At 43.3% G+C, this 110,529-nt stretch overlaps 1 protein-coding gene across 3 annotated transcripts; it reads left to right on the top strand.

The window, feature by feature from the left end:
* Positions 1 to 25,025: 25,025 nt before the first annotated feature.
* Positions 25,026 to 96,329, top strand: asb7 (ankyrin repeat and SOCS box containing 7). Of its 3 annotated transcripts, XM_048563082.1 has the most exons (6): positions 25,026 to 25,148; positions 66,473 to 66,613; positions 70,078 to 70,348; positions 87,282 to 87,887; positions 92,150 to 92,320; positions 93,765 to 96,329. In XM_048563082.1, the coding sequence occupies exons 3-5, from the start codon at positions 70,138 to 70,140 to the stop codon at positions 92,287 to 92,289; spliced, it is 957 nt and encodes a 318-aa protein (XP_048419039.1). In that variant the 5' UTR covers positions 25,026 to 25,148; positions 66,473 to 66,613; positions 70,078 to 70,137; the 3' UTR covers positions 92,290 to 92,320; positions 93,765 to 96,329. The 3 variants fall into 3 exon arrangements, with proteins under 3 accessions (XP_048419039.1, XP_048419036.1, XP_048419038.1); XM_048563079.2 differs by having other exon boundaries at positions 92,150 to 96,329; XM_048563081.2 differs by lacking the exon at positions 25,026 to 25,148 and adding an exon at positions 25,163 to 25,300 and having other exon boundaries at positions 92,150 to 96,329.
* Positions 96,330 to 110,529: the final 14,200 nt, after the last annotated feature.

The raw sequence follows: 110,529 nt of genomic DNA, 5'->3' as shown, positions 1-110,529 counted from the left end.
GATCATGGGCAAGTGCAAGATCTCACACTTACCTGGATTAAACTCCACCTGCCATTTCTCCACCCATATCTACAACTGGTCTATGTCCCACTGTATTCTTTGACAACCTTCTACACTATCCACAATTCCACTAATCTGTGTCATCTGCAAACTCACTAACACACCCATCTACATTTTCACCTAAATCATATATGACAAACAGCAGAGGTTTCAGTATGGTTCCCTGCGGAACAGCAGTAGTTATGGATGTCATGAAAACACCCTTCCACCACTACCCTCTGCCTTCTACAGGCAAGCCAAATCTGAATCCAAGTGGCCAAATCACCATGGATTCCATGCAACTTAATCTTGTGGATGAGCCTACCGTGAAAGACCTTGTCAAAAGCCTGAACAAAAGGCATGTAGACAACATTCATTGCTCTACCCTCATCGATCACCTCCTCAAAAAATCTCAAGTTAGTAAGAAATGACCTGCTCCGCACAAAGCCATGTTGACTGACACTAATTGGGCTATGCTTTTCCAAATACGTGTAAAGCTTATTCCTAAGAATTTTCTGCAGTAGCCTCACACCCACTGATGTGAGACTTGCCAGTCTATAGTTTCCTGATTATCCCAATTTCCCCTCTTGAACAGTTCCTAGACCTTCCTGAAAATCTTCCGGGTATTTAATTAGGACTTTACTCCAGCACCATTTTCTAATTGAAAAGTGTGGAGCCAATCTAGGTACGAGGTGTCAGGAGAGCAGCTCCACATCATTTCTCTGCTGCCACCTTTCTTTTAAGAAACCCAGTGTTATTCGCTATCCAGCAAAAGTGAATGAGCAGGCTTAAGCACTAGCTGAGGTGCATCACCCAATGCACATTAAAATCCAAAGTTCTTTAAAGGGATGCAAGAGTCGGAACACTTAGTTTTTGTGAATGGCTCCAGGATAATCAGTAGTAACAACATCCAATTAATACAGCGTAATTATCAAATTACAGCAAATGCCGAAAGAAATTCACAATTTGGTGTTGAATGAGCTGAACTAGCAACCATGCTGGAACCTCAGAGTAATGCATAGAAGATCCTTATGAAATGAAAATTATCCAGTTTGCAGAAATAAGTCAAAAACAGCATACTTCGCTGGGGCCAGATGATGTCAGAACTTTTTTTATATAAAGACAAAGTTAAAAAAGAGGGTTTTTATTTCCAAAAAATATCCAATGCCATGAGCCTCTTCATGGAACCCCTACAGTGTGGAAGCAGGCCATTCAGTCTATCAAGTCCACACCACTACTCCAAAGAGCATTCCACCCAGACCCACTATTCTAAGCTGTCCCTGTAACCCTGAATTTCCCACAGCTAATCCATCTCGCCTGCACATCCCTGGACTCTACTGGCCAAGCTAAATTGCCCATCGACCATACCTGCACATTTTTAGACTGTGAGAGGAAACAAGAGCACCCAGAAGAAACCCACACAGACACAGGGAGAACGAGCAAACTCCATTCAGACAGTTGCCTGAGGGTGGAATTGAACCTGACTCATTAGCACTGTAGCAGTGCTAACCACTGAGACACTGTGCCTCTTGTAGCACCCACCAAATTAAATGCAGGGTTTGCGGGACTGAATTAATTCTGAAAGAAAAATACATACCTTGATACCCAGCTATTAATTGTTGCATCTTTTCAAGTTGAGTGACATGATCCTGTGGGCAGATAAATTAATAGCTCATAACCAGAAAGTAAATAATTGCAACACTCAGTGTTATTGACATTGCTCACACATTTAGAAGTCTAAAAGGTTCAATCCTCAGTTTAAGGCTCAGCTAACTGAGCAGGTTGGAAACATCCCAAGAAGAGTTATCATTTTACAATTAATAGATTGGTAAATTGAGTGAACTAGCTCAGTTCTTGGAATTCACTCTAGGCCTCATTACATTGTAGGGTAAATGCAAGTGCAACTCATTCCTGCCATCTAATTTGCATTACCTTAAAGAGGCTTCATCACCTTTTGTGCTCCTAAGACACTGCTCGGCCTGCTGTGTTCATCCAGCTCCACTTTGTTATCTCGAATTCTCCAACATCTGTAGTTCCCTTTATCTTTGATAAATACCATTGTGTGCCACAAAGCAGCAAGTATTTTGTTAAGGAGCATCATTAGAAAGACTATTTTTAATTATCAGCAGTTCAGAAACCAACTTAAGTATAAATAACTGTCCAGATAGAATGTCTAAATCCTAGCAGACTCAATGTATGCATTGGCCCTGCTACCTCAAGAGCTGAATGAACAGCCAAGGAAGTCTTTAAGTGATGAGCACCCACTACAAATATCACAGGGTTCTACGTTCAAATCTCACTCCAGCATCATATTAATGTAGCTCTGCACCTTGTTTTCCTTCGTTGGATTTTTACATTTTTGGTTAGTGGGCAGTGTTTATTGCTTACAGTTTGTAAATTTGTGATTGGATTTTAAACAAAAAATTTAAATATCCCACTCCAGCACAAAAACCAAGGCTTACATTCAAAGTGCAGCACTTCCTCAGTACAGCAGTGGCAGAAATGCCACCTTCCAAAGCAGCTGTCAAAGTTAGGCCCCCATCTGCCTGCTCCAGTGGATAGAAAGGATCCCAATTTGAACTAATTAAATAATTAAGTAGGCAAGAATGTTAGCCCTGGTGCCCTGCACAATACTAATCCTTCAAACAACATCACAGAAAAGCTGGTCTTACCAGGGGGATGGGCAATAAGTGGTCAACCCAGCAACACCCATGTCATTAATGACTACAGGGAGAAAAAACCTTGTTTGTCATCTCAGAGAGTGTCCTGAGTGCAAAATAACCTGTCGCATTTCCTGCATTACATTAATTACACTTCAAAAAGTATTTCAACAGCTTCAGAGTTTTTAAAAAGTGCTGCTCACAGTCGTAAGCCTATGTAAATTTGAGTCTTAGTTTATGAAAATTAGTAAAGACTTTCGCAGTTTTTTTTCCCTGCATAAAAACTTACCTCGTGCAGCAGGCCTTCTTGTGTATGGAGAGAACGCGGATATATCCCATTCGGGCATTGGCTACATGTGCAGTGTCTCCCACCCATCCTCCTCCTCTAACCAAAAAAAAAGACTGTGTGGAGGGTCGGTAAGGCAAGGTTTTTTTTTAAATTCTTCTGGAAATCTAGAGTAGAGGGAATGGAATGTAGGGCAGTTGCATGCTCCTCTTGCAGGATGTGAGAGGTAAAGGTCACTGCTGGTGTCCCTCTGACTTCACCTGTGAGAAGTGCACCCAACTCCAGTTCCTCAAGAACCGCATTAAGAAACTGGAGCTGGAGCTGGATGAACTCCGGATCACTCGGGAGTGATAGGGAGGTGGTCACACCCAAGGTACAGGAAAAAGGTAGCTGGGTGACTCTCAGGAAGGGGAAAAGGGAATAGGCAGGCAGTGCAGAGATCCCCGGTAGCCATTCCCTTCAATAATAAGTATGTCATTTTGGACACTGTTGCGGTGGGGTGGGGGAACCCACAGCGAAGGCCATAGCGGACAGGTCTCTGGCACTGAGGCTGGCCCTGTGGCACAGAAGGAAATGGGGAAGAATAGGAGTGCAATTGTAGTGGGGGATTCAATAGTAAGAGGCGTAGACAGGTAGTTAAGTGGAGGTGAATGAGATGAACGGATGGTACGTTCACTCCCGGGTGCCAGGGTCCGTGATGTCTCAGATCATGTCTTCAAGATCCTTAAGGGGGACGGTGCGCAACCAGCAGTCATGGTACACATTCGTACCAATGACCTGGGTAGAAAAGGGACTGAGAATGTGAAAAACGAAGGCAGAGAGTTAGGTTGGATGCTGAAGGTCAGGACAAACAGGGTCGTTATCTCTGGATTACTATCAGTGCCACGTGAATAACAAAGTAAGAAATAGGGAGAGAGTGCAGCTAAGCATGTGGCTACAGGGCTGGTGTAGGAGGGAGGGCTTCCATTATGTGGATAATTGGAGCACATTCCGGGAAAGATGGAACCTGTACAGTAAGGACGCGTTGCACCTGAACCAGAAGGGCACAAATATCCTGGGAGGGAGGTTTGCTCGAGTTATACGGGATGGCTTAAACTAGATTGGCAGGGGGTGGGGAACTGGATTTGTAATTCATAGAACATAGAACAATACAGCGCAGAACAGGCCCTTCGGCCCTTGATGTTGCGCCGACCTGTGAACTAATCTAAGCCCATCCCCCTACACGATCCCATCGTCATCCATACGTTTATCCAAGGACTGTTTAAATGCTTCTAATGTGGCTGAGTTAACTACATTGGCAGGCAGGGCGTTCCATGCCCTTACCACACTCTCTGTGTAAAGAACCTGCCTCTGACATTTGTCTTAAATCTATCACCCCTCAATTTGCAGCTATGCCTCCTCGTACAAGCCGACGTCATCATCCTAGGAAAAAGACTCTCACTGTCCACCCTATCTAATCCTCTGATCATCTTGTATGTCTCTATTAAATCCCCTCTTAGCCTTCTTCTGTGCTGTAATGTTCTATGTTCTCTCTGATGAGAACAGACCCAGGTCCCTCAGCCTTTCTTCATAAGACCTTCACTCCAGACTAGGCAACATCCTGGTAAATCTCCTCTGCACCCTTTCCAGTGTTTCCACATCCTTCCTGTAATGGGGTGACCAGAACTGCATGCAATGTTCCAGGTGAGGCCGCACTAGCATTTTGTACAGTTGCAGCATGACATCACGGTTCAGGAACTTAATCCCTCTACCAATAAAACCTAACACACTATATGCCTTCTTAACAGCACTATCAATCTGAGTGGCAACTTTCAGGGATCTATGTACATGGACACCAAGATCCCTCTGCACATCCACACTATGAAGAATCTTTCCTTTGACCCAGTATTCTGCCTTCCTATTATTCTTCCCAAAGAGAATCACCTCACATTTATCTGCATTGAACTCCATTTGCCACCTTTCAGCCCAATTCTGCAGTTTATCCAAGTCTCCCTGCAACATTCTTCCACACTGTCCACCACTCCACCGACTTTAGTGTCATCTGCAAACTTACTAACCCATCCACCTATGCCTGTGTCCAAGTCATCTATAAAAATGACAAACAGCAGTGGTCCCAAAACAGATCCTTGTGGCACATCACTAGTAACCGGACTCCAGGCTGAATATTTTCCATCAACCACCACTCATTGCCTACTTACAGAAAGCCAGTTTCTAATCCAAACTGCTAAATCTCCCTCAATCCCATGCCTCTGCATTTTCTCCAATAGCCTACCATGTGGAACATTATCAAAGGCTTTACTGAAGTCCATGTACACCATGCCAACTGCCCTTCCCTCATCCACATGCTTGGTCACCACCTCAAAAAAACTCAATGAGGTTTGTGAGACTCAACCTGCCCTTGTTGAATCCATGTTGACTATCTCCAATCAAATTGTTGCGTGCTAGATGATTATAAATCCTATCTCTTATAATCCTTTCCAAAACTTTTCCTACAACAGACGTAAGGCTCACTGGTCTATAATTACCTGGGTCATCTCTACTGCCCTTCTTGAACTAGGGCACAACATTTGCAATCCTCCAGTCCTCTGGTACTAAACCTGTAGACAATGAGACCTCAAAGATCAAGGCCAAAGGCTCCTCCATCTCCTCCCTCACTTCACAGAGAATCCTTGGGAAAATCCCATCTGGTCCATGGGGTTTATCTACATTCACACCTTCTAGAATTGATAACACCTCCTCCTTAATAATCTCCTCCTTAATAACCTCAAGTCTAATAGCCCATATCTCAGTCTTCTCCTCTACAATATTTTCCTTTTCCTGAGTGAAAACAGATGAGAAATATTCATTCAGCACCTCTCCGATCTCCACAGGGTCCATACACAACTTCCCACTTTGACTGGCCCTATTCTTAACCTAGTCATCCTTTTATTCCTCACATACCTATAGAAAACCTTAGGATTCTCCTTTATTCTACCTGCTAATGATTGCTCATATCCCCTCCTTGTTCTTCTTAACTGTCTCTTTAAATCCTTCCTAGCTAATCTGTAACTCTCCATCGCCTCATGTGAACCATCTCATCTCAACGTCACACAAGCCTGCCTCTTCCGCTTAACAAGAGATACAATTTCTTGAGTAAACCACGGTTCCCTTACCTTATCACCTCCTCCCTGCCTAACAGGGACATACCTATCAAGGACACACAATATCTGTTCCTTAAACCAGCTCCACATTTCGATTGTCCCCATCCCCTGCATTTTGCTACCCCATCCTATGCCTCCTAAGTCTTGCCTAATCGCATTATAATTGCCCTTCCCCCATCTATAACTCTTGCCCTGTGGCATATTCCTATCCCTTTCCATGGCTAAACTAAACGTTAGTGAATTATGGTCACTCTCTCCAAAGTGCTCACCCACCACTAAATCAAACACCTGGCCTGGTTCATTCCCAGGTACCAGGTCCAGTGTGGCCTCCTCTCTTGTCGGCACTTCGACATACTGTGTCAGGAAACCCTCCTGCACAAACTGGACAAAAAGTGATCCATTCGACGTACTAGAACATAGAACATTACAGCACAGTACAGGCCCTTCGGCCCTCAATGTTGTGCCGACCTGTCATACCGATCCGAAGCCCATCTAACCTACACTATTCCATGTACGTCCATATGCTTATCCAAAAGTTACTTACTAGAGTTATAGCATTTCCAGTCAATGTTGGGGAAGTTGAAGTCCACCCTAATGATCACCCTGTTCTTTTCACTTCTGCCCAGAATCGTTTTGCCAATCCTCTCCTCCACATCCCTGGAACTTTGCGGAGGCCTATTTTAAAAAAAACTCCCAGCAATGTGACCTCTCCTCTCCTGTTTCTGACCTCAGCCCATACCACCTTAGTAGACGGGTCCTTGTCAAAAGTTCTTTCAGCCATCGTTATACTGCCCTTGACTAACAAAGTCGCACCTCCCCCTCTTTTACCACCTTCCCTAATCTTTAGAAAGATCTAAACCCTGAAACCTGCAATATCCATTCCTGATCTTGCTCTATCCGTGTATTCGAAATGGCCACAACATCGAAGTCCCAGGTACCTATCCATGGTGCAAGCTCACCTACCTTATTCCAGATACTCCTGGCGTTGAAGTAGACACACCTCAAACCAGTGTGCCATCTGCCAACACACTCCTGTGACAGTGGAATCCTGTCCATGTCCTCCTTACTCCCATCCTCCTGTGAACTGGAACTACACCACAGGTTCCCATCACCCTGCTGAGCTCATTTAAATCCACCCAAATAGCACTAGCAAGTTTCCCACCCAGGCTATTAGTACCCCTCTGGTTCAAGTGAAGACTGTCCCGTTTGTAGAGGTCCCATCTTCCCCAGAATAAGCCCCAATTTTCCATATACATGAAACCCTCCCTCCTGCACTGTCCCTGCAGCCACATGTTGAGCTGATATCTCTTCCTGTTCTTTGCCTCACTATCACGTGGCACAGGTAACAAACCAGAGATACCAACTCTGTTTGTTCTAGCTCTCAGCTTCCACCCTAGCACCCTGAAATCCTGCCTTACATCCCTATCCCTCTTTCTACCTAAGTCGTTGGTACCTATGTGGATAATGATGTATTCAGAGGATGATGTATTCAATCTTCCATCAGACACAACGCAGAGTGAGGTTGTTAATAAAGAAATGCAGTCGAACGAGCGTAATTGTGGACACCGAGATGGTTTGAGGTGTGGATACTTACTTCAATGCTAGAAGTATTGGAAATAAGGCAAATGAGCTTAGAGCATAGGTCAGGAACTACGATATTGTGGCCATTACAGAAACTTTGGTAACTCAGGGACAGGAATGGTTGTTGTAAGTTCCAGGCTTTAGGTGCTTTCAAAGAAATAGAGAGGGTGGAAAAAGAGGCAGGGGAGTGGCATTGTTAGTCAGGGCTAGTATAGCAGCTACTGGAAGGCAGTTCGAGAATGATCTGTCTACAGAGTCGGTTTGGGTTGAGGTCAGGAACAAGAAAGGAGCAGTCACTTTGTTGGGTTTTTTTTTTCACAGACCCCCTAATAGTTGCAGAGAGGAGGAGTGGATTGGGAGGCAGATACCAGAAAGGTGCAGAAGTCACAGGGTTGGAGTCATGGGTGACTTCAATCTTCCAAATGTTGACTGGAAACTTTTTCGTTGTAATAGTTTAGATGGAGAGGATTTTTGTCTAATGCAGTTGGGAAGGATTCCTGACAGTGTGTAGATCGACCAACACAAGGAGAGGCCACTTTGGATTTGGTGCTTGGCAATGAACCCGGCCAGGTGTTAGACCTGTAGGCAGGAGAACATTTTGGCAGTAGTGATCATAGCTCTGTTACTTTTACAATAGTCATGGAAAACGATAGGTACATACAGCAGGGTAAGGTTTATAATTGGGGGAAGGGTAATTATGATTCTATGAGGCAAGAACTGGGTAACATAAAATGGGAACAGAGACTGTCGGGGAAGAGCACTATGTGGAGATTGTTTGTTTAAGGAACGCATTTGCGTGTGCTCAATATGTTTGTCCATAGCAGGCAGGGAAGATGTGGCTGAGTGAGGCAGCCTTGGTTCTCAAAAGAGGTCGAGCGACTGGTTAAGAGGAAAAAGGACACTTATATAATGTTCAGGAAATAAGGAACGGAAAAGGCTGTACAGGGATGCAAGTTATCCGGGAAGGAGCTGAAGAAAGGCCCGAGGAGAGTTATATGGGGGCATGAGAAAACCTTGGCAGATAGGATCATAAAAAACTCCAAGGCTTTTTACACGTGCATGAGGAATAAGAGAATGACCAGAGAAAGGGTAGGGGTGGTCAAGGATTGTAAAGGGAATTTGTGCACAGAGCCTAAAGAGATAGGAGAGGTCCTTAATGAATACTTTTCTTCAGTATTCACAACTGAGAGGGACCTAGTTGTAGAGGAGGACAGTGTAAAACAGGTTGGTAGGTTAGAGGAGGTCAATGTTATTAAGGAAGATGTGCTTGGTATTTTGAGGAACTTGAGGATGGATAAGTTTGTCGGGCCTGATGGGATTTATTCAAGAATTCTATGGGAAGTAAGGGAAGAGATCGCAGAACCTTTGGTGATGATCTTTTTGTTTTCACTGTCCATGGATATAGTGCAGGAAGATTGGAGAGAGGCAAACGTTATTCCCTTGTTCAAAAAAGGGAATGAGGATAACGCTGGAAATTACAGGCCAGTTAGTCTTATCAGTGGTGGGCAAATTACTGGAAAGGGCTCTGAGAGATCGGATTTATCTGGTCACTTGGAAAGGCACAGTTTGATTCGTGATAGTCATCATGGATTTATGAGGGGTAGATCATGCCTCACAAACCTTATTGAATTCTCTGAAGAGGTGACTGTACACGTGGATGAAGGTAGAGCAGTGGATGTGGTATACATGGATTTAAGTAAGGCATTTGATAAGGCTCCCCATGGTAGGCTCACGCAAAAGATGAGGAGGCATGGCATGGGGGAAATGTAGCAAATTGAATTCAGAATTGGCTGACCCTTAGAAGATAAAGGGTGGTAGTGGACAGAAAATATTCAACATGGTGCTCAGTTACAAGTGCTGTACCACAAGGATCTGTTCTGGGTCCTCTTCTATTTGTGATTTTTGTAAATGATTTGAATGAAGGAGTGGAAGGGTTGATTAGTAAGTTCGCGGACGATAAGAAGGTGGGTCGAGTTGCGGACAATGCGGAGCGCTGTTCTCGGTTATGAAGGGACATTGATAGGATGCAGAGCTGGGCTGAGAAGTGACAGATGGTGTGGAATGCACTGCCGGAGAGGGTCGTGGAGTTGGCCTCATTAGGGGCATTTAAGCAACTATTAGATAAGCATATGGATGATAGTATAAGGGGTGGAGGGTGAATAGACTTTAGGATTAGGGTAAAAGTTCGTCACAACATCGTGGGCCGAAGGTCCTGTACTGTGCTGTACTGTTCTATGTTCTATGTACTTATTTGAAATTGTAGTCATTGCGCCAAACAAAGCTGATGTCTCAGGAAATTCAGCAAGCTTTCCTTTCTATATAGAGCAAAACATATCATTGCAGAGCATTTTTAAAAAAAAGTCATTCCGCTCGTTGCCCAACATGGACCATTGCCATTGCAACCAAAAACCAGCTAATCAATTCACAGAACCAAAAGGAGGAACTAAATTACCTGGTCTGTATTGGAAGACTTCCAGGTGAGGACTGGACCCAGAGATAGAAGACCTTAGGTGAATCTTTCTCAACTAACTTCATCCAATCAAGCTTCTGCCCACGCCTTGTACTACAATCATTGGTAACAGAACCAGCTGCTTCTTGTAAGAGACCAGAACCAAAGTTGTACCCTTAGGGGTAAAGGCTCCCTGGTATCAGTTTTCAGTCTAGCCAAGATCTTGTGCGAACTGAAGGGTTTTGGGGTCCAGAGTGAATTTTGTTAAAGACTAGTTCTGCGATTACTGAAATGGCCGTGCCAGTATCAACTTCCATTAGAACCGGGTGACAATTTAACTTGACATTGATTTTGCTTGGTTCTGATTTGGATGTTGCGAAGCAATTTGACTCTTTCAAACCAGATGTAGGTGGATTTTGCAAGGTATGCATTCTCCTGGATACTGGCCTGAGTTCTCTTACTCAATTTAGGTCTCATCGGATTCTTTTTGCTGTCTTGAATCCGCATATGAGATGTTATTTTATGCTCCTTCGCTCCTCATGCAGAGGTATGTGAACACTGTCTCAACTTCCTGCCCGAATAGGATTGTGTGTGAAACATCTGTAGGGGTGTGAAACATTTGTAAAAACAAATAACATTTAAGCTCTGTAATCTTTATGGCTCTACTCACACTGCTGCCTACCCCTGTTTCTGTTAAAATGACCAGGTCAGTGACCTTTGCTCAAGCCAGGCAGTTGTCACCAGTTGAAATCACATCCTGTCGTTATCATACACTTTGTGACGATCAAAGCTGTATCCTGTTCTCAGATATAGTACTTGTTTTACGTATTTGGCAATTCCAAGGGTATAAAAGTGGGGACTGTCCCCTGTTTGGAGAAAAATCGCTCACGATACTCAGCACTCTGTGCTGGGTTGCGTACAGCTATCCTCCGCAGCTTGTACTTAATAATAAAGGATTGCGTTTTTCTAACCAGGTCAGTGTCTTGCTCTTGCGTCAAGTCCATGAGGGTCTCTGAAAAACTAACCTAACACATACCGGCAACAATTACAATGGCTTGCTGGACCAGATCCTGAAGAAAATTTTAACCGTTTGGCCAAGGCTTGGCTTTGTTTTGGGGTTTTGCAGAGGGCTGACCTAGAGTCCCTGTTCAGGACATGTTCTGAGTGAAGCTATGCAACTGCCTTCATTCATATAGTGTTCCTCTAGCTGAGCTAGACTACTGAAGGTTTGCAATTCAATTGGAATGCCGTGCAACTTATGCTTCATTTGCTACATTTTCCAATGATAAAGCCAGTTGTAGTGCCCGTTTGAAGTCCAGTTGGGCTCCAGCTAGTAGGCACTTTTGTATGGTTACATTAATTCTACATAGCAAACAGGCTGCTGGCATCTCATTAAGGGTTAAAACAAAAGTTACATGCCTCTGCCAGTCACGTTTAACCTAGTCAAAAATCCTAGCATAGATTCTCCTGGTTTTCAAATTGCCAAATAAAAAAAAGCCTCTCAGCATGAGAGAAGGCTTGGGGTCATAACATTCCTTAACTAAATCCGTCAACTCTTTAAAGGTTTTATTGTCTGGTGCCTCAGGGAAAGTTAGGCTCCTAATCAGCTATGGGTCCACAAGCTATTGGGAGAATCATTTGTTGCTTTTCATCTGCCCCAACTTCATTATCCCACACACCAGGCCCAGTCTTCAGTGTCAGGATAAAATGGGTCAAGCTTCCTAATGCTTACCCAACTCAAAGACAACTGTTGTGAGCGAATTTCCTCAGGAGCGTACTTTGCTCTCGTCACCCCTGAAATTACTGCCGTCTGCGAAGTTTCCTGTCACCGAGCCAGCTGAGTGTCAGAATGTTTTCTGTGACGGCCAGGGCTCCCTGATTGGGATGTTGATCTGGCCCAATCAGGGAACTCATATCCTATGAGGTTTAATTGGCTGACCTCGTCACAATTAGCACAGCTGGTTTTCATGATGGACTGGGCTGCATTTACACTTGGAGGTTGGAGACAATATACAAATAGTATAAATTGTAAATGTGATTACAGACTTATGCGAACATAACTTATTTTATATGCACTCTTAGAAACTCATGCACCAGGTCATTGTCTACACCTTCTCTGAAGCATTTCAGCCAATGAGTCTTTATTCAATACATCCAAAACTAAAGTCTTCTACGAGCCAGCTCCCCTAGCAAAACATTTCTTTCCATCAATTAAGAATGGTGTCAGGATGCTGGAAAATATCAACCAAGTTCTGGACATTGCAAGTCAAATCTCGATGAAAGCAAACACAATGTACAAAATTCATTGTCGTCTCAAATTTGCCAGCTCAATCTTCGATGGTTGAGGAAAAGAATTTAATAAATAAGGATATGTTAGGGTAGGTCAAAACTCTGGAATGCAGATCTTGTTCCACGTAGGAACTCATGATCATTCTCTAATCCCATTAACCACACAGTGTTGTTGACCACAGCAGCTCATGCATTGCAGCTTGACCAGCAGTTCCTTTTACTGTGACACATCAAAGAGGTTAAGAGCTTTGTGGATAGTTTGTTTAAAGATGCAGTCACTTTGTATCTTATAGGTACACAGGAAGAAGGAAATGAGGTGAAATAACAGGGAGACAAGAAGAAAGAGGCATATAATTCAGGAATCCTGTGAAGGCATCTCAGTCACTGAACAGTCACCAAACATTTTGAATAGTGTTCAGATAAAATCTCTACAGTGTAGAAGCAGGCAAATCAGCCCAGCAAGTCCACACCAACCCTCCAAACAGCATTCCACCCAGACTCACCCCTTATCATATCCCTGAAACCCTGCATTCCCCATGCTACTTTACCTAACTTCCACATGCCTGGACACTACGGGCAATTTAGCATTTTCAATTTACCTGACCTGCACATCTTTTGACTGTGGGAGGAAATCAAAGCACCCAGAGGAAACCCACACAGACACATGGAAAATGTGCCAACTCCACACAGTTGCCCGAGGGTGAAATTGAACCTGGGCTCCTGGTCACCATGCTACCCTGTTGTGATGTGGGTGTAGGTCCAAGCATCATTGCAGGCAATGGAAGTTGGATTCAACAGGGATGTCAAGTGGTACTCTTTCAGAAATAACCTCCTCACAGACACTCTGTTTAAATTCAACTCAGCACCTGATCTCTTTAATTCTTGGTCCAAACACGGATAAAAGAGCTGAATTCCAGAAAGTGGACTGCACTTGGCATCAGGGCTGCATTTGACTGTGTGGCATTAAGGAAACCTACTAAAAACTGGAGTCAATGGGAATCAAGGTGAAAATTGTCCATTGATGAGAGTCATACTTACACAAAAGGAAGATGGTTGTGGTCAATCATTGCAGCTCCAGAACATCAAGAGTTCCTCAGGGCTCTGACAAATCCCTCCATCATAAGGTCAAAAGAAGGAATATTCATTGATGGTTACATAATAGTCATATAGCAGAACATCTGCTCATTGAGTCTGTGTCAACCTATCTACACTAATTTCTCAGTCCAGCATTTGGCCCATAGCCCTCCATGAACAATATGTCAAATGTTTATTCACATACTTTTTAGAATTTGTGAGATTTCCAGCCTTTACTACCCTCCCAAGAAGTGCATTTCAGATTCAAACTACCTTGTGGATGAAAATAATTTTCCTCAAGTCCCCACTGAACCTTCTGCCCTCCACCTTAAAATGACACTACCTCATTATTGACCCTTCAACTACAGCTTCTTCCTTCCATCCTGCCCATGCCCCCATAATTGTATACATCTCAGTCAGGCCCCCTCACCCTTCTTTGCTCTAAAGAAAGTTCATCTAGCCTCACTTCATAGCTAATATGCACCCTTGCCATTCTCAGTTGTGTTCAATGCGAAGGAGTCCTCAGCTGAAAGAGGATGGTACACAATAATCAGCAGCAGTTTCCTTGCCCATGTTTAACCTGAAGCCATGAGACTTCAGTGTTGAGGACTCCCAGGACAATCCCATCCTGACTATATACCACTGTGCCACCACTACTGCTGTCCATACTCCTGGTGGGACAGGACATATCCAGGGATGGTAATGGTGATATCTGGGATGTTGTCTTTCAGGTAGGATTTCATGAGTATGACTACGTCAGGCTTTTGCTTGACTAGTCTGTGAACATGCTGTCTCTATTTTGGCATTACCCCCCAAATGTTAGTGAGGGAGACTTTACAGGGTTAACAGGGCTACTTCTGTCCTTGTCGTTTTTCGTTCCTAGGTTGATGCCATGTGGTCTGTCCAGGCTCATGTCTTTCTTGAAACTTTCTAGCAATTGATCCTATTGAATGGCAATTTCAGAGGGCAGTTGAAAGTCAACCATATTGCTGTGGGTCTGGAGTCACCCATCAGCCAGGCCTGGTGAGGATGGCAGATTTCCTTCCCTGAAGGACATTAATGAACTAGTTGGGTTTTTCTGACAATCGATAATGGTTTTATGGTCATCAGTAGATTCTTAATTCCAGATATTTTTTGTTAAATTCAAATTCAACCATCTGGCATGGCGGGATTCGAACCCAGGTCCCCAGAAATTAGCAGAGTTTCTGAATTAATTGTCAAGAAATAATACTACTGGACATCACGTCCCCCTCAATTCCATATTTTCATGAATTCCATGTTTCAGTGCATGCCCTCAACTCATCTATCTGAACTATAATGCTCATTACATTGAAGTAGAAGCCATCCAGCCTCATAATGAAACTCAACATGGCTAAACTCTTTCTTCGGTCTTGGTTCCTTTGCTATATATGTTGTTCCCTGTTCCTATCATACTGATGCTATGTGTTCCCTTCCCCCAACCCCCACCCAAGCTAATTTAAACTCCTCCAAACACCACTAGCAAACCAATATACAAGCATGTTGGTCCCACTCTGTTTCAGGTGTAGACCATTGCCAAAAATAGTTCTAGTGATCCAAAAATCTAAAACCCTCCTTTCAACACCAACTCTTGAGCCAAATATTTATCTGTCCAATGTTCAGCACCATTTGTGACTCCTCAGATAATGATGTAGCCCATGTCCATATGCAGCAAAACCTGGACAAAATTCAGGCTTGGGTTGATACATGGCAAGCACTACTCAAACCACACATGCCAGGTAACCTACCACTGATATTTAATGGCATTACCATCCCTATATCCTCCACCATCAACATCCTGGGGGTTATCATTGACTAGAAACTGAACTAAATCAGCCAAAACTACTTCGGCTACAAACAGGGCAGACATTACAAAGATACTGCAGTGAGCAACACTCTCATGTTTCTTCAATGCTTTTCACTAGCTATACAGCACAATCAGGAGTATGATGGAATACTCTCAACTTCTTTGGGCAAGTGCAGTTTCAACGACACTCGAAGCTCATTCAGGATAAAGTGACCCATTTGATTGCTATGCTAACCATCACCTTCAATATTGGTTCATTCACCATTGATTCACAGTTGCCAGCAGTATGAGTCATTTACAAGATGCACCGTGGCAATTCACACAGGTTCTTTCAACAGGACCTTTCAGACTTGTGATGGCCTGTTAGTATTATCACTGGCCTATCAATCCAGAGACCCAGATGATGTTCTGAGACCAGACTTTAAATCCTGCTATGGTAGATGGCAGAATTTGAATTCAATAAAATTCTGGAACAGCATGGTGTCTCCGCACTGCTGACCACTGCCTTGCAGCACCAGGGACCTGGGTTCAATTCCTCAAGTGACTGTTTGTGTGGAGTTTGCACATTATCCCTATGTCTGCATGGGTTTCCTCTAGTTGTTCTGGTTTTCTCCCACAGTACAAAGATGTGCAGGTTAGGTGGACTGGCCATGCAAAATTGTCCAGGGATGTGCAAGCTAGTTGAATTAGCCTTGGGAAATGCAGATATGGGTCAGGTGGTGCTGGAGAATCCAAGATAACAAGGTGTGGAGCTGTATGAACAACTGATTTTTCTGACGAAGCGTCTAGGCCCGAAACGTCAGCTTTCCTGCTGCTAAGGTGCTGCTTAGCCTGCTGTGTTCATCCAGCTCCACACCTTGTTATCTATGGATCAGGTGGGATGCTTTTCAGAGAGTTGGTGTGGACTCGATGAACTGAGTGGCCTATTTCCACACTATAAGGATTCTAAGATGATTCTATGTCACATGGTACTGAGATATAGTGAAAAGTGTGTTTTGCATGCTGTACAGACAAATAATACTGTACATAAGTACATTATAGTAATAGAACAGAATGCAGAATATAGTGTTACAGATACGGAGAACGTGCAAAGAAAAATCAACTTTAAAATATGACAGGTCCATTCAAAAGTCTGATAAGAGGGAAGAAGCTTCTCTTCAATCTATTGGCACGTGTTTTCAAACTCTTATACCTTTTTTTATATTTGTGTCTGCCTGATGGAAAAGGCTGGAAGAGCGTAAAATTGTGGTGGGAGGGGTCTTTGATTATGTTGATTGCTTTTCTGAAGCAGTGGGAAGTATTGATAGAGTCAGTGGATGGAAGGCTAGTTTGCATGATGGACTGGGCTGCATTCACAACTACCTGTTATTTCTTGCAGTCTTGGGCACGGCAGATGTCACACCAACCTATGTTGCATCTAGATGGGATGCTTTCTTCGGTGCATCTACAAAAATTGGCAACAGTCATTGTGAACATGCCAAATTTCTTTAGTCTTCTGAGGAAGTACAGACTGACAGCAGTCTATATACCACACCATATCAATGTGAAAATTCCCTAGATGGGATTTACACCGCCACAAACACTTTAGAGATAAAATTCCCCAAGGCCCTCTTCATTGTGGCCAGCGACTTCAACCAAACCAACCTCAAGCAAGTGATGCCAAAATACCACCACCATATCTCCTGCCCCACCAGAGGACCGAACATTCTGGACCATTGCTACACAACCATCAAAGACACCAATCGCTCAATATCCTGGCCACACATTGGAAAATCCAACCACAGCACTGCGTTCCTTGTCCCAGCTTACAAGCAGAAGCTGAAATGGGAGAATCCTTCATGAAACTAAGTACCGTGCTGGTCCAAGGCAATGGAAACCAATCGCCAGGACAGTTTGGACTCGGTGGACTGATTCATAGATTTATATTCATAGATTCCCTACAGCGTGGAAACAGGCCATGTGGCCCATCAAGTCCACACCGCCCTCCAAAGAGCATCCCACCCAGACCTGTTTCCCTATCCCTGTATTTCCCATATCTAACCGACCTAACCTAAACACCTTTGGGCACTATGGGTAAAATAGCATAGCCAATCCACCTACCTCGCAACCTGTGGACTGTGGGAGGATACCGGAGGAAACCCATGCAGACACTGGGAAGAATGTGCCAACTCCACACAGACAGTCACCCAAGGCTGGAATTGAACCCAGGTCCCTGGCGCTGTGAGGTAGCAATGCTATTCACTAAGCCACCGTGCCAACTGGACTGCGTTCAAGTGTTCAGCGGAAAACCTAGACAAGTATGCCACTACCATCACGGACTTCAATAGCAAATGCCTGGAGGACTATGTACCAAAGAAGTCAATCCCAGTGTTCCCCAACAGTAAACCTTGGATGAGCCAGGAAATGTGCTTACTGAAGACCAGACATGCAGTGATCAAGTCAGGTGATCTGACCAATACAGAAATCCAGATACGACCTCCTCAAAGCCATCAGGGGAAGCCAAGAAGCAATACTGGACAAAGTAGAGGCCCAGGCCTACCAAACAGATTCCCACTGTCTATGGCGAGATGAAACAGCGTAAGATAGCGGACAATGACATGTTCAATGCTTTCACTGCTTGGTTTGAGCAGAATCCCACCAGTGTGGCAACGCCTGCCCGACACCCCCAGACACACCCTCTGTCACCGTTTCAGAAGTCAGATCTGTCTTCCTGGGAGTCAACCCAAGGAAAGCGACAAGCCTGGATGGTGTCCCTAGCTGAGCACTCAGACCAACTGGTGGAGGTATTCACCAACACCTTCAACCTCTCCTTCCTGCAAGCCAAAGTCCCCATCTGCTTCAAGAAGACTACCATCGTCCCCTAACCAAGAAAACATATCCAGTGTACCTTCATGACTACTGCCCAATAGTTCTTACGTCAATAATCACAAAGTGCTTCCAGAGGCTGGTCATGGTCCACATCAACTCCATTCTTGATAACCTTCAGTTTGCTTACTGACATAACAAATCCAGAGAGGATGCAATATCCGTCGCCCTGCACTCATTCCTGAGACATCCAGACGACGAACTCACTTATGTCACACTCCTGCTTGTTGACTACAGCTCCGCCTGTAAAACCATTATCGCCTCCACTGATCTCAAAACTGCATGACCTTGGTGTCAGCTGCACCCTCTGCAATTGAATCGTCAGCTTTGTGACCCTTGGGTCGCAGTGAGGATAGGTAACTGCGCCTTGTCCACAATAGCATTCAACATTGGAACCCCCCCAAGGATGCATCCTCAGCGCCCTACTGTACTACCCATACACCTATTACTGCATTGCCAAATTCTGAACGAACGCCATGTACAAGGTCACTGATAATACCACCATAGTAGGAAGGATATCTAAGAACGAGTCAAAGGACATAAAGGAGATAGAGGGCTTGGTGACATGGTGCAATGAAACAATTTGTTTCTCAACGTCAGCAAAACTAAAGGACTATTCATCCACTTCAGAAGGAAAGGGAACATGCCCCCTCTACATCAAAAGAACTGAGGTTGAAAGGGTGGAGAGCATCAAGTTCCTCGACAATAATCAATGACCTGTCCTGGACTTCCCACATAAATGTGCCAGTCAAGAAGGCATAACAACACCTCTTCTTCCTCAGGCAGCTCAGGGAATGTGGCATGTCCATAAGGTCCCTCACCAACTTCTACAGCTGCACCATTGAAAGCATATTGTCCGGGTGCATAAAAGCCTGGCATGGCAACTGCTCTACCCAGGACTATAAGAAACTACAGACGGTGGTGTGCAAAGCCCAGATCATCACGGAAGCCAATCTTCCATCATGGATAACAAAGTGTGGGGCTGGACGAACACAGCAGGCCAAGCAGCATCTTAGGAGCACAAAAGCTGACGTTTCGGGCTGAGACCATTCATCAGAAAAGGCCCGAAACATCAGCTTTTGTGCTCCTAAGATGCTGCTTGGCCTGCTGTCTTCGTCCAGCCCCACACTTTGTTATCTTGGATTCTCCAGCATTTGCCGTTCCCATTATCTCTCTTTCATCATGGACTCTGTTTCCACGGCATACTGCCATGGCAAGGTGAGCAACTTCATCAAAGACCCATCGCACCTTGATAATAATCTCCTACAACCTCTTCCATCAGACAGAAGATACAGAGGTCTGAAAACGTGCATGAGCAGGTTCAGGAACTGCTTCTTTCCAGCCGTTTATCAGGCTGTTGAATGGATTGTAACCTCAAATAATGTAGCCTGCAATACAACCGATATGCCTCCAAGTCTTTTTGTTCTGTACATTCTTTGCTTGCTGTGATCTGCCTGAGCCGCTCAAAGTTTTTCACTGTATTTCAGTACACGTGACAATAAAATCAATCAGCCAATTGATTTGGTGTGCTTTCTTGACCACACCCTCAACATTGATGGACCAGGACAGATGGTTGGTGATATTTACTCCTAGGAACTTGAAGCTCTCAACCATCTCTACCTCAGCACCGATGATACAGTCCTCTACTCCGCTTCCTGAAATTGCTAACCAGCTTTGCTGACATTGAGGGAGAGATTGTTGTCTTTACATCCATGCCACTGAGTTCTCCATCTCTTTCTTGTACTCAGTCTCATCATTGTTTAAGATCCGACCTGCTAATGGTGTCAATAGCAAACTTGTAAATGGAGGTGCAGCAGAATTTTGTGACACAATTGTATAAGGAAGATAGTAGGGGGTTGAGTATGCAGCTTTGCAGGGCATTGGTGTTGACGATTATCGTGGAAGAGGTGTTGTTGCCTATCCTTACTGATTGCGGTCTGTGGGTCAGGAAATCAAAGATTCATTTGCAGAGTGGGGAGCCAAGTCCAAAGAAGTTGGGACAGATGACATAATTTCACTGACGTTCTGATCAAACACGTTGAGCTCTTCAAGCAGGGATGTATAGTTGCCAGCCATTCTACTCGACTTTGCTTTGTTGCCCCTTTATTCAATTAGCCTTGCCAAAATCAATGTGTGGTTCGTCTGGTATTGTCTTTTGACATCCCTGATAGCTTTGCAAAGGTCATAAGTAGATTTCCTGTGTAGTTCAGGGCCATCTGACACGAATGCCTCAGACCTGAACTTCAGTAGGGAGTGGATTTCCATGATTTCCAGTTGAGGGACATGCAGATTAGCTTCTTTGGCATGAAGTCCTCTCCAAATTTGCTGATGAAATCTGTGACGGTAATGGCATACTCATGTTTGCTTCAATATGGTCCAGTCCACCAATTCCAAGCAGCCATGAAGGAACTCATCCATTACCTCAGACTAGCACTGTACGACTTTCTGTACCAGGTCTTCTTTGGAGTTTATAATCTTTTGGATTATTCCCAGTATCATGCTTAAGTTAGGATAGAAATAGGTGGATAGAGCAGTTGGATGAACATTTTGAAGAGATGGTGTTGGAGGGAGGATTTTAGACACCTGGAGAATTTGGATCGCTTCTAGGGGAGAAGGAACCTGTGCAAGCAAGACAGGTTGTATCTAAACAGAGCTGGGACCTGTGTCCTCTGATGAAGGGTCTAGGCCCGAAACGTCAGCTTTTGTGCTCCTGAGATGCTGCTTGGCCTGCTGTGTTCGTCCAGCCTCACATTTTATTATCTTGGAATCTCCAGCATCTGCAGTTCCCATTATCTCTGGGACCTGTGTTCTTGAAGGTTGATTTGCCATGATACTAAGAAGAATTTAATGTGTATGTACATTTCCTTTAAGAATTCACCTTAAGGTTTCCATGTGGTCTGCACTGACAATGTTGCGATCAATTGATATGAAAGGAGAAGGTAAACAAAGAGATAATGGACAGCAGGCCAGACAAAAGAAAAGCTGAATCAGACATAATGAGAGCTAAGTGTGGAAATAAAAAGTTGTTTGCATTCTGTACATACAGAAATCAGCAGCTTTGCTGCAATGTCTATTTTATAATTTTTAATTTGTTTCACTGTTTTAAATAAACCAACCCAAGGAGTTAATCAATCACTGGATTTATTGATTATTCGGCAATTATCTGTAATATGACATACGAAACAGTGATGAAAACATCATGCAGATGAGGCTATTGGTGTTTGAATGGTCAACAAACAAGTTAATCAAGAGGCGAAACACATGGTCAACAGTATTAAATCATGCTAAACTGCATGAGTTAACCCTCCTCTCGTTTTGAAGATTGTTAATTGAAAGCATAGGTTTCTAATAAGCAGACAGATTCCGATTGAGAAGCCAGTTTAATTCACTTGAAAAAGGCAAATGAACATTGCAGTGCTTGCAATGAATCCAGCACAAAGTCAAAGGTAGGTTGTCCAAAAAAAAATCTCGTTTAAAAAAAGTCAAAGGTAGGATGTCCAGAAAAAAATCTCGTTTAAATTGAGAAACAACACATATTCTAACAGAATTTAAATGTTTAAACAGCGTTTACAGTTATGATGTCTAGAATAGATTTGCATGTGTCAGATGCAGAAGAATAAGTCTTTAAGATTTGCTTAATTGAAGGTATACAAGGACTTAACATAGAATTAACAGATCCCTATAAAAGTTATAGACTACATAAGACTAATTTAGAATTCAATTAAAATATCTGTATTGCCTGGGGAGGTAAGGTAGTGGTAAATGTTTAAGTGGTTACAGCGAAAGAGGGGGTGACAGAGAGAGATAAAAACACAAAAGGGATTAAGTAAACAAGGAGATAATCAATAGCAGGCCAAACCAGGAGAAAAAAAAGCTAACTAAGAGACAACAAGTCCTAAGACTGAAAATGGTTTAGGAGGGCTGAATACAATCCACATAATAATGGGTCTAGGAATACGTGTGAATGGGTGACAATGCTAAAAAGAACTCCTGTTACATCAGGATTAGTGAGAAGTGGATAAAGTACATGGAAGGGGACAGAATCAGGTTATAAAGTTATTGAACTCAACGTTGAGTCATAGAGGCTACAAGGTCCCCAAGTGGATAATGAGATGTTGTCCTGTGAGCTTGCGCTGATGCCTGATGGAACACCACAACAGGTCTGTGCCAGTAATGTTGATCAGGGGGCAGGGTGGTGCATTGAAGTGGCAGGCAACTGGGGCCATTTGGCAGACAGAACATAGGTACAAAGTGGTTACCCTGTCTACATTTTGTCTCCCCAATGGTGGAGGAGACCATGTTGTGGTCTAATTGTAAATTCTTAGCTATGAACAGAAAAATGAAAATTCAAAAGCAAAAGGCTCAACAATGAACTCAGCAGCCACCGAAATTTGAGAGTACAGGTAGTTCTGCTATAATGCTTGTTTTGTAAACGTAAAGTGGCTGTAACATGATTGTTGAATAGTGGAGATAACAAGGTGTAGAGCTGGATGAACACAGCAGGCCAAGCAGCATCAGAGGAGTAGGAAGGCTGACGTTTCGGGCCTAGACCCTTCTTCAAAAAGGTCAAGGCCCGAAACGTCAGCCTTCCTGCTCCTCTGAAGCTGCTTGACCTGCTGTGTTCATCCAGCTCTACACCTTGTTATGTCAGATTCTCCAGCATCTGCAGTTCCTACTATCTCTGAATAGTGGATGCTGTTTGGATAATGCAAGCTTTCTGTTGTACAGGTACAGTGATTTCCCTGTAATGCAATTTTTTACAGTGTGAGGTAGCGCAAGAACACATCGAATTATAGGAGAACTACCTGTACCAACCCTGAAATGCGGAACTGGTCTTTGGATAAGCTCTGGTTTTAGGATGTGTGTTCTGAAGAAGGGTCACTGGACCTGAAATATTAACTCTGATTTCTCTCCACCGATGCCGTCAGACCTGCTGAGTTTTTCCAGCAATTTGTTGTTTTTCAGATTTCCAGCATAGTTCGTTCAATTTTTTTCTCGGATACCTCTGTTCAGCTAATAATTATTTGAAGAGCTGAAGGATGAAGGGAGGAACCTAGAAAATGTTGCAAGGAAAAAAAATCAAAGCTTAGTAACAACAGCTACAGAAACATGGGCCTGAATTCAAAGCAATGCTGTAGATGATGAGAGGCCTGCAAAAACCTATGGGGGTGAATGTCACAAACAAGGAATTGTAATTAACTCATGAAACAATCCTTCAGGAAATAAATATCAGAAATGAGGCTCCTGTGAAAGAACTCAAAAAAATGCAAACAACTATTAAAACAGCAAACAAAAGATATTCAGGTTTCAAATGAAAACAAAAAGGGGAAAAAAAAACAAATTACAGATGACATGAAGATTGGTGAAGATTGTATCAGAGATAATGGGAACTGCAGATGATGGAGAATTCGAGATAACAAAGTATGGAGCTGGATGAACACAACAGGCCAAGCAGCATCTCTGATGAAGGGTCTAGGCCCGAAACATCAGCATTTGTGCTCTTAAGATGCTGCTTGGCCTGCTGTGTTCATCCAGCTCCACACTTTGTTATCTATGAAGATTGGTGGTGTTGTTGATACTGAGCAAGATGCTCTTAAACTACAACCTGATAATGGTCAGCTAGTAAATTGGGTAGAGCAATAGCAGATGGAATTTAATCCCAATAAGTGCAAGGTAATGCAGTTGGGAGGTCTACTGGGGAAGGGTGTACATAATGAATGGAAGGTCTCTAGGGAGTACTGTTGAAAAAAGGGACCTTGGTGTACCTCATAAATCTCTTTGGGTGTCAGCACAAGAAAGTGTATGGCATACTTGCCTTATTAGGTGGGGCATAACATATTGGAACAGAAAGTCGTGTTATTTTATGTAGCATTAGTCTGGACACAAATGGAATACGGTGAGCCGTTCTGGTCACCACACTGTTGGAAAGACATCATTGCATTGAACAGGATGCAGAGGAGATTCACCAGCATGCTGCTTGAGATGGAAAGTCTCCAATATAAGAGACAGAATAGGTTTGAATTCCCTCGAGCAGAGGAGGCTGAAGGGCATCTGATTAAGGTATACAAAATTGAGGTATAGACGCAGGAGATAGTGAGAATCTCTGACCCATGGCAGGCATGTCACCTAGCAGAGGACATACGTTTAAAGTGAGGAGCAAGCGATTAAGAGGAGATCTGAGAGAATTTTTTTCAGTCACAGGGTGATAATGATATGAAACGTGCTGCCTGAGAGGCTGGTGGAGGTAGATACCTTCGCAACATTTAAGTATCTCGATCAGTACTTCAAATGCCAGGGCATAGTAGGCTACGAACCAAGTGCAGGTAAACTGGATCAATGTTGTTTGCTGTTTGTTGGTCAGCATAAATATCATGGGCGTGAAGAGCCATTATCAATGTGTGAGAAAGAGATACTGAAGGCTCAGGATGAAAATACGATCAATGCCATCCATCGACAAAGAGCTTTTCAATCACTTACTTCCACTAGTCAAGCCACAACACGCAGCTTCTAGGCCTTTCTTCCCAGCACTTCAAATTCAACAAGATTTTTCTCGAACATTCCAAACTCCATGTCGCTCGCCAGCGGCCTTTTGCTGAGACTTCGAAATTGTCAAAAGGCGCGGAATTTTGGCTGCCGAAAACTGCGCAAACGTCCCTGCTGCGGGGAGCTGTTGGGCACTGCGCATACGTCTCCAGCGTGGGGGTTGTGCGTGTGCAGGATTCTGCGCATGCGTCTCTGGCACCGTGCTCAACCAGGAACAGAGCGTGCGTCCCTGTTGCGGGGACGCTGCCGGGCACTGCGCATGCGTCCTGTGGTCGTGGCGCTGCCCGGCTCTCTCGGCCTGAGATGGCTCCGCAGCAACAAGTTCCCCAGGAAATTGCGTACGGCTCGCACCTGGCAGCTGGGGCCTGCTCAGCCCCCACTCGCACACTTGCAGCAGGTAGGACGCCTTGGGCAGGAGGAACACGCGGCCCCGCGGAGAGACGGTTGCTTGGCTGGCATGGTGCGCGGTTAGTCCGGGTCCAACCTGAGCAGGATGTACTGACCGAGCACTGAGGGGGAGAAGGGAGGCCGAGGGACAGCCGCAGGAATGTAAGTGTGTACTGGCCGGGGCTCTTGGGGGGGTGAAGACCGGGCAGCTCTCAAAGCATCCCTAACACCTGGGGCGCGCCTCCCGGGCTCCCCTAAAACCCGACCGCCTACTAAGGCGGGTGACAACTCCAAACACTGTACCCAGTCTCCAAGTAGCCCTTCACCCATCCCTGTTCGCTCCCCTTGTGTATCCCTCTTTTCCTCTTACTTTGTATCTCGCTTTCCTTCCTTCTAGAAGACAATTGATACATTACCACACAAAGGGGTGTTGGAAAATAACTGCACATTGATAAGGCTATAATGTTGGCAAGCTAGCAGGAATACATTCAGCATAAACGGGTCTTTTTCAGGTTGGTAGGCTGTAATGAGTGGTGTGCCACAGGGATCAATGCTGGGACCCTAACTTTACAATTTAGGTAAATGATTTGGCTGATAGTGTGGAAGCTATTACTACCAACTTTGCTGATGACTCCAAGATAGGTTGAAAAGTAAATTGTGAAGTGGACCTACCAAGGTGATGAAAGGATGGTGATAGGTTCAGTAATTGGGCAAAGATCTGTTAAATAGAATTTAGTGTGAGAAACTGTTTTGGCAGGAATAAAAATGAAGCATAGTTTGTAAGTGGTGAGAGCATGCAGAGGGATCTGGGTGTTCTGGTTCATAAATCTGAAAAGGCTATATCTGGGTATAGTAAGTACTTTGGAATGCTAAATAGTGCATGATATCATTTATTGCAGGGGATATTGAACAAAAAAGTTGATAGGCTTCAGTTACACAGGGCAAGAGTGTGGCCACGTCTGGTGAACTGCTACAGTACAGAGGTTGGATTTTGGATTAAGGTTGGATATAAAAGCATCAGAAGCAGTTCAGAAGACGTAGAACCATATGATCATATAGATATGAGCAGAAGGGGGCCATTTGATCCGTCTTGGCCATAATGACCCGGATGTCCTTTCTAATTCCGACTACCTTGCTTGATTTGATTCACCGGGTTGACATCTGTGTCTCACTCTCTTACTGACAGGAACCATTTCAGAAATTATGTAATCGGTTTGTAATGGTATTCAAATTCTGAGTGTGATCAATATATACTTTATAGTAATTTTCTGACAAGGAATCGAGGGCTACGGGGGAGTGTAGGGAAGTGGAGTTGAAATGCCAGTCAGCCATGATTTAAATGGCGGAGTGGACTTGGTGGGCTGAATGGCCTTACTTCCACTCCTATGTCTTATGGTCTTAAAACACCTGGAATGAATGCAGAAGGTGCTGAAGAAGCTTAACAGATCTGGCAGCATGTGTGCAAAGAAAGCAAAATTAATGTTTACAGATGCTGCCAGACCTGCTGAATTTCTTTGCAATTTCTGATTTTGTTTCCAATCTCCAGCATCTGCAGTTCTTTGTTTTATAATAGCTGGAATGGATGGTTTGTCCAGGGAAGGAAGGCTATACAAGCTATGCTTGAGTCTGTTAAATTTAAAAGAGCGAAAAGTGACATGATTGAAACCTGAATCATGGGTTTTGACAGGCTAAATGTGAAATGAATATTTCAGCTTGGGAAAAACTAGGTGTCACTGTTTGAACATAATAAAGAAGAAACAGTTTATTTTCACTGAGGATCATGAGTATTCGGAACATTTTTTCTGAAAAGGTACTGGAAGCAGAGTTTGAAAATCTTAAGGTCAGGGTAATTGGTAGGCAAGGGGCTGAAAAATTATTGAGAGTTAGGTGGAGATGTGAATTTGAGATGACAGTGAGATCGGCACATTAAATAACAGTCAGGCACGAGGAGCTGAATGGGCCTATGCTGTTCATTTTTAATGTTCCACATTTCTTTTCATCCACCTGCCCTGCTGTTCCTTGTCTCCCCCACCACTCCCCCACTCCCCCACTCCCCCACTCCCCCACTCCCCCACTCCCCCACTCCCCCACTCCCCCACTCCCCCACTCCCCCACTCCCCCACTCCCCCACTCCCCCACTCATTCTTTCTTTCCCTCCCACCTCTTCTTTCCCTCCCACCTCTTCTTTCCCTCCCACCTCTTCTTTCCCTCCCACCTCTTCTTTCCCTCCCACCTCTTCTTTCCCTCCCACCTCTTCTTTCCCTCCCACCTCTTCTTTCCCTCCCACCTCTTCTTTCCCTCCCACCTCTTCTTTCCCTCCCACCTCTTCTTTCCCTCCCACCTCTTCTTTCCCTCCCACCTCTTCTTTCCCTCCCACCTCTTCTTTCCCTCCCACCTCTTCTTTCCCTCCCACCTCTTCTTTCCCTCCCACCTCTTCTTTCCCTCCCACCTCTTCTTTCCCTCCCACCTCTTCTTTCCCTCCCACCTCTTCTTTCCCTCCCACCTCTTCTTTCCCTCCCACCTCTTCTTTCCCTCCCACCTCTTCTTTCCCTCCCACCTCTTCTTTCCCTCCCACCTCTTCTTTCCCTCCCACCTCTTCTTTCCCTCCCACCTCTTCTTTCCCTCCCACCTCTTCTTTCCCTCCCACCTCTTCTTTCCCTCCCACCTCTTCTTTCCCTCCCACCTCTTCTTTCCCTCCCACCTCTTCTTTCCCTCCCACCTCTTCTTTCCCTCCCACCTCTTCTTTCCCTCCCACCTCTTCTTTCCCTCCCACCTCTTCTTTCCCTCCCACCTCTTCTTTCCCTCCCACCTCTTCTTTCCCTCCCACCTCTTCTTTCCCTCCCACCTCTTCTTTCCCTCCCACCTCTTCTTTCCCTCCCACCTCTTCTTTCCCTCCCACCTCTTCTTTCCCTCCCACCTCTTCTTTCCCTCCCACCTCTTCTTTCCCTCCCACCTCTTCTTTCCCTCCCACCTCTTCTTTCCCTCCCACCTCTTCTTTCCCTCCCACCTCTTCTTTCCCTCCCACCTCTTCTTTCCCTCCCACCTCTTCTTTCCCTCCCACCTCTTCTTTCCCTCCCACCTCTTCTTTCCCTCCCACCTCTTCTTTCCCTCCCACCTCTTCTTTCCCTCCCACCTCTTCTTTCCCTCCCACCTCTTCTTTCCCTCCCACCTCTTCTTTCCCTCCCACCTCTTCTTTCCCTCCCACCTCTTCTTTCCCTCCCACCTCTTCTTTCCCTCCCACCTCTTCTTTCCCTCCCACCTCTTCTTTCCCTCCCACCTCTTCTTTCCCTCCCACCTCTTCTTTCCCTCCCACCTCTTCTTTCCCTCCCACCTCTTCTTTCCCTCCCACCTCTTCTTTCCCTCCCACCTCTTCTTTCCCTCCCACCTCTTCTTTCCCTCCCACCTCTTCTTTCCCTCCCACCTCTTCTTTCCCTCCCACCTCTTCTTTCCCTCCCACCTCTTCTTTCCCTCCCACCTCTTCTTTCCCTCCCACCTCTTCTTTCCCTCCCACCTCTTCTTTCCCTCCCACCTCTTCTTTCCCTCCCACCTCTTCTTTCCCTCCCACCTCTTCTTTCCCTCCCACCTCTTCTTTCCCTCCCACCTCTTCTTTCCCTCCCACCTCTTCTTTCCCTCCCACCTCTTCTTTCCCTCCCACCTCTTCTTTCCCTCCCACCTCTTCTTTCCCTCCCACCTCTTCTTTCCCTCCCACCTCTTCTTTCCCTCCCACCTCTTCTTTCCCTCCCACCTCTTCTTTCCCTCCCACCTCTTCTTTCCCTCCCACCTCTTCTTTCCCTCCCACCTCTTCTTTCCCTCCCACCTCTTCTTTCCCTCCCACCTCTTCTTTCCCTCCCACCTCTTCTTTCCCTCCCACCTCTTCTTTCCCTCCCACCTCTTCTTTCCCTCCCACCTCTTCTTTCCCTCCCACCTCTTCTTTCCCTCCCACCTCTTCTTTCCCTCCCACCTCTTCTTTCCCTCCCACCTCTTCTTTCCCTCCCACCTCTTCTTTCCCTCCCACCTCTTCTTTCCCTCCCACCTCTTCTTTCCCTCCCACCTCTTCTTTCCCTCCCACCTCTTCTTTCCCTCCCACCTCTTCTTTCCCTCCCACCTCTTCTTTCCCTCCCACCTCTTCTTTCCCTCCCACCTCTTCTTTCCCTCCCACCTCTTCTTTCCCTCCCACCTCTTCTTTCCCTCCCACCTCTTCTTTCCCTCCCACCTCTTCTTTCCCTCCCACCTCTTCTTTCCCTCCCACCTCTTCTTTCCCTCCCACCTCTTCTTTCCCTCCCACCTCTTCTTTCCCTCCCACCTCTTCTTTCCCTCCCACCTCTTCTTTCCCTCCCACCTCTTCTTTCCCTCCCACCTCTTCTTTCCCTCCCACCTCTTCTTTCCCTCCCACCTCTTCTTTCCCTCCCACCTCTTCTTTCCCTCCCACCTCTTCTTTCCCTCCCACCTCTTCTTTCCCTCCCACCTCTTCTTTCCCTCCCACCTCTTCTTTCCCTCCCACCTCTTCTTTCCCTCCCACCTCTTCTTTCCCTCCCACCTCTTCTTTCCCTCCCACCTCTTCTTTCCCTCCCACCTCTTCTTTCCCTCCCACCTCTTCTTTCCCTCCCACCTCTTCTTTCCCTCCCACCTCTTCTTTCCCTCCCACCTCTTCTTTCCCTCCCACCTCTTCTTTCCCTCCCACCTCTTCTTTCCCTCCCACCTCTTCTTTCCCTCCCACCTCTTCTTTCCCTCCCACCTCTTCTTTCCCTCCCACCTCTTCTTTCCCTCCCACCTCTTCTTTCCCTCCCACCTCTTCTTTCCCTCCCACCTCTTCTTTCCCTCCCACCTCTTCTTTCCCTCCCACCTCTTCTTTCCCTCCCACCTCTTCTTTCCCTCCCACCTCTTCTTTCCCTCCCACCTCTTCTTTCCCTCCCACCTCTTCTTTCCCTCCCACCTCTTCTTTCCCTCCCACCTCTTCTTTCCCTCCCACCTCTTCTTTCCCTCCCACCTCTTCTTTCCCTCCCACCTCTTCTTTCCCTCCCACCTCTTCTTTCCCTCCCACCTCTTCTTTCCCTCCCACCTCTTCTTTCCCTCCCACCTCTTCTTTCCCTCCCACCTCTTCTTTCCCTCCCACCTCTTCTTTCCCTCCCACCTCTTCTTTCCCTCCCACCTCTTCTTTCCCTCCCACCTCTTCTTTCCCTCCCACCTCTTCTTTCCCTCCCACCTCTTCTTTCCCTCCCACCTCTTCTTTCCCTCCCACCTCTTCTTTCCCTCCCACCTCTTCTTTCCCTCCCACCTCTTCTTTCCCTCCCACCTCTTCTTTCCCTCCCACCTCTTCTTTCCCTCCCACCTCTTCTTTCCCTCCCACCTCTTCTTTCCCTCCCACCTCTTCTTTCCCTCCCACCTCTTCTTTCCCTCCCACCTCTTCTTTCCCTCCCACCTCTTCTTTCCCTCCCACCTCTTCTTTCCCTCCCACCTCTTCTTTCCCTCCCACCTCTTCTTTCCCTCCCACCTCTTCTTTCCCTCCCACCTCTTCTTTCTTGCCCCTGCCCATCATATTTCATTATTTCTTCCAGCACTGTTCCTTTGCTTGTACACTTGATAGTTAAGTTTTCTTTTTTAAAGAAAAAATTCCTAGCGTTCGCCTACTTGAGTGCTTAAGCCAGTGATTACTCTAGCTTCATGAATCTGAAGGACCAGCTGCAAAATGTCAGGAGTCTGCAACTAACTGCAGATGCTGGAAATGCACAGGCCTGTGGAAAGAATTGAGCAGGGTTTACATCTGACATGTTAGCCTGGCCTTTCTGTATTGTAAATGCTGGTCATCTGTCTTCTATTGTTTGTTTCTGTTTGTTTCACAACTTCAGTTTGGTTTGATTTGATGGGACAGTTCTGTTCAAAGCAACGTTCCCACATTGTAGACACCCACATTGCATTCTTATGTCAAGATGACAGTGCGGCACAATGCAATGATTCTGTATCTCTGGAGCTTGAGTTTTTTTCAGTTCACTTGGGGGATGTGGGTGTGGCTGGCTGGCCAGCATTTCTTGCCTGCACCTAGATGCCCTTGAAAGGGTCGTGGTGAGCTGCCTTCTTGAACCGCTGCCGCCCTGATATATTTCTAAGTCAGGATGGTGGGGGAACTGGGAGGTGGTGTTCCCATATGCTCTTGTCCTGCTAGATGGAAGTGATCATAAGTTTGGAAGGTGCTGTCTGAGGATCTTTGAATTTCTGCAGTGAATCTTGTAGATGGTACACACTGCTGCTACTGAGTGTCGGTAATGGAAGGAGTGAATGCTTGTGGACGTAGTGCCAATCAAGTCGGCTGCTTTGTCCTGGATGGTGTCCAGCCTCTTGAGTGTTATTGGGGCTTCACTCTTCTAGGCATGTGGGGAGTATTCCATCACCCTCCTGATTTGTGCCTTGTAGATGGTGGACAGGCTTTGAGAAGCCAGGAGGTGAGTTACTCACCACAGTATTCCTGGCATTTGGCCTGCAGTTGTAGCCACACTGTCTATGTGGTAAGTCTAGTCTAGTTGAGTTTCTGGTCAATGCTAATATCTAGGATGTTGATAGTGGGGGATTCAGTGTTGGCAGCGCCATTTGAATGTCAAAGGATGATGGTTAGATTGCCTCTTATTGGCGATGGTCATAGCCTGGCATTTGTTTGGCACAAATGTCACTTGCCACTTGTCCACCCAAGCCTAGATATTGTCCAGATCTTGTTGCATTTGAACTTGGACTGATTCAGTATCTGAGGCATCACGAGTGGTGCTGAACATTGTGCAATTGTCGGCAAACATCCTCACTTCTGACCTTAGGATGGAGGGAAGGTCACTGATGAAGCAGTTGAAGATGGTTGGGTCTCAGACATTACCCTGAGGAACTCCAGAGATGTTGTGGAGCTGAGATGATTGACCTCCATTCTACCATGACCATCTTTCTACATGTCAGGGATGACTCCATTCACCAGAGAGTTTGTCCCCAGATACCCATTGATTCCACTTTTGCTAGGGCTCCTTAATGCCACACTTGGTCGAATGCAGCCTTGATGTCAGGGGCTGTCACTTGCCTCACCTCTGGAATTCAACTTTTTTGCCCATGTTTGAATCAAGATTGTAATGAGGTCAGTTGCTGCGTGGCCCTGGTGGAACCCAAGCTGGGCGTCACTGAGCAGGTGCTGCTTGATAGCACTGTTAATGACAGCTTCCATTACTTTACCGATGGTTGAGAGGAGACTGTTGAGCCGGTAATTGCTGGGTTGGCAATTATGTCATGCTTTTGTCTACAGGACATACTTGGACAATTTTCTATGTTGTCGGGTAGGTACCAGTGTTGTAACAGTACTGGAACAGCTTGGCTCTGGGAGCGGTAAGTTCCAGAGCACAAGGCTTTAGTATCATTGCCGGAATGTAGTTTAAGGGCCTATAGCCTTCGCAGTATCCGGTGACTCCAGCTGTTTCTTTATATCACGTGGATCAAGTCAAATTGGCTAAAGACTGTATCTGTTATGCTGGGGACCACTGGAGGAGGCCGAGAAGGATCATCTACTCGGTGCTTCTGGCTGAAGCTTGCTGCAGATGTTTCAGCCTTTTCTTTTGCAATGATGTGGTGGGCTCTTCCATCATTGATGATAGGGATATTTGTGGAGCTGCCTCTTCCAGTGAGTTGTTTAATTGTCCACCACCATTCATGACTAGATGTGGCAGGACTGCAGAGCTTAGATGTATTCTGTTGATTGTCCTATTTGGCTTCACCAGGTTGATGCCTCATCCTCAGGAATGCATGTTGCTGCTCTTGTCATGCCCTCCTGCACTCTCCATTGAACCAGGGTTGATTCCCTGGCTTGATGATGGTTGAGTGGGGGCTATGCCAGGCCTTGAGGTAGCAGATTGTGCTCGAGTACAAATCTGCTGTTGGCCCACAGCACCTCATGGATCCCAGTCTTGAGTTGCTAGATCTGTTCGAAGTCTGCCCCTTTTGAGCACGGTGATAGTGCCACACAACAGAATGGAGGTTATTCTCAAGGGGAGACTTCATTTCCATAAAGACTGTGCAATGGTCATTCTTACTGATACTGTCATGGACAGATGCAGCTGCAGCTGGCAGATTAGTAAGAATGAGACCAAATATGTTTTTCCGTCCTGTTGGTTTGCTCACCACCTGCTGCAGACCCAATCTTGCACCTATGTCCTCTAGGACACTATCAGCTTGATCATTAGTACTGCTGCCGAGTTGCTGTTGGTGGTGGACGTGGAAATCCCCACCCAGAATCCATTTTGTGCCCTTGCCATCCTTAGTGCTTCCTCCAAGTGTTGCTTAACATTGGGAGGTACTGATTCATCAGCTGTGGGAGGATGGTATTCAGACGATGTTACTTTGGCCATGTTTAACCTGAAGCCATGAGACTTCGTGGTGCCTGGCGTCACTGTTGAGGACTCCCAGAGCAACTCCCTCTCGACTGTATACCACTACACTGCCATTCTCTGCTGGGTCTGTCCTGGTTATTGGACAGGAAAGATCCAGGGAAGGTGATGGTGGTGTATGGCACATTGTCTGTAAGGTATGATTCTAAGAGTCTGACTAGTCAGGTTGTTGCTTAATTAGTCTGTGAGACCCCCAGATTTTAGTGAGGAAGACTTTGCAGGCTTGACAGGGCTGTTTCTTCCGTTGTCTTTTCTGGTGCCTAGGTCGATACGTCCAGTTTTGTTTCTTTGAGACTTTGTAGTGATTGGCACAACTGAGTGGCTTGCTAGGCCATTTGAGGGCAGTTGAGAGTCAACCACGGTGCTGTGGGCCTGGAGTCACATGCAGGCCAGACCAGGTGAGGGCAGCAGATTTCTTTCCCTGAAGGACGTTAGTGAACCAGATGGGTTTTTCTGACAATCGATGGTTTCATGCTGATTGCTAGATTCTTGATTCCAGACTCCTTTTTTTTTATTGTTGAATTCAATTTCCACCATTTGCCCTGGTGGGCTTCAAACCCAGGTCCCCAGAACATCAGCTGAGTTTCCGGATTAATAGTCTAGCAATAATACCACTAGGCCATCGACTGCCCTTGTTTAAGAGCCCAAGTTGTAAAAGCACAGAAGGAGGCCACTCAGCCTAGATTTATCAAGTCTATGCCAGCTCTCTGTAGAGTAATCAGTCCAGTTAGTTTAGTCCACCCATCCTATCCCTGTAGCCATGCAAGTTTCTTCTCCCTTGAATGCTTAACCACTATTTCATGGAAAATAACTAATGTCTCAGTGTGTCAACTTCACTGTCATAATTGTGCTGCTTTTAAACATTCTTCCTCATGCTGTCCTGTATCAATTGTCAAAAACGTGCCCAGGTTGGAAAGGTGGCTCACTGGTTAGCACTGCTCCATCTTAACGCTAGGGACTCCGGCTCAATTCCAACTTCAGGTGACCTTCTGTCTGTGTGGCATTTGCACATGTTCCTCACATCTGGAGGGTTTTCTCCCACAATCTGAACATGTGCAGGTTAGTTGGACTGGCTATGCTAAATTGCTCAGTGTCCAGGGATGTGCAGTCTGGGTGGATTAGCCATGGGAAATATAGTGCTCCAGGTATAGGATAGGATAGGGTAGGGTAGGGTAGGGTACGTTAGGGCCTAGGTCGGAGGCACTTTGGAGGGTCGGTGTCAGCTGAATGGCTTGCTTCCAATTGGGTCCAATTCTGAAGAAGGCTCACTGGACCAGATATATTAATTCTGTTTTTGTGCCTGATTTCCAGCCTCTGCATTTGTTTGATGTTTTGTAGCCTAACTATTCTATCTCATTTTCCAGCACTCAGCATGTAGCCTTGTATACTTTGGCTTTCCAAGTGTTCATCTAAAAATTCAAATGTTCTGAGGATTTCTGTCTAGACCACCTATACAGGTTGAGCTCCAGGTCCTCACTGCCCTTTGAGTTGGGGGGGGAAAGAATTGCTTGCATCCCCTCTAAACCTTCTGCCCCTTACCTTATGTATGCCCCTCCACCAAGAGGAAACGTTTCTTCTTGTTTGCCAAGTCTGTGCCCTTCAATTGAACGCAACCCCTCCCCAACCCCAGTCCAGTCTCCTCAGTTCCAAGGAAAACAACTCCAATCTATCCAATCTGGCTTCATGAATAAATCTCCCCAGCCTGGGCAGCATCTTGGCACATCTACTCAGTGCACAATGGCATGCCTCCTACTTTATGGATTCCAGAGCTGCATGCAATACTCTGGCTGTGGTTTGACCAATGTTTTATGCAGTTCCACCATAACCTCCACGCTCTTAAACTCTAAGCCTCAACTAATAAAGTTGTGTCAAAAGTCATACAGCAGAAACAGGCCCTCAGCCTACCCTGTCCATGTCAACCAACCAATGCCAAGTTATACTAAATGTATTTTACTGTACTTGCTCCATAGCCTATTATACCCTGGCTTTTTAGGAGCTTATTCAGATGCTTTTCAAATATTGAGAGTACCTGTCTTCACCAGCCCCCTGAGGCAGCACGATTCACATTTCCAACATCCTCTGGTTGAAAATGTGTTTCCTCAGAACCTGTCCAAACCATTTACTTCTCACCTTAATTTTGTGCCCTCTGGTTTTAAGCACACTTACCATAGGGAACAGATACTCATGATCTGCCCAGTCTATGCTTCTCATAATTTTTACCATATCCACACCCCTCTCCCCAGCCTCCTGTGCTCCAGGGAAAACAAACCCATCGTTTCTCGTCTGTCCTCATAGCTGAGACTTCTTATCATAGACGACGCCCTGATGAATCACCTCTGCACCATCTTTGGTGCAATCACATCTTCTGATAGTGTGACAACTAGGCTTATACCCAGTATTCCATCTGTGTCTGAACTAATGTTTTATAAAGTTGTAACGAGACTTCCTTGCTCCTTTTATTTTAGGCTCCAGTTAATAAAAGCAAGCGTCTTGTATGCCTCCTTCACTACCTTGTCTACTTGCTCTGATACCTTGAGAGGCCTATGGACTTGTCCCTCTGTTCCTCAGTATGTTCATTGTGTATATCCCTTCCTTATAAAACCTAACAAAATGCATCCTCTCACACTTGTCAGGATTAAATTTCATCTGCCATCACTCTGCCTAATTTAGCAGCTGATCAATATCAGACCATCTTGAGATCATCATTTTCACTATCAACAAATTGTTGTCATTTGCACATTTGCTGTTTATGTTTCTACATTCACATGTCTTCCATGCATCCAACAACTTCAAGGCTCCCTGCACCAATCCATGTGCTAAGTTGCTGGTCACAGGCTTACAATCGCAAAAGCAGCCCTCCACTGTTGCCTTTGGCCTCCAATTTGCAAGCCAATTTTGGGCCAACCTTCCATATGGCACCTTGTCAAAAGTCTTACTGAAATCCATATAACCCACATCAACTGCACTTTGCTCAACCATCTATTTAATCACTTTCTTCAAAAGACTCTATCAAATCAATCAGACAGGATTTCCCTGTAAAAGACAGCTGTGCTGACTATCCCTGATTACTCCAAGCTTTACTAAGTTTTGATTAATCCTGGTCCCTCAATATTTTCCAATAATTTCCCCACCACTGGTGTCAGTCTTACTGGTCTGTAATTACCTGACCTATTCCTAATGCCCTTCTAGAAAAAAGAACCACATTAGCTATTTTCCAGTCATCTGGCACTTTACCTCTGGCTAGCAAAGCATTAACTATCTTCACCAGGGCCCCAACATTTGCCTCCCATAGCAGCCTGGGATACATCTCATCGAGCCCTGGATTTATGCAGTTCTGTGCTCACAAAAATATCTAATGGCACCTCCTTATTAATTTGAACATGCTCTGGAATCTCGCCATTCCAAATGAAATCGCCAATGAAATGTTTTTCTTCTTTGTGAATACAGAGAACAAATATTCGTGCAAGACCTCATACATGTTTTCTCATTCCATGCATAGATTGCCCCTTTGGTCTCTTAATTGGCCCCTTTCTTCCCATGGTAACCCTCTTAGTCTTAAAGTACTTTTGAAATTACTTGGGATTTTCCTCAGTCCTATCTGCCAAAGATAATTCGTGGCTCCTCTTTGCCCTCATAATTTATTTTTCAAACACTCATACACAGTGTACTTCTGAATGGCCTCCTTTGTTTTTAATGCTCTGTATCTAACATATGCTTGCTGCTTTTTCTGTATCAAACTCTCTATACCTTGATATCCAAGGATCCCTGAACTTGCTGCCCTTACCCTTCACTCTTAAAGGAACACAGTTTCCCTGGACTCACTGCTACTTATAAAAGATTACCGCTTTCCAAATAGACTTAACTGTAAGTAGCTACTCCAAGTCTATATTTGTTAGATCCCATCTAGTGATGTGGAAAATGGTCTCACCCCAATTGAGATACTTATGCTCTATCCTTATTATTTTCCATCATGACTTTGAAACTTAAGTTCTAGTCTCTGTCCCCAGAATGTTTGCCCACTCACCCACTTGACCAATTACTTTCCCTATGATTGGGTTGAGCACTGCCCCATCTCTAGTAGGATTATTTATATTCTGACACAGAAAGGTCTCTTAGGTGCACTTTTAAAACAAGCAATCCTGTCCAATCCTTTTAAACAAAGGTGATCCCAATTAATGTTAGGAAAGTTGAAATCCCCTATTTTCTTAGCCTTATTCCTTTCACACCTATCTGTGATTTGCCTACATATCTGTCCTCTATCTCCCTCTAGGAGGCCCGTAGTGTAAACCCAAAAAATCATCATCTTTCATTTTATCTCTAAACTCTGCCCAGATGGCCTCATTTGATGAGCCTTCGAAAACATTCTCCCTCATTACTGCAGTGATGGGTTCCTTTATCAATAACGCAATGCCCTTATCTCTCTCGCATCCCTGCTATCACATCTGAAAATCTTATACCCTGCAATACTGAGCTGACCACCCTACCCCTTTCTCAACCATGTCTCAGTGACAGCAATGATATCATACCTCCAAGTTTTAATATGTGCCCTCAACTTATGTGCTTTGTTTGTAACCACTTTACATTTAAATGCGTATGTTCAACTTTGCCAAACTCCCCAGCGCCTTAACTGGCGTATAATTTCAGCGCCATTTTGACTTACTTGTTGACACTTCTAATTTTGACCATTCATCTCCCCCGCTGTTACTTCTGTCTGGATACCCCACCCCACCACTAAGTTCATTTACACCCTACCCAACAGCACTAGCAAGCGTCCGCACAAGGATGCTATCCTGTTCTAATTCAGGTGCATTTGTGTCTGCCTTGAACAAATCCCATTGCCCTAAAAGCAGTCTCAATGTCTGAAATCTAACACCCTCCCTCCTGCACTGTCTCTCAGGCCGTGCATTCATTTGGACTAACGTCCTATTTCTGTGCTCATCGGCATGTGGCAGTAATCCTGGGATTACTACCTTTTTGGGGTTTATTTTCTAACCTGCTTCCTAAATTGGAGGACTTCATCCATTTTTCTGTCAATGTTGTTGCTTCAATATGTCTTATGATCTCTGTCTGTGTGCTCTCCCCTCTTCAGAATGCAATGCAGCCAGTCACTGGCATCAAAGAGGCACCTTACCATTCTGGAGTCTCTTTTGCAGCTGCAGAGATGCTTGCCTGTTCCTCTTTCCATTGCATCATCCCCTATTACAATAGCTGTGTCATTCTTCTTCCTCCTTTGTGCAGCAGAACCACCCATGGTGCCATGAAGTTGACCTCCCTCTGCTTTCCCCTGCATAGGCATCTTCCCCCAACGGTATTCAAAATGGCATATCTGTTAGAAAGGTGTGGCCACAGGGGACTCCTAAACTATATGCTTTCCACCGTTCTGCCTGATGATCACCCATTCTCTTTCTACATAGTCTTTACTAAATGTGCTATCAATGACATGCTCAGCATTGCAGATGTTCCACAGTGAATTTACCCACCTCTCAAAATGCAATTAGCCAGCAATTGCAGCTGGACACATTCTGCACCTGTGGTCAGTGTGATTTCATAGCACAGGAGGAACATATCACAGGTGTGTGCTCTGCTGTCATTCACTTCCTTAAGCCCCTAAATTGGTCCCTCTTTTGAAAAAAACTTGTTTATTTATACATTATTATACTGGCCCTGATTTTAATTTATTTCCGTTGTTTCTCAGTTAACCCTCTTCCAAAAAGTGAAAATCTTGATTCAATCAATACACCATTATCAATCAATGGAGCACTAAAATAGCAGCTGTTAAATTAGTACTCCCTCCCTCTCTTCAGCTGAAGCCAAAGAATGTAGCGTTACAAACTCTTTGAGGGTGGATAAAACACCAGGAGCAGATGAATTGCATTTGAAGCAATTAAAGGAAGCCAGGGAGAAGTTAGCAGATGTTCAGGATCATTTTCTAATCCTCACGTATAAGCAAGGTACCAAAGAGCTAGAGGCCTGAATGCCATTAATAAGGGGCATTGGAATAGGCCACAGAATTGGGGACTGCTCAGTCTAACCTGGATGGAGGGCAAATTGCTAGAATCAATGCTGAGATAGAGTTAACTGTTACTTGGAAACACATGAATTATTTAGGGACTGTTAATGAAAAGTCATATCCTATTAGATTTGAATTTTTTTTGAAGTAGCAAAGATGATTAACGGCAGTGCAGTAAATGTTGCTGTACGTGAATTTTAGTAAGGCGTTTGACCGGGTGCTACGTGGCAGATTGGTTAGAAAAGCTAAAATCCATGGGACGCAGGGAGTGTGGCGTGTTGGATTCAAAATTGCCTCATTGACAGGAAGCAAAGGGAAATATGAATGTTTTGTGAAGGGAAAGTAGTTTGCAATGGTGTTCTATAAGGCTGTATGGGGTCCTTGCTTGTTTGTGTTATATGAATGATTCTAACTTAGACATGGGTAGCATGATTTTGAAATTTGCAGACAACATAGTCACCTGGACAATGGTACTGAAAAGATGGCCGTTGACTGCAGGATGTTCACATTAGTTTGGCTGAGTGGGTGCAAAAGAAGCGAATGGAATTTTGTCTGAAGAATGTGAAGTTATGCATTTGGATTGGTCAAACAAAGCAATAGTATACAAGACAAAAGGAAGAATAACCAGAGCTAGAGATGATACGGCAGAAAAGTCCAAATGTTTTCGCAGGAAATATATTCTAGGGTGTCAGCATACTACCAAAAATTTGGGCCTGCCTCTGTCCAGACGTGTTTCTATGTCAGCAGCATGAAAACTTTCTTCAAAAGAATTGAGTAGTAGAGGACATGAGATACCTTGGAATGCATGTCCACAGGTCCATGAAGGTGGCACATGAAGTGGTTAAAAAATGCAAATGTATGCTTCCTTTCATCGAACAAGGTATTGAATACAAAAGCAGGGATGTGTTGCTAGAATTGCACAAGACACTAATAAAGCCAGTTCAGTGTATAGTTCTGGTCACTACATTAAGGGAAGAGCATAATTACAATACAGCTATTACATGTAAAATTTAAAAGCATATTGCTTAGGCTTCAACTTTTCAGCGATGGGGAAGAATCGGATAGGCTTGAGTTATTTTCCTTAGAGCAAATGAGGCTGAGAAGGGGATTTAAGTGAGGTGCATAAAATAATGAGGGGTTTGAATAGAGAAGACCTGTTTTCTATGCCAGAGAGGTCAGCCACAGGGGGCACACTGTAAAGTGATTTAGTAGCAGAATGAAAGGGACATGAGGAAGCACTTCTTCCCACAGAAGATATTTGGTACCTGGAATTCGCCACCCAGTTTAGTGTTTGAGGCAAGAAACCCTTAACGCATTTAAAAGGAAGTAGGTTCTGCATGTGAAGTGCTGCAGACTGGAACGCTTGCAGACCAGGAGCTGGAAAGTAGAAAATGGACAGCCAGTATTTTTCAGGCCCTTCAGCTCACCAAGCCTGCACTTGATGCATGATACCTTTCTAAACTAAAACCTTTTGGCTCTCCATGGTCCAAATCCCCCTCTTCCTTGCCTTTTCGTGTATCTGTCAAGATGTCTCTTAAATGTTGGTGTTGTAGGCTAGACCTACTTGAGTTACTGTGAGTATATTCAAAAGAGCATTCTGTTTCAGGTGTGTGGTTCTCAGTATTAAAGTTTGTGTCAAAAGTTTCCCTAAGAACTGGATTTTTGGACTTGGTGAATTGATGTAGAGAATTGTTAGGTACCAGAATCTCAAAGTACCACAAGACAGTCTTTGGGCTGTTTGGGTTTGGTTTGAAGAATGGAAGTTTGAATAATTTCAGCGCAGAAGATGCCATTGCCTGTTTGTCCATGCAGCAAGAGTAACTAACCTAATGCTATGCACTTGCCTTTTCCCAGTAACCTTAAATGGTCTTTTTTAATAGATTACTATTCAATTCCCTTTTCAAAGCCCCAGTTGAATCTGCCTCCACCACGCTCTCAGGCTGTGCAACGCCGATCTTAAGCACTTGCTGTACTTAAAAGTAAGTTTTTTTTTTCCTCCTGTCCACATTGGTTCTTTTGTAAATTTCTTTAAATTGCTATCCTTCAGTTCTGAACCCTTCTACGGTTTCTCCATTGTCTGCAAATAGGGCATGGTTTTGAATACCTCCATCAAATTTCCTTCTAGCTCTGATTCTCAGAAGAGAACAGCCCCAGCGTCTCCAGTCCAGCCATATAACCGCCATCTGTCAGCCTTAGAACCATTCTCGTAAATCATTTCTGCTATAATACTTACATGTCTTTACTAAGATGTCATGGCCTAATTCAACACTCCATGCACTTTGAGTCCAATCTCTAGTCTATAAAGGGTCTTCAGCCAAAGGGTGTTTAATCTGTGGAACTCATTGCTGCAGAAAGCTATGGAGGTCAAGTAATTGAGTGTAGTTAATACAGTTAATGTAGTTAATTTATTAGTAAAGGGAGTAAAAGTTACAGGGAAAATGCACAAGAATGGGATTGAGAAACAGATCAGCCATGTTTGAATGGTCGAGGAGACTTGATAGGCTGAATAGCCTAATTCTGCTGCTGTATCTTATGGTACATTCCATTGAGGAAAAAAAGATGCTAGGGAAGGGATATGCCAACCATGGCTAACTAAGGAAATTAAAGCCAATATCAAATTGGTAGAAAAAACATATTATGTGGTTTAGTGGTAATCTAGAAATTGGAAGTTATAAAAACTAACAAATGACAACCCATAAAAACATAAACTTTGAGGGTAAACCTGCAAGTAATATCAAGAGGGAAAGCAAGAGCTTCTGTAAATATACCAAAAGGAAGAGGGGCCAAAATTGTCAATGGATATTTTGAGAATGAGGCTAGGAAAGGATGAACAACTAGGAAATGGCAGAGGAGTGGAATAAATGCTTTGCACCAATTTTCCCAACATAAGACACAAAAAGCATTCCAAAATTACTGAACGGTCAAGGAACAAAAGCAGGAGAGGAAATGAATACAATAACTATCACTGAAGAAAAATTTGCTAGGGAAACTGAGGGGGGCTAAAGTCTCCTGGAGCTGATGGAATTCTTTCAGACTTATTAACAGAAGTAGCTACCGAGATAGCGGATGCACTGCTAGTAATCTTCCAAAAATCATTATATTGGCAGGTTTCCAGAATCTAATGATAACAAAGTATAGAGCTGGATAAATACAGCAGGCGAAGCAGCAACTTAAGAGAAGGAAAGCTGACGTTTCGGGCCTAGACCCTTCATCAGAAATTTCTGATGAAGGGTCTAGGCCTGAAACATCAGCTTTTGTGCTCCTCAGATACTGCTTGGCTTGCTGTGTTCATCTAGCTCTACACTTTGTTATCTCGGATTCTGCAGCATCTGCAGTTCCCATTATCTCTATTCTAGAATCTGGTACCTTTTTTTTTAAAAAGAAATGCTAGGAGACAAGAAAAGTAACTATATATCAGTTTCCTTAATGTCTGAGATTGGGGAAATGCTTAGATAATTACAAAGGATGTGAAAGCAGAGCATTTAGAAACTTATGCTGTAGCCAGATGGAGCCTCCATGAACAGGCGACTGTGCCCGATTAAATATATCAGAATTCTTTGAGGAAGTAACATACAGGATAGATAGGGAATCAGTGGATGTGATAAAAATGGGTGGGAAGGCAAGTAATGAGGATGACACAGAGGTCTGTAGATGGATATGGACAAGTTTAAATGCGTGGGCAAAGACTGGCAAGTGAAATGTGATGTGAGATTACCACTGTGACAAGAAAAATAGAGGATCTAAATGGGCAAAGACTGCAGAAAGCTGTAAGATCATAAGAAATAGGAGCAGGCTGTTCAGCCCCTTGAGTCTGCTCCATCATTCAATTAGATCATGGCTGATCTGACACTCTTTTCCACTCTCCTGGCCCTTCTCCACACCCCCCCTCCCCCAACCATGACCCTTGATTTCCATGCTAGTCAAGAATCTATCAATCTCTGCCTTAAATAGACATCCAAACTCTGCCCTCACAGCACTCTGGTAAGGAGGTTCAAAGAGACTCAACATCCTGAGAGAGAAAATTCTTCCTTCTCTCAGTCTTAATTTAGTGCCCCTTTATTATTAGACTATACCCTCAGATTGTGCCATGAGGGGAAACATCCTGGCAGCATTTACCCTGTCAAGCCTCTTAAGAATTATACATGGTTTGATGGGATTACCACTCATTCTTCCAAACTCCAATGAAAAGAGTTCCAACCATTTAGCCTTTGCTTATAAGACAATCCCTTTGTACTAGGGATCATTCCAGTGAATGTTCTCTGAACTGTCTCCAATGAAATAATGTATTTTGTTACACAAGGAAACTGAAACTGCTCACAGTACTTCAGATGTGGGCTTACCCGCACCTTTATACAAGATTTGCCTCTTCTTGTACTTCAAACCCTTTTAAATAAGGACCAGTATTCCATTAGCCTTTCTGATTACTTGTTGTATCAGTGTGCTACCTTTTGTGTCTCGTGCACAACTACACCACCACCCCCCCCAGTCCTTTTGTGTTGTAAATTTCTGCAGTTTTTCTCCATTTAAATAATAGTGTTCTTTTGTTCTGCCTTCCAAAGTTTACTGCATATTTTACCACATTATGCTCCAACTGCCAACTTTTGGCCACTTTCTTAACCTATCAATATCTCTCTGTAAACTACTGTACCCCTCTCCCTGCCTTTCCATCTACTTCTGTGTCATCTGCAAATTTGGCTGTAATACACTGACTTCCTTTAAGCGTGTCATTAATTTTTATTGTAAACAATTATGGTCGTAGCGTTGTTTCCCATGGAGCCTCACTGGTCACAGGTTGCCAGCCTGAAAAGGATCTGCTGTGCCCATTTACTTTTCCTGCCCATTAGCCAATTGTCTATCTATACCAATACACTACCTCGAGTAATGTGGGCTCTTATCTCATGACTTAATCTTTGTTGAACATCTTCTGAAAGCCCAAATCCAACACATCCACTGGTTTTCCTCTAATACCACTAATCCACCACCCCTCCCCAACCCCACCTCATATTGGGTGTTTCTTCCTCTGAGCCATCCCTCCTAAACCTCTGCTGTCCGCTGCTGAATGTTTTTTACTCTGCCAAGGTCTCAGCTTTGCCCCTCTGTGTCTCCGCCTTAATGAATTATGGGCGTGACATGACATCAAAATGTTTTGTTGTCTTCGCCTCCTTGCCCATTTCTTCAGACAAGAGCCTGATCATTAGCAATGCCTTTTGTCTGTCCAACTGTCTTTCTCTCTCTGTGGGCTTTATCCTATCGGTTATTCCCTACCCCACCCACCCCTCTCTTTTCTGCATATAAAGTGATGTCTTCCCAGCATCCATCAGTTCTGAAGAAGGGTCACCGGACCTGAAACATTAACTCTTGTTTTTTCCTTCACAGATGCTGCCAGACCTGCTGAGCTTTTCCAGCAACTTTGTTTTTGTTCCTGATTTGCAGCATCCGCAGTTCTTTCGGTTTTTATTCAATAATTTTAGGGCCTGAACTCCCCCTGTCCTAGCCCTGTATGCCCCCGACACTGCATACTATCTACTGTTAACCACTAACAGTCTCCATCAACAGCTATTCAACCTCCTGGCCAGAAAGTTATCCGCTCCTTTGTCTGTCCAAATGTTTTTCTCTCTCTCTGGGCTCTATCCCCTTCTATCATTTACTCCTTACTCCTTACTCCCACTCCCACCCACCCCCCCCCCCACTCTATATTCTTAATATAAAGCAACATTTTGTGAGTAAGGGACATCAGATATGAAATGTTAACTTAAATTTCTGTCCACAGATGCTGCCAGACTTGAACTTTTCCAGCAATGTTTGCTTTTGTTCCTCTCTAATAACATTGTTTGAGACTTTCCTCAAAAACTCTAATAAATTAGTCAGATCCGATTTCCCTTTCATGAAGTCATGCTGACTCTGCTTGAGTAGATTATGATTTTTCAAATATGATTAATATATTAATTGATTCTGATACTTTTCCAACAACAGGCATTAGGCTAATCAGCCTGGATGTTACCTGCTTTTTGCCTCTCTCCCTTTGTTGTATCAGAGTATTACATCGACAGTTTTCCAATCCTCTGGTGCTTCTCCAGAATCCAACAAATTTTGGAAAATTACAACCAATGTATCCTGTATCTCTGTAACTACCTCCTTTTATGATCCGAGGATACAATCCATCAGGGCCAAGGGACGTAGCTATCTTTAGCCCCATTAGTTTCTCTAATAAGCCCCATTAGTTTATCTGATACTATTTCTCAAGTGATGTTACTCAATTTCTCCCTGTATTCTTTCATGTTAATGGGGTAGTCGAAATGTCTTCACTGTACCTGACCAGAGTAATTTTCATAGAATCCCAGACCAACAAGCCCACACCGCCCCTCCATTAACCCTGCGTTTCCAATGCCTAGCACACCCAATGTAAACATCCTGGGCACTATGGGCATGGCCAATCCACCTCTCACATGTTTGGAACATGGGAGAAAACTGGAGGTCCCAGAGGAAACCCATGCAGACATGTGGAGAATGTGCAAACTCCACATGTAGTTGCCCAAGGCTGGAATTGAACCCGGCCCCTGGCGCTGTGAGGCACCAGTGCTAACCACTGAGCCACCATGCCACCCCTGAAGTTTCTGTAAATTTTAAGTAGCCTATGATCCCTTTGACTTCCATTTTTCTTTTTATATATTTAAATTAGCTCTGATTGTCAGTTCTTGCATTTTTTGCCAGTTAGCCCTCATTTATTTTCTGTCTTTATTATCTTTTTAGTCTACCTTTGTTGGTTCTGAGTTTATTCCAATCAATCAGGCTGTCACTGACTTTTGCCTCCTTTTGTTTAATATCTTTTTTTCTTTCAGCTTCGTACTGTCCTTAATACCATGGTTGGTTTACCCCTTAGAGCCTTGCCTCCATGCTGTATGTAGTTTTGCTGAGAGTCATGAATTACCCCCTCTAATATCTGCCACTGCTTGCTTACTGTCATTCCTGCTAATCTGTTTACCTAGATAACAAGGTATAGAGCTGGATGACACAGCAGGCCAAGCAGCATCTTAGGAGCAGTAAAGCTGACCTTTCGAACCTAGACCCCTCATCAGAATTGGGGGAGGGGAAGAGGGCTCTGAAATAAATAGGGAGGGGGGGTGAGGTGGATCGAAGATGGATAGAGGAGTAGAGTTGCCACCGAAGGTTGCAGGAACAGCAACTCACATTCCACTTGGGAACCCTGCAGCCCAATGATATCAATGTGGATTTCACAAGCTTCAGAAATCTCCTGTCCTTCTACCGCATCCCAAAACCAGCCCAGCTCATCCCGGTCTCCTGAACCTGTCATTCCTCTCACCTATCTCCTCCTCCTACCTCAAGCTGCACCTCCATTTCCTACCTACTAACCCTGCCCCCCTGACCTACCTCCTCCCTACCTCCCCACATACACACCTTTACTGGCTCAATCCCCACCTCTTTAACTTGTCTGTCTCCTTTTCATCTATCTTTTCCTCTATCCATCTTCGATCCACCTCCCCCTCTCTCCCTATTTATTTCAGAACCCTCTTTCTCCTCCCCCATTTCTGATGAAGGGTTTCGGCCCGAAACGTCAGCTTTCCTGCTCCTAAGATGCTGCTTGGCCTGCTGTGTCCATGTAGCTCTACACCTTGTTATCTTGGATTCTCCAACATCTGTAGTTCCTATTATCTCTAATCTGTCTACCTAGGCCACTTTAGCTGATTCTATCCTCAAGTCATTTTAATTCCCTTTATTTAAGTTGTTTTTGATCCAAGTTTCTCACTCTAGAGCGGAATATTAAATTCTGTCATGTGATGATCACTACTTCCTAGGGAATATTTTACTTTGAGATAATTTATTAAACTGCCTCATTACCCATTACTAGGTCTGAAATGGCCTACTCAATGACATTTTGTGAGGAACCTTTCCCCAATCCAGGAAAAGCATTCTTGTCATAGCTACCCTTTTGAATAAGATTAACCTATTCAGCATGAAGATTAGGGTCCATAATTATGTCTTCATTCTTCCTTTATGCTACTACTATTTATTGATTCCTAAAGAGTGGGCACCGTTTGAGCATCTGTACCCTACACCTACCAATGTCGTCTGTCCCTTGATGCTTTTTGAAACCTCCACTTATGTAGACCGTACATCATCAGAGCCTAGATCATCTCACGTGGCTGTCGTCATTTCATATCTTAGTTGAAGTGGCTACTCCACCGTCTTTTCCATCGTCCTGTCTTTTTCTTGAATGTTAAGTTTCCAGTTTTTTAATTCCTTGTAATCATGTTTGTGTAATAGCTATGAGATTATTTTCATTTACCTTGATGTGCGTTATAAATTCATCGACCTTATTCTGAATGCCTCGCGCATTAATATACAGCTTTTAAGTCTGTTCTGTTATTGAATTTCCCTACACATCTGAGTTCGTAGTGCAATATGACATTCACACATTCTGTCCCTTCCTTTTGTTTTCTGGAAACATTCAATCCTGTCACTAATTTGCAATGCTAACTTCTCCCTAATCTCTGATTTTCTAATTTCCATGCAACTCAATCCACCCCGATGCATTATTTAGTTAAAAGCCCTATCCGCAATCCTAGTTATGCGATCCACGAGGACTCTGGTCCCAGCATGACTCAGATGAAGCCTGTCCTTTCAGAAAAGCTCCTTCCTTCCCCATGGGCACCAGGAAAGTCCCATGAATTCAAACTCATTTCTCCCACGCTAATTTTTGAGCCACACGTTTGCCTCATTAATCTTGTTAACCTGAGCTACTTGGCTGAGGTTTTATCTGGAGACTATTGCCTTTGTGGTCCTGCTTTATAGTTTAGCCCCTCATTATTTGTAGTCCTTCGGCAGAATCTTTTCCCTTGTTCTATCTGTATCATTGTCACCCAGATCAGCCATGACAACTGGATCTTCCCCTCCTACTCCAAGTTCCTGTGCAGCTCAGATGAGATAATCTGAACCTGTGCTCTCAGCAAGCATCATGGCCACAGAGAACAATGTCCATTCCCCTACTATATGATCCTGGATTAGAACTACATGATACGAAGATAGGTGGACAGGCAGGTAGTACTGAGGAGGAGGGGAAGCTGCGGAAAGATTTAGACAGTTTAGGATAGTGGCCCAGGAAATGGCTGATGAAGTTCAATGTGAGTAAATGTGAGCTTTTGCACTTTGGAAAAAATAATACAGGCATGGGCTATTTTCTAAATGGTGAGAAAATTCGTAAAGCAGAATTACAAAGGGATCTGGGAGTGTTGGTCCAGGATTCTCTAAAGGTTAACTTGCAGGTAGAGTCTGTGGTTAAGAAAGCGAATGTAATGTTATCGTTTATCTCGAGAGGGTTGGAATATAAAAGCAGCGATGTGCTTCTGAGGCTTTATAAAACTCTAGTTAGGCCCCATTTAGAATACTGTGTCCAATTTTGGGTGCCACACCTCAGGAAGGAGATACTAGCCCTGGAACATGTCCAGCAGAGATTCACACGGATGATCCCTGGAATCGTAGGTTTAACGTATGATGAATGGCTAAGGATCCTGGGATTGTACTCATTAGAGTTTAGAAGGTTGAGGGGAGATCTAATAGAAACTTACAAGATAATGTATGGTTTAGAAGGGGTGGACACTAGGAAGTTGTTTCCGTTAGGCGGGGAGACTAGGACCCGTGGGCACAGCCTTAAAATTAGAGGGGGTAAATTTAAAACTGAAATGAGACGACATTTCTTCAGCCAGTGTGTGGTGGGCTTGTGGAATTCATTGCCACGGAGTGCAGTGGAGGCCGGGACATTGGATGCCTTCAAGGCAGAGATCGACATATTCTTGATCTCAGAAGGAATCAAGGGCTACGGGGAGAGTGCAGGGAAGTGGTGTTGAAATGCCCATCAGCCATGATTTAAATGGCGGAGTGGATTTGATGGGCCGAATGGCCTTACTTCCACTCTTATGTCTTATGGTATTACATTTCTCTGTTCTACCCCTCTTGAATCATGCCGCTATGATTAGTTTGCTCATCTTTCCTACAGCCACTGCTCTCATTTACACAAGGAGCAAGACTATCAAACCAGTTAGACAAGCTCAAATGTTCCTGTTGCACGAACTCCATCTCTCCACAGGCCTTGCTGGTAGTTGTATGCTGCTGTCCCTGACTGCCAGCTGAAATTGAAGCAGTTAATCTAAGGAATGTGAGTGCCTCATGAAATGCAGCATCCAGATAGACTGTCCACTGCACACTCCCACAACCCCCACAACACCCCCCGCCAAGTGTATTGCAGCGTTTGACACTCAGATGCCCACTCATCAGCTCTGTTAGACTGTATGAACCGTTATGGGATCCATCAGCCCCCATATTCTGCAGGTATAAGCTGCCTGGCCCTGCATCTCTGTTTTATTTTCTTAGTTGTCAAAGACAGGCAGGAAACACAAAAAACAAATTTAGCTTTTAATCTGAAAGTTACTTAATATCAAACTAGCAACTATTACCAACTAATGATTTGTTTTGCCTTAATCGGTAAGGGATCAAGAGTTCAGGAGAAAAAGCACGAAAGTGGAATTGAGACTAACTAGACAAGCCATGATCTCATTGAATGGCAGAACAATCTTGATTGCCTACTCTGCATCTGATTTGTGATCTTGTAAGGCATATAATTGCAGGAAGATTCAGGGCAGACCGGATCACTGGTCAGAATACAGAGCATGATTAAAAGGTTAATCAGGGCAAATAAATGACAGTATGAGAGGAAGCTAACTTGAAATGTATAAACATAACAAGAGGTTCTATAGATAGTAAAAAGGGGGAAAAAAGTGACCAGCCTTCGAGACAGTGAGAATGAAGAATTAATGGGTAATAAAGAAATGGCAATAGAACACAACTATTTTGCTCCCTCTGAGACAAGGAGTAGAGCTGGATGAACACAGCAGGCTGAGCAGCATCAGAGGAGCAGGAAAGCTAATGTTTCAGGCCTTGACCCTCCTTCAGGCCCTTTTTCTGAAGAGGGGTCTAGGCCCAAAACATCAGCTTTCCTGCTCCTCTAATGCTGCTTGGCCTGCTGTGTTCATCCAGCTCTACACCTTATTGTCTCAGATTCTCCAGCACTGGCAGTTCCTATTATCTCTGCAACTATTTTGCTCCCTCCTTCACGAGAGAGCATATTAAAAATACCTGGTACGACCTGCAATCAGAAGGTTGAGGAAGATAGGAACTTGAAATTATCACAATGGAACCTGCGCTGAGCAAACTGCTGGAGCTGTGGGATGAAAACTTTCCAGGTCCTGACCGACATAGGACATAGAATATTACAGTGCAGTACAGGCCCTTTGGCCCTTGATGCTGCACCAACCTGCGAAACCAATCTGAAGCCCATCCAACCTACAAAATTCCATTATCATCCATATGTTTATACAATGACCATTTAAATGCGCTTAAACTTGGCGAGTATACTACTGTTGCAGGCAGGGCATTCCACACCCTTACTTATCTGAGTAAAGAACCTACCTCTGACATCTGTCCTATATCTATCACCCCTCAATTTAAAGCTATGTCCCCTTCTGCTAGCCATCACCATCTGAGGAAAAAGGCTCTCACTGTCCACCCTATCTAATCCTCTGATCATCTTGTATGTCTCTATTAAGTCTCCTCTTAACCTTCTTCTCTCCAACGAAAACAGCCTCAAGTCCCTCAGTCTTTCCTCATAAGACCTTCCCTCCATACCAGGCAACATCCTGGTAAATCTCCTCTGCACCCTTTCTAATGCTTCCTCATCCTTCCTATAATGTGGCGACCAGAACTGTACGCAATACTCCAAGTGCGACCATACCAGAGTTTTGTACAGCTGCAACATGGCGTCATGGCTCCGAAGCTCAATCCCTCTACCAGTAAAATCTAACACACCGCACGCCGCCTCAACAAACCTATCACCCTGGGTGGCAACTTTCAGAGATCTATGCACATGGACACCAAGATCTCTCTGCTCGTCCACGCTACCAAGAATCTTACCATTAGCCCAGTACTCTGTATTCTTGTTACTCCTTCCAAAGTGAATCTCCTCGCACTTTTCCGCATTAAACTCCATTTGCCACCTCTCAGCCCATCTCTGCAGCTTATCTGTGTCCTTCTGTAACCTGCAACATCTTTCAACACTATCCACAGCTCCACTGACTTCAGTGTCATCCACAAATTTACTAACCCATCCTTCTACACTCTCATCCAGGTCATTTATAAAAATGACAAGCAGCAGTGGCCCCAAAACAGATCCTTGTGGTACACCACTTGTAACTAAACTCCAGGATGGACATTTCCCATCAACTACCACCACCAGCTAGCCAATTTCTGATCGAAACCGCTAAATCACCCTCCATCCCATGACTCCGTATTTTCTGCATTAGCTTACTGTGGGGAACCTTATCAAATGCTTTACTGAAATCCGTATACACTACATCAGCCGCTTTACTGTCATCCACCTGTTTGGTCACCTTCTCAAAGAACTCAGTAAGGTTTGTGAGGCACAACCTACCCTTCACAAAACTGTGTTGAGTATCCCTAATCAAATTATTCCTTTCGAGATGGTTATACATCCTATCTCTTATTATCCTGTGCAACACTTTACCCACAACCGAAGTAAGGCTCACTGGTCTATAATTACCAGGGTTGTCTCTACTCCCCTTCTTGACCAAGGGGACAATATTTGCTATCCTCCAATCTTCTAGCACTATTCCTGTAGACAATGACGACATTAAGATCAAAGCCAAAGGCTCTGCAATCTCCTCCCTAGCTTCCCAGAGAATCCTAGGATAAATCCCATCTGGCCCAGAGGACTTATCTATTTTCACACTTTCCAGAATTGCTAGCACCTCCTCTTCATGAACCTCAATCCCATCTAGTCTAATAGCCTGTATCTCAGTCTCCTCCTCAACAACAGTCTTTTTCCTGTGTGAATACTGACAAAAAAAATTTATTTAGCAGCTCTCCTATTTCTTCGGACTCCATGCACAACTTCCCACTGTTGTCCTTGACTGGCCCTAATCTTACTCTTGTCATTCTTTAAATCCTGACATACCTATAGAAAGCGTTTAGAGTTTTCCTTGATCCTACCTGCCAAAGACATCTCATGTCCCCTCCTGGCTCTTCTTAGCTCTCTCTTTAGGTCCTTGCCTGCTAACTTCTAATTCTCAAGCGCCTTAACTGAGCCTTCATGCCTCATTTTTACATAAACCTCCTCCTTCCTCTTGACAAGAGATTCAACTTCTTTAGTAAACTACTGTTCCCTCACTGGATCACTTTCTCCCTGCCTGACAGGTACGTACTTATCAAGGACACGCAAGTAGCTGTTCCTTGAACAAGCTCCACATTTCAACTGTGCCCATCCCCTGCAGTTTACTTCCCCATCTTATGCATCCTAAATCTTGCCTAATCGCCTCATAATTGCCTTTCCCCCAGCTATAACTTGCCGTGCAGTATATACCTGTTCCTTTCCAGCGCTAAAGTAAATGTAACCGAATTGTGGTCACTGACCAAAGTGCCCACCTACCTCCAAATCTAACACCTGGCCTGGTTCATTACCCAGTACCCAATCCAATGTGGCCTTGCCTCTTGTTGGCCTGTCTACATACTGTGTCAGGAAACCCTCCTGCACACATTGGATAAAAACTGACCCGTCTAAAGCACTCCAAACTATAGTGTTTCCAGTCAATATTTGGAAAGTTAAAGTTCCCCATAACAACTACCTTTTACTTTCGCACCTATCCAGAATAATCTTTGCAATCTTTTCCTCTACATCTCTGGAACTTTTTGGAGGCCTATAGAAAACTCCAAACAGGGTGACCTCTCTTTTCCTGTTTCTAACCTCAGTATACAAGTCCTCATCAAACATCCTTTCTTGACTAACAATGCCACACTGCCCGCCCCCCCCCTTTTTACCATCTTCCCTAATCTTACTGAAACATCTAAACCCCAGAACCTGCAACAACCATTCCTGTCCCTCCTCTGTCCATGTCTCTGAAATGGCCACAACATCGAAGTCCCAGGTACCAACCCATGCTCCAAATTCCAGATTCCGGATGGTCCTGGCGTTGAAGTAGACACATTTCAAACCAACCTTCCTGCCTGCCGGCACACTCCTGCAATCTTCAAACCTTAATCATGACCTCACTACACTCAACCTCCTGTTGACTGGAGCTACAATTCAGGTTCCCATCCCCCTGCTGAATTAGTTTCAACCCTCCCGAACAGCATTAGCAAATTTCCCCCTGAGGATATTGGTACCCCTCTGGTTCAGGTATAGACCATCCCATTTGTAGAGGCCCCACCTACTCCAGAATGAGCCCTAATTGTCCAGGTCATTCTTCAGGAAGCTTAAGGGGGTGGCCAATGAGGTGGTTAAACACATTGGTAGACTCTGGCAAACTTCTGTCAGACTGGAAAGTAGCAAAAATAGCCCCATCTTGAAGATTGCACATGGAAAACAGCAAACAATGGCTCACTTAGCTTGATGTGTATTGTGGGGATATGTTAGAATCAGTCATTCAGGGAGGTTATGACCATGCGCTTGGGAAAACTTCAAACAGTCAGCAGAGGCAACATAATTTCATCGAATAGTAGAATCCCTACAGTGTGGAAACAGGCCCTTCAGCCCAACAAGTCCACACGGACCCTTGGAGCAACCCACCCAGACCCATCCCCCTATAACCCACCTAAGCTACACATCCCTGAATACTACGGGCAATTTAGCACAACCAATCCACCCAGCCTGCACATCTTTGGACTGTGGGAGGAAACCAGAGTACCTAGAGGAAACCCAAACAGACACGGAGAACGTGCAAACTCCACGCAGACAGTCGCCTGAGGGTGGAATTGTGCCCGAGTCATTGGCATGGTGAGGCAGCAGTCCGAACCACTGAGCCACCGTGCCACCCTTTTTTTATGAAAGGGAAATTGCGTTCAACCAATTTAGTGGAATCTTTTGAAGGAGCAGCATGCTCTGTGGATAAAAGAGCCTGTTGATATACAGTACATGTTAAATGCCTTAAAATACAAGAATTTGTAGAAAATGGTGTTGTGAAAAGTAGTAGTAAAGGAGTAACATAAGCATGGATGAATGGCTGGCTGGCAGGAAGCAGTTTGCATAAATTAATCTTTTTCAGACTGGCAAGATATGACAAGTGTGATCACACAGGGGTCTAAGCTCAGATTTAAAATTTTGCAGTTTGTAGCGATGACGTGGGTAGCAAAATTTTCTGATGTCACAAAAATAGGGAGAAAAGCTTGAGTTGAAGGCGTCATAACCACAGGGCAGACTGATATACATAGGTCAAGTGAGTGGGCAAAATATCTCGTAGATGCAATGTAATATGAGAAAACATGAAGCTGGAAGAATAAAAATGCAGACTATTACTTAAATGGAGAGATACTATAGAACGAATTAGGTGTTTTAGTGTATGAGTCATAATAAGTTAGTCTGGGGACACAGCAAGGAACCAAGCTCAATAGAATGTTAGAGATAATGGGAACTGCAGATGCTGGAGAATTCCAAGATAATAAAATGTGAGGCTGGATGAACACAGCAGGCCAAGCAGCATCTCAGGAGCACAAAAGCTGACGTTTCGGGCCTAGACCCTTCCTCACACAGGGGGATGGGGAGAGGGAACTGGAATAAATAGGGAGAGAGGGGGAGGCGGACCGAAGATGGAGAGTAAAGAAGATAGGTGGAGAGAGTATAGGTGGGGAGGTAGGGAGGGAATAGGTCAGTCCAGGGAAGACGGACAGGTCAAGGAGGTGGGATGAGGTTAGTAGGTAGATGGGGGTGCGGCTTGGGGTGGGAGGAAGGGATGGGTGAGAGGAAGAACAGGTTAGGGAGGCAGAGACAGGTTGGACTGGTTTTGGGATGCAGTGGGTGGGGGAGAAGAGCTGGGCTGGTTGTGTGGTGCAGTGGGGGGAGGGGACGAACTGGGCTGGTTTAGGGATGCAGTAGGGGAAGGGGAGATTTTGAAACTGGTAAAGTCCACATTGATACCATTAGGCTGCAGGGTTCCCAGGCGGAATATGAGTTGCTGTTCCTGCAACCTTCGGGTGGCATCATTGTGGCACTGCAGGAGGCCCGTGATGGACATGTCATCTAAAGAATGGGAGGGGGAGTGGAAATAGTTTGCGACTGGGAGGTGCAGTTGTTTGTTGCGAACTGAGTGCAGGTGTTCTGCAAAGCGGTCTCCAAGCCTCCGCTTGGTTTCCCCAATGTAGAGGAAGCCACACTGGGTACAATGGATGCAGTATACCACATTGGCAGATGTGCAGGTGAACCTCTGCTTAATGTGGAATGCATACACTTCCTCCCACCCACCCTCCTGCAAAAATTCCATCCCCTATTCCCAATTCCTCCGCCTCCGCCGCATCTGCTCCCACGATAAGACATTCCACTCCCGCACATCCCAGATGTGCAAGTTCTTCAAGGACCGCAACTTTCCCCCCACAGTGATCGAGAACGCCCTTGACCGCGTCTCCCGTATTTCCCGCAACACGTCCCTCACACCCCGCCCCCGCCACAACTGCCCAAAGAGGATCTCCCTCGTTCTCACACACCACCCTACCAACCTCCGGATACAACGCATCATCCTCCGACACTTCCGCCATTTACAATCCGACCCCACCACCCAAGACATTTTTCCATCCCCACCCCTGTCTGCTTTCCGGAGAGACCACTCTCTCCGTAACTCCCTTGTTCGCTCCACACTGCCCTCCAACCCAACCACACCCGGCACCTTCCCCTGCAACCGCAGGAAATGCTACACTTGCCCCCACACCACCTCCCTCACCCCTATCCCAGGCCCCAAGATGACATTCCACATTAAGCAGAGGTTCACCTGCACATCTGCCAATGTGGTATACTGCATCCACTGTACCCGGTGTGGCTTCCTCTACATTGGGGAAACCAAGCGGAGGCTTGGAGACCGCTTTGCAGAACACCTGCGCTCAGTTCGCAACAAACAACTGCACCTCCCAGTCGCAAACCATTTCCACTCCCCCTCCCATTCTTTCGATGACATGTCCATCATGGGCCTCCTGCAGTGCCACAATGATGCCACCCGAAGGTTGCAGGAACAGCAACTCATATTCTGCCTGTGAACCCTGCAGCCTAATGGTATCAATGTGGACTTCAGCAGTTTCAAAATCTCCCCTTCCCCCAACTGCATCCCTAAACCAGCCCAGTTCGTCCCCTCCCCCCACTGCACCACACAACCAGCCCAGCTCTTCCCCCCTACCCACTGCATCCCAAAACCAGTCCAACCTGTCTCTGCCTCCCTAACCTGTTCTTCCTCTCACCCATCCCTTCCTCCCACCCCAAGCCGCACCCCCATCTACCTACTAACCTCATCCCACCTCCTTGACCTGTCCGTCTTCCCTGGACTGACCTATCCCCTCCCTACCTCCCCACCTATACTCTCTCCACCTATCTTCTTTACTCTCCATCTTCGGTCCGCCTCCCCCTCTCTCCCTATTTATTCCAGTTCCCTTTCCCCATCCCCCTGTGTGATGAAGGGTCTAGGCCCGAAACGTCAGCTTTTGTGCTCCTGAGATGCTGCTTGGCCTGCTGTGTTCATCCAGCCTCACATTTTATTATCAATAGAATGTTAACCTTGATTGTAGGGTTACCACTTTGAGTCAAGTGACTGTTCATCAGAACTGTTAGTAGCTAGGAAAATGTAATAGTTATGATGAAGACAGAGGATCGCGTGGACCTGGGTGACTGAGGGAATAGTCTGATTACAAACTGAGCAGCCACTTCTGCCACCTCCGAAGGGATGCCATGACCAGACATACATCCCCCTCGCAAGGACTGTTTCCTCTGGGACAACCTGGTCCACTCTTCCTCTGCTTGCAACACCTCCCCATGCCATTGCAGCAACTTCGCATGCAATAGCAGAAAGTGCAACACCTACCTGTTGACCACCTCCTTCCCCTCCATTCAAGGCCTCAGACGTAGCTTCCAAATGAAGCACTGATTTATCTGCACTTCGGTCAATCTAGTCTACTGTAACATCAGGTAGAAGAAACACAGACTGGATGATGTCTTTGCAGAGCACCTATGTTCTCTCTGTAAAAATGACCCTGATCTTCCAGTTACCTGTCACTTCAACACAACACTATTTCCATGTCAGTATTTCTGTCATAGCCTTGCTGCAGTGCTCCAGCAAGTCTTGGAGCAAGCTCAAAGACCATCTCATCTTTCGCTTAGAGACCCCGCAACCTCTAGAACTCAACATAGATCTTGTTAACTTTAGAGCCTGATTACATTGTTCTTTTTTTAAACCAACTCACACATGGTCCTTCCAAGACATGTATTGTTTTCAGCACATCCAATATGTTCTCAATCATTCTTAGTTCTCATTATCACTTAGTCACCTTTTCATCTGTCATGATTTGCTATCAATAATCCCCTTGTCTGCCTACCCATTTCATAGCCCCTCCCCTCCCCCACCTTGCTCTTTGCCCTCTTCTACTCTCCATGCCCACCTATCAGCTCACCCCCTCACTGTGTCTTCAGCATAAATACCACTTTATACTAGCCGCTATCAGTTCTGGTGAAGAATCACCAAACTCAAAATGTTAACCCCGCTTTCTGAGCTCCACTGGCAATTTATATTTTTGTTTCAGATCTCTAGCATCTGTAGTTCTTTGAGAGAAAGTAGGAACTGCAGATGCTGGAGAATCTGAGATAACAAGGTATAGAGCTGGATGAACACAACAGGCTAAGCAGGATCAGAGGAGCAGGAAGGCTGATGTTTTGGACCTAGACCCTTCTTCAGTAAGCTCTACACCTTGTTATATTAGAAATCTTACATTTGTTCTTCAAAAAAATTCTGTGGATGCTGGGGAAAATGCAGTTTTAAAGATAAAAACAGAGATGTGCATTTGTTAAAAGTAACAAGGGATATGGGCAATGCCTAGTAAGAGAAGAAGTACAGTTCAGCTATGATCTCATGGAATAGCACAGCAGGCTCAAGGAGCTGATTAGCTTTCCCATTCCTGATCAGTATTGCGTCATACAAGGAAACAGTAGACATGGAAGTGAAGCTACTTCAACCATCATGTCTGCACCAATAGTATAGAGCTGTCAGTTGTGGAAAATTAAATATTTTCCCCAAGAAAGAGAAAAAGATGATTAATTTAACATCAGTTGTATGATCTCACCAACATTAAAATACAGCAAAAAATTCACGTGTTCTTAAAGGACATCCAGGATCCTAACCTCCACCAAAACACCCCTCACTCTTCTAAACTCTCATGGAAAACAAGCCCAGCCCATCTACTCTTTCTGCATAAGACATCCTAATCCGCCCAGATAACAATCCAGTAAATGAAACAAAGAACTGCAGATGACAAGGTGTAGAGCTGGATGATCACAGCAGGCCAAGCAGCGTCAGAGGAGCCGGAAGAAATTTCTGAAGAAAGTTCTAGGCCCGAAATGTCAGCCTTCCTGCTCCTGTGATGCTGCTTGGCCTGCTGTGTTCATCCAGTTCTATACCTTGTTATCTCAGATTCTCTAGCATCTGCAGTTCCTACTATCTCTGAAACAAGATTTCTAATACCCTATTAAAAGATGATTCCTTGTTTGTCGTCTCCTTCCAAGTGGCTACGTCTGATTTTAAGATTGTCATCCTTGATTCCCTGCTAATTTTTCTTTATCTACCCTCGTGGGTGACGAGCAAAATAATTGTCCAGCATGAAGAACTGCACTTCAGGCACTTCAAGATTGATATTGCTGCCCTGCAGGAGACTCAAAAGAGCAGGCAAAGGGTAGCTGAAGGAAGAAGGTAGTTACATCATCTTCTGGAGAGGAAAACCTGAGGATGCATGAAAATGGATTCTTGAGAGAGTGTAAACGTGTCAACCAACTCTCATAGCTTGCAGAATCACCGATTGCCTCTTGGCTATCCACGTACAACTTGAAAGAACCAGCAGACAGCAATCATGAGTGCCTGTGCTCCAATCTTTGATGTGCTGGATGATTGAGGAACAGGCTTCCTAGTGGTTTGGACATTGTCTGTAGAATGGACAGAAATCTTTTCAACCTCAACTTTTCTAGCTATTGGCTGAACTTGCATGTTAACCTTAAGAGTTCTAAGTACCTTTGTGCTTCAGATTTTCAAAGCTACCCCTGTTAGAAAATAGTCTATGCGTCTATTCTTCCTATCCAAATGGATAACTTAGCACTTCCCCACATTATATTCCATCTGCCACTTCTTTGCCCACTCTCTTAACCTGTCCAAATCCTTCTGCAGCGCCCACCCTATTTTCTCAAGGCTCCTGCCCCTCTGCCTATTCTTGTGTTGCCCATAAACTTAGCAATAAAGCCCTCAGTCCCTTCATCCAGATTGTTCATAATGAACAGATGTTGTCCCAGCATGGACCCCTACAGAAGCTCAACTAGTCACCGGCTCCCTACTCTGCCTTCTGTCAGTCAGTCAATTCTCTATCCGTTGTCAGTCTCTTGCCACAACACCATGACCTCTTCCTTAGCAGCCCACTGTGTGGCCCTCAGGAAATACAAATAAATTGTGTCTGGTGGCTCTCCTTTATATAACTTGCTCACTGTCTCCTCAAAGAATTCTAAGAGCTTTGTCAGGCATGGCCTTCCCTTGATAAAGCTATACTGACTTAGTCCAATTTAACAATTCACTTTCAATACTCGACAATCTCGTCCTTAATAACAGGCCCCAAAATCTTACCAACAACTGAGGTCAGGCTAACTGGTCTATAGTTTATCTTCTGCCTCCCTCCCTCCTTTCTTAAACAGGGGTGTTACATAAGCCACTTTGCAGTTCTCTGTGGTCCTCCCAGACTCCAGTGATTCCTGAAAGATCACTGCCAATATCTCCACAATCTCCTCTGCTATTTCCTTCTCAACTCTGGGCTGCAGTCCATTTGATCAAGCTAATTTATTCATCTTCAGGTCTTTTCAGCTTCCCCATCAACTTATTTTTATGGATTGCACCTCTATCTCCTGACTGTTCACCATAGAATCACTGCAGTGTGGAAACAGGCCCTTCGGCCCAACAAGTCCACTCCAACCCTCAGAGCATCCCCCCCAGACCTATCTCCTTATAACCCACCAAATCTACACATCCTGAACACTATGGCAATTCAGCACAGCCAATCCACCTAGCCTGCACATCTTTGGACTGTGGGAGTAAACCGGAGCACCCGAAGGAAACCCATGCAGACGTGGGGAGAACAGTCACCAGAGGATGGAATCAAACACGGGCCACTGGCGCCGTGAGGCAACAGTGCCACCCACAGAGTCACCATATGCTTCTGGTGTCTTCCATTGTGAAAACTGATGCAAAGTACTTATTCAGGTCTTTTGCTGGCGTTTTGGTTCCTCATTACTACTTCTCCAGTCTGTCTTTCCAGCAGATCAATGTACATTCTTGCCTGTCTCTTCTCTTTCAGATAGCTTAAAAAATAAAGCTCTTGCAATCTACTTGTAATTTACTAGCCACCTTTACTGTCTTGTTTTATCTTCTCCCCCTTATTGCTTTTTTTTCAGTTATCCTGTGCTGGTTTTTAAAGACTTCCCAATCTTGTAGCTTTGCACTAATCTTCTTCATGTTGTATGCTTTTTCTTGTGTGGTTTTTTTGTATTTTTATTTAACCTATTTGTCTAATCAACCTGTTCAGAGATGTTATTACACACCTCTGGAGTATGTGGGACTTGAACTCCGGTCATGTGGTTCATGGTTAGGGGCAATACCGCTGTGTCACAAGAAGGCCCTGACATCTTTTATCAGCCACAGTTGCCTTGCCCTCCCTTCTGTATTTTTTTTCTTCCTTGGGATGAATTTCTGCTGAGCTTCCTGAATTACTCTAGCAACTCCTGCCATTGCTGTTCCATTGTCTTCCCTACTTGACTCCCCTTCCAATCAACTCTGGCCAGCTCTGCCCTCTTCTCCTTTTCATTATCATTACTCAATTCTAACACTGTTACATCTGATTCAAATTTCTCCCTATCAAACTGCAAGGTGGATTTAATCATATTATGCTCACTGTCCTCTTGGGTTCCTTCACCTTCACCTCCCTAAGTAAGTAGACCTCATTACACAGCACTGAATCCAGAATTTTCTGTTCCCTAGTGGCTGCCCCACAAGCTGCACCAAGAAAACATTTTGCAGACTTTCCACAAGTTCTCTTTCATGATGACCACTACCAGCCTGATTTTCTCAGCCCATATACATCTCTATGATTGTTATAATAGCGCCTTTCTTGCATGCCTTTTCTATCTCCTGATTTACTTACTGCTTCACAACCTGACCTGAGCTTTTTTTTCCTTTGCTGTAGCCACACAGATTCAGTGTCTTCCAACTGTATCACTGCTTGCTATCAATTTATTTCATTTTTTTTACTACAAGTCAACCCCCCCCACACCTCCCGCCTATCTTGCCTGTCCTTTTGATAGGATGTAAATCCTTGGATATTTAGTTTTCAATCCTGATCCCATGTGGGCTTTGTCTCAGTGATACCCACAACATTGTACTTGCCAATTTCAATCCGCACTACAAGCACGTCTTACCTTGTTTTGTTTGCTGCGTGCATTTAATTTCAACATCCTTGGTCCTGTGTTGACTGCTCCCTTATGAAAGTTAACCCATCATCTGCTGTGCCTGAAGTTAGATTCCTAACCCTTTCCATACTCTGTCCTATTACGTGTCCTGCAAACTTCAGTAACCTCCACTGGGCCACTCCTTTTCTTTCAATAATTCTCCTTGCAACTAAACCCACTTACCACTATTTAATTTTAATCCCTATTCACAGCTCATTGTGATTTGCCAGGAGTCTGGTTCCAGCATGATTCAAGTGGATCCAGTCCCATCAGTACTTGTACCAATGAATTTAATTCCATTTCTCCCACATCAATCTTTGAGCCCTGTGTTTATCTCTTTAATCTTGTGGACCCTGTGCCAATTTGCTCGTGGCTCATGTAGTATTCTAGAGATAATTACACTTTCAGTTCTCCTCTCTAATTTAGCCCCTAGCTGCTCATATTTTCTCAGCAGAAACTGCTTTCTACGTATGTCATTGGTACCAAAGTGGGCTGCAACAACTGGATCTTCTCTTCCCATTCCAAGTCCCTTGTCAGCCCAGATGACCTATCCTGAACTTGGACACCAGGCAGACAGCAATTGGACCTTTCGTTATTGGCCACAGAGAACAGTGTCTATTCCCCTGACTGTACTATCCCTGAATACAACACATTTCTTTTCCTCCCTTTTGAATGGTTTCCAGTACCATGGTGCAGTGGTCAGTTTGCTTATCCTTCAACTCTTCTTCATGAAGCAAGAACCTCAAACCTGTCGGACAAGCTCAAGGACTGATGCTTTCAGCACTATCTCCTGAATAGCTCTAGCTACCTCGCTCATAATTGCTCTCTAGGTTTTGTAGATGGTTGAAAGACAAAGACTGGCTTTAGTACAATATTCTCCAGTTGTTTTAATGCGTGCAGCTTCAACAGTGTTCAACCTTGTTGTCCAGTTTAAACATTCTTGCCCTCCCCCCTCTTAAAGGACAGTAATGGAGGAGCAATAAGTATTGGCCTAGCCAACCATGTCTTCGGAGTGGATCAAACATAAACCTTGGGCTGCAATGCATACCAACTTCAATTTGTTTAATGGATGTTGGCTATTACCCTTGAGATGGTGATAGCGAATAGCCTTCTAGAACTGCCGCAGTCCATTTTGTGTCAATAGATTCACAATGCTGCAGGAGAGGGAATTCTGCTACAAAATGTGCTGCAGCAACCTGAAGGCTTCTTCAGGGGCACTTCCCAAATTTGCAAGTGGGCAGTGCAGCTGACACATGGGAATATCTTCACCACCTTCAAGTTCCCCTCTTAAGTTATATACCATGCTAACTTGCAAATATATTGCTGTTCTTTCATTGAGACAAAATCTGAACTCACTGTCTGAAGACCTTCACCATGGGCTGCAGATTTCAAGAAGGCCAACTTTTCAAGAACAGTCAGATGGTCAGTAAATAACTGCAGCTTCGATTTCTTTTAAAAATAATATTAAGTTCGAGCCACCTTGCTGTGGGAGTGAAGTACAGATCAGGCCAAGAAAGAATGGCAAGTTTCCTTTATTAAAGAGCATTGATGACAGTCCAACAGTTTTCTGGTCATTTTAAGTGCTGAATCATAGAAAAGTTTCATCACAGCAGCATACCATTTCACCCACCATGTCTGTGCCAGCCAGGAATAAAACTACAAAACTGGACAGCAAGTTCCAGACCTCCTCCACCCTCTGGGTGAAGAGCATTTTCCTCCTGTCTCCTCTAATTCATCTACAGATTGCATTAAATTTGTTCCCTCAGTAATTGACCTTTTGCTTGGGGAAACGGGTCTTTCTTGTCTATCTTATTTCGTCCCTTCACAGTGTTGTATACCTCAGTTGTCATCCCTCAGCCTCCTGTGTTCAGGAAAACAGCCCTAAACCTATCCAATCGTTCCTTGAGGTTGCAATTTTTAAGTGCTGTCAACATATTGCCTCATGAAATACTGCTTTATTTTTGTGATACCGTATGCTTTCAGCTTGAATATTAAACAGTCTCACCTTGTATCTGTCATTCTTTCAACCAACAGTCCCATATAGTGAAGAAAAATTGGAATACATTGGTTCAAGTGTATGAAAAATAAACTAATTCCTGAGTCAGCTGATATCAGTATCTGTTAAAAAGAACTACAAATGCTGTGCATAATGAGCTGTTCATGATTATTGATGGGAACACTTAATGCATACATTTTGTTGCTAAAATATGATAACTACCTGCTAGATTATATCCAGAAGGTGACTTGGATTGTATATGTGCATTAGAGGGTAAAATCAAATTCTCCAAGATTTGCTGATCACCATATCCATTGCTTACAATTGGGCTTTGCTGTGGACCTCTGACCACGTGGAATATTCCGTCCATGCTTCAGTGGCTGGAGATGAGCTATTATATTTTACACTGTATTTGCAATCAAAGAAACAGTTATTTTAGATTTGATGACTGTTATGTGGTTCTCCTTCGTAGATTTCCTCTCCTACATTGTACCTCTTTGGTTGTCTCTTTCAGTCCATGAAAGATGTTTAATAAGGAAGAACAATAATTGCTGTGACAAGCCTTTAGTTTTCAAACGATGCTTCCTCCAGATGTCACAAAGACCTGCAACAGCATAAATAACAAAGGCACAAAACTGGAACCATGACATAACATAAAACTCTTAGAACAAGCAGGCAGGTTAGCAATGTATGTGGGGAAGTAGATAGTTGCTAGCTTTTGGGCATTCCTATTTTTCAGAATGGAAAAATAAAGGATAGACAAGCTTTTTAATGAATTCTGAAAAGTTGGATTGTAAACTAATGTACGTAGAGAGGAAGTGCCAGTGATAAAATTGCTGAATGACATGCTGGATAATTTCAGTCAAATACTGGAAATTTAAAAAGAGAAGCAAAGGATGTACTAGTATCATTACCATTATATGAGGTACTACACACAGTTTCGTAAATAAAATAAATTATTAGACAAGCACCTTTCAGTACCTTTGGGTCCAAAATAACCAGATTTCGAGCTTCTTCAGGTATGCAAACACATTTGATTTTTAGAAACACAACTGCTATGATTTTGTCTTGGGGTGCCATTGGTTTTTGGCTCTGAAGCCTATTTATAAACATTCATTTTTAAATGAGCATTAACGGTAATTGAAATTTAAATAGAGTGGAATATAATACACATTTAAAGTTGTATTCAAAATGATGAAATTTACTGTATTATCCGATTGGAAAAAATAAGAATTGGGGAAGGTATAGATCTGTCCATTTGCTGATTGTTCCGATCGTGCTCAACATGCGCCCCCCCCCCCCCCCCCCCCCCCGCCAGTTCATTTCCTCCCAAACAAGTATAGAGTACCAGGCAATCCTGAATGAGACAGCAATTTATATGGACTGCCTCTAGTATTGTACAGTTTGCTCAGTTTTCTCTGTACTGGAGAAGGTAGATGCAATCGAGTGACCACATTGCTAAACATCCTGTTTTGTTCACAAGTGTCACAGACAAAATTTATTTTTTTTATTCACATGATTAGTATGTTTGCACGTAAGTGATATGTTTTCTTACCCTCTGTGGTTGTCCCAATTAAATAGCTCCAGCAGAGAGCTTTTTGAGAGTTTAAAATCTAAATAATCTTTATTTTCTGTCACTTAACCCATTGTCCCACTGATGTATGCAAAAGTTTAGATACAAAAAAAATGTCTGAGTAAAGAGATTCCTCCTAGTCTCAGTTCTAAATGACTTACCTTTTATTCTGAGACTTTGTTCTCTGTTTCTAAACCATACAACCACAGAAACAACATTTTTGCAGGTAGCTTGTTTATTCCTTTTTAAGAATTTTCGAAGAGGAGCAAAAACAAAGTAGCTGGAAAAGTTCAGCAGGTCTAGCAGCATCTGTGAAGGTTAAAAAAACAAACTTAACGTTTTGGGTTCGGTGACCCTTCCTCAGAACTGACCTTGACTGGAAATCCGTATCCTAAGTTTCGAATGAGGCCTCCTCTCGTTCCTCCCAGTCTCTTCAATCTATCCTCAGAGGATAATCCTCCCATCCGAAGAATTAGTCACATTAACACAAGTGTGATCCCAGGCTACACCTTCCATTCTTATGCACCTTTCACTGTAAGCTTCAGAAATGCACCTGCTTTCATCTGAGTTCTCTAATCTGACATTGAGTAAATTGATACCCTTATATCAGGCTCTCATGCTAATATGGCTTAGGGTTTGTTGATCTTTGGAATCCTAACTCCATTTATATGTACAGCTTTTTTGCCTTCCTGCTCTTCAACCTTCTTTTCTCTGATGCATGGCAAGAACCAAAAACATGGAGGGTTTTTTACAATGATTTTGTTCTCTCCACAGGTGCTGACTGGCCTATTGTGTGTTTCCGGGGATGTGAGGTGATTCGACATTTGCTTATTAGAATTCCAGTTGTCTGTGTCGTAACGTAGGCCCTGGGACTTGATTGGATATCCAAGACAACACATCAAAATATTTTACCAGGTATGTAAGATGTGAATTTTTTCACCAATTCGAGTCAGAGTTGTACAGCACGGAAACAGACCCTTTAGTCCAACTCATCCACGCCAATCAGATATCCTAATTTAATCTACTCCCATTTTCCAGCATTTGACCCATTTCCCTCTAAATTCTTCCTGTTCAAGTACCCATCCAGATGCCTTTAAATATTCTAATTGCACCAGCCTCTATCACTTCCCCTGGTAGCTCATTCCATATACGACTCACCATCTGCATGGAAAAAGTTGCCCGAAGTGTGTCTCAAATATTTTTTTCCTCTCTCCTTTAAAATTATGCCTTCTAATTTTGGACTCCCCTACCCTGGTTATTCACCCTATCTATGCCTCTCATGATTTTATAAATCTGTAAAAGGTCACCCATCAGCCTCTGTTCTCCAGGGAAAATAGCCCCAACCCATTCAGCCTGCTCTGTCGCTCAAACCTGCCAACCAGTCAACAGCTTTGTAAATCATTTCTGAACTCTTTCAAGTTTAGCAATATCTTTCCTAAAACAGGGAGGCCAGAATTGAATGCAGTATTCCAAAAGTGGTCTAACCAATGTCCTGTACCGCTGCAACATGACATCCCAACTACCTGTACTCAATGCAGTGACCAATAAAGGCAATTGTACCAAATGCCACCTTCACTACCCTGCCCACTGCCACTCCACCTTCAAGGAACTATGAACCTGCACCCCAAGGTCTCTTTGACAGTACCCCCCAGGACTTTACCATTGAGTGTATAACTGCTGCCATGATTTACCTTACCAAAATACAACACCTCACATTTACCTATATGAAACCCATTAGCCCATCTGATTGAGGTCTCATTGTACTCTGTGGTAATCACCTTCACTGTGCACTACAGCTGCGCAAGTTATATGCCTTTTAAGTGATGGCTGAGATTTTGCAGTGGTATACTGTGAATCTGTCAGTTTTCGCTCACTGTTAGCAATGTTTGGGGTCAGCACATGCATCAATATAATGCACGTATGCAGAAATTGCTGTCAGTATTTTTAGGTTTCAGAGAGGACTCTGAGGTTCTCAAAGAATATCATCTAGAAAATAATTGAATTGACGAGACCTTCATTTCCTCATTCCACCCTTTATTGCTTAAGGGTGACATTGTTTCTAAGCTCCTGAAAAAGCTATACCTTGCTAAATGAGGTGTGGTTAAATTTTAACTGTCTGCTAACTTCATGATTGCTGTTAAGCGCCCTAATCCTTTTGATGTCTTGAAAACTAATTTTATGTTTGGAATGTAAGCTTTATAATTTCATAAATGTTTCAAGACTTTTTGATGTTTTTGAAATTCTTAATGACCATTCCTTCATGCTGTGTGAGAATACCTTAGTATAATTTGCTTCTCACCTGTTTGTTGACATGACTGCTCTGCTGTATATGCCCAGTCCTTGCCTTAACGTGACACCAGATTTAAACTGTCAAAACTTATCAGATATTGCTAGATTTTTGTGCATTTTAAACAAAGTCTGACAAATGTCATTATTTAACCTCGGATGAAAAAATTCTGACCAGTGAAACAGGCTGTGCGGTAGCAATCTATAATTTTAGAATCCTTAGTTGGAATGTGAATGCTATTCCCTGTCTTAAACAACAGTGGTACTGCATGCAATGCCAAATTCTGGATCTAGTCTAAATACATTGCTACTCAGCCATTTGTTCTGTCATGTTCACAAATGAGGTGAAATATTCAAGGTTCATTTCGCCTTTTGTTTCAAGTGTTTGAAACAATCTTGTGTCTATTGCATTATTTCATATTGTCTAACAAAATGCAGCATACATAACTAATCCAGAAGTATTTGTGATAGTCAACCCAATTTTTTATTAGACATAGATTTTGAAAATTATTGGCTATTCAGGCAGGAGATGTCTTTTACTTAACAATTTGTAAGTGGAAATTGGATCAATTTGGACCAACAAACATTGGTGTCATTCAGTCTAAATTAACATTCAGCTAAGCACTTGCTTTGGCCAACATAAATGCTATGAGGTATACAGCAGAATTTTTTTATTCTTTCTTGGAGTATTGTCTCAGGCAAAGATATTTATTGTCAGTTCCTAATTACCCTCAAGGAGACATGGTAAGCTGCAACTCTGAACTGCTTAGTCCATCTGGTACACCCACAGAACTGTTAAGAAGGGAGTTTCATGATCTTGACCCATTGACAGTGAAGGAGTGCCGATATGGTTTCAAGTCAGGATGATATGTGGCTTGGTTTGGAACTTGCTGATGGTGTAATCCCATGCATCTGCGTCCCTTTTCCATCTAGATGATAGAGGTCACAGTTTGGGAAAGTGCTGTCAGAGAAGTTTTGACAAATGTGGACCAATTAATCTTGTAGATGGTACAGTCCGTTGCCTCTGTGCATTAATGGTAAAAGAAATGACTGTTGAAGATGGTGGGTGAGGCACTAGTTGAGTGGGCTTCTTTGCCCAAGATAATGTTGAGTGTCTTGAGTGTTGTTGGAACTGTACTCATTCAGACGACTTGAGAGTATTTTAATCATACTCCTGATACATGCCTTAACTGTGGTGAACAATCTTTGGGTGTCAAGAACTGAATTACTCATCACAGAATTTCCAACTCTGCCCTGTTCTTTTCTAAACAGTTTTTAGATGGCTGGGTCAGTTCAGTTTCTGGTCAGTGTTAACTCCAGGGTATTGATGTTGGGGGATTTCAGTAGTGATAATTCAATGTCAAGGAGTGATGAATGGATTCTCCCATTGGAGATCATTATTCCCCCTGGCATTCGTGTGACATAAATTTTATTTAGCATTTATAATCCCAAACTGTCTTTTTGGGAAGGAAATCTGCCACCCTTACCTGGTCTGACTGACATTTGACTCCAGATCCATAGCAATACAAGTGTGTTTTACACATAGGTAGTAAGAGAAGACCATTCAGAATGCCTACTGCCAATGATTTTTGAAATGTTGAATTCATGAATGAAATCTTTTTTATTTTGGTGATTCCTGAAGTTGTGTTGTAAATGTTCATTCTGCTTATTTAAAATCACTTATTGCTATGAATACAACAGATAGTTTGAAAGAGAGATGCTGACTGCAATTTGTTAAATTTGTGTGGATGAAGGATGTGTACAAACTCCATTGGAAATTTTAAAATCCTCAGGAAGTTTGAACTGTTTTCCAGCAGTGGACGCTGGAAAGTCTGCTGAGTGTCAAACTTGTGATGTAAAGAAATGGTTAAGAGGAGATTCATAGTAAGAAGTTCTTTAGTTTTATAATGTCTGTTGAGAATTTATACTGCCAGTAAATGCAAGTGTTTTAAACATCAGATGCTTCTATTTAATGATGAATTTGTTAAACATATCATCAGGTTTTCTAATTGGTGAATTCTGTTGGAGTGTTTAATTTTTACAAAATGACTTGGAGATGGCCATTACGTCTAATTTGTGAATTCTCATTAAAGCTTGATGAAGGTATTCAACATTGACCTCATGCATCTATTGTGACAACGTGACTCACTAGCATGTTCCATCACCACTGTAGAAGAAACCCGGAACTGCAGCAGGAACTGCAAATCCAAAATGCTGTTGCGGCTGGTGATGTTCATACTGTGCGCAAGATGTTGGAACAAGGCTATTCTCCTAATGGTCGTGATGCTAATGGATGGACTCTGCTCCATTTCTCTGCAGCCAGAGGGAAAGAAAGATGTGTTCGTGTATTCTTAGAGCATGGAGGTAAGTGAATACGGTGTCTCAAAGCTTTTTTGTCTTCATAATTTATCTGCATTTGCTTGTATTCTTGATTAGTAAAACATTTGGCCTTCTTGTAATCATCAGCGTGTTGGTTGAGTGCAATCCAGCATTGACAGTTGTAGGTTGTGATGTAACCAGAGGGGGCATGTTGAGAGGTTCAGGCCTTATGTAAGAAGTTCTCAATTGAAAAGGATTGAATGTTCTGCATTGGTTATAAAATAGCTAATTAACTTCAGGGATGTCCAGTAACTGGATGAAGAGGTATCAAATCAAGTTTGAATAGCCCAGCGGTTGTTGTTTATATGTAGGTTCAGAATCATGGAATAGTCAAGGTACAAATTTATTCCGAATGAATGAACTGTTTATAGTGCTGGCCATATTTTAAATTTTGTATGATTTGGAGACGTTATAATTCAGAAGTTAACAAGGGACTTATCTTAAGACATTCAATAATGAATTGAATGAGAAAGATGGTTTTCTTCCAGATATTGAACTTGTGACTGCAGCTACGGCTGGAGCTAGGACTTGTTTACTTTTGGGAAATGACATGCTACGTGTATTAGTGACGTCATGGAGCGTCAACCAGGAAAGATTGAACAGGATTGGAACCGTTTTCTCTGGAAGAAGCCCAAGAGAAGATCTGAGAGAGACATTCAAAACTTTGATTTCTGATCAGGATGAATCTGGAATCTATTTCCATTTGAGTCCAGATTCAGCCCGCATCATTACAATGTAGACACAAACTCATTAAAACAAAATAATCTCTCGATCAGGTTGAGAAGGTGGCACTAGCAAATGAGAGGTTGAAGCACAATGCATTGGTGCATGGAGGTGCTGAAGCACAATGCATTGGTGCATGGAGGTGCTGAAGCACAATGCATTGGTGCATGGAGGTGCTGAAGCACAATGCATTGGTGCATGGAGGTGCTGAAGCAGAATGCATTGGTGCATGGCAGGGGCTGAAGCAGAATGCATTGGTGCATGGGGCGGGTGCTGAAGCAGAATGCATTGGCGCATGGGGCGGGTGCTGAAGCAGAATGCATTGGCACACGGGGCAGGGTGGCTGAAGCAGAATGCATTGGCACACGGGGAGGTTGAAGCAGAATGCGTTGGCACACAGGGTTGAAACAGAATGCATTGGCATATGGGAGGTTGGAGCAGAATGCATTGGTGCACGGGAGAAGAAGCAGAAGAAATAGAGAAGAGAATATAGGTGCAGAATTTGAAGAGATTAATAATTAAAGAAGGTTCATGCCTAATTCATCTGTTTCATAATTATATATTCTACATACGAACTACAACAGACCACATACTAAACCTTGTGATATTACATCCAGTACCTTTCTCACTGACACTACACCTTTCAATAGTACTGTTTTTTTTGAGCACCTTGTTTCCAAGTCACACATGACCTGTGATTCCAATATGAATTTGAAATTCTCTCATCTGCTCAGCCTAGAGCAGGAGCTGTAAGCTGGATATGCAAATTGACCATGACACTTTGCAGGAAACCATCCAAGTGTAGGGGGAGCAATAAGGAATGTTGTAGTTGTAGTAGTCATAGTGGTCGTTCTTGTAGTTGTCATAGGTGTAATGAAGGCACTGGTCACAATTTCTGGCAGCCACCAGTGAGAATAAAGACAGTCGGGGTTCAGAATATCAACTCAGGACTGGAAAGGAACTTACAGTGGGAGGTCTGGATCTAGAGGTGGTGTTCTATAGTTACCAGCAGAGTCTCAGATCTACAGCATGGAAAAAGACCCTTTGTTTTGTCTACACACGTATTAAGCAAATTACCAAACTGTTCTGTTCTTGTTTTCCAACACTTACCCTGTATATAATTACTTCGGCATCACAAGTAGACATCTAAATACTTAACTGTTATAAGGTTTTCTGCCCCCTACCCTTCTTACAGACAGTGAATTCCAATCCCCACCATCCTCTGGCTGGAAATGTTTTTCCTCACAAAGCCCTTAAAATTCTTGCCCCTCACCTTAAATCTCTGCTCCTATTCATTGATCCCCCCCATCAAAGGGAGAGGTCTCTTCCTGTCTACCCTATCTATGCCTCTTGCAATTTAATCCATCTGAATCATGCCCTGTCTCAATCTCCTCTATGCTAAGGAAGACAGCCCCAGTCTGTTCACTTTGTCTTCAATACCTTAAACTCTGCAGTCCAGGCAAAATCCTGGTCAATCTGCTTTGCACCCCCTCCAGTGCTAACACACATCTGCTATAATGTGGTTTCCAGAACTGAGTACATTGGTGTCACCTAACTGGTGTTTTATACAGTTTCAGCATAACCTCCCTGCTCTTAACTCTATGCCTTGCCTATTAAAGGCAATTATCCCATATGCTTCCTTAACTTCCTTTATCCTTAAACTTCCTTCTGCTTCCTTTATCCACCTGATATGGTACCTTAAGGGACGAGTATACATGCACACCAAGGCCCCTCTGATCCTCAGTGCATCCTATGGTCCAGCTGTTCATCATGTATGCCTTTGGCAATGGAATTCAATCCAGATAAATGTGAAGTGGTGCACTTGGGCACGACAAGCACAGCAATGGAATCAGCTCATCGATTCTCTTGTAGCATAAGGCTCCCCTCCTTGCAGACTACCACCCCACCAATTTTTGTATCATGTGCAAACTTAGTGAAACTCCTACATTCAAATCTAAATCATAGAACATAGAACAATACAGCGCAGAACAGGCCCTTCGGCCCTCGATGATGCGCCGGCCTGTGAATTAATCTAAGCCCATCCCCCTACACTATTCCATCATCATCCATCTACTTATCCAAGGGCTGTTTAAATGCCCCTAATGTGGCTGAGTTCACTACATTGGCAGGCAGGACGTTCCATGCCCTTACCACTCTCTGAGCAAAGCACTTGCGTCTGACATCTGTCTTAAATCTATCACCTCTCAATTTGTAGCTATGCCCCCTCGTACAAGCTGAAGTCATCATCCTCGGGAAAAAGACTCTCACTGTCCACCCTATCGAAACCTCTGATCATCTTGAATGTCTCTATTAAATCCCCTCTTAGCCGCCTTCTCTCCAATGAGAACAGACCCAAGTCCCTCAGTCTTTCTTCATAAGGCCTTCGCTCCAGACCAGGCAACATCCTGGTAAATCTCCTCTGCACCTTTTCCAATGCTTCCACATCCTTCCTGTACTGGGGCGACCTGTACACAATATTCCAGGTGAGGCCGCACTAGTGTTTTGTACAGTTGCAGCATGACATCACGGCTGCGGAACTCAATCCCTCTCCCAATAAAACCTAACATACCGTAAGCCTTCTTAACAGCACTATCAATCTGGGTGGCAACTTTCAGGGATCCATGTATGTGGACAACAAGATTCCTCTGCACATCCACACTACCAAGAATCTTTCCATTGACCCAGTATTCTGCCTTCCTATTACTCTCACATTTATCCACATTGAACTCCATTTGCCACCTTTCAGCCCAATTCTGCAGTTTATCCAAGTCTCCCTGCAACATTCTTCCACACTGTCCACCACTCCATCGACTTTAGTGTCATCTGCAAACTTACTAACCCATCCACCTATGCCTGTGTCCAAGTCATTTATAAAAATGACAAACAGCAGTGGTCCCAAAACAGATCCTTGAGGCACACCACTAGTAACCGGACTCCAGGCTGAATTTTTTCTATCAACCACCACTCGTTGCCTTCTTACAGAAAGCCAGTTTCTAATCCAAACTGCTAAATCTCCCTCAATCCCATGCCTCTGTATTTTCTCCAATAGCCTACCATGTGGAACCTTATCAAAGGCTTTACTGAAGTCCATGTACACCATATCAACTGCCTTACCTTCATCCACATGCTTGGTCACCACCTCAAAAAACTCAGAGGCTTGTGAGACACGACCTGCCCTTGTTGAATCCATGTTGACTATCTCCAATCAAATTGTTGCTTGCTAGATGATTATAAATCCTATCTCTTATAATCCTTTCCAAAACTTTTCCTACAACAGATGTAAGGCTCACAGGTCTATAATTACCTGGGTCATCTCTACTGCCCCTCTTGAACAATGGCACAACATTTGCAATCCTCCAGTCCTCTGGTACTAAACCTGTAGACAATGAGGCCTCAAAAATCAAGGCCAAAGGCTCCACCACCTCCTCCCTCACTTCCCAGACAATCCTTGAAAAAATCCCATCCAGCCCAGGGGATTTATCTATATTCACACCTTCTAGAATTGATAACACCTCCTCCTTACTAACCTCAATCCTTTCAATTCTAGTAGCCCGTAATTCGGTCGTCTCCTCTACAATATTCTCCTGTTCCTCAGTGAAAACAGATGAGAAATATTCATTTAGCACCTCTCCGATCTCCACAGGGTCCACACACAACTTCCCACTTCTGTCTTTGACTGGCCCTATTCTGAATCTAGGTCATCCTCTTATTCCTCACATACCCATAAAAACCTTTAGGGTTCTCCTTTATTCTATCTGCTAATGTCTGCTCATGTCCCCTCCTTGTTCTTCTTAGCTCTGTCTTTAAATCCTTCCTAGCTAATCTGTAACTCTCCATCGCCTCAGCTGAACCATCTCATCTCATCGGCATATAAGCCTCCCTCTTCCGCTTAACAAGAGATATAGTTTCTTTAGTAAACCACGGTTCCCTTACCTTATCACTTCTTCCCTGCCTGACAGGGACGTACCTGTTTAGGACATACAATATCTGTTCCTAAACCAGCTCTACATTTCGATTGTCCCCATCCCCTGCATTTTGCTACTCCATTCTATGCTTCCTAAGTCTTTCCTAATCACATTATAATTGCCCTTCCCCCCCCCATCTATAGCTCTTGCCCTGTGGCATGTTCCTGTCCCTTTCTATCGCTAATCTAAACGTAACCGAATTATGGTCACACTCTCCAAAGTGCTCACCTACCACTAAATCAAACACCTGGCCTGGTCCGTTACCAAGTACCAGATCCAGTGTGGCCTCCCCTCTTGTCGGCCCTTCGACGTACTGAGTCAGGAAACCCTCCTGCACACATTGGGCAAAAACTGGTCCATCCGACGTACTAGAGTTATAGCATTTCCAGTCAATGTTGGGGAAGTTAAAGTCTCCCCCAATGACCACCCTGTTCCTTTCACTCCTGCCCAGAATCGTTTTGCAAATCCTCTCCTCCACATCCCTGGAACTTTGCAGAGGCCTATGAAAAGCTCCCAGCAGTGTGACCTCTCCTCTCCCGTTTCTGACCTCAGCCCATACCACCTCAGTAGACGAGTCCTCGTCAAAAGTTCTTTCAGCCACTGTTATACTATCCTTGACTAACAAAGCCACACCTCCCCCTATTTTACCACCTTCCCTGACCTTAATGAAAGATCCAAACCCTGGAACCTGCCACATCCATTCCTTACCCTCCTCTATCCATGTTTCCGAAATGGCCACAACATCATTTACGCACAAAAACAGCAAGGGACACAGTGTTAACTCTTGTGGGACTTCACTGAGCATAGATCTCTAGTTGGAAAACACCTTTTGAACATCAGCTTCTGCTTTTGTCTCTTGGCCAATTTTGGATCTAATTTGCCAGATTTCCTTGGATCCCATGGGCTCTTAGCTATGCTATCAGTCTCCCATGCAGGACTTCATCAAAAGTCTTGTTGAAGCCCATTTAGACTATATCAAAAGCATTGTCTTCATTTATAAACCGTTTTTTATTCATTCACCGCCTGAGGGTATCACTGTTTGGGCCAGCATTCATTGCCATTCCTAATTGCTGAGGGTAGTTAAGAGTCAACCACATTGCTGTGGGTCTGGCCACTCCTTTTGAAAAAAATCATTCAGGTTGGCCAGATGTGACCTCTGGGCTATTTCTTGAATAATCCCTGTCTCTCAAAATGCACATTAATTCTGACCTTCAGTATTGCTTCCAATAGTTTCCTCAGCACTGAGTTTAGACTGATTAATCTATAGTTTCTGGTTTATCCTTCACTCCTTTCCGAATACCCATGTTAGTGAACACCAATGGACAATATTCATTTTGAACTCTATGTACTCTCCACATGAAATTACCACTGTAGTCCTTAATGGACCCTACTTTGTTTCACCTCAGAAATAACTTAGGATTTACCTTTTCATTCTACCTGCCAGTATCCATTCCTGTGTGGAGCTGATTTTGTATGTGTATGAAAACTAGCGTAATATTTTTTTGAACCTGAGGAAAGGCCTGGAATTCATTCGTTTCTTACTTGGCTATTAGATTTTCAATTAGAACCTCCTGGCTCACTTCTTCATCTACTAAACTGAACCATTCAATGCCATCTGTGTCATTCCTTCATGAACTCATTTTATAGATTGCATTTTAGAGATTTATTTACCGTTCTATAAGTTGGTTTTTGTTAATTTGAGATTCAAGTTAAAATATTTAGTGATGTTTAATGATGTTTGCGTTCTTTGGTAGCTGTATAATCTTTACCTGAAGAAGAATACGCATGTACAAATACAGAAGCTAATGTTCCTGCATAATCTAATAAAATAATTGAGAATGAGAAAAGAACCACTAAAAATGAAAAAGATCCCTGGAAAATTTTATCTGTGGTAATAGCATTACGACGGTTTATCGTTCTAACATAGCATCTGCCTTAGATGAGGAGGGAAATTTTCAGAGTCCTTTTCCACTGTGGAATATTGCTGGAAATACTAGAATCCATCTGATTCAGTAACGTTCTTAGGCTAGGAAACTGCCGACTTTCCCTGGTCTGGCCTATGTGTGACCCTAGACACACAGCGAAGTGTTTGCCTAGAGGTCAGTTAAGAGTCAATTTGAGATGGGCAATAAATACTGGCATTGCTAGTGACACCCAAATCCCATGAATTAATGAAAAATTGAAAGAACTGACTTTACAGTCATGTACATGCATGATCTGAATGTCATCTTTCTGTGCTGTATTGTTCCATGATCCTTGATTCTAATATTTAAAGTTTTCTTTTAACTTGAATATAGTATTCCTTTTAAATGTTAACCCCTCCAACCCTCCAAGTCTGCTGCATATCTAGAACAATTACATGCCTTGCAGCTAATTCAGCTCGGAGAAAACTGTCATTTGTGTCTATATATGTGCTTGCCTTTATTTTGGGTCGGGACACATGCCTAATGCCAGTACAAACAGAACATAGAACAGTACAGGAACAGGCATTCAGCGCAGCTTTTCTGCATTGATCATGAAGTCATTTTAAACTAATGCCATCTGCTTGCACATGGTCCATATCCCTCGATTTCCTGTTCATGTCTGTCTAAATGTCGTCGTATTTGCTTATTCCACCTCCCCTGTCAGTGTATTACGTGCACCTACTACCCTCTGTTTAAAAAAACCACTTGCATGGCACATCGCCTTTCAATTTCTCTCTTGCACTTCAATACTAGGAGACAGAGATTTAGACCTTTCCAGCCTGGGAAAAGGACCTGACTGTCCACCCTATCCATGCCTCTCAGTTTTGCACACAGCAAATCTTGTTGTAACCAGCACTCTTGATAAACCGGCATACATTATATACCTCACATACCAAGATCTAATACAATGCCCAAGTATTTATGTTGTAAATAAAATATAACCATGATGTGCATACCTTCTGTGTTCTGTCATTATTACTTACTGTACGTTTTTACATTGATTTTAGGAGGTATGTTGATGCTTTTACATAGATTTTTTTGATGGATGTTGAAGTTGCAAAGTTTTGCCTGGTCAGTGTTTACTATGGTTATGCATACCTCAGCCTCTGACAAGCCACGTTTATCCGACTTCTTGTAGCTAATACACTCCAATCCAGGCAACATCCTGTTAAAGATAATATAAAGTGTGAAGCTGGATGAACACAGCAGGCCAAGCAGCGTCTCAGGAGCACAAAATCTGACGTTTTGGGCCTAGACCCTTCATCAGAGAGGGGGATGAGGAGAGGTTCTGGAATAAATAGGGAGAGGGGGGAGGCAGACCGAAGATGGAGAGAAAAGAAGATAGGTGGAGAGGGGAGTATAGGTGGGGAGGTAGGGAGGGGATAGGTCAGTCCAGGGAAGACGGACAGGTCAAGGAGGTGGGATGAGGTTAGTAGGTAGGAAATGGAGGTGCGGCTTGAGGTGGGAGGAAGGGATGGGTGAGAGGAAGAACAGGTTAGGGAGGCCGAGACAGGCTGGGCTGGTTTTGGGATGCAGTGGGGGACAGGGATGAGCTGGGCTGGTTGTATGATGCAGTGGGGGGAGGGGATGAACTGGGCTGGTTTTGGGATGCAGTGGGGGAAGGGGAGATTTTGAAGCTGAAAACCTCATTTGTACAGTCTCCTAAACCTCCATACCTACTGTATGGTGATCGGAACTACACAATACTCCACATGCGGCTGAACTAAAGTTTTAAACAGTTGCCAGTCTTTATACTAAGTGCCCCAACTGATGAGGGCAAGAATACTGCACTCCTCCTTTACTGCCTTATTTGCTTGTGTTGCTACTTTCAGGGAACTATGGAGTTAAACTCCAAGGTCTCTCTAAATATCAAAACCATGGGTCCTGCCATTTATTGTTCAGTTTCCGTTTGCATTTGATCTCCCAAAATGCATCACCTCACACTTGCCCAGATTAAGCTAGCTGCCATTTCTCTGCCCAACTTTCCAATTGATCTGTATCCTGCTGTATACTACTACATTATCCACAATGCCACCAATTTATTAATCAGACTGCTCACATTTTCATGGAATCATTTTTACAAACAAAAGAGGTCCCAGAGCTGATCTGTGCGGAACACCACTAGTTACAGACCTCTAGTCAGCTACCTTTTGTAACCAAGCCAATTTTGTATCCAATTTACCAATTCACTGTGGATTCCATGTGACTTAATCTTCTGGACTTGCCTATCATGAGAAGCCTTAAAATGCTTTATTAAAAGTCCATGAAGACAACGTCCACTGCTGTATCCTCATTAATCATCATTGTAATTTCCTTAAAAAACTCAATCAAATTTGAGAGACATGATTTCCCCTGAACAAAACCATGCTGACTATCCCGAATAAGTCAATTATTTTCCAAATGCAAGTAAATCCTATCCCTAAGCAGCTTCTCCTATAATTTCCCTACCAATGATGTAAGACTTACTGGTCTATAATTTCCTACATTACCTTGGTTGCTTTCCTTAAACAAAGGAACAACATTGGTTATTCTCCCATCTTCTGAGACCTTGCTTGTAATTAGAGGATAGAGAGATCTCTGTCAACGCCACAGCAATTTCCCACCTTGCCTCCCTCAGTAAAATGGAATAGATTCCATCAGGCCAAGGTGACTTAATTACCTACATGGTTTTCAAGATACCCAACACTACCACCTTTTTAGCATTGACATGCCCTATAATATCAATATACCCCTCCCTAATCTTACCATCACCCTTTTATTTGAAAATCCCATGCATGCCATTAAATAGGGTGAGCCAGCAGTATGGTATTCCCGTGTGTCCAAATTACGCCAGGCAGTGATCAGGAAAACTTACCCTTAACTGTCTTAACCAATCATTTTCCTTTTAGCCATTTCACCTTACTTAACACTTCTTGGATTTTTCCTTCTTTTATTTTATGCACCACAATGCTTTTTAAAATTTCTTTGTCGTTTCTTGGATTCTTTTAAAAATGGATATTAATTTCAGAGAGCTGATGAAGGGTCTAGGCCCGAAACGTCGGCTTTTGTGCTCCTGAGATGCTGCTTGGCCTGCTGTGTTCATCCAGCCTCACATTTTATTATCTTGGAATTCTCCAGCATCTGCAGTTCCCATTATCTCTATTAATTTCAGAGTTATTTGAGACGTCCTGCCTTGGAGTTGCAAATTTAACTGCTGTACATGTCTGTCTTGTAGATTGAATAATACATTGTTCAAATCTTTTTGCTGTTCTTTTATCCTTCTGTCCCACAACCAATTAAAATTGATTTTGAAATCCTATTTTCCTGCTGCTCGCTGTGTATGTTTGATTACTCTAAAATTGTTGAGCCCACCATTTGACAGTCAAGTCTAGATGTGCAGTTCTAATGATGTATTGTGTCAAGCTCCTGTCTTGCACTGTGGTTATCCATTTGCATTCTATTGCCATGTTTCCATTTCTGATTAATATTGAAGTAATTGATATTAATTATTGCAAAATTTTTAACTTTTCAATGCCTAAAACTTTATCTACTTTTGCCCATGCAGCACAGACTCCAGTTGATGGCCTATAATCCGACTTTTATTTGATGCCAACCAGACTGTTCAGCTTTTTCAGCATGTTAATGATAAACAAAGGATCATGGAGTGCAGTAATTTTTTTTGCAGTAGTTCTTCTTTGTTTGGTTGCCTTCTGGGACAAGGAAACATTTACTGGCTGCTCCTTACATTTTGGTTGCACTTTAGCCCTACATTCCTGATCTGTGGGCACCTCGTGTGGACAGGGTCAGACAGGTCAAAGGGCCTTGTCATGGGTCTGCTGCCAGGTCTGGCCAAAGTGGCTATTAACCGCTTCAGGCAGCAGACAGTGGAGGGGGGGGTTATTACTCCTGAAAATTTGCTGCTATTTTGCGGTTATGTCCATGCTCAGGTGGTTCTGGAGAGGGAGCATACGGTGCTGACCGGTACGACAGAGGTCTATTAGAGCGGCTAGGGTACATCATCACTCCAGAAAATGTTATTTAATTTAGGTTTCCCTTTCTTTAAATAAGTTTCTATGAGCGTTAATTTATATTTTGTTACTGTGTCTCTTGAGGGGTTGTTCAAAGAGCTTTACTTTCAGTTGAAAAGAGTAGGGCGAGCTTTACTTTGTTTCTAACCTTATGCTGCCCCTCTTCAGTAGGTGTTTGATGCAGAGAGCTTTACAGTTTGCTTTCAGTTTAAAATAGAGGGATGTTTGTATCATCTACAGCCATGGGTGAAGTGCCATCTGACTGGAAGGTGCTAATGTTTATTTAATGTTTATTTAAGAAAGGCTGTAAGGAGAAACCTGGGAACTACAGACCAATGAGTATGACATCAATGGTGGATAAGTTGTTGGAGGGGATCCTGACAGGCAGGATTTACATGCATTTGGAGAAGCAAAGACTGATTAGGGATAGTCAACCTGGCTAAGTGCATGGGAAATCATGTCTCACAAACTTGACATTTTTGAGACTAAAAGGATAGATCAGGGCAGAGCAGTAGACATTGTCAGCATGGACTATGGTAAAGCCTTGGACAGGCATTTCTCTCTTTTTCCGATTGCCTTTATAATCTTCCAGGGATTCATCTGATCCCTGCTCTCTATATCTGACAGATGCATCCTTTTTCTTGACCAAAGCCTCAATTTGTCTAGTCATCCAGCATTCCCTGCACCTCCCAGCCTTGCCCTTCACCCTAACAGGAACATACTGTCTCTGGACTCTTATCTCACTTTTGGATGCTTCCCATTTTATTTTGCGGGATCAGTTGTCGTATTAGCTAAGTGATGGTCATCATAAAATAATTTATTCCATGAGATGCACATTAGAACATTTGAGCCAAAAAGGCAATTATCTTTTTAAGTGAAGGACTGTTTTTATATTAAAAACTTGTAGGCCTGTTCATTTTGCGTGTTTTGTTCATGAAATGTTGTCAGTTCATGTAGGTTGGCGTTGCCGTTTGAGTATTGATGATGACTCATATAGTGTGGGATGACAGTAAAAGGTAATCTAGACTGGGGAAGGACAATATATCCTTTCCTTGAAAGGCCTTCCAGACCCAGTGAATTGACAACCCAACAGGCTTCTTCATTTAATTTTGGTACCAAGCCATTGGGATCAGGTTGGAGGATGTGATGAAAATTAGCGAGGCCTCCATTTCTAATCAAGATCACAGAGATACTATATCAAATGTAAACTGTCTCTCCTGCATAGTCTCAACCTAGCTGCAGACCTTGACTTAGTGATCACACCACATGCTCTCCACATCCATGAATTGGCGGAGGAACATCGGTTGTCATTAGCTGTCTAATTATCTAATATAATCTACAATGGTGATTGTTGTTGCTTCGTCCCTGAAGACCCTCATCTCATTGTCATCTGCATGCTTCCTAAGGGGACATCGTTCAAAAACAAAGCATTTGTTCACCGATCATCAGCTTTGCCTCACCAGCAACTCTCTCGACTGTTCCATGATCACTAAATTATCTCATTGCTTGTACTGGTTGAGCAGAAATTTTCTCCATCTAAATATCAAGACAACTGAAATTGATGTTCTCAGTTTACACAACAAATTCTGTCACCTTATTACTTACTCTGTCTTTCTCCCAGCACCTGTCTAACTTTGTAAACTTGAGGCTATCCAAAACTCTGCCCATATCACACTCCTACTTGTTGGTCTGTGTTTCACTTGGACAGCAATACCTGGTTTAAAATTCCCATTATTATTTTCAAATCCCTCCATGACCTTTTGTTTTATATGTCTATGATCACCAGCCTTTCAACCCTCATTGATATCTGTTCTCTTCTAAATCTTGCCTCCCGAGCATTGCTACTCAATTAGTAGTTGTGTGTCATCTGTAACAGCTTCAAGTTCTGCAATAATAGTATAGTAGTTATATCACTGGAATATTACGCAGAAGCTGGGACTAATGATTTGTCTGGTGATTTTTTAACTTTTCATCAGCATCCTCCTTGGTAAAGACAAATAGAAAATAGTCAGTATCTCAACCATACTTTCTGTATGAAAATCAGAAATTTCTAGAGAAACTCAGCAGGTCTGACAGGCCCTGTGGGGAGAGAATAAAGTTACTGTCTCAAGTCTGATGACTTTTTTAGATAACCTTTTTGTCTCCGTGCTTGAATCATCTTTTTGTTTCCTAATCAACCTCATGCCTCCTTTTACCACCGTTTGGCTACTTACGTGTGTGCAGAAAATATTTGAATTAACTTTTGTGTTTTCTAATGCTCTAAGCATCTCTAATACTCTCTTATCTAAGACCATAAGATATCAGAGAAGAATTAGACTGATCATGCCATCAAGCCTGCTCCACATTTGATCATGGCTAATATGTTTCTCAACTCCATTCTTCTGTCTTCTCTCCATAGGCACTTGATTAGTAAGGGAATCAAGAGTTATCTGTCTTTGACTTAAATATACTCAGTAACTTGGTCTCTACAGCCTTCTGCGACAATGATTTCCACAGATTCACACCGTCTGGCTGAAGAAATTCTGCCTCATCTCCGTTCTAAAGGGTCGACCCTTCACTCTGAGGCTGTGCATTCAGGTCTTAGTCTCTCCATCTATTGGAAACGTCTTCCCCACAATCACTATATCCAGCCCCCGCAGTATTCTGTAAGTTTCAAGGAGATGCCCCACCCACTGTGTCTAAACTCCATTGAGTAGTGACCCTCACCCACTACTCACGACAAGCTCTTCATCCCTGGGATCATTCTTTTAAACTACTTCTGGGCCCCCAAAAATGCCAGTACACCTTCCTTAGATACAGGGCCCAAAACCAAATGCTGTCTCACCAGAGCCTTATCCAGCTTCAACAGTACATCTCTGCTGTTGTATTCTAGCTGTTTCAAAATGACTGCTAACATAGTATTTGCTTTCCTAACTGCCAACTGAAGCTGCATGCTAACCATAAGACTTCCATGTCCCTTTGTGTTCGGATTTTCAAGCCTTTCCACATTTAGAAAAATCATCCATGCTTCTATTCTTCCTAGCAAGAGCATAACCTCACATTTTTCCACATTGTATTCCATCTGCCAATTCTTTGCACACTCTTTGAGCCTGTCTAAGTCCTTCCACAGCCTTCCCACTTCCTCAACATTACCTGTCCCTCCACCTGTTTTTGTGTCATCTGCAAACTTAACAACAATGCCCTCAGTATCTTCACCCAGATCATTAACGTATAGTATGACCCCTGCAAAATTCCACTAGTCACGCATTGCCATCCTCGTTCTCGACCTTCTGTCAGCCAGCCAATCCTCTATCCATGTAAGTCCCTTGCCCCTAACATTGTGGCCTTTTATCTTAATTAGTAGCCTCCTGTGCAGCACCTTGTCACAAGCCTTCTAGAAATTCCAAAAGTTTACGTCCACTCGTGCTCCTTTGTCCAATTTGCTAATTACCACCTCAAAGCATTCTATCAGATTTGTCAGGCATGACCTCCCCTTAATGATGCTGTGCTGACTCAGCCCTATTTTGCCACGCACTTGCATGCACTCTGCAATCCCATCATTAATAATGGACTCTAAAATCTTGCCAATGATTGAGGTCAGGCTATTCGGCCTATAGTTTTCTGTCTCCCTCCCTTTAATAGGGGTGTTACATAAGCAGTTTTGTAGTCCGTCTATTCCGGGTGATTCATCCGCCTTCGATCTTTCAGCTTCCCCAGCACCTGCTTAATGATGAGCACTGCTGACCTCTGCACCCCCTCCCCCACCCACTTCTCTCAAAGTACTGGTTTCTTCCGCCTTGAAGACTGATGCAATATTTAGTTCCTCCACCATTTCTTTGCTACTTCTCAGCCTCATTTACTAGTAGTCCACTGTTGCCTTTGTTTACTTTTAGATTTCTTAAAAAAACTGTTAATCTTCATTTTATATTACTAGCTAGTTTATCTTCATATTTCTTTTATTTCCCATGTTATTGCTTTGTTTAGTTATCGTCTGCAGGATTTTAAAGGCTTCCCACAAATCTTCACCAAATTCTTTTCCTGTTTCTTCTCCTTTGAACTTTCCATATTCGGCCTGATTTTCACTTGAGTTATAAGTCTGTTGTGCACCCCTGTGTTGTAGAGTAGGTGCTTTTTTCCCCACATTTGAGAGTTGTGGGTAGCTCTGTCAAGGCTAACAATCATTTCCTAGAGATAATGGGAACTGCAGACGCTGGAGAATCGAAGATAACAAAGTGTGAAGCTGGATGAACACAGCAGACCAAGCAGCATCTCAGGAGCCCAAAAGCTGACATTTTGGGCCTAGCCCCGCTGTGGTGAAGGGTCTAGGCCCGAAACATCAGCTTTTGTGCTCCTGAGATGCTGCTTGGCCTGCTGAGTTCATCCCGCTTCACGCTTTGTTATCTAACAATCATTTCCTCTTCCTTTAGGGGACGTAATGGCCTAGTGGTGTTATCGCTGGACTGATAATGTCTTGGGGACCGGGGTTCAAATCCCACTACAGCAGATGGTGGAATTTGATTTTAGTAAATATCTGGAATTAAGAGTCTAATGATGACCATGAATCCATTGCTGATTGGGGAAAAACCGATCTGGCTCACTAATGTCCTTAAGGGAAAGAAACTGCCATCTTTACCTGTTCTAATCTACGTCTGATTCCAGACCAACAGCAATATGGTTGACTCTTAACTGCCCTCTGGGCAATTAGGGATGGGCAATAAATGCTGCCTCACCAGCCACACCCTTATCCTGTGAATGAATAAAGAAAAAAAATTGTCTGTGAGAACTTACTCATGTGCTGCTGTCTTGAGCTGCTGGTTAACTCAGTGCTGTTACATAGAGTTGCAGGCTATTTAACTTAAAATTTGTTAGTTATGGGCATACCTGTCCAATTTTTGTTCTATCAAGCTGTAATCACTTCTAAAGAATATGCATTGCATGAGATGAGCTGCCCTGCTATCACTATTTATTATACACCAAAGAACTGGCAGAGGGAAAATATTGCCAGCTGCTTACCAGTCCTTTACTTGTGTTGTCACTTCAGGTGTTTTTAAATCCAGTTGCCGAATGTTTATGTCTGGGCAATCCCTTTCATCTCGGTATGCTTCTTTTAGTATGTAAAAATTAGATATAAAAATTGTTTAATCTAAATTGTCAGAGTTAGGTAAACCTGAATGTTTTCCTAGCCTTGTTTAGGCATCTTTGTCCCGTGATGTTGCTTGGCAATTTTTTTTTAAACCTTCTCTAGCTATGCCTTTCAGTTTTCTGCTGCTATAAGGTCTAACTGCTATTGTTCAGTCACTCTCTCCAAGATGGAATTTTATAACGGACACAATTACTAATCCCAATTCCTATTGTATTTCTCGAACTTAATTCTGATTCTTCAGCTACTATGCAGGGATTTGAATTTATCTTTGGATCATTCTCCCAGCCTCTGACTTACTAGTTCAGTAATATGACCACTATGATATTGTACTCTGTACTGTTAGGGTACCTGTATCTACTGGAAGCATGACTGTGTGGACAATGGATAGGGAATGGATCAATCTTGACTGTAATATCATCTCTGGTTGAAAGCCTGCCACACTTATTCTTTTAACGATGAGCGATACTCAAGCGAGCTTTGAAGCTGTCCAGCAAAGATCACTATTGAAAGAAATGTGTTCACGTAGAACGTTATCAAGTTTCAGGATATCCTGGTAAACCATATCAAATGAATCATTGTGTATAATTCTTATTATGTAAACAAGCATGCTAGTTAATTTAGTAGTTTGCTTTTTTTCCAGATCTGACATTGAACTGTAAACAACTAGTTGAGGATACAGACTTCTGTTTACCACCTGACCTGAAAGCTCCAGCACCACAAAGCTGCCTCCGTACTGCTAATTAAGCAGCATATGCTCAAATTATGTGTGATAGTGTTGTTCTGTAGCTCTTATTTTGAGATTGTTATTTGAGAAGAATGAAAGGTATGCTCTTCCTGTTGCAACTTTTCAAATCTATCCTTTGATAGAGTTTGGCGAGGCAAGAATTTGTTAGCCATCCCAAATTGTCCATGAAATGAAAGGCCTGTTCGGCTGCTTGTGGAAGTTAAGAACCAACCATTTGGAGTTAGAGTTCTCTATCCCTGGAAACCATCACTTCAAACCTTTTTTAACTTTACAGTTTTAGAACATGGCCTTTTATTTAAATTAAGTACTGATTCAGTGTTTTTTTTTCCTTCATTTAAAAACAAAAGTCCTGATACTACCATTTTTAATTGTTTTTGATTTTTTTTTTCCAGCTGATCCCACCGTTAAAGATTTAATTGGAGGCTTCACTGCATTGCATTATGCAGCCATGCATGGCCGAGCACGGATTGCAAGGTTGATGTTGGAATCGGAGCATAGACCTGATATTATCAATGCTAAAAGCAATGACGGATGGACTCCTCTCCATGTGGCTGCCCATTATGGCAGAGACTCATTTGTCAGACTGCTGCTGGAATTTAAAGCTGAAGTTGATCCACTCAGTGATAAAGGCACAACTCCACTTCAACTTGCCATTATCAGAGAGCGCTCAAGCTGTGTGAAAATTCTTTTGGATCACAATGCCAACATTGACATTCAGAATGGTTTCCTGCTGCGATATGCAGTTATCAAAAGCAACCACTCATATTGTCGAATGTTTCTTCAAAGAGGTGCAGACACAAACCTTGGCAGGATGGAGGATGGACAAACTCCGTTACACTTGTCTGCACTAAAGGATGACGTACTTTGTGCACGGATGTTACATAACTATGGTGCAGACTGTAACACAAGGAACTATGAGGGACAGACTCCTCTGGCTGTCTCTGTAAGTCTATCTGGAACCAGCAGACCCTGCTTAGATTTCTTACAAGAGGTTACAAGTAAGTCATAGTTTTCTCATTGCTAAGTTTGAAAGCTTGAGGCATCAGGAAACACCACTTCCACTTGTCCTGATTGCCATGTTCTGTATTTAACTAAGACTGCATGGATAAATTAACAAGAAATGTGGAGATTTTTAAAATGCTGCTGAGAATTTTCCATTCGGTCTCTGCGTCCTGCTGTACCTGTACCTTTTTGGCCAGGTCTTCTGATCCTGGCTTCTCCTCAAATGCAGAATGGACAGCTCCGGAATGAATTCCATCATAGTAATGCTCAGGAGTGGGGTGAGAGGAATCTGCACACAGACTCTTCCCAGCACCAGATGCTGTTAAGTATGTGTAAATATTCAGTATGAAGAGATGTGTTTGTGAATGAGTGGCTGGGAATGTGGCCAAAGGTGGCTTTGGGCTTGGGAAGTGAAAGTTCAGGATTAATGTGATAGGACAAGTAGGGAGCGTGGTGTATTGTGGTGTCTGCGGAATAGTCCTTTTATGTAGCTATTTAGGAGTTAGATTTACTGTTCTGGGCGACAGTCTGAAGTTTCTGACTGTAATTTAGTGGAATATTTTGCAGAAGGCCTCTAGCAAAACTGCCCCTTTTTCAATTTCTGGGCAGTTCTCATTGAGAATCTGAAGAAATAAACTTGTGGTGTATGGGGCAGTTGGCAAGGTGGAGGGGGACTGGGATTAGTCGAGTTGCTCTGGCAGATAGCTGACAGGCCAAAAGATGTTCTTGTCTTTTAGTTATTCCATAATTCTAATGCCAAGGAATCTTTTACTTCCCCCTGAACGGGCCGAGAACCTCGGTTTATCAACTTCTCTAAAGGCGGCATCTCTGGCAATTTGGGTGATCGCCACACTGGAGTGTTACCCTTTTATTTGTGCTCCAGTCCTGGATTCAGACTTGAACCTATAACCAATTAACATGCAGTATTTTTGTGTGAAGTGAAGTGAACTTGTATTGATTTTATTCAAGTGCATTTATCTAATACTAATTTGGTCTGCTGTCAGAGGCTGAAGAGATAAAATTCAAGATACACAGGAATACGGTCTACATTGTTGCAACTTTGGTTTACACAATCATACAAATAGCTGTAGGACATCAAGAGTCAACTCCCATAAAACTCATGGGAGGTATTAACATTAATGAACCCAAGTAGATATCTGTGGCTTACCTGAATTTGTAACCGGTTTGCTCTTTTTTGACCAATCAGATACTATACCAAACTTGGTATGTTTATTTTCAATTTGTTGGCAAATATCAGTTGGTGCACTGACACTTATTTGGAGACAGCATTGTAAAGCCTATAGATTACCTAAGACTTGTACTATAAATAAAGCCTATTAATTTACCAAAACAGAATAACTTTTCATCTTTTGAAACAAAGCCACGCATGTAAGTGTGCCGTAGAAATGTAATTTATACAAAATATTTGAAGTATTGTTAATTTTAAATCAAATCAAATGTAATTCTTGATCAGCTGGTAAATTGAGCAGAACAGTGGCAGATGAAATTTAAGTGCAAGGTGATACATTTTGGGAGGCCTAATAGGGGAAGTATAGACTCAATGAATGGTAGGTGCCTAGGCGGTACAGAGGAACAAAGTATCTTGGTGTACATGTCCATAGATCCCTCAAAATGTGAACATAGTAGATAAGGTAGTGAAGATGGTAAATGGGATGCCTGCTGGGGCGTAGAATGTAGGTGCAAGGAAGTTTTCATGGTGTTATCGGAAGGACATCATTGCAGAGGAGAGTGAGAAGTGGAGATTCATTGGGATGTTTTATAGGATGTTCTGCCTCCATTTTGAGGAGAGACTGACTACTCTGGATTTGTTTTCCTTTGAACAGAAGAGACTGAGGAAACATCTGATTACAGTTTTCAGAGGTGTAGTTTGGGTAGACCATGAGAATCTTTTTCCTCATGGCAAACATGCCTGAGACAAGAGGGCATAATTTTAAGGTGAGAGGTGGTTTAGAGGAGATTTGAGAGGAAAGAAAAAAAAATCGCCTGCAGGGTGGTTGAAATACAGAATGCACTGCCTGAGAGAGTGGTAGAGACAGGTACTCTTGCAAGATTTAAGAAGCGCCTGGATGAGCATTTAAAACGTCGGCATTGTAGATTATGGACCAAGTGCAGGTAAATGGTTGTATTATAGATTGTTGTTTCTTGGTTGGCATAGACATGGTGGGCTGAAGGACATGTTTCTTAGCTGCATGACTTAACGACTCTGTAAATGTGTGACACTTTAAAATGATTTTTAAGAAAAGAAAACCTCCTGGGCTGGCCTTTATACAAGTGAATTGGCAGTCCCAACCTCAATGAATGCTGCAGATGACATTCAAGCATGTGGTTCATGCTCTGATACTTGCATGAAGAAGCTGTTCAAGAGAATAGAACACATCCACAAAAGCTTCTAATAATCTATCAAAATAGATTAAAGTTACTGATTCTGTTCACGAATTCTGTTTATTCCGATCTTCCTTTCATCTAATTATTGTCTCAGTCCTAATTGCAGAAATGTTGCAATGCAGAAGGAGGCCGTTCTGCATCTGCACCAGATCTGTTACCTTGTGACAATCTTTTTTCCCAGATCCGTCCATAGCATTTCTGTCTAAATAATCATCAATGCCCTCTTGAATGCCTGAGTTGAACCTGCCACCAATGCATTCCATGCCCTAACTACTCACTGTGTGAAAAGCTCTGTCTCACATTATCCTTGCTTTGTTTGCACATCACTTTAAATTCATGCCCTCTTACCGTTTTATTCCTCTACAAGCAGGAACAGTATCATCTCATCTATCCTGTCTGTGATATTGAAAGCAACCTCAAATCAAATCTCCTCTTAATTATCTTCTCTCCAAGGAGAACAGTTCCAATCTCAATCTATCCTTGCAATTGAAATTCTTCATTCCTGGAACTGTTTTCACAAATCATTTGTATTCTCCCGAAGAAGTCACCTCTTTCCTACAAGGTGGCATCTATAATGTACACAGTAATCTGGGTGAGGTCCAACAAGTATTCTGTACAAGTTAAACATCACTTCTTCCTTGCTGTTGACTCTCTGCCCCTGTTAGTAAAGCTGAGAACACTAAACGTTTTATTTACTGCTGTCTTCACCTGTCGTATGGTAACAATCTGTTCACATTTACACCCAGGTCTCTCTGACCCTGCACTGCCTTTAGAATGGTGCCCTATTTTATAGTGCCTTTTAATGTTCCTCCAGCCAAAATGCATCATCGTAAGCACTGAAGCTCATATGGCCTTAGAGTTCCACATTCTGCTCCTTGCAGTCTACAATTCTTCAAAGTTTACTGTCACCTGCAAACTTCTAAGTTTTTCCCTGTACACCAAGATCCAGATATATGTATATATAAAAATATAAATAAGAATAAGCAAGAGTCCTAGTATCAAGCCCTGAGAATTCCACTATGAGCCTTCCTCCAACCTAAAAAATATCCATTGACCATTACTGTATTTTCTATCACTCAAGCAGTTTTGTATCCATGTTCCTACTATCTCTTTCATCGCAAATGTGTTGTGTGGTGCTGTGTCAAACGCCTCTGTAAATCCATGTCAATGGTGTTATACTCATCAACCCTTTCCTCTTCAGTAAACTTCAATTTAAATACATTTCCCTTTAGAAATCCACGCTGACTCTTCCTAATCAATTTTTTCCCCCAAAGTGATGACTCATTCTAATATGAAAAATTGCTTCTCAACATTTCCCCACAACCAAAGTTTAACTGGTCTGTAATTGCGTATATTATCTTCATAATCTTTATCGGATAAGGTCATACTGCTTGCAATTCTGCAGTCTTATGGCAACTTCTCCAGTCCAGGGAATACTAACAGATTATGGCCATTGCCTCCACAATTTCTACCCCCACAATTTCTACCCTTATTCCTTCAAAATCCTGTTACAATATGAGCATGAAACAAGAAAAAGAACAACAATCCATATCTTCAAATTTGCTCTAGAAAATGGACCCTTAAACATCCGCAAAGGTGCAATTAAATGTGAAATTTAGTCCAATTTATTATTTAATACCGAATCAATGGCCACTAGTTTGGTAAATATTTAAAACTGCTGTTAAATATTAGACATCATCCTGATATATACATACGGCCAACTGATACAACCTGTCCTCTAACCTCGGCCAAAGAAAGCAAACATTTCAATTTACCTCCATAACATTAGGTCAACTGATCTTTAACACATGTCATGGGACATTGGTGTAATGGTTTTTTTTGCCCCCTCTAGGACAGCCTCGAAGTTTACAAGATCTGTGCCGAATTAGGATTCGTCAGTGTATTGGCCTTCAAAATTTGAAAGGACTGGATGAACTTCCTCTTGCAAAAGTCATGAAAGACTATTTGAAGCACAAGTTTGATGACATTTGAATGTTGAAAGTTCCACTCTTGAGGGTTTGAAGTAGGTGCTGCCTTGCCCCAAGTACATCCTATGCAATTCCCGATTTGAAATTTAAAGTCAATACGGGTATCATTATTTCTCCGAATTTAACAATTCCGTCTTATTGAGCATAATACTGGCCTGCTCTGGGAAGATCTGTGTTCACTTCCAAAAACAGTTCCAAGCTGATATACTTAACTGCCTGAGTTGGCAGCGTCTGTTCAGCTTGACTTCTGTTCCAATATAATGTTCAATTATTTTAACTTACTGCAAAATTCAATGAGCTGGAACAGGTAACATTTGAATGATGAAGGTTACAGAACAAGAGTGAATGAAGCAATTCTGTTTGAAAATATCCAAGAACATGTTACTCTGTTAGTTACTCTTACTCTGTATCAAGATGGATACAAGTTAAATGTTTCAAATCGAAATGAAAACAAAAGCTAGAAATGCAGAGCAGGTCATTCAGAATCTGTGATTAGGACGGAAAGTTGGCATTTTGTCCCAATGTCTTTCATGAGAATTGAAAAATGATAGAAATGGAAAATACTGGAGATGCACAGCAGGTCAGGCAGCAGAGGTGAAGAAACAAGCAGAATTCGTGTTTCAGATCAATGACCTTTTATTAGAACTGGAAAAAGATACAATGGATTTTAAGAATGAATTGAGGATAAGTAGGGGGAGTTTAAAATAAATACAAAAATGAGAATCATCCCCTATATTAATTTCAGGAAAATTAGGGTATGGAAAGGGGTAACAACAAGCAGCCCAACAAACTCTGAAAGTACCAGTGTAATGAATGAGTTACATTTTGCATTATTTCAGCCAAGTGAAAGATAGAACTGTTGAGGAAGGATGTGTGAATGACTAAAGCAGTAAGGGAGATAAAGAAACAGATTATGGGAGAGGTACCTTGACTGAGATGGCCATCTAACAAATATTCCACTGGTTCCTTTCTTCATTCCTTTCCCTTCCTCTTTACTAATTAATATGTTCATCCAATTTTGTTTCTCTGTTCTGATACATGTAATAGCTTAACATGTCTGCCACATCTAAGCTTTTGTATTTTGTCAAGAAACAAAATTTAAAGGTGCTAACGTGATTTGGGCTTTTATTGCAGTATTCACTGAACTTTTGTCTTGTCTTTTCCACCCCTTCCAAAACTTAATGTTGCCCTTCACTGTAATGCTCTGCTGTATTGTCTGTGATGCTTGCACAGTGGAGGTACTAAGTTATTGTAGATGCTTTGAACTTAGAAATATTGTTTAGGAGATGGAGGGAAAGCTAACCAGCATGTATATCATAATCAGATTTTCATATAAGTAAATCTGTTCATTCAACCTTGTTTTTTTCCTTGGTGCCTTCTCAGCAGTTTGTCTGTTAACTAGTATACCTTCTGTGTTACTATCTTACTCTTATCCATGCCTGGCTCTAGAATTGACATTTTCCATTCTGTCTGCACCAGGGCCTCATTAACTTGATCTACATTATAAGCTGACCACTATGCTGTGGTGTGATGTGTGCAGCCAGTTCATTGTTCCTTCTGTTCTTTAAGCATACAACCAACATCCATTGCAGCAGGACTGAAGACAGACCAGTGTAAGTGAGTCATTCTTTTGATGTCCACCAAATATTTGTCCTTAAGAGGTATTTCAAAGTAGAAGTATCCTAAAAGCTATACAAAATTCTGGAGTTGTATTCAACCTATGTTCTATATGTTTTGTTAGCATCAAATTTTAAGCAGAACATTTAGTAGTTCTCATTATGTACTAAACAGATCTCTGGCAATTGAATTTCCTAACTATTTGGAAACTTTTAGCAAGAATTGTTAATTGATATTTGATTACATGAGATTAACAGTTATGTTTTTAAAAAGCTATTTCGTAGCTTATCCTGTAATTTTAAGAAGAACGTGACAGAACAACAAAGCTGGGCAATATTTGAGGTAATATGAGGTCCGTATGGATTTCCTTTCTTTGGATTGCTGCCTTGTTGCACTTGAGAGACTTGAGTATTCTGTTGATCCCAAGAGCAATGCTGACAGGGGTAGTGGAGGGCACAGTTAAGACAGGTGCCCCAAATGATTAGCAACTGTAACATGGTGGCTGAGGCTAAGAAATTGTAGTCAGTTAGAAATCAGAATCCACTGACAAAATAGGAAGGCCCTAGATTCCTGTTTGTTCTCTTAGCCACTGTTACCTCTGTTCACTTAGACTTTAATAAGAGAATTAGGGTTGGTCAGCAGAGAAAATCCAATCAGATGAGGCATTTGGGTTGAAGTGTCAATAGATAAATAATAAACATTCTATATTAGAGTAGAATAAACTGTTAAGCAATTAATATGGAGAGACTGATCCAGATTTGAGTCTGTTTTGCTTAAGAAGTAATCAACAGTGCAGTTAAATGTTTCAGCCGGATACCAGGGAGCAGGTTACTGTTCTCCCAGGCTGGCAATGTTCGATTATTGGCCCACTGTTTTTGTCTCCCTTTCTGTCCTTTGTTTCCTTCCATCCTCAGTAAAGTAAAATGTGGTATGCAATGGGACTTGCTTAGTGTTTCAAATTTAATGAAACAATAGCTATGACTCAACACTGTAGGTTACAACAGTTGTTATGCGCTAAAGTAAGAATGTGCTTTAGCCAAAAAGATGTAAGAGACACTTCATACTTGTTGTTTGCCAATTCTGTGAGGCCTGTTTATATTTGAATTTATAGGTGGTGCCATAACAAAGCTGCTATGGTCCATGTTCTCCTTTCTTGCTCAGGTAATAATATGATCAGAAGTAGTGCTGAATGTTTACTAATCCTGTACAATGACATTCTTCTTCACAGATATAAGTAATTTCAATTTATTCATAACCATAAACACTTGTTTTCAGTAGCTTGTTGGCAATAGCTATGACGTGCTGCACTATAATAATTAACGGTCCCTGGTGAATGAATCAGAATTGAGTATGTCTCTGCATGTTGCCTTTGCAAAAGGCAGCAACTTCTAATATCATGCAGATAAGTGCATCAGAGCTACAGGCATTAGTGGTCAAAGCATCAGTGTCTGTCTGGCACATCTCTCCCTGGTCAAAAACCTGAATATTCCTCTTCACTGACTTACAAATAAAATGAACAAATAAATGAACAAGTCTTGGAGCTACAGCCCTGTAGAAATCCATAATTTTGTTTTACTCAACATTTTGAAAAAATAAAATACAATTTAAAGCTGAATTTGTTTCTGATCATTTCTTTCAGATAGCACTAATATATTTGATAGGAATACAAGTAATCAGGAGTATTTAACTGCATTTATTGCTATTGTGAGAAAGATATTGGGCAATGTTCTTGGTGGCTAACTTGTATTTTGTCTTGGCCTTGGCCTTGCCCTTGCTTAATCCGAAACCTACTGTTTTCTGCCCATAGCAGCCTATTCTCCAGCCAACTCTAGAGTTTGTTAATGCCCTTTGAAGCTACAGTGCATTTTCTTTGGCTGGGACATTTAGTTGATGTTGAGGTAGCACATTGTAGTGAAGGCTAACTGCTATCAAGACGTGTTGGCGTTCTTCATGTCTTGAAAGCTTGAGAACTATTTCTCTCCATCCCTACCCCTCTTTCTCTCTCTTTCTTTCTCTCTCTACCATGTGCAAGGAATTTTAGTAAGTGGCCTTTTGAGTGAAATAGACAAACCTATCAGAGTTGAACAACCTTGAAGACAATATTTCATCTTCCAGTCTTGTGGGTTGGGATCCAATCCTTTAGTGAGTACAGAGGTATATAAACATTTTTTTTTTTAAAGCTAGTAAGCTGTGATGCAAAGGGATCATAGATGTTATTTTGTACATTTTTCATCTTAACTTGAAATACCAAAGAGAAACTAAGATCTTAAAAGAATTCGTTGGATGAATTTTTGTTTGTACAGTTTTATAAACTGGTGATGTATCAACTGAACTATTTAATGTTTAATGACAATGGACCACTGATTTTTTGTAAATGTTTTGTGTTCTAAATGTCAACAGATTAATACATTTTTAGAGTTATTTAAATGCCACAATTCAATAAAATATTTCCTAAGTGTTACACCTGCTGTATTGTCTTTGTTCAGATTTCTACATATTTTGTGTTGTCAATACTAGTTACATTTACACAAAAGCCCTGCTAACCTCATCCTCATGATGTTAAGGTGCTTCTTTGAAACATAGCGTATCACTGCCAGAAAATAATTTTTAAAAGTAAAGCTGCATTGTAGCAGTGAAGTCCATCAATAATATTTGTGAACTTGCAGCAGTGTTTACCATCCATAGCGTGCACTGCAGAAATTCACCAAGGCTTCTTTGACAGCACCTTGCAAACCCATCACTGCCACCATCTAGAATTACAGGGGCTGCAGCCATGTGGGAATGCTACCATCTGCAAGTTACTCAGTATCCTGTCTTGGGAATATCATTGTTGCTCCATCCTCCAGCTTTGCTGGGTGACGATCCTGGAGCTGCCTCCCTAATGGCACTGTGGGCGTACTCATGCTAAATGGACTGCAACAGTTCAGGAAAGCAGATCTCTCACCACCACTCAAGAGAAGCACAAATGCTGGACAAGCTAGTGATGCTGTTCACTGCCCTCTGCCCATCCCCAATTGCCCAATAAATGCTGCCTGGTCAGTGATGCCGTTATCCTGTAAATGAATAAAGAAGGAAAAAAAATGATTTTAATACCCACAACCAACTTAAAGGAATAGATTACTATATAGTTGTGAAACTTTTTTAAAAGGGTAGTAATTGTTAGGATGTAACAAATGCGATTGCCAGTTTACACAGTAAGCTCACACAAATGGCAATGAGATAATAACTAGATCATCTGTTAGATGTTAGAGGGATGAATCCCTTGCTCTCTCTAGTGCTGTGGATCTTTTATACCCACCTCAAAAGATGCACAAGACCTTTTTTAATGCCTCATCTGAAAAATGATATCTTAGTCAACATAGCACTAGAGTGGTGGCCTACATTTTGTACAGGAGTCCCTGGGATCTGGATGAATTACTATGTTGGCTACTTAAACAGGTTCATGAAGTGCCTGGAGAGAGCAATGACTGCAGCTTAAAGATTTGTTATTCTGAGCGCGACTTGGAGCTCGGCACCCCTCCTCCTCCTCCCACAACTGTGAGGCGGTTGAGTGTCTCCAGGTTAGATGAAGCACTTTGTCATCTTTAGCCTTTTCCATGCACGCCTGTCTAGTCAAGGATCCTGACCTGAAACATCAAACTTTCCTGCTCTTCGGAGACAAAAACACCCAGGAAGTCATGGTTGAGTTGCGAGTACATCGTAAGGAAAGTCTTTAGTTGGATATATAACCCAATGAAGATGGCTGAGCAGAGCAGCCATTGTTGGTTTAGCAATGAGTAATATACTGATGGAACTAGCAGGCTCCAGGACCTCTGAATTGATATCACTGCCCTCGCAAGATTTGAAGATATCTGACACGGTGAAGATGGAGACCGTTCAACTTTTTCCCCTACCCACCACATCACCCAGGTCTCCCGTCAGTAGATAAATGTGCTGAGGATGTAAGTTTGATAGACTCAACAGTGTGGCATTCTCAGCCAGGTTGTTGTTGATCCACACTTGCTCCCTCAGCTTGGGCATTACTGCTGCAGCTTTTATGATGCAAGAGTTGATTTCAGTATGAAGTGGCAGATTTCTGGTGATTGTACCGCTGAGATGTGTGAAGCTATCAGTAGCCTCTAGATTGCATTGCTGCTGTAAATGGATGACTGCATGGTGACATCCTGGATCTGGATATTTATCTTCCAGATGCTGATGAGTAAACTAAACTCTTTCTAAGTGTGACAGAACCTGCCATCGAATATGTTTCTCAGTGTGGAATATTAGTTCAGTATCAGTAGTGTAGAACTGCTCTCTGCTGAGGACTTTGCTTGCCTGAGACCCTAGACAGAGAGACACCAAGCTGAGCAGCTTTTCTTCCGTTTTGGTTTTGTAAATAGATACCTTCAATAGATGGCCTGATGGCAGCAGTAAAGAGAAAAATGTGTCAAAAGATGTGTATCAGAAATGAACCGTGTTTGACGTCACTAAGAATTTTGAAGGTTGTCCCATCATAGCTGATCTTGCCGATCATGTTGTCATGGATAGAGCAGGCAGTCTACTGCAGTTATTCTGTTTTCTTCAGTTTAAGTAGATAGCCAGTGTTTATGTGATCACATGCTTTGGTACGAATAATTCAGACAATACAAAGTGGTTTCATTTGTTTTGTGGCATTTTGTAGCTGCCAGATGAAGAAGCTCATGTAAATTGTAAGTCTTCCAGTTCTGAAACCATGCTAGGATTTGGTAAAGATCCACTCAGCCAAGATGTGCAGTCTGACAAGGGCATTGACAAATGCTATTTTCATGATGCTGAGCAGAGAGATATTTTAATAATTGTCAGAATCACTGGAAGGGCTGTTGTTTTTGTATATTCTCACAATCTTTACTTCACACACATTCTGGGACACTGCATGTTTAATGATAGAGTCATAGTCTATGACAGTTTGCAAATCGAAAGTTCAACCCCTCATGTCTATGCCTGTCATCAAGCATCTATCTACTCTAATCACCTTTCCAAGTGTTTGGTCAAAAACCTTTATATGCCAAGGTTTCAAGAGTTTATCTAAATATTTCTTAAATGTCACAATGGTTCCTGTCTCAACAAAATTTCAGGCAATGAATTCTCTTATGACACTGATAGCAAGCCAAACCAAATCAGCCTCACTGTTTTAATTTCACGGTTGTGAATTCAGTGACATTCAGTGACCATCCACACTGCCTAATTGTTCATAACCAGGCCTTAAGAATAACAGATCTTTAACAATAACTTTATAGCTTGGGCAAAAATTAACAGACAGACATAGTTAAAGGATAAACTTTTTTTAAAAGTATAATTTTCTTGTTCAATAAACAATTTCAATGATTTATATCAGACCTTCATGAAATCCCTAGACAATGGGTTGTTCTAAGACTAGTAGAACTGCATACCTTGCCTGAGTTCCAAAGCCATCCATTATTGTAAAAACAGTTTCAGCAGACTTTTGGAAGTATTTAATTTTTTTTTTAACAGACCAGCATTCTTTTCTCAGAACTGTCAACAATTCAATACGTGAAGAGAAACTAGAGAACAAATCAAAACACCAGAAAACTTTGCTTCCTGCCAATCCATTCAGAACAGTTTCTCCCTTGATTGATCAATTTAAGGTCCAACCATCTGCGAACCCTGAGCATAGCAACAGTGTTGTGCCAATTTGTCTATCCCATTCTTAAATTGGTAATGGATTTACATGATCTTCCCAGCCTAGTTCTCAGCAAAAAATACCTGACTTTCTATTGTTCTCTGAACTTTCAACATCAGCTTATTTTAAAAGTTCAATTCCTAACTCCAACTGTCAGTTCCAAACCAAAAAAGAAAAATATAGTGATGATCTCTCCAGTTCTAAATACCTATCATCCTCTGGGACAAAAATAATAGTCATAAATTCCTCCTAAGCCGGCCGCATCTCACTTGGTAATCGGCCTCTCTGCTAGGGGGAAAAGGTTTATTCTAATCAATTTTATTTATGACTCATAACTGTATCAACCTCAATCAAATTCCCTCTTTGGCCTTTGCTGCCGTGAGGAAAATAAACCTATGTCTCTCAATTGTTGCAACACTGCAGCCTGGATAACATCCTAGTGGATGTCTTCCGTACCTTGCCTGGTGCAATCATATCCTTCCTATAGTGTGATGACAAGAACTGCATGCAGTACCCCAGCTTTAGCCTAACTAATGTTTTATGCAAGTCCATCATAACTTGCTTGCTCTTTAAATCAATGGCTCACATAATAAAGACAAGGGTTCCATGTTCCTTCTTACCCACCTTATCTACCTGTCTTAAGACCATAACACCATTAGATATAGGAGCAGAACTAGACCATTTGGCCCATGGAATCAACTCTGCTATTGCTGTTATATTTTTCAACCCCATTCTCCTGCCCTTCTCCCCACATCCTTTGATCCCCTTACTGGTCAAGAACCTGTCAATCTTTGTCTTAAATACACTCAATGATTTGGCCTCCGTAGCCTTTTGTGGCTGATGAGTTCCACAGATACATCACCCTCTTGGCTGAAGAAATTTGGCCTCGTCTCAGTTCTAAAGGGTCAGGCTTTCACTCTGAGGCAGTGCCCTCGGGTTCTAGTCTCTCTTACTAGTAGAAACATCCTGTCCACATCCACTCTGTCAGTATTCTGCAATTTCTGTTCTTATAGCTGTGGTCCTGCTTTTCTGGTCAAAACAATTTGCTTCTTTGTCTGCCTTCTCCTATTACTCTCACAATGCACTGACCTCTACATCACAGAGGCCAGGGACTGATGCCTGCCCCCTCGATTATGACCCCACACCTGATCAACAGACCATTTTCTCTTGGACCATCCATAACTATCACCTCAGGAGGCCTCCCACCCAGTTTCTAAGCTCATAATTCCCCAACCCCACAATGGTTCCATCTCCTTCCCAAAATCTACAAACTTGACTGCTTCAGTTGCCCCACTGTCTCTGTCTGCTGCTGCCCTGCTGCACACCGTGATTGTCTTCTCACCCTCCTCCCCCCCACCCTTGTCCAGGAACTCACCACCTACATTTGGGACACTGTCCACCTCCTCTGCCTCCTCCAGGACTTCCATTTATTCAGCCCCCAAAACTTCATCTTCACCATGGACATCCAGTCCCTGTACATGTGTATTCCCCACGCAGATGACTCAAAAGCCCTCTGTTTCTTCCTCTCCTGCAGGCCCAAACCAGTCCCCCCCAACTGACACTCTTATCCACTTAACAGAGTCGGTCCTTATCCTCAACAACTTTTCCTTTAACTCCTCCCACTTCCTATAAACCAAAGAAGTGGCTATGGGCACCTGTATGGGTCCATGCTATGCCTGCCACTTTGCAGGATATGTGGAACACGCCCTCTTCCACTGTTATACCGCCCCATCCCTCATTTCTTCCTTCGCTACATTGATGACTGTATCAACGACACCTCATGCTCCCATGAGGAGCTTGAACAGTTCATCAACTTTACCAACACCTTTCATCCCTAATCTCAAATTCATCTGGACCGTCGCTGATACCCCTCTCCCCTTCCTGGACCACACGGTCTCCAAATCTGACATCTATTTTCAAACCCACTGACACCCAAAGCTAATAAAAACCAAAACAGCTGCAAATGCGGCAAATCAGGAACAAAAGCAAAAAGTTGCTGGAAAAGCTCAGCAGGTCTGGCAGCATGTGTGAAGGTAAAAAAGGGATGAGGTGTGACTAAGTGAGGCAGGTAGGGGGATTCCGAGTTCAGGAGTGCAGGAGCCTCAGCCCTTGACCTTGAGCAACAGGTATGAGATTCTTGCTCCCTGTACGGTTGAGCAAAAGGACTGGACAGGATGAGCCAGCTGACCACGGCACCGTGGTGCAGAAGGTCATTCGAGAGGGGGGAAGCAAAAAGACAGGTAGTTGTTATAGGGGATTCTATAATTAGGGGGACAGATAGTATCCTATGCACACCGGATCGGGAGTCCCGCATGGCGTGTTGCCTGCCTAGTACCAGGGTGTGGGACATCTCCGACCGGGTTGAAAGGATATTGGAGCGGGAGGGGGAGGATCCAGTTGTTGTGGTCCACATTGGGACTAACAACATAAGCAAAGCTCGGGTAGAGGACCTGTTCAGGGATTATCAAGCACTAGGAAAGAAATTGAAGTACAGGTCCTCAAGGGTCAATCTCCGGATTACTGCCCGAGCCGCATGCCAATTGGCAGAGGGGAAAAAAAAGTTAGGGAAGTAAACACATGGATAAAGATTGGTGTGGGAAAGAGGGATTCCATTTCATAGGGCATTGGCATAGCTTTGGAACCGGGGGGAATCTGTACCGTTGGGATGGTCTCCACCTGATTCGATCTGGAACCAGTGTTCTAGCGAAAAGGATAAATAGGGTGGTCAGTAGGACTTTAAACTAGTGAGTCGGAGGTGGGGGGGGAAGGGAAAGTGAAGGAGATGGAGTATGGAGTTAAATGGAAAGATAAGCAACAGGATAGCATGTGTACAGGTGGATTTAAGCTCAAGGCAGACTAGGAATACAGCAAAAAGGAAGGATAGCTTAAGACATCTTGGGATTTCCAACCTCTCTAGTAACGATAAGAAAGCTCGCATTAAGACACTTTATCTAAATGCTTGTAGTATTCGCAACAAAGTAGATGAATTAACAGCACAAATCCTCTTGAATGATTATGATGTGGTAGGCATCACAGAGACATCGTTGCAGGGAGCTCAGGACTGGCAGTTAAACATCCAAGGATTCACAACATATCGAAAAGACAGGAAGGTGGACAGAGGGAGTGGAGTTGCCTTGTTAGTTAAGAATGGAATTAAATCTGCAGCACTGAATGACATAGGGTCAGAAGATGTGGAGTCTCTGTGGGTGGAATTGAGGAACCACAAAAGGCAAAGAAACTATAATGGGAGTTATGTACAGACTTCCAAACAGTGATCAGGACCAGGGGCGCAAGATGCACCGAGAAATAGATAGGGCATGTCAGAAAGGCAAGGTCATAGTGATCATGGGGGACTTCAATATGCAGGTGGATTGGGTGAATAATGTTGCCAGTGGATCCAAAGAAAGAGAACTCATGGAATGTTTGTAGGATGGCTTTTTGGAACAGCTTGTGATGGAGCCCACAAGGGTGCAGGCTATTCTGGACTTCGTGCTATGTAATGAGCCTGACTTTATAAAAGACCTTAAAGTAAGGGTACACTTAGGAGTTAGCGATCATAATATGGTAGAGTTCAGTCTGCAGTTTGAAAGAGAGAAGGCAAAATCGGATGTAATGGTGTTTCAGTTAAATAAAGGTAATTACAGGGGCAGGAGAGAGGAATTGACGAAAATCGACTAGAAGCAGAGCCTAGTGGGGAAGACAGTAGAGCAACAATGGTAGGAGTTTCTGGGTGTAATTGAGGACACAGTACAGAGGTTCATCCCAAAGAAAAGAAAGATTATCCGGGGTGGGATTAGACAGCCATGGCTGACAAAGGAAGTCAGGAAATATATCAAGGAAAAAGAGACAGCCTATAAAGTGGCCAAGAGCACTGGGAAATCAGAAGATTGGGAAGGCTACAAAAACAAACAGAGGATAACAAAGAGAGCAATAAGAAAGGAGAAGATCAAATATGAAGGTAGACTAGCTAGGAATATTAGAAATGATAGTAAAAGCTTCTTTCAATACATAAGAAACAAACGAGAGGCAAAAGTAGATATTGGGCCGCTCCAAATTGATGCTGGAAGGCTAGTGATGGGAGTTAAGGAAATAGCTGAAGAACTTAAGTACTTTGCATCAGTCTTCACAGTGGAAGACATGAGTAGTATGCCAACAGTTAGGGAGAGCCAGGGGGCAGAGTTGAGTACGGTAGGCATTACAAAAGAGAAAGTGCTAGAAAAGCTAAAGGGTCTAAAAATTGATAAATCTCCTGGCCCCGATGGGCTACATCCAAGAGTTCTGAGGGAGGTGGCTGAGGAAATAGCGGAGGCTTTGGTCGTGATCTTTCAAAAGTCACTGGAGTCAGGGAAAGTCCCAGATGATTGGAAGATTGCTGTTGTAACTCCCTTGTTTAAGAAAGGATCAAGGCAATACATGGAAGATTATAGGCCGATTATCCTAACCTCGGTAGTTGGTAAAATTCCTAGAATCCATTTTCAAGGATGAGATTTCTAAATTCCTGGAAGTGGAGTGTCAAATTAAAACAAGCCAGCATGGTTTTAGTAAGGGGAGGTCTTGCCTGACAAACCTGTTAGAATTCTTTGAAGAGGTAACAAGTATGTAAGACCAGGGAAACCCAGTAGATGTTATCTATCTAGACTACCAAAAGGCCTTTGTTACGATGCCTCACGGGAGGCTGCTGAACAAGGTGAGGGCCCATGGTGTTCAAGGTGAGCTACTGGCTTGGATTGAGGATTGGCTGTTTAATAGAAGGCAGAGAGTTGGAATAAAAGACTCTTTTTCGGAATGGCAACCAGTGACGAGTGGTGTCCCGCAGGGTTCAGTGTTGGGGCCACAGCTGTTCACCTTATATATTAATGATCTGGATGAAGAGACCGGGGGCATTCTGGCGAAGTTTGCCGATGATGCGAAGATAGGTTGTCAGGCAGGTAGTACTGAGGAGGTGGGGAAGCTGCAGAAAGATTTAGACAGTTTCAGAGTGTGGTCCAGGAAATGGCTGATGAAATTCAATGTGAGTAAATGTGAGGTTTTGCACTTTAGAAGAAAGAATACAGGCATGGACTATTTTCTAAATGGTGAGAAAATTCGTAAATCAGAAGTGCAAAGGGATCTGGGAGTGTTGGTCCAGGATTCTCTAAAGGTTAACTTGCAGGTAGAGTCCTTAATTAAGAAAGCGAATGTAATGTTGTTGTTTATCTCAAGAGGGTTGGAATATAAGAGCAGCAATGTGCTTCTGAGGCTTTATAAGGCTCTAGTTAGGCCCCATTTAGAATACGGTGTCTAGCTTTGGGCCGCACACCTCAGGAAGGACATACTAGCCCTAGAGTGTGTCCAGGCGGAGATTCACATGGATGATCGCTGGAATGGTAGGTTTAACATATGATGAATGGCTAAGGATCCTGGGATTGTACTCATTAGAGTTTAGAAGGTTGAGGGGAGATCTAACAGAAACTTACAAGATAATGTATGGTTTAGAAGGGGTGGACGCTAGGAAGTTGTTTCCGTTAGGTGGGGAGACTAGGACCCATGGGCACAGCCTTAAAATTAAGGGGGTAAATTTAAAACTGAAATGAGACAACATTTCTTCAGCCAGAGAGTGGTGGGCTTGTGGAATTCATTGCCGCAGAGTGCAGTGGATGCCGGGACGTTGGATGCCTTCAAGGCAGAGATCGACAAATTCTTGATCTCAGAAGGAATCAAGGGCTACGGGGAGAGTGCAGGGAAGTGGTGTTGAAATGCCCATCAGCCATGATTTAAATGGCGGAGTGGACTTGATGGGCCGAATGGCCTTACTTCCACTCCTATGTCTTATAAAACAGAGTTAATATTTTGGGTCCGGTGACCCTTCCTCAGAACTCCTTCTCTCACTCACTTTCCTGCAAGAATGCAATCCCTTACTCTCAATTCCTCCACCTCTGCCGTACCTGCTCCCAAAATGGAGCATTCTACTCCTGGATATTCCAGTCATCCTCCTACTTCAAGGACTGCAACTTCCCTCTCTGTTGATCAAAAACGCCATCAACCACATCGCTTGCATTTCCCGCACTTCTGTGCTCAATTCTCTTTCCCCTGCCACAAAAAAATACAGAATCCCTCTTGTCCTCACATACCACCCAACAACCTTCACAGGCAGCGTATCATTCTCCATCATTTCCACCGCCTACAATCCGATCCCACAACTAAAGATATACTTCCCTCCTCACCCCTATCTGCCTTTCGTAAGGCCGGCGCTCTCTGCAACTCCCTCGGCCGCTCCACACTCTCCACTATCCCCACCACACCCGGTACCTTTCCCTACAACCAGTGCTACACCTGCCCCTACACCTTTCCCTCACGGCCCAAGACAAACTTTGCATATCTGACAGGGGTTTACCCGTACATTCTCCAGCCTGGTCTACTGTATCCATTGCTCGCAATGTGGTCTCCTGTACTCCAGTGAGACCAAGCGCAGACTCGGTGACCAATTCATGGAGCACCTGTGCTCTGTACGCGATAATCAACAACACCTTCTGGTCACTAACCATTTTAACTCCTCCTCCCACTCCGTGGGCAATGTATCCATCCTGGGCATCCTCCGGTATCACAATGATGCCAACCAGAAACTGGAGGAACAGCACCCCATATTCAGCCTCAGGAGTCTACAGCTGATGGCCTGAACATAACATTCACCAGGTTCAAAATCTCCCCACCACTGACCGCATCCCGTGCCCAGCCCTCCCTCTCATCCCACCTCCTTGACTGACAACCTGTCCGTCTCTTCCCTCACCTGTCTGCCCCACCCTTTTCACTGACCAATCCCTCCTACCCCCTGCCTGCACCTACCCATCACCATCCCACCTAACTTCCCACAGCCCCATGCCTCCTCTATTTATTTTCCAGCTCCTTTCCCTATCTCCAGTCCTAATGAAGGGCCCTGTCCCTTGCTCTTTTGATGCTGCCTGACCTGCAATGCTCCCCCAGCTCCACACTTCTCTGATTCCAGCATCAGCAGTTCTTGCTATCTCCAAGTAAATATTTCTATTAAATGGTCTAGTAATCTAAAGCTGTCTGTTGAATATCGAGAGAGTTAAATACCTTTACATATTAATTTCTTAATTAACAAAGTCGCCATTGCCCTTCTGGACCAAAGGGCTGCTTTCTCAAAAGGAGAGGTGAATGATGGTAGTTTAACTTGTGGGTCATCAAGCCCCAGGTGAGGAGGGAGATTGAGAAGGAAAGTCCTTCACAGTAACCTCAGCTGTTGTGGGAATTGAACCCGCACTCTACATCGTAAACCACGAGGCTTTCTCTTCACAACTTTGAAGGACAGCTTTGTTTAAGTAGCCACTAGATGGTGTTTGTTGATCAGTTTTGAACCATTCACCCATGACACGAGTGTGACTGCAGGAGGCACCATCTAGCTGTCCACTTGTGATTAATCTCATTTCAAACTGTGCCTAATAATTTCCTGTAACCAGAATGACACCTGCCTGTCTGTGTCGTGGAACTGCTCAAATTATTTTGCTATGTGGAGAGAGGATGTTGGCGGGAAGCGGATTTGTACTATGGATTGCCAGCTAGGCAGTAGGGAATAAGCTTTACCGGGGATTTAGGATCCCAATATCAAGCTGAAAAGTGCCTGCCAGTTTGCAGTTTCCCCCAGCAGGAATCACACAGCTGTTTTACTTCAGGCGACCCGTAATTTTCACAGAATGTTACAGTGCAGAAAGAGGCCATTCAGCCTGCTATGGCTGTGCTGGTTCTCTGTGCATTTTGACTTGGTACCAAGGTTCTGCCTTTTCTCCATAATGAAACATTTTCCAGCTGCAAACTTGCAGGCTATTAAGTATGGCCTTGGTGCAGGGCTCCTGATAATGCCAACCCAATTAGAGTCCAGGATTTCTTTAGCTTCAGCCCTCAGAAGGCTCAGTGAGAGAAGTAGGTGCTGCTGACGAAAGTAGGAAACGTCAGCTGCATTGCAAAACAGCGGCACCCTGAGACGGGTATGTTGAAAGTAACATTTAAGGGCCGAGGACGGTAGATGCAATAGGCCAGGAAAACTCTTCTGGAGGAGATAACAAGGTGTAGAGCTGGATTAAAATGCTGGAAAGTGTTGCATTATGGAGAAAAGGCAGGACCTTAGTACTAAGTCAAAATGCACAGAGGATCAGTGCAGGCATAGAAGGCTGAATGGCCTCTTTCTGCACTGTAACAATTCTGCAAAAATTAGGGGTTGCCGGAGGTAAAACGGTTATGTGATTCCTGCTGGGGGAAACTGCAAACTGAACACAGCAGGCCAAGCAGCATCAGAGGAGCAGGAAAGCTGACATTTCAGGTTCTGAAGAAGGGTCTAAACCCGAAACGTCAGCTTTCCTGCTCCTCCGATGCTGCTTGGCCTGCTGTGTTCATCCAGCTCTACACCTTGTTATCTCAGGTTCTCCAGCATCGGCAGTTCCCACTATCTCTTCTGGAGGAGTATAGGCCTCGTAGAACAGTGTAAACTTTACCTTTTGGTGACCAATCTCCTGTTTGGACCTGAGTGTTTCTAGATCTGTTGGCTATCAGAGGCAGTCTGCCTTGAGGAGAACAACACTTTGCAAATTGGCTGCTTCCTGGGAGATGCCATAAAATGGCCAATAGTTAGACCCTCAGCTGCCAGCTCCATTGGAGTGGACTGAGAAAGATCCCAATGGCAGGAACACATTGGGCAGTCAGTGGAATTCAGGCCATTGTCTCACTAAATCCCTTTCCCAGCAAGTGACGCTGGGTTCTTTTGATTTTACTCCCCATTACGGATTAAGCTTCTTCCAAATTGCATCCAATGTTCTGCCTCAGAAGCCTTTCCTAGGATTGTATCCTTGCTCAGTGCTTCCTACATAATGACAGTGCCGGTGTAGTTCAAAAATATTTCAGATGCTTTGGGAAATCCTGAAAGCACAAAAGGAGCAAAATAGATGAGTCTTTTGACTTTCTCTGTGTGAAGTACAGCCTATTGGCCTAGGATCTCTCAATTCACCAATGATCCCCATCCTGAACTTTTTGATTCCATTTAAAATGATATCTGAGATTGTGAGCTTTCTCGCAGCTGATGAACCTGAGCTGATCAAACTATCCCTCCCTCACTCCTCCTTCCAACACTTGGATCAGCCTTGCTCTTCTTGCCTAGTTCCTCCAGGATAGGTTACTCTTGCTTCACACACAGACCAGAACTGCTTTTAATGTCCTATATCCTCCTGTCAACTTTAACACAACAGGGCAATTTCAACCATTTAAAATCAGGAATAATTCCTACTTTATTTATTACCTCATAACATTTGGACAAACAGAGCAGGACTTTCATTCCTCGAGGGTACTGTCACAATGAAATGAGATCTCTACCCATGACCCTGTAAACAGTCATGTGAATTGAGGCTATGGGGTCTCAACAGTGCTCTAAAAAAGAATCTGAGCTGTGTTTCAGCAGGAAACTGTTTCACGTCCTTTGGACTTGGAAAAGCTAGGAGGTGGGGGAAGAATTTTATTGTAAGGCCTTTGATTGTACTGAGACCTCAAAAGTCATTCATGCCTGAGGAGACAGAATTGGATTATTTTCTCATTTAACAGGGACCATTGCCTGACCTCCCAGCACTGTTCAATGACCACTGACACCCTCTGATGTTTAACCCAGGAACTGAAAGGATGCTGGGACAGTGGTGTCCACTTCTAGTTCCATACAGCATTACTGAATGGACAGGTGTGAGGGAGGGTAATCCACTCCAAAGCTGCTGTCATGTTGCATTCTTCCCATCTTCCATCTGAACTCAATTTGCCACTGAGAGCCCAAATACAAAAAGCAGTCAGATTCTCCTCCATGAGATCCAAGCTGTCTGACCTGACTCCAAAGTCTCCTTGGTTTGATGTTATCTGAGGGTTTAATCACATTCCAAAGAGACTGAGTTTCTTACTTTCAAGCCCCATGAGGACACGATATGATCTTCAAAGAGTTTTAACTCTTTTTCCGAATCCCTTACTGAATTTGATTAAAACTGATTTGCTGAAAGTTGCACTGTCTCTGTCTCTCTCTCAAGTTTACACCTGCTCCTCAGAATTCCTTTCAAGTGTTTCTGTATAACTTGAGTCAGCCCAATGTTCTCACTCTCCCTGTTTCCCACATCCCTGTAAATCCTTCTTGTTTTGTTATCCTCCTTTCTAATTTTTTTTCTTAAAAAAAAAACTTATGGTGTAGCCCTCTTTAATCAAGAATCTGCACACACACACACACACAAACGGCTGTTGAAGCCTTTCTAGTTATCCTTGAGAATGTTTTCCTTACTATCCCTAGGTCAGTGAGAGTTCTGAGGGTTAGGTCCTGGATTTTCTCAATCCTTTCAGTGGTGAAGACCATTTGTAACACTGATGCTTTGATTATGTCTCATCAATAAATTAAACCAATCGAGCAGCATGAGTTGTCAGAGAGAAGGGAAAAGAACTGGGAATGTTAGAAGTTTGAAATCAAAGCTGGAAAACACAGCAGGTCTGCCAATCCTTGTAAGAGAAAAGAGAGATTAATGTTCCCTTGATTGAGCTTGAACGATAGTTTCAGCTTCTCAAAAATCAGAACTGAACATTTAACCCATTAAATTCTCTATGACTGAGACAGCATTCCTGATGCAGGTACCCCCACTCCGAGCACCCACAGCTTGGTTCAGTCTGATTAAGGCATCGGCCATCTCCATAAGTTCATTTTGTTAAACTGACACCTGCTTGTTCGACTGCTTATTTACACCTCCCTCAGTGTTACTGTCCAGTGACTTTGGAACATGAACTCGAGGACTGTGTAAAACCAGTCACTACTGCCCTGACTCCAACTTACCTACTTGGCAGTTAGGCTGAAATTATTCCTCAAGCCAGTTTGCAAGTGAAACACAGGCTACTAACCCCAAATGTCTTTGCAATAAATGAGGCTGTACTGTATACTGTACCCTTGTACTCTATACATGTTGTATTCTC

The sequence above is a fragment of the Stegostoma tigrinum genome, chromosome 33 (assembly GCF_030684315.1).
Source record: "Stegostoma tigrinum isolate sSteTig4 chromosome 33, sSteTig4.hap1, whole genome shotgun sequence".
Lineage (NCBI taxonomy): Eukaryota > Metazoa > Chordata > Chondrichthyes > Orectolobiformes > Stegostomatidae > Stegostoma > Stegostoma tigrinum.
Note: the sequence above shows the minus strand (reverse complement) of the source record. Positions and strands in the feature narration are given on the sequence as shown.

Bases quoted from the DNA above. Each gene is read 5' to 3' on its own strand.
- asb7 (XM_048563082.1), top strand. From the start codon at position 70,138: ATGTTCCATCACCACTGTAGAAGAAACCCGGAACTGCAGCAGGAACTG. The intron at 70,349-87,281 runs GTAAGTGAATAC...TTTTTTTTCCAG, and splicing joins TGTATTCTTAGAGCATGGAG to CTGATCCCACCGTTAAAGAT. The intron at 87,888-92,149 runs GTAAGTCATAGT...TGCCCCCTCTAG, and splicing joins TTTCTTACAAGAGGTTACAA to GACAGCCTCGAAGTTTACAA.